At 40.7% G+C, this 138,597-nt stretch overlaps 3 protein-coding genes across 7 annotated transcripts; all 3 read left to right on the top strand.

Annotated features, from left to right (window-relative positions):
- The first annotated feature begins 25,874 nt into the window (after positions 1-25,874).
- LOC131246027 (uncharacterized) lies at positions 25,875-35,759 on the top strand. 2 transcript variants are annotated; one of them, XM_058245883.1, is made up of 4 exons: positions 25,875-26,379; positions 28,154-28,258; positions 34,783-34,923; positions 35,504-35,759. In XM_058245883.1, exons 1-3 carry the CDS (start codon positions 26,311-26,313, stop codon positions 34,801-34,803), a joined length of 195 nt encoding a protein of 64 aa, XP_058101866.1. In that variant the 5' UTR covers positions 25,875-26,310; the 3' UTR covers positions 34,804-34,923; positions 35,504-35,759. The 2 variants fall into 2 exon arrangements, 1 of the variants encoding a protein (XP_058101866.1); XR_009171103.1 differs by lacking the exons at positions 34,783-34,923; positions 35,504-35,759 and having other exon boundaries at positions 25,875-26,610; positions 28,154-28,259.
- A 3,963-nt stretch (positions 35,760-39,722) lies between these two features.
- LOC131246025 (inactive glucose-1-phosphate adenylyltransferase small subunit 2, chloroplastic-like) lies at positions 39,723-125,880 on the top strand. 3 transcript variants are annotated; one of them, XM_058245880.1, is made up of 12 exons: positions 39,723-39,901; positions 40,119-40,237; positions 111,475-111,568; positions 113,821-113,864; positions 120,175-120,465; positions 121,188-121,457; positions 122,324-122,485; positions 123,469-123,572; positions 123,660-123,771; positions 124,169-124,267; positions 124,356-124,481; positions 125,605-125,880. In XM_058245880.1, the coding sequence occupies exons 3-12, from the start codon at positions 111,508-111,510 to the stop codon at positions 125,719-125,721; spliced, it is 1,386 nt and encodes a 461-aa protein (XP_058101863.1). In that variant the 5' UTR covers positions 39,723-39,901; positions 40,119-40,237; positions 111,475-111,507; the 3' UTR covers positions 125,722-125,880. The 3 variants fall into 3 exon arrangements, with proteins under 3 accessions (XP_058101863.1, XP_058101861.1, XP_058101860.1); XM_058245878.1 differs by having other exon boundaries at positions 39,723-40,014; XM_058245877.1 differs by lacking the exons at positions 39,723-39,901; positions 40,119-40,237; positions 111,475-111,568; positions 113,821-113,864 and adding an exon at positions 116,508-119,216.
- LOC131246026 (uncharacterized) lies at positions 57,558-58,891 on the top strand. Of its 2 annotated transcripts, none has more exons than XM_058245881.1 (3): positions 57,558-57,985; positions 58,110-58,240; positions 58,357-58,891. In XM_058245881.1, exons 1-3 carry the CDS (start codon positions 57,673-57,675, stop codon positions 58,762-58,764), a joined length of 852 nt encoding a protein of 283 aa, XP_058101864.1. In that variant the 5' UTR covers positions 57,558-57,672; the 3' UTR covers positions 58,765-58,891. The 2 variants fall into 2 exon arrangements, with proteins under 2 accessions (XP_058101864.1, XP_058101865.1); XM_058245882.1 differs by having other exon boundaries at positions 57,562-58,025; positions 58,060-58,240.
- Positions 125,881-138,597: the final 12,717 nt, after the last annotated feature.

The following is a 138,597-nucleotide window of genomic DNA, read 5'->3' as shown; positions in this document are numbered from 1 at the left end:
ATGTACAAAATGTAAATGTACTTATTTGAAAATTCTCCTTTGAAAAAGCTCGGTAGAACCGATCTGATGTAGATGAAGATGTTCAATGTCCAGACTCACAGATGAAAATGTTTTAGTTCTAAATGATTTTTAAATTAAATCAACCTGGGCTAGCTTGATTTGATTTTGATCTCAAGAAAGAGGAAAACACAAATCCCTTCTTAAAGTAAGATTGGAATAAAGATCTCAAAATCAAATAACAAAAGCTAATTAAAGAAAATATTAAATGAGCACAATATAGCTTAAAAATATCACAAACTTATCTCTCAGAGTGGTGTCTTGATTTTGCTTTAATGAGCGAATAAACTCTGAAATTCGTGCTCTATTTATAGGTGAAAATACTGTTCTCTTGATTAGTCTAAGGGTCGGTTCGACTGGTCAAAGGACCAACAAAATTTTAAATTTTCTGGCCCGATAAGATAAGATCGTTACTCAATTGGTCGAGTAGCTTGCTCGACTGGTTGAGTGGCCTGCTCGACTAGTCGAGTGGACCAGAAAAGCTTGCTGGACTTTGAGTCGAGTCTGCATGACCGGTTGAGCACTGTTCACTCGACTAGTCGAGCAGTCTCCAGGATTGGTTGAGAGTCCAACAGAAAATTTTGAAAATTAGCAACAAACCTTGGACTGGTCGAGAAAACTCTTAAACTGGTCGAGCCAGTAATTGGACTAGTCAAACAAGGTCTAAGACTAGTCGAGAAAATGACCTATAAACATCTGAAATAACCAACATAAAATATGCAATGAATATGACACAACCTAAGGTCGATCTAGGGCCATCCAAACCTATTTGTGAGTAGGAACAAATGAAACATCATTTGCTTCCGAATCTTGATATCTCATGATACTTGAAGCTTGAGTTCGATCACTTGAACTTGAGCTTGAGTTACGCTTAAGTTGTTGGGTCTTTAGTGTATAGGAGTTAAACTTCAAACTTGAACTTGAGTTCTTGAATTTGACCTTAAAACCATAAACTTCAACATTCTTCACTTCAACTTGAAGATGTAAGGAAGTTCAATGAAGATCTAGAGAACTTTGAAATATATGAACTTGATCACTTTAACTCAAAGCATGATACAAATACTAAATGGTTTGGCACAACAAAATTTGACAACACTACGGGTGCTAGATTTACATAATAGCATTTACAGAAATGCAATACAAACATGCTAATCCTCAATTAGTCCACATATCAGAACAGTTCGTTACTGAAAACATCATCGGAGTCTAGTACACTCCAACACTGGCTACCGCCCATCATGCGCATGACTAAGTGAGTGAAAAATACTTCACTATCTGCCTCATCAGTGGTATGCCAATGCCCACCTGGCTCATCGAAAGTGGACCCATTTTACGAGTTGGTCAAACTCAACCTAGCTTACAGCCCCTACCCTTGAGCGAATAAGGTCACACCCCTTTCCAAATGACCTCAACACAGTTGGAGACGCGGCCTACTTGTATTTGACACTCGGGTGCTTATGATATCCACTCGGTCTCGACATTGAAGCATCCTACTAGTACCACAGGATTTAGGGACTTTCACCCAAAGACATTCATAACGCCAAAGTGCTGGAACACATATTTCCAATATCCAAATTCGACCATCCACGTGTACCTGTGGAGGCCACAACTCCAATGTTGCTAGGGTGTAAAAATGACCGTGACATACAGGATGCGAAATACATGAGTCATACTTTCCAAGTCATGCACCAAACATGCGTATATTGAGCACTAATGTGGGGCAACCCTATCTCATATAGAGTCTCTTAAGTGTCTCAATCTGAAGAGCATATGCTATGAACAATCGTCATCCACAACAGGCATACAAATAACGCGTATGGGCATATAATTGGGCGTGATATCATTGCATTAAGCATGTTATCAGTATTTCCTATCAGGCTAAATACACCACCATGTTATTAGACACATTATGTGATAATCGGCCTTAATTGGCACATAATACAAAAAGAGCAGAACCCGAATAGTAGGCCCCACTAGGAATATAGAAGTCTATGTGGTGTGGCCCACGTTAAACTAACATCAACTCTGCATGAAACATGTACATAAAAGTCTAGTAACTGGGTAAGGCATGGATAAAATACATATGCCAAGGCGGGGCCCACTGGAAATGACCCGAGGTGGACAGCCACCTGTGCAACATATGTGCCACGAGGCTGCCAATCTATTAGGCACATGGCCCACTAATGATATCCCAAAACAATCAGATTATCAATGACATCACTATAATTACTTTTATAAGATGATCTACTCCGTCTGAACATTGCCGACGCAATTTGTTGATTACAAATCATTGGTTAGTCACTACTCACTAGGACGTGATCATGTGCTTATGGTCCATTCAAGTTTTAGGATTTCATTATTTTACCCAAAGTATATGCTTTAACGGATTTATCACAACCCTAGTGTTGACATTACATACGTACACTAATTAGAAGTATTAAAGTTAGTTTCATAATTAAGTTCAAACCCTTGCAAATATATTATGCATATTCCCTTAGGATTATAGAGATTTTGAATCCAAGGTGCCAAACATAGCAAATGGAATCTAGAAATCCAGGGATCCTAAGTCTAAGGGAACTCCAAATCCAAGGAATTCCAAATCCAGGGGATTCCCAAATCCGGGGAATTTCAAATCTAAGGGAATCCCAAAATAATCAGATTTCCACCCCCATAGTTCCATGTGGTGTGGATCATTTAAGATATGAATTTGTCTCATTTCATTGCGCAAGGCTTAGAACAATCCGACAAATCGGATGGGCGATGTGGATTGCACATAAACACCAAGGTGGGTCCTACTCGTAGGATCTTAATTGCTACAAGAAGGGGCAGCCCTCCCTGCCCAACTGTTCCCCTTGGTGCGGTCCACCTGAGTTTCAGATCAGCCTGATTTCGAGGCACCTAACCTAAAATGATATGGCAAAATAGATGAACGGTGCGGATGAAACATATATACATATATGCCATGGTGGGTCCCACGAGGGGGGCCCCACTCCACACCCCTGATGGGCGTCCACCCCTCTGGATGATGGTAACAGCGCCAGCTGTTACTGCACTTTATTTTTTTATTCTATTATACAAGTGGGGCCCATTTGGATGATCCGATCCATCTATCGGATTTAACAGATCGATCAAGGTCCAATAGGCCCTAACTTGGGCTGGTTTGGACGAACGGTGACCTCATGGTGGGCCTTCAAAGGTTTCAATAGCACGGTCTTAATCCTTACAATGCGGCTCAATCAAGATTCGGATCTTCCTCATTTTTTGGCCCATGGCCTAAAATAATTTGTAGAATCAAATGGACGGCATGGATTCAACAAATACATCATGGAGGAGCCCATGGGTGGGATGCCACTCCCCACGCATATGCAGACGCTGACATGGGAGTGGTTCCTAGTCCCACGTCCTTGTGGTGTGGTCAACTTGAGCGTTGGATCAGCTTAATTTTTAGGCTCAAGGGCTAAAAGGATCCGGGAGAGAAGATGGACGGTGTGGATCAAAGAATTACATCATGGTGGGTCCCACGAGTGGGAACCCACTCCAACGTTACCTGTGCATGGCATCGTTGATGCTGGGCTTAGCAGCCCATTACTGCACATGGTGTGGCCCACCTTGGATATGGATCGCTTTATTTTTAGGATCAAGGGCTAAAATGTGTGGGCAAAGTGAATGGACGGCGTGGATGAAACATATGCATCATGGTGGGGCCATGTTTAGGCCCCACTCCCCCTCTATATCAATGGCATCTAGACGCTGGATAATTCTAGCGTCTAGATATTTTAGTTTTTTATTTTTAAAAAATGGGCAGGTAGGTGGGGTCCACGTGAGAGATACACACCGTCCACCAGGTGGTCTAACTCATGGCGTGCCCAAAGGGCCTCGAGTCAAGCCAAAATTTGTGTTTTTCTTTCATCGAGATTGTTCACACCCCAAGTGCAGGGTTGTGATGTAGTAATAAACTCGGTAAGACCGAGGTCGAATCCACAGGGACTGAAACCTGTACGTTATCTGAAAATAACCAGATCTAGAACTAGGCTAAGATGAAATCTAAACCAATTGTGATTTGAGGAATAATGGTGAAATATTAATCTGAACTTAAAGAATTCAGAGAAAGGGAACTAGGGATTCAGAGGATCCACTTGTAGAGATCAGGGAGATCTTATGCCTGCTTCATGGATATTATACTGAACTTACTTGATATAGTTTTCAAGAGATGAAAGGTATAAGAATTATGTATGATTCCATCACAAATCCATGCCTAAGAAACAAGGTAAACAACAGAACTTACACCAATCCATAACCAACTAAAAGATGTATGAGTGTTAGGAAGGATTCCATCATCCAACCATGTCTATAAGACAATGGCGAACAACAGGGTTTCCGAACATCAAAATAAAAGGAAATGAATTATTCAAGCCATCACAGATCTACTGTAATTTAAATCACAACAAACCATTAATGACTAAAAGAATTTCTTAAATCAAAACAGAGTCAATCAGTTCAGTTCAAATCAAACCTGTAGAAGCTCCCATCACGCCACAAGCTTCACCTCTTAGCCCTAACTAAGAGATTTAGCCTAACATAATCATAGGAAAAAGAAGAAAAATAAAGAAAAAATCTATAAAAATTCCAAAACTTCTCTCTCCGTCTCTCTTTCTCTATCTGACGTCCCCTATTCAAGCACACCCTCTTCTCCACGTTTGAAACTCTTTTTATAGCTTTTGGAGTGGTGAAAATCGGATTTGGGAAGCTATCGCACGCGCAGCGAAAACCTTTTCGTAGCCAAGTTCGGGGTTACATAACTCTCGCGTTCCTTGCGTTATTCCTGTAAAATCAACGTCTCTTGGAAGTATTTTGGCTGGCCTACACGATGGACGGTTCAGATCTGCCATATGATCAAAGATGGTGGGCCACAACTGCCTGGAAGATCAGATTTCGCGGACGTGCATAGCCTTTCGCACGTCCGGCGCTGACGTGATCGGTGGGCCCCACAGAGGTGTTTTCGAAGAAATCCACCCCGTCCATTAGATTGCCCTCGAAATTTCGGTAAGAAACGGATGGTTTTTCATGTCCATTGACTCAGAATCAGAGAAGAAATCATCCAAACATCAATTTGAACGTTGCAGGGCAGTCCACTTATGGCCTCTGTATCGCGCACGTGTGCTTGCATGGGTCCAAAAGTTCAGCATGGGTTTGAAGAATTCATGGCCCTCTACAAGATGAACGGCTTGGATCATCCATATGTACGTTATGTGGGGCCCACTAGCGTCCGCAAAAACGGACGCCGTCCGTCCGTTTCAACAGCGTCATACGGCAATTGCCGTTTTAGGAAGAAGGTGCGGGTCAGCGCTGCTGACCCGCCTTACTTGGTTCGGTGCGCAGCGGCACGTGTGTACCTCATGTACACACGCTGTATATACGGGGCCCACTGTAATGAACATGTAAGATCCGATCCATCCATTTGTTTCCTCATCTTATTTAAACCACCGAGACCAAAGTTGAGACAGTTCCAGATATCAGGTGGGCCTAGAATCAACGGTTTATGGGCTAATCTGTCAGTTGGGGTACTTCCATAGTGATCCGAGGGCTGAAATTTGATATGTACAGTTAATTTATGGCCCTCAGGCCATGTATAAAGTTTTGAGCCAATCAGATGGCGAGAACTATGTGATCTTGCATTTTTTACCATTTTCGGGCCTCTTTAACGTGAATGGCTTGATTTCCTCGGATCCCTTGTGTGTAATTCCATCGATCTTGGTCCCCTGGAGTGCGTCCCTTGCCTTAGGTGTCATCAGAGCGTTAAATCCATGGTTTAAGCACCATTTTTCAGTTCATGCTTGTAAATACACTCTGCATCACAAACACGATTAAATCAGGCTATTAAACGGTATCATGCTTGTAAATCCATGCAATAACTGGGTCTGATATGCAATATTTGACCCTCAATAGAGATCGGTGTGATCTAATCAATAGGTAAGATGGAAAATAAATATCATGGTGGGACACAGAGGGTGGTCCACGTTATGATAGCGTGCGGGGCACACTCTCGAACAACGTGGCCCACTTGTGAGCTTCACAACACCATAAACTTAAAAAGAAAAGAAGGAGAAAAGAAAGGAAAGGGAAAGAAAAACAATGGAAGAAGATACGACCATTAGGGTGGGCCCCGACCACTATGGGGTCCACCATACACTTCATACATGATCAAGGTGGGCCCCACCCTTGTGGGCCTACCAAAATGGAATAACACAAAGGAAAGTGAGATTTTTATCCTCTCAGGCACTCGCAACGTAGATAGATGGCTGGATCGGTTTGGATCGGCAATCAGACAGTCCACCAAGCTCTTCTCCACTCATAATCTCCTCTAATCTCTCTTTTCTTCTCTCTTCCTCTTAACCTCTAGATCTCTCCATAACTCTCTCTCAAGCTCTCCTTTTTTCTCAAACCATCTCTCTAACTTTCTTTCTAATCTTTCTTTCTTCTCTCTCTTAATCTCTCCCCAATCTCTCTAATCTTTTTCTTTCTCTTAATCTCTCTCTACTCTCTTGCTAAGAAATGTGGTAGAAATGAGAGAGAATAGGGGATTTGTGGTAGAACTTTTAGGATAGATAGAGGATTAGAAAAGATTGAGGGATAAAATAGGGAGAGGGAGAAGGAGAGGAATGGCTTAGCATGGGTAAGGCATGGGTTGCATGGGCAAGGGTATGGGCTTGAAGAGAGAGAGAGAGAGAGAGAGAGAGAGAGAGAGAGAGAGGTGATGGGTTGATTGATGGAAGGATGTATTGATTGATTGTTGGAAAACCTTGGGATTTATGCAAGTGGGGCCCATATGCATTGCATGACCCACATAAGAATGTACTAAAACTATAGCTTCTATCTGGAGGTCGCAATGGGGCGTGCTGCGCGACATTGGAATCGTAGTGCCTGCGCGGTCGCTAGAGTATAAGTCTCAGGGTGTTGTGGTATTAAAATAGAGTTACGATCAAAACTCGTCAATGTGGTTTGCCAGGAACATGTCAAGGTCAAAGTTGAAGTGTACGGAGGGTCTCACAAGGTTACGAGTCTTACAAGTACGACACACCCCTTTGCGATGCTCAAATTGGAAGTTATGGACCTGAGTGTAAATAAGACATAGCATACATCCCAATGTGCGAGCGCATTTCTAAAGGCACATGTATCCCAAGAGATCCACCTTTTTGTACAAGATCATACCTAATATAAAATTATACCCCATTACCCCTACTTTTGGCAAAAGACATAACATACCGCATAACCTTTTTCATTTTTCAAAACATATCATTACTTAACCTTTGCCAAAAGACCAAAAAGCCAACACTATAATTACAGCAATGCCCCTATAATATCCAAAACACCCCTATATTTTCCTATTCCCCCCATGCAAGTACTATCCCAAAAGTTAAGCAATACATTTTTCCTCTCCCATTGCATATTTTCCTACCTAAAATACCCCTCCTTTCTCTACCCCCATGCACATAACTCCCACCACCCAATGTGCAATTACCCTTATGCCCCCAAAATCTCTACTTTTTTGTGTGCGGTTGTCATTCAAAGATTGCCCTATATTAATTCTCCCACCGAGGGTGAGGAATTATAGGACGGATCAGGGAATAGGCTATATCGAAGAGAAAGATTATGTCTCCACTTCTGGTCAAGTTTACTAAAAGATCTCTTTGGAGAAACCCATTTGCGAAATAAAATATGCTAACACCCTTGAGGGGTGGATCACATTCGAGACTCCCTTTGATGAATTTAGAGAAAATACAGATGCATCTCCTATGATGCGATCAACGCGACAAAGTTTCTCATCACCCACAACTCGCTTACAAGTGCAGTTTCAATCTCTTCCACCATTGTAGATTCTTCAAAGCATCCCTACTATAGAGATGAGAAGAAGGGCACCAGAAAGAGACTATCATACTCTTCAATAAGGCAAGCAAGTAATAATCGAAGAGTTTTTTGAAGAGGAATCTTCTGGAGAAAATGATAACGAAGAATCTTCCGCCAATAGTGGCCCTGCTCCTTCATTCATTCCTTCTGAGACGAGCCTCGTCTATATCAGTTCCTATATCCTCCATTCCTATAGTAGGTATATAAATTCGTATAATATTTCTTTTGCAAATAATGTTGTTTCTTCTATGTTTTTATCTCTTTCATTTTTTCGCAGTCATTCCATCTTTGAGTGGTTTGGTAGGCTCTAATACAATGGCTACAGTATCAAATATGCTTTCGTTGAAGAAGATTTCTCTATACAAATTGACCATGGTCAAGAATGCTCTATCAATCGTAGGTCATATATTTCAGGATCAAGAGCAATGGCCTTCTCTTAGCAATGCTCTCGCGGTTTGGAATAATTCTGCAAAGATGGCTAACATCAATATCTTGCCTTTATATAATTCTCTAATTCATTTCTTTGTTTCTCTATGACAGCTTAAATCAGTTCGCATTATGGCTGTTGCACCAGACATCCTTAATCGTCACAAAGAATTATTACTTCTTAAGAATAAAATTTTCAGACTTTCAACCATTATTTATGATTGTGATAGGGAGTATGATGCCCTTCAAGAACAGTTAAAGGTTTTTGAGCAGACTGTAGTGGCCATCAACGAGCAAATAGCTAATCTTAAAGTTCAAAGACGGAAGGAAGAGCTAAAACTAAGCAAGATAAAAGATTATATTGTGGAGATCATCAACATATCTGATTTTAAAAAATCAAAACTTTTCAAGAATAGAGCATCTGCCGCCTTCAGTGAAAAATAGTTGGTTGGCGCTCCTGACCATGCCAAGCTCATTATATATCGATGCTGAACTTAGTGCTGCAATGGCTTAAATTCGATTCAAACAAGATTTGCAAAAGTGCATGCTTGCTTTGAGTGTTTCTGAATGATCATAATGGCTTGATAGCTTTCCAATATCAAGAATTATTCTCAAATACATATGCAATTTTTTGGTATTGTTTTCAGAACAATAAAATTTTTAAGTATGAATGATATATAGTCACAAATATTTTTCTCTTAACTATATGGTTTGATAATTGGAGTACAAAATATGATAAGCACATGCTAATGAATGATGAATTTTCTGCATATCAGTTTATGTTTCAATTGCATATTTCAATGAATGATTTAATATAATTTTGTAGCTTGGAGGCACGACATAAAGATCATATGATTCTTCATTTATTATTACGTCTTATGTAATATTCTCTTTAATGGGCGGAACTATCTTAAGATTCTATTAGTATTCCTAAGGCATCATGCATAATTTAGGCTCTTGAGTATTTGGAGCGACCACAATTTAAGCTCTTAAGTATTTGGAACAAGCACAATTTTTTAGGCTCTTGAGTATTTGGAGCAAGTCGACTTATACAAATGGTCTATATAACTCTCATGAGTTCGCTAAACCAACACAGCATGGGGACTTCACAAACCGTGGTCCATTAGAGGGGCCCAATGAAGTTACCAAGGCAGTGAACTCAGTAGGATTTACGCACAGGATTAGCCTCCGTAACTCTCTAGAGTTCGCGGGGCTCACAAGACTACCTGTTTGGTTACTTGATCTAAGGCAACTAGTTCATCAACGACTGGGAAGCTTACCTGAAGGTTAACCCTTCCCCATGAGTTTCTACCGAAATCAAGTTAGGAACCCAGGGGGTCTTACGCATGATTAGCCTATTTATGGATGAACCAAAGAGCTCACATTGTGGTCCTCTTTTCCTTTGCCTGCATAACCCAAAGCCATTCATGAAGGGACATTTTCTCTCACTAATCAACATGATGCTGTCAAAAAGTGATACGGGCGGTATTGGTCTCACGCGTGATTGGCCTTCGTGGGCCTTTAAGCCACTACCTCTCTCCACTGCCCACATGGGTCTAAGCGTGTGATTACCTTCGCGAGTTTTTTAGGGCCACTGGCTCTCACTACTGCCCGCATAATATTGAGTAAATCGGCAATATAATATAGGTCTTATATGTGGTTGGCCTTCATAGGCTTTTAGCCACTGGCTCTCACCGCTGCCTTGCATGATAAATCATCGTTGGTATAATATAGGTCTTATGCGTGGTTAGCCTTCATAGGCTTTTAGCCACTAGCTCTCACCGCTTTCTTGCATAGTATAACGTGAATCGGTGATATAATTAATTTGGTGATGATTGACGATAATATCAATAAGGCAATAATCATAATTGACGATAATATCAATTTGTCAATAATTGGCGATATCTCTTAGTATTGTTATTATTTCCAGTTATTATTGACAATTATTATTTCAGAGGATCATTGATTATTTCCATAGTCATATTTCTTCTGAAGATAATAGGCTCCAACAAAGATGTGTTCATGAACTTGTCTCCTTTATAATTGATGTTACTCGTCTTTGCTTTATTAAAGAAAAGAGATTCAATATAGTACATGAAAGATACATGGCTTGCCATATTACAAGGTTCTTCGCGGTAATATATTTGTTGCAGCTATCACATAATTGCCTGTACTGCCCTCTTTTGATTGGGTGAGATTCTCTTGAATGATCTTCACAATCAAAACTCTTCTATCTTTTAAGGATGATATTTCTTTATAAAACTTGCATTGATAGGTATTCCGATGTCTTGTCCATTCTGGTTTATGATTCGATAGGCCCCGTTAAAGTAGACTTCGGTTATAATATATGGTCCGTCCTATTTAGGATCGAACTTACCTCTAGTTCTGCGGGTAACCATAATGGGTCTTTTCAATATTATCACCATGTCTCCTTTTTTCAAGGAATGATGTTTAACTTTCTTATCGAATGTAGTGGATATCCATGCTTGATATATCTCTAACCGTTGTTGTGTTGCCAACCGCTTCTCGTCTAGAGTATCTAGTTTCATAAGCCTTATCTTGGCATTTTCATCATCGATTATTGACTCATATATTACTACCCTGAGAGATGCGACTTGTGTTTCAATCAAGATGACAACTTCGACCCCATAAACTAATGAATAAGGCATGGCTTTTGTCGCTGTTCAGTGAGTTGTCCGATAGGCTCATATAGCTTCCTGTAGTTTTTCAACCCAATTGCGTTTGTTTCTTCTGACGATTTTCTTCAAGATTTTAATTATCGTCTTGTTAAAGCCTTCCGCTAATCCATTGGCCAACAGATAATAGGGTATTGAGAAAGAGTGTTGTATACTGAATTTCTGACACAACTTTTCCATGTTCCTATTTTTAAAAAGGGTACCATTATCAGTAATAATTTTCTTCGAAATTTCATATCGATTTATAATCTCATGATGAACGAAATCAACAACATCCCTTTCCTTGATGTTGTGCAAGGTATTTGCCTCTGTCCATTTAGAGAAATAGTATGTTGCGGCTAAAATATATTGACACCCTCTAGATGACGGTGGATTGATAGGACTAATGACGTCTAATCCCCAAATCGCAAAAGGCCATGAGGCCACTGACTAATGCAGATCCTCAGGAGATACATGTATAATATCACCATGTACCTGGCATTCGTGGCATCACTTTGCATAAGCTATTGCATCTTTAAACATAAAAAGGCCAATAATATCCTATACGATGTATTCAGTGGAATAATTCTCTTGAATGGGCTGATCGCAATACGTAATCAGATTCTTTCGTATCTAGATAACGCAACATTATTTCATTATAAGATTTTTTATACAGTACCTCATTATGTATGATGAACCTTTTTGATCTTTGCTTTATTTGTGATTTCAACAATTGTTCTTCTAGTAAAATTTCATATTTAAGATAATCAATGAAGGGTTGCCGCTAGTCATTGATCCAATCAAGATATCGGTTGTGCTCTGGTGATTTTGCTCAAGAGTTTTGAAGATGGTAGAAATATTTGTTCTTTAATTGTTATCTAGAGATGACTCCTGTCATGACAAGAAAGGGTCATGGCTAGACTGGCCAACGCATCTACTTTTGCGTTCTTATACCACATTATATGCTTAATTTCAATATTATGAAAATATTTTAATAATTATTGTGCTCGTCGACAATAGGGTAATAATTTTGGCTTTTTTATTTGAAATTTTGTCATTAATTGATTTATCACCATCTTAAAATCTCCAAAAATCTGCAAGACCCGTATTTTTCATCTCATGAGCTATTTCCAGTCCTATAATGAGGGCATTATATTCGGCCTCATTATTTGTACATGCTGCCCCCAGTGTGAAGGAGTATGACACCAGATCGCTTTGAGGACTAATAAATATTATTCCGGCTCCCACTCTTAACATTTGGAAGGCACCATCGAAGTACATCTGCCAAGAACTGGGCGATTCAACTAGCAACACCTGTTCGTCTGGCAATTCATTAGAAATCTCCTCATTAGCTGGGACCGGGCGAGCCGCTAGAAAATCAGCAATTGCCTACCATTTTATTGCTTTTGACGATTCATAAGCAATTGTAAATTTAGAGAGAAGCAACTTCCATTTGGCTAATCTTCCCGAAAACACTGGCTTTGTCATAAGTATTTAATCAGGTTTGCTCGTGAGATCAAAGTTATCTCATGAGAGAGACAATAATGTCGTAGCTTTTGTGCCACAAATACCAAGGCTAAACATATTTTCTTAATGGGTGAGTAAGTACAATTTGTTCCAATCAGAGTTTTACTCAGATAATAGAGGGCATTTTCTTTCCCATGTTCATTGCATTGAGCCCACAGAGCCCCTAAAGAATTTCCACATGCAACAATATATAGAATCAGAGGCTTGCCTTTCATGGGTGCGGTCAATACTGGTGGTTGTTTCAATAACTCTTTGATGGAATCAAATGCATTCTGTCATGTTTGATCCCATACAAATTGCGCCCCCTTTTTAATGAGGTAAGCGAATGACCGATGTCTTTCAACTAAGTTTGATATAAAACGATGAATATAGGCTAGCTTCTCTTACAAACTTTTCAATTTTTTTAATGTCTTCACGGGGAGGGGGGTGCATTTCGTAGATAACCTTGATCTTTCCCAGATTGATTTCAATTCCCCGATGCCCGATAACAAATTCCAGGAATTTATCCGATGACACGCCGAATGCGCATTTTGTCGGATTCATCTTCAATTGCTTCTTTCTGAGTTGGCGAAAGATCGATGACAAATGTTCACAATGTTCTTCGTAATCGTTAGACCGAACTAAATCATCAAAATAGCATTCAACTTGTTTGTGCATCATGTCATGAAAAAATTCTACATTGCCCTCTGATATCTAGCGTCGACGTTCTTGAGCCCAAAAGGCATGACCTTATAACAATAAATCCCCAGAGATGTCTTGAAAGTGGTAGCCTCTTCGTTCATAAGCGCCATACGTATATGATTATATCTGGCATATCCTTCCATGAAAGACATGACCGCATACTTTGTTGTGCTATTAATTAGTAACTCAGTTATGGGCAGTGGAAGATCATCTTTTGGGCATGCTTCATTTAAATCTTTGAAATCGACGCAAACTCTAATTTGTCCACTCTTTTTCTTCACAGGGATAATATTAGAGATCCATCTAGGATATTTAACTTCCCTTGTGAAACTGAATTTAATTAGCTTGTTCACTTCTTCTTCTATTGAAGGGATCAAGTCGAGATAGAAGCATCTTTGTGCCTTTTTAACCGGTTTCTTATCTTTAGATATGTTGAGTCGATGCATTGCCATTGCTGGTTCTAAGCCAGACATCTCTGCATATGTCTAGGCAAACACATCTTTGTTCTTTTTCAACAATTCAACATACTGATTAGCTTCCTGTTCTGACAAGTCGGCACTTATATACGTATTTTGAGGTTCTTCCTCTGTTCCCATATTCTCTTCTTGTAGTGCATTAACAGTTGGTTGCCCCCGTCTTCTATTTGTTTGGGCGTCATTTTAGGATGCTTGATTTCTTCATTATTATCTTCGGTCGTCCTGAGATCTGTTTTTGATTAGTTACATGAATTGTATGGGTCATGTTTACTTGCGCATATATAGAGGATGCCTCCAGTCCACGAGACTTTTCTCATCTTCCTTCATTCACACCAATTGGGATTTGGATTCCTTTACCATTATTTAGCCATGTTGGTTCATTATAATCGAATCTCATGCTTTGCATAGTTTTCCTACCGGTTGGACTGTATCTTTTCAGGTCTTCTGGTAAGAGCTCGTCGCAGGCTGCTATTTCATTCGTTCCATCTTTTGTCTCTTTCTCTAGCGGAGCATAGAATTCGATTGATTCTGCATTACCAGAATTAGGTTGTACATAGAATCAATTTGACATAATGGGGAATGGTTTAAGAGGCCGTTTACATCTAGGGATTGAAGGATATGTCACTGCGGGAGAGTTCATAAAAAAGGAACCTTTGCTAAATCCATTAGCAATTTCATGCGATCCTAGTGTAAGACCCAACCTAAGTTCATATGTGTGTATGTGTGCGAGTGAGTATGCATTTCGTTCATCTTAGTCTCGCGGTCCAACCGGTTGAATTTCGGCGACCCGTGATTTTCGGTTAGTATTTGGGGTCTTTCTCGACTCCGGTCACGTAGACCCAACCTGGATCGAGCCAAATTTAGTGCCATAGCGACCGCATCGTCGCCGTGGTTCCATCGCCACGTCTCGTGTGGCAATCCAAGTTGTAGATCATGAGATGTGGGCCGTGCATAATTTTGGCCATTGATCGTGATTATGGGGCCCACCTATGATTTGGTACAAACCCCTAAGCATAGATTTCATCTCCCTAGCCATCACTAGGTTGCTAGCCCCTACCTAGCTAGCTAGTGATAATGAGTTCTCTTATCAAGAGAGCTCCTTTTCTCTACCCCATGCAAAAGTACCTTTTCACACTTTCCTAATCTGAATTTTTCTGAAATTTCTCTTCTCTAGGGAGAGAGAGAGACCATCATATCCCTCTTTTCTAGCAAATGTAATAGCACTTTGAATAAAAATCCCTTTCTTGCTAGCAAATGCATCTCATTCCTTTCTCTTCCTCTCTTCTCCTCATCTCTCCCTCTCCCTCTCTACCCTTGGACATCCCTGTAAGTGCTATGGTTTCTTGCTTCTTTGATTGTCAAATTTTGTATTGCCAAAACCACAATCTGTGTCTTGTGTAGCACATTAATATATCTGTTCAAGACAATACATCACATGTACAAGGACAATGCTTCAAGTCAAGAACAAAGATCTACTTCAAGAAATGCAAGATCAAGTACATTGTTCACTACTTTAAGCTTCAAAGTTCAATGTTTTAAAGTGACATCGAAAGACAAGTCAACTGTTCATACTCAAGACTCAAGGTGAACTACAACTCATGTACTACAAATTCAAGCTTCAAAAGATCTCAAGTACAAGCTTCATCATGTGTCGAGATCTCAAGCTTCATGAACTTCAAAGATCATCTATCATCTGAAGAAAAGAAGGTTCAATGTTCATATGCCATGGTTAAGGTATGAAAGACCTTAGATTGACCTTAGGGTAGGTCATTTTATATACATAATTCAAATTGAATCATTTTATAAGTGTTTGGACTATTCTTCACTAGCCCTAGACTCTGTTCGACTAGTCCTAGCACTGGCTCGACCAGTCTAAGAAATTCCAAGACCAGTCCTAAGTTTGTTGCAAAATTTTAGAATTTTTTGTTAAGCCACGACTAGTCCTGAAGACTGCTCGACTGGTCGTGTGAACAGTGCACGACTCGTTCATGACCAGTCCTGCAGCCACGACTCAAATTCCAGCAATTGTTTCTGGTTCCACATAACCAGTCCTGGACAGGTCACGACCAGTCGTGGAGGTCCCAGGACTAGTCGTGAAGGGCCCACGACCAGTGGTGGAACAACTTTATTTTATCGCACTCAAAATTTCAAAAATCCATTGGTCCTAGACCAATTGTGATGTCCACAGGACCAGTCGTGAACGTGATTTCTTCACCTATAAATAGAGCACGATTTTCAGAGTTTGGTATTCAATTCAAGTATAATCAAGACATCACTCTGAGAGATAAGTTTGTAAACTTCTTAAGCTATATTGTGCATATTTAATATTCTTTTTTATTAGCTTTTTTATATTTGATTTTGTATATTGCATTCCAATCTGATTTGAAAGAGGGATTGAAGTATTCCCACTTCTTGGAATCAAAATCGAATAGAGCTAGCCCAACTTAATTTAATTTAAAATCAATTTAGAACCTATAACCATTTCATAGTGAGTGTGGACATTGAACTTCTATTCTGATTTAGTTCTTCCGGGCTGCAACATAAGGAGAATATCCAAGTATTTTACATTATTATAATTTCCTTTGTTTTGGTCTCTTTTGAGATTGAGCCAGAAAAATCTCATTCTTTTGGTTATTTGAGGAGATTCAGAAAACTCAAAAGTGTGGGGTTTTTTGAATTGTGTAAGCCCATTTGAAAGACACAATTGTGAGGGTTTTAGGTGAACCTGGAAAAACTTATTTTCATAGTGAACACTAATATCCACTATGTGAGGATATTAGGAGTGGAGTAGCTGTGTGGTTGTTGTTTAACAGTTGGTATACACACAGGCGAACCACTATAATTTTTTATGTTTTGTGGATGTGTGGTTTATTTTCTATATCTTTTATCATTCAAGATTGTAGGATGTATTTGTGAATGTGAATGTTATAATCTTTACATTTTAGCATTGTGGGGAATGTTATAATAGCTTAGATTTCCTTTCTTGCTATTTCTTTTTTATTCCTCTTCAGTTTAAGTTTTTGATACACAAATTGTTCTAGTAAGGTTGTCCTGCCATAAATCCTTGGTTTTTATGGTGTAAGGTTATCTTTAGAACAACATTTGTATCAACCTCTCAATACTAGAATTTTGAAGTTATTTTACATTTTCATATTGTGGATTGTTTATAGTGTTATCTTTCCTCTAATTGTTTTATTCCGTTGTTATTATTTTAATTTGGCATAGTTCTATTCACACCCCCACCCCCCCTTCTAGGATATATTGCTCGGCTTTTTCAATCCCACATTACTCCCCATTTTTCAGCCCCTTTTCCCTCTAAAATCCCCTCATCTAACCATCTAGCTTTAATCTCAACCTTAGATCTTGGAAGCTTGAAGCATATGGAGTCCATTGGTAGAAGTTTGGTGAAGATCCTTTAAGGTGGGTGCTTCTCTAGGATGTAAATATGATTTCTATAGTGTAGATCCTTTATTTTCTTCATGAGGGAAGTGTAGGACCCACCAATCAATGGTGGAGATCCCACACATTCCCATAGATGTGGGCAAATGGCCTACCTTATGCATGCATGTCCCATGCATGGGGTCTTCCTTTATGAACCCCCATCATAGTGGTTTTATTTGATTTTATAGCATGATGGGTCATCTAGACCTTAGATTCATAGTGGGAATGGTATTCCAACCATCTATTTTAATCATAGGCCATGCATGTGCTAGATCCATGTTGTAATAGTAATCAATGTATGATGTGTGGTGTGATTGATCTCGGGAGGGCTCAATAGTGGCAGAGCCCTTTTTCCTATGGCCGAATCGTCTTCCTCTCTCTTCTTTCCTTTATTTTTCTAATGTTAGCATTCTGATCATGTATGTGTGGCCCACCTTGTGGACCAACAAAAATCCAGACCATCCATGGAGGTTGGACGTCCATGTTGGTCCATCCTTAGACATGTGGCCCCAAATCCACCTAAATGGGGCACATGTAAGGGGTTTTTGATGATGGAGAAGGTCTGGATATTTGTGGGGCCCACTGGGGTGGTCCACAACATGATTTTTGAGGGTTAAACCTCTTCTTAAATGATGTTTATATTCAATTCTTTCAAGTACATGTTGCTGTCTAAATCTGTCTGAACAGATTTTGGGCCAACTTAAGGCTAGGATTTGGGGCTTTTGCTAGGGAATTTTATACCAAGTGAAATATGATTTTTGAAGATGGGTATCCCACCTATAATCATGCCAAATTTCAGCCCTAATTGACCTCATTTGAGTCCCCAAAAGGGTGGGTTAATATGGGTACTTATTGAATTTTCTGCTGTAATTCCAACAAGGTTGCAATTTGGAAATATAAAATTATAAAATAGTTTCTGATCAAGTGAGCCACTTTGATGGACCCCATCTTGTACTACATATATGAGAGAAGGTTTAAATTTAATTTTCCCAAATTTTTTTACATCCAGGGCCCACCCCATTGGGTGCTCAATCATGGTCTATCCAGAATTCTGCACTTAGCAGAATTTCTGGATAGATTGTAATTCTGAATTTAATTAAAATATTTTTGATCATCAAAAAATTATAAAATTTTGTAGAGGTGTGTTCCACCCATGGTAGGACCCACCTACCAATATTTGGGGCCAACGGACCCCTGTGCACACCGTGACAAGGGCTGGACAGGCCCACCACGTTGGGATGTCCAAGTTGGACAGATTTTCTGGATAAACTGTTTTCTTTAAACTAATTAAAATAATTCTAGTTATCCAAAAATTATGAAATTTTGTAGAGATGTGTCCCACCCATGGAAGTACCACTCTGCAAATGTTCAAGGCCATCGGGCTGCTGTACCATCTGTGGTGTGGCCTGAAGTGGCCCACTAGGCGGGGACGCCCAGGCTGGGGCGTCCAGCCTTGGCTGATTGTCCAGGCCACTTTGTGGGCCCACATTAATGTATTTTATATCCCACCATTCATTCATGTGGGGTCCATTGGATGAGTTTTTGGGCTAAATACCCAAGCCCATAGGACTGCCCACCATGGGACGCCCAACCCATTGAGCTGCTGCTGGACGTTTAGTCCGGCAGCATGGCCCATCTGATTTGTGTATTCAATCTACTCCCTTCATCTGGTGGACCCCCCTGTGACATGTATGGATCACCACGAATTAAAATAAACATATAAATTAATTAATTTCTAAATTTTCAGTAATGCCAAATTGTGTGTGGGCTGGAATTTCAGCAATATGCCCAAAGTTGCTCCCTATAAATGAATGTTTTGGGGCAGCATGGTCCACCAAATTTGGGGATATTATTACACACATCTTGCCTTATTTTTAATTAGATTTTGGGCTTAATTAGTGTATATTTAAGGCTCATTCTAATTGGAATCTTATTGGACTAGTCTTCATAGTTATTTGTTGGGTTTTCTTAAGCCCATTGACTTGAAACTTTCTTAATAGGACCCTGACCTTTGGGCCTATATTTAATACACTATCGTGATGGGTTTTATAGGCCAAAATACTCAAGTAGTGGGGCCCTTGCTTGCCCATTAAAATAAACCTATACGTGGGCCGAGATGTGAGGCCTAACTTACTTGTTTTAAATATAAAGATTACCCATATGTTGGAATAATGGGCTGCCCATTAGGCCCTCCACAATATGTGGGTTTATGATCTTCATGGTTGGGCCCAAACCTTGCCTATGGGCCCACCATATTGCTTATGAGTTGGGCTTTGTATGTTTGCCCACTAGGCCCATGATCGGTTTAGGCCTTGAGCCTTGATCTGTATTTGGTTAGAAGCGGGCTACCTCTTGGGAATCAGTTGAGGTTGGATGTCCTCCTGGGTGATCCTAAGATAGGCTCATGGGTTTCTCTATGGGTGGTTTAAGGCCCACCATAGACCATAGGTCATTTATTTGAGGCTCAATGTGGATGTACGTGGAGCCTACCTTAACATATGTTTGGTCCAAGCTGTTCAAGCCTTGGATCGCCCGATCTTAGAGGCACTCTCTGCCTTGGGTTGCTACTGGACTCATAGTCCAGTAGCAGGCCCACTTGATCTTTTTCATGATGTATACACTCCCTCCATCTGGTGGGGCCCCCTGTGAGTATTGTTGGCCTTCATGAGATCATTCCCACATAGTTGACTAACTTCTGGGCTTAGCAGGTCTAGGAAGTTGAATGAGCCGAAAGCTTATCAAGGGGCCTTAAATGTACATTGTTATGGCTGAAACTTTATTGGATGTGGGGCCCGCCATATTGAGAACTTGTGTACATGTTGCATGCCTATATTTTATAATCATTGGGTTTAATTAGTGCATTCTTTTGGGTCACCTTTAGTGATCATATGAGGACCCCATCTTAAGATCAGATTTTTGGGACATCCAGTGGGCCCAGAGTGGGCAGGGACGTCCCAGCTTAGCCCAGCCATATATTGGGCCGACTTCCACCATTTTGATGGACTTATAGGCTGAGATAAGGATGGTATTGGGCCCTTGGTTGCCCGCTTAAATTGCTAATTATTAGGATGATGCAGTGGGGCCCATTTCATCCAAAGTTAAACTTATTTTTGGACCATATATTATGTACGCAGGTTACCCATCAAGTCCAACTTAATGTATGAAATTCCATGGCCATTGGAAATTGGGCCTTGGGCCTTAATTTCCCTCTTGGGGCCCATGTTATTGAATGTAGCATTAGACCCTTTTTCTTGTGGCCCATTATGAGGAATATATGTATGTGGCCACATATTTTTATCTTGATTGTGGGCTTTGAGCCTTCTATCCATATAGTTCATCGTTGATATGCCTTTTGGGGAATGGTAGTTAAACGTCCCCATTATGAACCCCCCAGGCCCGATAGTATCTAAGTGTAATTGGCTGCCCATCTTAGACTCTTGTTAGGGCCATTCTGCATTATTTAGTACTGTAGCTTATATGCTTAGTCTCGTGGACTACCCCAGGTAAATGGACCTCCACTAGAGGTTGGTTCCTTATGAATATTGTTTAACTACCTAGTCTCGGTCCCTTCTTGTATAGGAGGAATGTGCCGCATTATATATCACCGCATAACGCGTCTAAATTCATCTTCATGTCCCATGTGCATCATTGTATGCTTGAATAACATTGTGTGTGTGTGGTTATGATTGTGCCATTGGGCATTGCATGATACCTTCCCCGAGGGACGAATATCCCCTCTTGAGCACGTTGAATACTTGGAGTTGATGCATGGTTGATTGTGTGATTCATGCATCCAGCATTGCATAACATATGAACATTATCGCCCTTGCTTCATCAGGGCTGTAGCCTGCACAGATACATCGTGGATGGCCATGTTTAGACATCGAAAATGTTACTTGAGCATATAGGGTGCATAAGATGCCCATGGGTGAAATTCTCAAAACTTCCATGGTACTAAGGATCTGTTCCAATGCTGTGACCGGGTGGAAACATGAGCGCACAAGGGTCTTGCACCTTTAGGCCGCGACTCCCACTGTTGTGTAGTCGGTTGGATTGGGGTGTGGCCTTACCCGCCTGAGAGAAAGAGGGCAATAGCTAGGCTGAATCTGACCAGCTCGTGAATGGGTCTGTTACCGTCAGGCCTTGCTGGTGATTGGTTGTCCACAAGTAGATAGTGAGGTCTCTTACGCTCGTTTGACTGTGCGGGTCTGTAGAGCGGCAGTCATTCGGCAGTGCACTAGACCCCGGTGATTTCCTTATGATGGAAATGTACTTGATATGTAGGTTGGATATGAGCACTGACATTACTTCGCACTGCATTTGCATCGGTTGTATAAGCCTTATATTGCATCGCCTTGGCATGACGCCTAGTACTCATTGCATTACGGTACTCATTGTGTTATATAGCCTTAGTATGGCTTCCTACATGATTGTATTGCCTTGGTATAGCTCCTTGCGTTCATGACATCCTTGGTAAGGCTAGTGGTATTGGTATTGATTATGACTCCCTCCTGCATTCTCAATTTTTTTCTGAGCACCATTGTCACACACTTGCATTGCCCTCTAAGCTTCTATAAGCTTATGCACGATTGATGCATGCAGGGGATCCTAGGTAGGCGTCATAGCAGCTGAGCTTGGATTAGAGTTGCGCCGAGGACCCCCAGTGTTGCAAATCTTCTTCCTACTTCCTTCATTATTAGATGTATTTCTTTTCAGCTATGTATTCGTAAAAGTTCAAATTTATAGTGAATTTTATAATGTGTCTTTTTATTAATTCTGAAATTTACTTGTTGTGATCTTGGGTATGCTCGTATTGAAAATGGTTATACGGTTATGGAAATCCTCCTTGCGGGATCCTAGAATCGGAACCTACCTTAAAAGCTGAGAATGGGGTACTACGGAGGTTATTGCGGCCAGAACCGGCTATCGGGTTCCTTGTGAGTTTGGTTACCGAATCTGGGTCGTGACACCTAGCAATTTAGTCGAGGGAATACTCAGTGTCAGCATACGCAATGACATAATTACAGTAAACTCTGACGATGATGATTTATTTGTTAAAGGAGACTTACCCTTTTCTTTCCGAGTCTATTGCGAAGTCACGGTCGTAAGGACCAAAAAATCCCATGAAGTAAACGAAACGGTTCCAACTTGTCCTAGATAAAGTGGAGGTAGAGCTAACATAGGATTCCGTCTTACTGCATTATGCGTAATGGGTCATTTGATTGCCTGTAATAGAATCGGGCTTATGGTTGGAGGAACTTTTGCTCTTCTAGATGACACAATTGTCCATTCCTCTTCATTGCTCTGTGTGATTGGTGATCCAGAAACCACCCCGGTCATTGTTCGTGGCTTGTTGCCTTTGATTGGAGTTGGCCGAACTTTCTTAATCGAGGTCTTAGATGATGTTTGCATGTCATTGACATAATCGATAGCGAATCCATTAGGCGTAAAATAGAAGACTGTGTTAATCAGGAGGGGAGTCATCATAGTCAAGAAAGGTTGAAATTCTTGAAGAAGATGAGCAATGCTTTAGTAATACATGATGAATAAAATACACTTTGTTTGTGTGATAAAGGGGAGGATGTTCCCGTTGAGAGTCACCATTTTGGCGCTACTGCAACGTCATTTGATGACAAGCATTCTTATAATTATCCCAAAGTTAGTATTAAATATAGATATCCCAACCAGAGATTCTGGGTTCAATTCCCAGCAGAGTTTTCATTTTGTTTCGACAAGAAACAAATGTATCGCAATTGGGATATTCGTATTCAATAATAACAAAGGAAAATAAAAAAACAACCATCATCATCATCATTTTTATTATTTCTAGGTTTCAATTACATCATCACATTTTCCTTAATTCCAAAACAAAGTATATTTAACAAATATGATAAAGGAATTAAGGACAATTCAAGTAATAACTCCAGTAGCATTCCAGCTCGTGAAATACCCGTCTTAATGACAAAAGCATCATGCGGATTTGAAGATCCTTTATTCATTTATGATATGCTTGAGATGCGGCCATAGATAATTATCTTGAAGGAAATGGGTAGTCCCATAAGAGATTACCAATCTTGTGAGAAATCCCCAACAAAAAAATATATAAAATATATGTGTTGTGCGACTGCGCAATGAACTCCTGTTGCGTGGTCACGCAACATGCCTCCGCTTAGACTCCCAAAGTTCTCTTCTTCTTCTTCTCCTTTTTGCATTACGCTGCGGAATATCCGAAAGAGTCTTTGGAGAAATTTTAGGTTTTCTCTGGTTATGCTAGAGCTTCGTACTTATGAATGTACCAAATGAGAGGGGGAGGGGGGCATTTATAGGCCATCACACATGCGAACTGGAAATCCGTTCAATACGATCTTATTGCTCGGTCGCGTAACAACTCTTCATTGCGCGGTCGCACAATCAAAGATTCATGCACTTTGAGTAATTTCCCTAAAACCATGACTTTAATAGCATTATAGTTCTCTGTGCGGTCGTGCAATGCATCTCTGTTGTGTGACTGCCCAACAGTTCAATCTTAATGTGAATTGGCCGTGTAACAATCTAATATTGATGCAATTTGAGATATTTTTGTGCCCTAACAACCGATATTAACTATGGATCACCGATATTCATTGTGGCTCACAAATATCGCCGATATTCAATGATGATTGCCAATATTAACTGTGGATCATCGATACGTACTGTGTATCATCGATCTGATGAAAATGGTCATAACTCCCTCGTTACATGCCTGATTTATGTAATCTTATTCTCGTTGGAAACATAATTTAATAAAATTTCAAATGGCTTTGGGATAATATCATTTAGAAAACATTTGATTGCCTAAAAGTGAACCTAAACGTCATCAAGGAATATGTATCGTTGATACACATTGGATCGTCGATTTGACGAAAACGGTCATAACTCTCTTGTTATGACCATTGATCCATTTTTACATTTATTCACTATAACATTTATCCATTTCAACATTCATCATATTCATCCATTACAACATTCTTCATTTTCAAAATTTATCCATTACAACATTCATCTATTTCAACATTCATCACATTTATCTACTACAACATTTTTCTATTTCAAAATTTATTAATTACAAAATTCATCCTCTTCACAAATTCTCACCATTGATACATATAAAAAAGAAAAACATACAAAAGCCACTATTATCCTAATATAAACCTACCTTTGGCAATCATATCTTCTATGCCGGACATGTGGTTGAAAATCTTTAAACATATATGCAAAAGCTTGCTATAATGGAGGGAATGACGCCAAATGCATGCCAGAAGCTCATTGGAGTGGGTGTCACAAAGGTGGAAATGGTCCTAACGGCCAAAATGTTCCCTCTCGTGAAAAAAGAAGAAAAAGAAAGAAAATACTAAATGACCTTTCCGCGCAAAGGTCTCACCTATTAAACCCATCCCATATCTTGTTTGAGACCCACTGGATCATTCTGTAGTAGATACAAGCCGTCCACATGAAAGGGTTTTAACTTCATGCCATTTAACCCAAGTTTGAGGGCAAAACTCATCACAGATAAAGTACATCGGATAAAATGATTCCAAATTAACTCACATCGTTAATGTAGTTGTGAGTTACAAACAACTCTAAGATTTTTTTTTTTTAATAAAACACTGAATTGCTCGGCTTGGGAGTGTACATACTTTGCTTGAGCTCTTCCATATTCCTAACCATGCGAAATACTCAATTGTACATCCCGGAATCCGACCGTTATCTCTTCAAGAGAAGCGGTCCGAGAGGTCGATGCTCCATTTTGGTTAATGGGATTGAGCGTCGGACTAGTGTTTAGATTCAATGATTCGGGGGCCGCTTGAATCGACATGCCATTGGTTGGAGGTGGTGAGGTTGTTGTCAAGGGTTCAGCCTCAGCAATTCAATTGCTTATTTTATTCATATTTCTGATTAGTCAATTGGCAATGTTGCACCGATAAATAAATTAGAGAAAGGATCCCACCAAGTGTGCTAAGAAATATATTGTTGATTTCAATCTCGATCGCGTGATTAGTGTGGGCGTGCTAGAATTGAATGCGCGGCTCAATTCAAACCAAATAACTACGACCCCAAGTGTCAAGACTAAATTATAGGTTGGAAATCGACCATATATGACCGACATCTAATAATATTGGTCGCCTATTTAGTCACTTGCACAACGTTGCTTAAGAAGATTAGGCAATTGTCAGAGGGTGGGGTTCATCCTCTAAAATGGGTTACACTTTTGCCTTCCATATGAAAAGACTTTTTTTTGTTTTCAGTAAGATTAAAAAAAATTTCTTATAATAAGCTGCAGAGAACAACTGCAGAACACCTCTCTAGATGGAGAACTTCAATTGATACTCGAACCGATTCTAACATATGAGCGTATATTCGAATTACAACTAAAGTTAATAACTACTTGATTACTATTACATATTATATTAAAAAATGCAAATGACTAGTAAAGTTAAAGATTATACTAAGGAATGTAAATGATAAATAGTCGAAAAATAGAATTGGTTTGGTTGGTATGCGAGGATCTCTTTTGCTAATTATAACTTTAACTTGATCATATGGATTGGTCCCACATTTTTATCATTGTCATAACCGCTCTAGTATTATTAATCATCTTATTAATCATTTGTAATTTTTATTTTCTTAGCTCGCCACTTGTGTGAATACCCAGTCCAAGCGTCCTTCTCGACATGATCCAATTGTCTTACTACATGTTACTCTAATGGATGATGTGATATCACTTGATAAACGTCGGCTCTATTACCACGAGATTCCCTTTAAATATTAGGAAGATATCACCCAGGAATTGATTACAACTCACGTGATTTAGAAAAACAGATGGTCAGGTGGATTTCTCACAAAAATCACAAGATCACATCATCACAGTGGGCCCACCTAGCTTCTGACAGCAGGAACTTCCTCTCGCAGGCAATCCGCGTCTCAAATACATCTGTTGGCATCGTAACAACGGTTTCGATCACAAACATGGTCCACACTCCACAAAACCAAAACTCGAGCAGCTGTGCGTATCCTCGAGTGGAGGGTTTTATTAATATAATCGCGCCTGGTTTGCGTTGAAAGGTGGGGGTTTAGATTCGGGAATGGCGAAGTCGTGCAAAGGCCTCGCCATGGAACTCGTCAAGTGCCTCAGCGAAACCGACTGTGTCAAGGCAATCTCTCTCTCTCTCTCTCTCTCTCTCTCTCTCTCCAATTGATCAATCAATCTGCCCTGTCCATTAGGTCCATCGCGCATTTCGTGGGCTACCATGCAAAAATTGCGCCAATCTGACGATTCCAACCACCCGATCGTATATCCAATAGAATTGACGTTCAAGATGCTTTTAGGTCTATTCAACAATTCGAGTTATCCATTCCTTGTTTCTCGTCATGGATTGCCTATGGTTCGGAAGCATCATTTCCATTAGACGATCCTAATAATCTGTTCTGTAGGTTTCAAATTGGATGGTTATAGAAGAGAAGGTGAGCTTACGGATGGATTGGATCATCGGATCAGTAAGATTTGACATGGTATACCATGATCTTTCTGGACCAGATGGATGGTTCCGATTGATAGATTGGACTGTTCAAGTGTTGTAATGTGAAGCATGGAGCCTTTTATCTCAATGTTTATGTTATCGTAACAAGATCATACTGATTTTTCATCTGGTTTTGAATTTTCACATCTTAGTAATTAACAGTCATTGATGCATGTTTTATCAATTCTTCAATAATATAGAGTGCCAATTTTTTATTTTTTATTCATGAGAACTCTTATTAGTTCTGATCATTATCCTCCAAGTCATTCACTGTAACACAGACATTAGTCATACTTGCAATCGTAATGAGGTGTTATATGATGCTCGATCGAGATATATGTTGCTTCTTTGATTTTAAAATCCATGAATGCCCTATAGTTGCTCGACGAAATGCTAAGTAGAGGAAGGTTATTGCCATGGGGCTGGTGATCACGAGAACCTCACAGACTTTCTCTATGAACGGGTGTATAGGGTTTCCCTTGCTTCTTCCCTCACCCACACAGAGGTCTGTTATGGCCCACCATTTATGGGCAAAAAACCATTCATATCTACACATGCAATACGGGAGAAACTGCCCTTCTCATTTAGGGCCCGTTTGGATATCACCAAGCTAGTTACTTTTTCTACTTACAACAGTAGATAAGTAACTAATTTGAGATAAGTAAGTTTGGTTTAAGATCAATTATAAGTAACTTTTTTACTTGAAGCTACTTAATCATTTAGCTTAATAAGTAGAAACCAAGACAAGTTACTTCAAGCATAAGTAGCTTATCTTAAGTAACTTATGATCCAAAAGCCCCCTTATTGTTTATTTTTCGAATGGATCCAAGGATAAGCCCGCTCAGGAGGGAAAAAATGGGATGTTGTTGACTTAGTCAAAGAAGACTCTACCAGCCATTCACATCTGCTGCACGTGCTAACATGATTGACCCTACAAGGTAAAGTTGGAGCCATTATGTGATGGGGCATGTGGCTTGATATCCTTATACTAAATAATCCTAGCGATTGATGAGAATGGGCAATTACAATAAATAAGCCACATTAGACAAGGGCCAAGTCGGACAGTGAAGATAATGATTAGGAGGATTTTTGGGGACCTCCCATCCACCATGGGACCAATTGCTTGAATGGTCTGTTGGGCTGACTCAATTGAACATATTATTTTTCATTAGTTGTAATGGGCGACTTGAGTGAAAAAATGTGATATCGAGATCGTGCGTTGTGCCTGGACATTGCCGGATTACGAGTAAGGGGGTGGAGAGATATACTTCTTGGTTACCCCTTGACTAGCTGTTGCTCAAATTAAGTTGTGAAACTTCATTTGATGGATCTGTATTTGCTAGTATACTGTTTCCTCTCAGTTAATCGAATTTATCTTCTAAACATCTAATGAGCTGCATTTCTTCAGGTCGAGAAACGCTCATACAGGGATTGCGCTGGAGAAAAAAGTCCATCCATATCAAGCGAGTGTGTTGGCTTAAGGGAGACATATTTCAATTGCAAGAGAGGCCAGGCATGTTTTTGCTATTCACCACCTTCTCCATGAATGGTCCACTAGTCTAGAAAAACAGTTATTTTATATTATAATTCTCTGGAGAAATGATCTACGCTCTCATAGCACTGTTATTACACACAATGCTTTAACTTCCGTTTAAACATATTGATAATCCGATGAATTGATCTGGACCGACTATTTAAGCTAATCTACGATCCATGGGCCACCATGTGAGAAATCATATCAATCCAGCAATCTTGTGCAATTTATAAGCCATTGATGGATGGTTGGGATCATCTTACCCAATGTTGTCGAATAGCATATGCGATTGTGTGCGATCGCATATGCGTGTGCGCATATGCGATCGCACAATTGCATATGCGGTCGCTTTTTTTTTTTTTTTTGCATTTTTCAAAAAATTTAAAAAAAATCAGAATAAATTATTGTATGTCATTGGCCCTTGAAATACATTTAATTTAAGTAAAATAAAACCAATTACACTTACAATTTTACATAATGAATTAAATATTAAGTCAAGTCATCATTCATCAACATTTCTACTACATTCTACAATATAGTTAACTTCTTAACAATTAACATTTAACAAATATGAAATATCGATATTTAACAATCAACATTCAACACTACATGATGTACATCAACAATCAACATCAACTCAACACACTTAGTAAAAAAAATGAAGAAGTTATTTATTAATTGTTTATCTAATCAATAATCATATACATTGATCTAGTAGCCATTGTGGCATATCACGACCAGGTCCACCACCACCACCACCATCACCGTCATCATTCGAGTTATCTCTTTCTTCCACATACACTTCTTCTTCTTCCGTTTCTTCATCATCTGTACGTACTAATACTTCATTTACATCCAATGGTAGATGATCTTCAGCTTGATCATCATTATCACCATCTCCTTCTTCAATTTCCTTAATCTCTTCAATGGGTTGACGACTACCTTCACCAGGTGTCGATCCGTATGCGACATCTTCAACTTGTGCCTATGTCAGCTCCTCTCCAGCAAATACCGGGTCTTCTGTCTCTACGAGCCACTCGTTATTTGCATCCAACTCATCTAAGCAGATAGGGTCAAAGAAACTGGGCTTTTCTTTCTTAGTTTGGAATCGTTCTCGCAATTTTTGATTGTATTGAACGAAAACCAAGTCGTTAAGCTTTTTTGGCTCAAGGCGATTCCTTTTCTTGGTATGAATCTGTAAGAAAGAAAGTGCATTTGACATTAGCTATTTAGGTAATTAATTTAGCTTAGGCTACTAAAAAATTAAAGTTTACAAACAATTACTTAACAGTTTAAACTTATCGCCTCGAACGTGCTCCAATTGCCCTCGCAACCACTGACAGAACACGTGAGTCCAAAAATCTTCATAGCCAGCTTCTTTAGAGCTGGATCCTTCCCGTTCAAGTTCACTCCATAGGCAGCCCACCAGTCAGCTGAGAAAAACAGTTTAAGTAGGTTAGAGACACTTTGTAGAAAAACTATTTGGAAGAGTACACAGTACACTAACATTCATAGAAGTACTTACTGGGTAATTTCATTGTCCGATGCCTTATTACGATATCCCTTCACTTTTTGTGTAGAAGTCCAGCAAAGTTGAGATCTTGTCCTGTTCTCCTCTATCTGGAATCATTCTTTCCAAGACATCAATAAATCCAACCATATACATAGTTAGTGCTTCTGCTAGATCAACAGAAGTGAATAAATAGGCTGGGTTAAGGATGTAAGTAGCCGAATACAATGGGGATGACATTTGGCTTCCCCATCTTCTATCTATAATATCTAAAATTGACTTGTAATTATGGTGATATCTATGGTTAAAATGGTCCATGATCTTATTTTTCGCTCTCTCCATCGCATCATATATGTAGCTCATTGCAGGCTTCTCATCCCTGTCCACCAATTGCAATACAGTGACTAAGGGCTCGGATGCTTTTAGCGCCTTTACCACCTGAGTCCAAAAACTTTGAGAAAGAATTGTTTGTTGAACCCGTTTCTCTTCAGCCTTCTTTGACCAAGGTGTACTTGTGGTCTCGACCGGCCTGTCGAAGTAGGGGGAGTGGGACTAGCTTCATCTACATTAACTACATTTATATCTTCATATGTATCTTGTTCCAGATATTCCTCCTGACGTAGGGCATTATCGCATCTCTTTCTTGGTTGTTTTTCCATATACTCCACGATCTCCCTTCGGATTTTTGGAGTAATTTTGTCGCATGCTTTTGCATTTGACCCCGGTAAATGTGCAAGGTGTTGCTTGTGCCTTGCAATGCCACCGGAACTCACATACCCACATAACTCACATACTATGTAAGTCTTTTCCGTAACACTATGGCAGTGCCCATACTTCCAACCTGGGTCATTCAACATGGGTTTCAAAGAGGAAGATTGGGAAGAAGACATTATGATGGTGGTGTGTGTATTATTGATTGCTAGTAGCCTAGTACTAAAAAGTAATTAGAAACTTGAAAGTAAACTAAAAAGTAAACTAAAGTAAAGTAAGAGACTAAGATCTAAGAGTAAAGAGATTAAAGAGATGGGACTTGGGAGATTTTGAGAGAGAGAGAGAGAGAGAGAGTTACACACTTACACACTTACACACTTACACACTTTACACTAGTAGTAGTCTAGTAGACTAGTAGTAGTCTAGTAGAAAATAAGAGGGAAAAGAAAAAGAGATAGAGGGGGAGAGAGAGAGAGTTGAGTTACACTTGTAGAAAGGGAGAAGAAGAGGGAAAAAAAATGAGAAAGAGAGAGAGGGTTGAGTTACACTTGTAGAAAAGAGAGGGAGAGAGAGAGATTTACACACAAACAAAATTAAAATTACAAATTTAAAAGAGGTTCCAACTTTCAAATTCTTCAATCGTCACTTCTTGTCTAAGTTGTCTTCTCTTCAACTTTATCCCTTGACTTAAGTATTGATCTTGAATTCTTGTTGTACTTGTAACTTGTAAGTTATAACTTATAACTTGCAAGTTGTAAGTTGTAAGTTGTAACTTGTAACAAAGTAACAAACAAACTAAAAAAAAAAAGATAGAAGTTGTTAGAACTTAGAAAACTTAGAACTTGAATATTATGAAACTCTAAGAGAAAATGAGATAGAAAGAGAGAGTGGTGTATGTTCCCTTGATTGAACTAGAAAGTAGAAAGAGAGTTCAATTCAATGGATGGAGAGCTTGGTTGTCTTGTAGATGTAGTAATGTCTCTTGAAGAGTCTTGAATCTTCTTGATTCTTGAATGTGGATGTATCATGTATGTACCCTTCCTTGATTGAAACTTCAATCTCAATCTTGATTCTTGAAAGTTGAAAGAAATATGGAATTTAGATGGAGAGGAGTGGATGTAGAGTGCTTAGAAATATGTAAGAGAGAATGTAAGAGAGCAAAATAAAGAATAGAGAGAGTTTGAGCCTAAAATGCATGTAGGAGTGCTTAGAATCCATTTTTATAGAGAAAACATCCGGATATTTTTAAAAAAAGGTCAAAAAAGGGTCAGAAATATGACCGTTGGCCAATATGCGATCGCATATGCTGTATGCGATCGCATACATCGCATATGCGATCGCATATACTCGCACATGTGGCATATGCGATTGCATATGTGCAGTGTTCGCATATGCCACTGGCGCATATGCGATCTAGGCTTGAGTATGCGCATATGCGAATGTGCGATCGCACATGACAACACTGATCTTGCCCAAGTGATTTGTTATAATTATTAGAAATTAAGTTGGACCGGGGGCAAATCACATGATTGTTTGATGACTGGGCCTATTTTCTATGAACAATCTTAATCGTCCATCTTGTTGGCTTTGATTGGATGGTTAGGATCATTCGATCAATGCAAACTGGCGAATGGATTACAAGCCAATGATTCATGAAGTTTTCTGATCCTCTGAAGAAAATGCAGCTTTGCTGTTAGAGTTGGAGATCAACAGCAATCACCATTGTTACGCTTCATTTAAAAAGAAGAAGAAGGAGAAGTACAAAGCTCATTATAAAAAGAGATGAATTATAGGGTCCTACTCATTGCAAGGCATGTAGGATTCTGTACATGTGGGCCCATTGTTCAGTGACCCAAACCTTTGATCTAGTGGGCCACAACGTGGATGGAGGACTTACTGAGAAATTTTCAGATTGTGGAGACTGGATTACATTGAATGTGGTATGTTTTTGTATTTTCACCATAACTGTCTATGTATAGGAGTCCAAGGACTAGGATATTCTAATCTGGGAGATTTTCAAGGATTACCCTCCCAATGGTGGGTTCCATAAGGTTAACAGTTTGGATAACAGAGACTTAGTCCCACATGTACATGGAGTCATTGTGTAAGCAAATTATGTGTTGGTTGATGTGCAGGACCCTGCTTCCTCTTAGAGAGATTGAATGTTTGAGGGCCGTGCTCCCTAACCATGCATTACTAAATATTCATAGGAGGCAGCGAGTGCATCCAATTGATATCACACTTCAAAACACATGCAAAACTCGTAATGATAAATCCATCACAGAAAAAAAAGAATTGAAAAGAAATAGCTCATAATGATTGCTTGCCAAATTACTTTCTTGTGCCATATTGCAACCTGTAGGAGTCAGGTGGACACCACTCAAAATAACTTGAACTGTGCAACTGTCACATGCAATGTTTAGAAACTCATGTACTTAACTGAGACTTTGCTGCATATACTTGGTTTTGCCAGTGAGTACTGAGTCCAAAATCCAATGTCGTTAAGTGTCATTTGCGACTCTCTTGTCGACACATGCAATTGAGCTAGGAATCCGGAAGACCCAATATTCAATTCTGAGTGAGAGTTTTTGAATATTGGTTAGCCGTACCAACTTTATGGAATCTTCGATCTGTCAGTCACTGAAGAGCATGTTTAACTTAAGCAACATAATATACGAAATGGCAGTGAGAGCAAACCGTGTAGAAAATAAGTTATTTTAAGACCCCAAGCATCTATGAATGACAGGATTCTAGTGTGGCAGGAATGACCATATTAGAATATAATAGCAACTATATCCATGGTTTAAAAGTCAGTTTCCATTTATCATATTGTTCACCACCAATTTGGGGTCATATCACCTAGTATTGCACTGTATCGTACTGTTTAGGGTCAGTGCAGGCTGATACAGCTATATTGTTCATGGACGTTACCGGTATCAGGCAACATGTACCAGTTTTAGAAGATACTGGTATGTATTGGGCAGTACATATCATGACCTTTATTCCCAAGAGCTGTAGAAAATATCAACTTTATCAGACCCTTTGTGCTTTGGGAATCTGATCCTTTTTGTCTGTTTACATAACGGAGCCAGGTAATGGCCTTATATTTGCAGGGCCAGGCTATTGCGTTTGTATCTTTAATTTACCTTATCAGCTACTTTCCTTCCGTACATGTAGAAAAACATGCATGAGGTCCAGACCAATCATCAAGTAGGCTATAGCTTGGATGGGCCATTCCCCAAAAATCACATTGATCTGACAATTCAAACCATTTTATTGGAGAAGTTTTGGAGAAAAATAGCCGGTTATAAGAGAGTCACACAAATACCTTCTGAGTATCTGTTTTTTCTGTAAATTCCTACATTTGTAATGTTAGGATTGTCCAATCAGTAGTGTGAATTTGGAATATTGCCCATGCGTGGGGTTCACATAATGACTGCTTTGAGATATCATGGACATTGTCACATGTACAAGTCAGTGATAAGTTAAGCGAAAGGAAATGGCGACTTTCTATGATCTTCCTGCACTTGTCCTTTCTCTCTCTCCCTCTCTTCCTGCACTCGTCCTTTGTCTCTCTCTCTCTCTCTCTCTCTCTCTCTCACACACACACACACACACACACACACACACACACACACACCAGCAACACAATTTTATTAAAGAAAAGGAGAAAAGCTGTCTTCTTCTTCTTTTTTAAAAAGGTAAATCTTCGAAAGTTGACCCCTGTAGGGTGTGGATGGACTTGAAATTACAAGTTTAATTTTTCCACCATTTTCTCCCCAGATAAACCAGTGAACATTCATCTACATCTAGCTTTAATTGATTGGGTGGAGGTCATCAGATGCAATAACTCCTTTAAACTCAACTGCAAGGAGGCCCCAACACCATGTTGGATTTGACATTTTTCTGACTTTGGACCATGGGAAGTAGACATTTTCAAAAATTCTATCATTATGCTCTTTCCAAATATCCCACTCGATAACGTACCGAATAATTCTCCAAACAACTTTTCCTCTTGGCTTGAAGGGCCTAGACGACCAACCAAACCATAAATTGCCTATGGATGTGGAGAACCCAAACAATGCTCGAAGAGGTGAAAGAATGAAAACTAGATTTTTGAGAACTCACAGTACAAGAATAAATGGTTAGCGACTACAGAAAAAAAAATATGGCTAACAAACTTCTCAGCTTTCCAGCAGAAAAATGAAAAACTAGTAAGTGCTAGATTTTGTTTCTTCATGTTGTCAATCATGAGGATCTTGTTTGTGGCTGCGTTCAACAGTGCACAAGCCCCACACCTTAGAGAACATGACGGCCTAATCAGGATGGATGAGGAGAGGGCCCTAAAAAATCCTTTTGCTGAAAACTTTCCCTGGGCGAAGGAGCCCAGATTCTTGAGTTATTCTCTCTGATGGGAATGAAGGTTTGTTCGAGAATACCAAGCAACTCTGACAACACGTTCTTTTGAAATCCATAACACTCCTTATAAACTTCAAAATCCACACAACTTTGTCCCAAGATTTCAAAGCCATCCTTGGCAGGAGTTTTCCTTGGTGAGAGCAGGTGGAATTGAGGAAATCTTGTGCTAAAGAGGAACTCCCATCCCCGTCTTCCTGAAATCCGATGCCAATCCCATTTCCGACATTAAATCTCGAACCCTTGGCAAATCTTGTACACGTACGCACGCCTAAAGAAGAAAATATCTTTCCAAACAACAGAACCTCTGCCACATCTAACCTAGAGGGGATCCAATCCCATACTTTTCCCCACATTTGCTTGTAATAATTTTCCTCCATAAAGCTTCTCTGTCCCTAAATGCCACCACCATTTTGTAGGAAGGGCCCATTACTATCTCGAATTCTACCAACAGAAATCCTCAAACTCCTTAACACAATCTCTAATTGGGCTTTAGAATCTGTTTTGTGCATACAAATACACTGTAGAATCCTTTGGTTTGGGTGCTCTTTATGATGTGCTTTCTTCTTGATATTTCTTCTCCTCAGGTTGATATGCGAGCTCGAATACGCGGAAACAAGGGGTATTAGGCAGAGTACTATGCAAATGTAACTGCATCACAGCGGCTGTTGTCTATGGAATACTTTTTTGGGAGTTTTATGTACAGCCAGATAATGTAACTTGTTTTCTTTTGATGTTCTTAATGTGACTACTGCACCAATTGCTAAAACTGGAGAGGTTTAACTTTTGAGTCCTTTGCTTAGTTGGGGCTCGTTTGGATACATGAGTGAACTGAATTATGAATGATGTTTCTTAGTATTTATATTGATAAAAGAGCCTTCAAACTGCAGCTGCATTCATTTCAAGTCCAACTTGAAAGTGTCAAAACTGCAATTTGGAGCTCAGTCCCTTGATGTGTGCCATCCAACCTGCAGATCAAATGAGCCCCACCATGATGATGGGATGCCCCCAAAAAAGTCAGGACCTATCCCATCATTTGGTGGACCACACCATAGAGAACAATGGACAAACCAACCAGAAACCTCCAAATTTACATAATGGCCCATATAATGGTTGGGTTGGCAGGAATTTTGGGGTGTCCAACTTTCATGTTGGGGGGACATAGACAAACTGTCGATATATGAATGCTTCCTGCTCTATTATGACATGGGGTTTTGTCTGTTCCTGGCTTCCCCAGTTTTTGGACTTAAAAATTGCAATGGCTGCTATATTATAGTAGAAGAGTAATTTATCTTTGGCCAATGAAATCAGAGTCAGAAACCACATGTGCATTTGGATGCAAAATTGAATTTATTTTTGAGGAAGGTTTAGGGCCATTTGGTAGATGCCTAAAAATGAGTTCATCTCATCTAGTTAATATCAATAATGTATTAGAGATCATATTTCCTTTTGGTATGGATTCAAAATAATCATGGTAACCAACAATCATATCTCTAATACAATCCTCGTTAAGTAAAATAAGATGAACTGATTTTTAGGTATGCCAAACAGGCCCTTGAGATATCATATGAACATATGATATGGCTATGTGAATAAATTGCAATATTCCCAATATGATATCAGATGTTATTGACCTTGGGGTGATTTTGAGTTCCATTAAATTCATTTGGTGGAGAATGCATAGATAATGCACATTGTGGAATGTATCAATGATGCAAACTGAGAAACCAGCAATCAAACATGGGCTTGGTCCACCGTGTGTGGCTAATGATAGTGATTACATGATAGCTGACCCAAATCTTAGGAGAGAAAACAGGTTTGCAATGATCTAGATCACTGTTCTGTTGAGTCCTATGGACCAAAAGAAACCTGACTGGAATATCTCAGCGAACAGGTGAAAGTAGATCATGGCTGTATTTTCTCTTCTCAACTGTTTATCTATGATTGAGAAATTAACTGTCCTATCAAGGATAACTTTGAGCGGTAGCCCATCGAGGGTGGGACACGACAGACCATTGGTCTGGACTAATGATCCATCATCCCCACTTATCACGCTTTTCTAAGAATGTGGGCCACCCGCATATCATAGGAATCCTTGGTAAAAGAAATGGTAGAGCTGGAAGAATCGAAATATAGTAGAGCCAAATATATGTCACTGGATGATACACGGATCAAGGTCATGAATAAACCACTCGTATTTTCTAGAGGCAGATTGACACCACTGACTGGATGGCAATGAGTCTTGTGCTGACTTGTATGGGTAAACTCCGAGTCGGTTGTGCCTGATCCGGTTTGACACCCTGACACAGGCAATTTGCTGAGGCATTTAACCATGCTTGATGGCTTGGACCGTCCCATGGCCCATTTTCTGAAACATATGCATCCACGTTGGGGGCTGTCTTTTGGATAATCCACTGTTTTTTTTTCCTGAAACACATGTATCTACTACTCATTTGCCTGAAGCTCCCCCAAAGCAGGTCAGGTAATTGACCTAGGGATGGGAATTGGCTGGGGCCTAGGTTGGCCTAGTGCAGCCCTACACCTAGTTTTGTAAGCCCTGGTCCTAGCCCGATTAGCTAAAAAGGCTTGGCCTGGCCTTGGCCATATGGGACTAGGCCATGCTGACATCAGCCTTGTAACAAAAAAGAGGGGTTGTGGCTTCATGCTTCCATATTTGATTTCAGTTGCAGACTTTGTTCACCGCCTCCATGTACATTCTACAAAATGAAATCTCCATATAAGACTTTTTTGACATATGTATCTTTTAGTTATTGTGCCAGGCAGTCTGCTGGGGCTCATGTTTGAGCCAGACAATTAATCAAAACCTGTTTATGTATCAGATGGTTGGTTCAGACTTATATTTGATCTGAGCAGTTAATCCAAACTTGTTTGTGCCAGACAATCAGCCTGATGGTTCACATCCCTTTAAAAGTACTTGCTCACTTGAGGTTGCTCATTGTTTTATCATAATTCATCATCTTATAGCTTATGCTACTCACTCGCTTGCTTTCTATTTTACAAGCTGCTTATTGTTTCTCGGCCTTGAAAACTTTTTAATTATTCTCAATAAATATGTATGCAATTTTCAAACTTAAGTTCTCTCTTGTTTATTATTATTATTTTTAAATATTTTTTTATAATAGCTTGAGTTTTAGAGAATGTTAAAGTATATTAGGATATTTTCTTATTATGATAAATTATGTTGGGCTCTTGTTGCAAGCTAGCTATTATTGATATAAGATGTTCCAACTTAAGGGAAAGTGTTGAAGATTGCATCTGAACTGAGTTAAATAGGTTTTGAACTATGTTGAATAAGTATTGTAAGAGAATTGAATAAGTGAGCCTAGCCTCATGTCTAAGGGCCCAAAAGCTCTAGACAAAGTTTGCACATGGCCTCCCCTTGTTATAAAGGAAGAGGCTAAGATTTTTCAATGAGATACATTCTCTCTCTCTCTCTCTCTATCTCTGTTTCCATTCTTTTTACTGATTGGCCTTACATTCAACCTGAGTGTGCATCTTACGCTGCTCATGTAAATAATCCACCATTGATCAACCCGGTAAGTGTTGAAATCTCTGGATAGTGCCAATTTACAATTGCATTGGACCAATGGGCTGGTCTGGGCCATTCATCATTTGCCCAAGCCCATCCTGCCCAGATACCAGACCAATATTCCCAGCCAGGGCCCCGACCCTCGAGCTTAGTTTAGAGGCATATTGCCATCCCTTTGGGGTGCGTATCCCTATTCATTCATTTCCTTGTCCCTACTGGCAGGCGTTGTGGGGCCCACTTTATGTATGTGTTTTATATCCACCTTTACAATCTGTTTTTCTTGATCATTTTAAGGCACCAAGAAATGAAGCAGATGCAAAGCTTAAGCGGACCACACCACGGAAGCATAGGGGAAAATGACACCTGCTGTTAAAACCTTCTCAGGACCCACCCAATCTTTATGCCATCCAAACTTAGATGGATGAAATTACACATATATCCAAAACTTCTGTGGCGCCATTAAGTTTTAAACTGTCGCTGTTCAATCACCATTACTTGAGCTTTACATCCCTGAAATGAGCTAGCAAAACCGGGGCAGTTAAAACACATACATCATGGTGAGCCCCACAGGGCCTGCCACGAGGGAGGGAGCAAGTTAAGTGTGGCAGCGGCATCACCCAACATGGTGCGGCTCCAAGGATGAGCCCACCTTCATGTATGTATTGTATATCCATGCGGTACATCAGTTTTTTCACCAAAGAGCCTAAAAATGAAGGGGATCCAAATCTCAGGTGGACTACACCATAATAATAGGAAATAGTGGGGATTAAACACTCCCACTGTTTCCTGTATCAACTTGATCTATAAAATTTGGGTCCTTACTCTTGCTCGGGTGGTAGACTCTCAGGAGTTTCAACTCCCGATCAAGGGTTCGAGTACCCATAGGTGGTGAAATTCCACCAGCGTGGGTGTGTGGGGTGTGTGTGCGTGTGGTAAAAAAAAGAAAAAAACCTTGATCTATAAAACATTGGGTGCTCTTCACATGTTTTTAATAGTAGCCGTTCAATTCCCACTATTTTTATGGTGCGGTCCAATTGAGCTTTTGATAACCGTTAAAACAGGTGTACCGCATAGATAAGACACATTCATCATGATGGGGCCACAAAGTTTACTGAGTGGGCAATCGAGTACCTTATTTGCCATACAGCCTGTTGATAAGAATGTATTAAAAAATCTGTGGCTCATGAAAAGTTTTTAAAGGTCAATTACCACTGTTTCCTGTGGTGTGTGATCCATCTGAGATTTGGATCTGCCTCATTTTTGGGCTGACGGATGGGTGGAGTGGATATTCAATTCATACATCAAGGTGGGACCCACGGTCAGAGCCGCACCTAAGTCACTCCCACGACGTATACACCTGATGGCAGGGTCAGCACTCAGCAGGCACTCCGCTTCCCGCGCGCGGAGTGAGAGAGTCGCGTCTTCTTCCATTGCTGTAAGAGGGCTTTCTCCGAACCGTTCGTTTTTATCTGCATAAGTAGCCAAAGACTCCCTCTCTTTCTAGGCATTCTCCATAATCCTCCCCCATCCTCTCCTATCCATCCCTATGTAAGTTTCGATCCTCGATTCTCCAATTTTTCTGCTCAATTAATCTCTCTCTCTCTCTCTCTCTCTCTCTCTCTCTCTCACTTGAAGTGTTTAGATTCGTTTAGGTCTGGAACCTAAAAGATTTCTAGGAGAAATGCATGACCGTCGTTATTCGTAGCTTCTGCGAACTTTCAGCATCTGACCGGATCACTGGACGAGAAACGAAGGCCTCCATTCTTCTGTGGTGAGTCTTTCATTGAAATCCTCACATGGGTTTTGAGTGGAATACTCCATTTGATTGGATTTAGTTGTTTCAGCTGTGTTTGGATGTACACTCGACTCCGATTGCAATAATTAAGTTTTAGCAAAATTGGAAGGAGAATTACCAAGGCTACTAGTGTGTACGAATGAGACTAGAATCCGGCTTTGCACATGCGTGCAAGATCCAGGCCATTAATCAGTGGGCCCCACCATTTACTTCCCCTCACCCATAAAATAGGCAGGTCTGATCATCAGGCAGGCAATGCTTGTAAGTTGGATGTGAACCTTTCATCAACTTCTTGAACCTTACTCTTGTTTTGTACAGATGTGGCCTGCCTGCTGAGCAAACTGGCTGAATTTTTCCTCTTGGGAATATAAGCAGCTGGAACTGCTTGATGAACAGCCCAGACATTGTAAAATGCGTGGCTGTGAGTGCTCAAACAAGCAGCTTTAGTATTGCTCAAGTGGAAGTGAACAATAAAAAGACGAGTTATAGGTTCCTAATGCATCAGAACATGAATGATCACTGGAGGAATTGTAGGGTTCCTGATGCATTGGAAGTTTGGAACCGAATGATGTCCTTATACTCCATTTTCTTCGTGCATGGTCCATGATTTGGAGATCCACACCTTTGGTCTGAAGGAACTCACAATGTACGGGTAAGAACTAAAAATCTCCCAGGTCCATTAGATGATTCTGACCCTTGTATTGATGTCTTACAGATTAATTGTTGTGGAAAAAAAAAGCAGCCATGCAACAATGATTCGAAACTACATTGTGGATCGGATGGGTAGAATCATCTAATCTGTTGGATTTGTAGGAAAAATAAGATTCACGCCACACAAATTGAATTTGGTTCAGGGTTATACGTAGGGCTGTCACCGGGTCGGGTGCATATAGGGACAATGGTGTACTTGTAACCAGACCCAAATTAAGGAATTGGATTTGAGTACTGTTTAGGTGCCATATATGAGCATGCAAACGTTGTGGGGGTATACTAGTCTATGACCCAATTGGGCCGTTTCAGATAATCAATCCATGGCAGTTTGTGGGCAGCATCATATCAACAGTTTGCATCATTGAACCAATGGAGCCTACATGTATAGGAGGGATGCATCACAATGCCACTCACATTTTCATGCATCAGGACCAAAGAATTCCATTGATCATAATAACTTTCCAAATAGATGGAGAATAACTGTTGCATAGAGAGTTTTCTTCTTCTTCTTCTTCTTCTTCTTGGCCTTAGTGTTTTGATCAGTGGTAGTCCACTCCAGTCTAATGTGGCCTAGATTATAGTTATATTTTCTATTTTTTCTGTTTTCCCTTTTCCTCCTTTTTAACAAAATTCAGCACAACTATTAAAAAAAACAACTTTCGAAATAGTCATGGTAGTTGCTTTTCAATATTTTCTTTTGAAGGATAAAATGGAAATTTACTAGAAAATAAAAGAAAGAAGAAAAGAGGAATACAAAACAAGATGCCCAAACCAACATCACAGGGCATCAGCCCACAACAACAATGATAAAAGAAAGACACAACAGAATGATGTCACCTAAGCCTCATATCTTCAATGAACAATGAGCCCCTGCACAATGCACACTCCCGCCTTTGCTTGCTCATCAATTATTACATCGGCCTCTCTATGAGTGGGAGATAATAATCTTTTGCTGCGCAGTTCTCTAATTTCACATACAAAATATGCTATTTTCTACGGGCTTATTCCTGTCCAAGATTGCTTTATATGAGTTCCCTTCCACGATAGCAGGAGTCATGTTTTGGTTGATAATAATACTCACCACTTGAGGAATCGTCGCAGTCTCATCATAACTAGAATCCTTCATTCCAATTGGGCCAGAAAATAAGATCAACTCCATCTCATTTGAGTCTCTAACCACTCCTCTAATACATCTAGGGCCTGGATTCCCAAAAGAAAAGCCATCAAAGTTAACCTTACAAGAGTATGGCATGTGCAAAACAAGTGGAGTGAGGAGGGGATACAGAGAGAAAAAGGGAGAGAGCAGAGGGAAACATGGGAGCTACATGTAGGTGCATGCTACACAGAAAAAAGGGAGAAGGGAGCGGTGGGTGGCCCATCCCATTGTTTCTTGCCATGGCCCAGTTGAATTTTGGATCCACCTAATTTTTTGCCTGACAGCCTAACATGAGCTGGCACAACTGATGTATGGGGTGGATTTCACATAGTCATCATGGTAGAGCCAAAGAGCATTTGTTGCCCTATCCCCCCATTTCCACAATTCGTGTGGGCTACATGTAGAGAAGAAAAGAGGCCAGTGTGGAATACACGCATTAACAGAAGTGAAAGGAAGCGGTGCAGTCTATGTCGTCCTTTGTGCAGTAAAATTTCAACCGTTCCCTGCCAAGAAGCTGCATTCTAGTGGAGAATTTTACCTCTCTTAACCAATGTTGTGAAGACTAATTGGGAGGCCAAAAATGTACAAAGCTATTGCATTATTCATAGTAGAGATATACTCCATTTTGGGGAAGCCTTGCACAACCTCTGGCTATCAGGAGTCTTGATTAGTAATGAAGGACCTCCTCCTAGTTGCTGCGGAACAAAGATCTGGGAATACCAGATACCTCAACACCTGCTGTCAACTCTAGCCCACTTGACAATCAAATTAAGGACAGCCTTTACTATCAACTTTGCACTTGCCACTTTGCCTTGGAACACTCTTTTATTTCTCTCCAGCCATACAACCCAGAGGACAACATGCCCCACTGTCTGTGCTCTAAAGCAATCTGTCAATTTCTTTCTTTCTTTCTTTTTGAAGGATAAAAGCAATCTGCCAATCTCAAGCCATGCAGATGAGGTCTATCAGATTTTTTATTATTCTTGGAGAGGTCCATCATCCATCAGATTCTAAAGTCCACCACAACTGCCGTCCAGATCTCTTTTGCTGCTATGCAACTGAGGAGCACGTAGTTTACTGATTTCTCATCCAGGAAGCAAAGCGGGCACCTAGTAGGGATGGATCGTCATGCCTTTTTTTTTTTTTTTTGTTTTGTTTTGTTATTTTTTTTAAGTATCGATCATTGGAATCTCCTCCAGGCATACTAACTGACTGTTGCAGAACTGGTGAGCCCATGTGATGGCTGTCCACACATGAGATCCTCCTCTACACTAATACAAACTGCAATAGTGATTCCTCTCCATTACGCAACCATCAGCACCATGAGATATGTTCATGGTGTGAACATTCTTAAGGCCCAGACCCCTTCTCGAATTGGTTTGCAAACATCTTTCCAAGCAACAAGGTGGCTCTTATGTGATTCTTCAAAATTGCTTTCCAGGAATTTCCTTTGTATATCTTTGGTTGTGTCAGCTACCTTAACTGGGCTTCTAAGTAAAGCATGCTGGTAAACCAGAAGACTGGAGGTGCCTACGTTATGAACTTACCTTCTTTCTATGTCTAAGGAGCTTATTTAAGGGTGACGCAGGACAGCCCTAATTATGATGCATGCTCATGGAGATAATTAAACAGCGGAAATAAAAGGAATAAATGATCTAAAATTCTAACAGTAATCATCATAACTGAGAAAATCATAAAGGAAACATGCAATGGAGCGGGCCATCACTACAACCATGGATTATGGAATTCAATTACTACTTAGGTTGGACCCGGCGAGGGATGAGACCTCCCGATCTTGCATGGTCACACCCAATCGATCAATGAAGATCACTAGTCCGAAGAACCAAGAAGTTTCTCGGATTAGGGATTTGAGAATTTGGGGATTTAGGGTTTAGATCGATTCTCAAGATTTTGATCGAAGAAGGATTAGCCAAAACTGAAAAATAGAAGGAGGAAAGTTATTACCTTGAGGAAGTTGGAGGGGCACAAGAAGAAATTAGAAGAAGAAGATCAAGGGGAGAGAAGAAGCACCATTAGAGAGAAGAGAGGAAGGAGGCAACCAAAGGGTTTGCTTTTCATTAATCAATAGTTGAAATTCGTGTTAAGGGCTTTACCCCACTTAAATAAGCAAATAAAGACATAAAATTACTAAAATACCCCTAGGATAAGCAAATAAAGATATAAGATTACTAAAAGACCCCTAACTAAGTCAAAAAAGGTGCAAATAACATAAGTATGGGAAAGTTTGGGCGCTCGGTCTTCTTTCTCCAATCTTCCTTCACATGTGTCTTCCCTAAGTGGGGTCTTCTATATGTCCAATCACATGTGAAAGGTCTTCAGCTCCTCAATATTCGCCTATCCACAAGGACGGCACTTGTGGTTGGCGCTTTCTTCGTTGGTACACCTTGAATGCACCTGTGTCCGCATCAATTCCCCTCGGGTGAGAAAAACTCGACCCCGACGAGTTGAAACTTTTGTAGCGCTCAAGTATATCTGGATCAATACCCTGCAATGCGTCGCTCGACAGCCACGTAGATTCAGACGATGGTTTGTTTTTCCACCTGACAAGATACCTTTGGAAACCCCCATCTCTCGTGGATACTATCTCGTCATCCAAGATTTTCTCAATTGCTTCTTTATGGGTAATGGGTGGAGGAGGGGGTGGAAGGGGTTGGGTAGTAAACTCAGAAAAAGGCCATGAAAGGGACGATGTATCAACAATGGGAGTATGGGCACGGACTAGATGTTCCACATTAAAAGTTGGATTAATGCTCATTTCAGATGGAAGGTCAACCCGATACGTGTTGGACCCAACCTTTTGTAATATCTTGAATGGGCCAGCACTACGCGCTTGTAATTTCTTTGCTGATCCTTGAGAGAATCGCTCTGGCCTTATTCGCACCATTACATAGTCTCCTTCTTGAAATTCTTGCACTCTACGATGAGAATCAGCTGAAACTTTATAATCATCATTGCTCTTATTTAACCGCTGTCTAATATGTGTATGCAAATCATGAATATGGCGTGCGAATGCATCGGCTGACTCAGAAGACCTTTGGGTAACAGACATAGGTAAGAGATCTATGGAAATTCTAGGTTTATAACCACTTACAATTTTAAAAGGACTCAACCCTGTAGATCTATTAACTGACCCATTATAAGCAAGTTCAGCAGTTGGTAAAATTAGGTCCCAAGTCTTAACATGTTCACCCACTAGACAACGTAGAAGATTTCTAAGGCTACGGTTTACCACTTCAGTTTGACCATCTGTTTGTGGGTGGTAAGCAGTAGAAAATTGCAAACGAGTTCCCATAATGTGCCACAGTGTCGTCTAAAAATAGCTAGTAAATCGAACATCACGATCAGACACTATGGTTTTAGGTAACCCATGGAGATGCACCACACCATCAAAAAAGATACGAGCAACATGAGACGCATCTGACGTCTTCGAACATGGGAGGAAATGCGCCATTTTAGAAAAACGGTCCACAACGACAAAAACGGAATCGTGCTTTTTTATAGTCTTGGGAAGCTCGACCACGAAGTCCATACTAATGTCCTGCCACAGAGCATGTGGCACTGGCAATGGCGTGTACAACCAGGTATTTTGCTTTCTTTGCTTTGCCAACTGACATGTTCGACACTGCCCTAAAACTTTGGATACGTCTCGCTTGAGGCTGGCCAATAGAAACGATCTTCCACGAGGGCAATGGTCTTATCACGACCAAAATGACCAGCTATCCCTCCTGAATGAAGCTCCCAGATGAGGAATTCACGAAGGGACATACGGGGAATACAAAGTCTGTCTCCCTTGAAAAGAAAGCCATCTTTAAGAACATATTCACCCATAATATGCTGGTCACTAGAGAGCGACGCGTAAGTACCCCCAAAATCAGGACATATGGGGTATTCATCTTTCAGTTGCTCAAATCCGACTACCTCTACACTCAAGGAGTTGAGCAACGCCACTCTCCTACTAAGGGCATCCGCTGGTTTGTTTTCAACCCCGGCCTTGTGTTTCAAAACAAACGAATATTCCTGAAGAAACGCTACCCACTTGGCATGCCTTGGGTTGAGTTTCTTCTGAGAATGCAAATATCTCAAAGCCTCATGGTCAGAAAACAAAACGAATTCTTGCGGTAGGAGGTAGTGTCGCCAATGTTTCAGGGATTGCACTACCGCATAAAATTTTTTGTCGTAAGTGGAGTATTTTTGTTTTGCCTCATTCAGTTTTTCGCTGAAATAGGCCACTGGGTGTCCTTCTTGACTCAACACTCCACCTATACTGACACCAGACGCATCGCACGCTACTACAAAGACTTTAGAAAAGTCAGGTAGACGCATGACAGGAGCTTCCACCATCTTGCCCTTAATTTTTTTAAAAGCCTTGACGGCGGCTTTAGACCACACGAACTCTCCCTTTTTCATGCACTCGGTAATGGGAGCCATGATCGTGCTAAAACCCCTAATGAACCGACGATAAAAAGTTGCTAGGCCGTGAAAACTTCGCACGTCATGAATGTTCCTTGGTTCTGGCCACTCAACTATGGCCCTGACTTTTTCAGGGTCTGCCCGCATCCCTTCAGATGACACTATAAATCCTAAGAACACAACTTGGTTAGACATGAATGCACATTTCTTAAGATTAGCGTACAACTTTTCCTTCCTAAGGACACTACAGACCTTCTTTAAATGTTCAAGGTGTGATTCCTTAGTGGTACTATAAATAAGAATATCGTCAAAGTACACCACTAGGAATTTTTCCATGAACGGCCTCAAAGTTTGTGTCATCACCCGCATGAAAGTACTGGGTGCGTTAGTCAAGCCGAATGGCATGACCAACAACTCATATAGCCCATCTTTCGTCTTAAACGCCGTCTTCCACTCATCTCCTGGGCGTATACGAATTTGGTGATATCCACTTTTGAGGTCTATCTTAGAGAATATAGTAGACCTGACCATCATGTCAAGCATATCATCAAGTCTAGGTATAGGGAACCTATACTTGACAGTAATTTTGTTTATGGCACGGCTGTCCACACACATGCGCCACGTGCCGTCTTTCTTTGGCGTCAACAATGCAGGCACGGCACACGGGCTCATACTCTCTTGGATGAAACCCTTTTGCAGAAGCTCATCAATTTGCTTCTTCAACTCTGCATGCGCTGCAGGGTTCATCCTGTAGTGAGGAAGGTTCGGTAAAGTAGACCCTGGGACAAGATCAATGGCATGCTGTATGTCCCTCATAGGTGGCAACTCATTTGGTAAGTCTTCAGGAAATACATCACTGTATTCCTTCAGGACCGAGGTTACCTCACAGGGCAACTCTGATGGAACCTCAGGTGTAATTTCTCTAGCCACAAGGGCATACACCATAGAATCCTCCTTAGCCTCTTTTTCAAACTCTCTTGCGCTGATTATATGTAAAGACTTAGGTTTGGATTTCCCCATTTCTCTAGGCTCACTTGCCTTCTCATCCTTCTTCTTCCCTAGTGTATTCTCAGGTGGCATGGGATTAAGTTTGATCTTTTTACCATTATACATAAAAGTACACGCATTCGAACGGCTAAAGATCGTGACATCATTATCGAATAGCCACAGTCTACCTAGGATAACATGTCCCACATCCAAAGGTAAAACATCACACCACAGGGACTCTTTGTATGACCCAAACTCGATGGGGACTAGACATTGCTGGGTGACAGGTAGGGATGTCTTGTCAACCCAAGAAACTTTATACGGGTTTGGATGAGGTGTGGATTTCAGTTTTAAGCGATCTAAGGTGCTAGTGGAAATCACATTCTGACAACTTCCACTGTCCACTATCACCTTACAATTCTTTTCACCACACTTGGCAATAGTGTAGAAGATAGTGCTTCGACGCCAGTCAGCACTACTTTTAGACTGAGCTAACACACGCCTGACTACTGCAAGCGTTGCTTCTCCATCCACTTCTTCATCAGTAAGTCCTTCAGGGTGATACTCTTCAACTTCATAATCACCCTGGTCATCTCCACCCTCGTGGGACGCGCCTATAACTAAGGCTCTCCCACGGCTCTTCGTAGGACACTGATTAGACATGTGGCCAAGGTTGCCACACTCATAGCACCTCACTTGGCTCATGTTACTAGGACCGGCACCAAGAACCCCTTTGCCCTTGTCCTCCCTAGGCCTAGGCAGAATGGTCGCCTGTGCCCTAGGTTGATTACCAATATTAGGTCTAGTTCCTTGGGAACTAGATCTAGCATTGGAGTCTCGGGACTCAAAACGACGAACGACAGGAGCCTTCAGATACTGCTCTAACTCCTGCACGACTTGATATGCTTCATCTAAGTCCGTTAAGGGCCGAGTAATAAGCTCGCGCTGAAGATCCGCACAAAGGCCCGTCTTAAAACGCGAGAGCGTTACTAGAGGGTCTTCTCGGATATCACATCGCATCACATACTCTTCAAATTTAGCGATGTAGTCAGCGGCAGGCATTGACCCTTGGCGTAAGGATTGCCATTGGTCAAGGAGCTTCTGACGGTATGAGAGAGGAATGTACTTCTCCTTCAACTTCTCTTTCATCTCATACCAATGTGTGATAGGGGCTCTACCAACTCTCTCTATCCTACGCTCGGTGTTGGTCCAGAAGAGCTTGGCTTGACCCACAAGCTTCATCTTAGCAAACCGCATTTGACGGTTTTCTGACATGCCATACCACTCAAAGTAGTGGTCCATGTCAGCAACCCAGTCAAGGAATGCCTTGGGATCCAAGCGTCCATCAAAACTCGGGGCCTCAACTCTCACACTTTTCATCGCACGCTCATCTGGATCATAACGGTCTTGATGACCACATGTGGCTCGTGCCTCTCGCACCACACCACGATCGTTACCACGATCTCTATCCTCACTACCACCACGTGTGGCAGCACGTTCTTTAATGATTCCTTCCACTTGGGAGTGCGCATCTTCCCCTACAGCGGGGTTTTCCTTTTGGGACGCCTCTAGTTGCTCCACCTTAGTCATGGTAGTGGTAATTTGGTTCTCAAGGCGGGCAAACTCACGCCTTTGGCCTGCTTCTAGGGCGGTTATCTTTTGTATCAATTGAGTAAGTTGCTCAGATAACTGCTCGTTATTCATGGTAGGTTGAAGTCCGAAACCTCTACCTCTTCTCGTGGGCATACAATGAAGACTTGAACCAAACTCTACCTAACTAGACTACTAGGAGTTATGACTTTCAAGATGAATGCGATGAATGCAAAACTACTATGAACTGACACAATTAAGTTGAAACAGGAAACAACTCAAATCTGAAAATTTTCCAGATTAGGAACTTTCTAAAATTGGAAAGTTTCTAAAATTGAAAACTTTCTAAACCTGGAACTTTCCTAAGTTAAACCTAAAAATCAAAACCCTAATTTGATAACTCGATCTAGACAAAAACCATGCAAACCTGGCTTTGATACCAAATTTGACGCAGGACAGCCCTAATTATGATGCATGCTCATGGAGATAATTAAACAATGGAAATAAAAGGAATAAATGATCTAAAATTCTAACAAGAATCATCATAACTCTGAGAAAATCATAAAGGAAACATGCAATGGAGCGGGCCATCACTACAACCATGGATTATGGAATTCAATTACTACTTAGGTTGGACCCGGCGAGGGATGAGACCTCCCGATCTTGCATGGTCACACCCAATCGATCAATGAAGATCACTAGTCCGAAGAACCAAGAAGTTTCTCGGATTAGGGATTTGAGAATTTGGGGATTTAGGGTTTAGATCGATTCTCAAGATTTTGATCGAAGAAGGATTAGCCAAAACTGAAAAATAGAAGGAGGAAAGTTATTACCTTGAGGAAGTTGGAGGGGCACAAGAAGAAATTAGAAGAAGAAGATCAAGGGGAGAGAAGAAGCACCATTAGAGAGAAGAGAGGAAGGAGGCAACCAAAGGGTTTGCTTTTCATTAATCAATAGTTGAAATTCGTGTTAAGGGCTTTACCCCACTTAAATAAGCAAATAAAGACATAAAATTACTAAAATACCCCTAGGATAAGCAAATAAAGATATAAGATTACTAAAAGACCCCTAACTAAGTCAAAAAAGGTGCAAATAACATAAGTATGGGAAAGTTTGGGCGCTCGGTCTTCTTTCTCTAATCTTCCTTCACATGTGTCTTCCCTAAGTGGGGTCTTCTATATGTCCAATCACATGTGAAAGGTCTTCAGCTCCTCAATATTCGCCTATCCACAAGGACGGCACTTGTGGTTGGCGCTTTCTTCGTTGGTACACCTTGAATGCACCTGTGTCCGCATCAAAGGGCCTTACATGAGTGAAGGCATCTTGGAAATGAATGAGAGTTTTGGTTATTGTTTCTACTTTGTGTGTGATTCTTGTGTTTACCCAGGAGGTGCCTATGTTTGGGTGGATCCTTTCCATTAGCTTATTGTGCCAGATTCATATCGGAGCGGGTTCCAACAGCTAGATTGAAGTTCTGGATTAACAACAATCTCGATATTCTGTTTTCAAGTTCTTTAACCATAAAATTCTGCATCTTTTCCTTTATTCTCTTCATTGCATCTATCTCTCATACAGCCTTATTCACTTTTTTCTTTTCTTTTATAAAGCCCAGACATCCAATTAACAAGGGGATACTTTTGCTGAAAATTTGGCAGTCATTTACCCTTCAAAATCTAGCGAAGTAACAGCCTAAAATCCAGCCCTTATTCGAGCCCACTAAAACTCCAAAAAATCTGCCTTATTCCAGCCCATTAAAACCCCGATAAAAAAATCAGCAATATTTTAGCCCATTAAAACCCAAGAAAGTCAGCCCAATTCCACTCATTAAAAGCCCTGAAAAAACAGCCATATTTCAGTCCAAATCCATCCCCCATTATAGCCCATTGAAAGCCCAAAATCTAGCCCATCAAAAGCCTTAAAAATCAGCCTTATTTCAGCCAAAATCTAGCCCATTAACAGCCCAATAACAACCCAGAATCCAGTCCCTATCCCAGCCCATTAAAAGCCCTGAAAACCAGCCCTATTCCAATCTAAATCCAGCCCCTATCCCTGCCCATTAACAGCCCAGAATCCATCCCATAACAGTCCAAATCCAACCCTTGTTCCAACCATTAAAACCTAGAATTTCAGTCCAATAACAATCTTTTATTCTAAACTAGAACCGCCCTATATTCTGTCCATTACCTTGTTGGTGTTACCCTTTGATACGATATCTACCTGTTGTGGTTACATCTATCGAGGGGGCATACCGATCAACTATTATCGAGGGTAGCCAGCCTGGAAGTTGCTGTTGACCAGTTATGTGGAAAACGACATGGAGAGTCACCTGATTCCATCGGAGATCCTAATGGTAACCCAAATTCGAAACTGGGATTCTAGCCAAAAGCTTCAATAAATCAACATGGCTCTAGCCCTTGGGAGTCTGTTTATGACTTCATTTAATGACTCTTTGCAAAGATAGCCCATAATGCCTCTATAGAGACACCTAAGAAAGATGATATCACAAAGAAAGTACGAGTTGAAGTTCCGGACTTCACTATTCTCCTTGTTATAAAGGCTTTTGTGGATTAGATTACAACACTTGATGATTATTTTGCATTGTACGACTTGGATGATGTCTAGTGAGTGGCCTTCATGGTGTGCCGTAAAGGCCGTACGGGGCCATAAAGGCTGTTATGTAAAGGTAACGGTGATAACCGTTACAAGTTACGGGGTCATAACGGGCATAACAGCTGTTATGTAAAAAAATGACTCGTAATTGTCCTGTAATGGTCTATTTCGGGACAAACACATGTTTTCAATACTTTTTAATCAACACTACGAGGCAAATACAGGTTTTTCGGGGGGTTTAATAAATAAAAAAATAAAAAAGAGAGATCGTAACGGCCGTTATGCCCCGTATCATAAAGGTAACGGTGGTGGCCGTTACGGAACACCTTGTTGGCCTTTATTAAGGTACGACAAGGACTTATCAAGAATCTAGTAGTGAAGCATTGATGACAACAATCTTATCATGGGCCACCCTACTATCACCGGGTGGGCTGACATAAGAGAGAAGTTGTAAAGTAAGTATTTGCCTTCAGACTACATAGATATCCTCTTCCAGGAACTCCTTACGTTCAAACAAGGAACTTTATTGGTGGATGAATACACTGAGATGTTCAATCAACCTTTTGTTCATTGTAAGCTTGCAGAAACAAACCACGTAATAGCTATCAGGCAAGGTTATGCTAAGAGATCCAATGCGAGATGGTCATATGATTTCGAGTCAGTCGATGATATTCATCGGAAGCCTCGACGGGTTGAACGACAACTGTGGTAGCACACTCTCCAATGCTTTGGCTCTTCAGCGGGGGAACCTCATGTGGTGAAAGGTCTGGATCCACATTTTAACCGAACTTCACCACAGGGCTACCGACCACGTCCCTCCCTTTTCGGCTGTGCCCACAGATGCACACTTCGCTTGTAAGGCAACCACAACTTTTACGGTTCTCTCTGTCACATAATTCATACCAAAGGCATCTAATGTTACAGGGACATAATATCAGGGCGAGGTCGTAATCCAAATCTTCTAGGGCAGTTGGCTGATGGGAAGAGTCCACTCAAATGTAGGCACTTTCAATCTAAGCATGAGAACCACAAACAAAGTAGAAAGAAAATAATCTAGAAATTTTATTTAATTCAAAGGTGCCTCAAGACTACTTATGTAAGGCCCTTAAATAGGCTTCTTGGACAGACAAAGAAGGTAAGTTCATAATGTCACTAACAACCAATGACTTATGATAAAAAATGGAAAAATAATAAAAAGGTGCCTAAGGGATAATAATGAATTTAAGAAGATTTTGCTTATCAATTTTGCATCACCAATTGCCTAATTAGATGGCCTGGGCCTCCTTATTCATGGGCCAGCTGTGGAGCTTGGGCTTGGGCCTAGTTCAGCCTACTTCAGTCCTCCTCAGCTTGAAAGAACTTGACTTCGGCAAGTTAATGGCTTGATATTGCTCATAGTGGTCAGGATATAAGCGTTGGAAGTCTGTAGCTGTGATCCATGTAGCATTGGAGAGAAATTGTCCTTACCAACATACGAGATACTTCTGGTAACCACCTTGGCGTGTGAAGTCGATATGTTTGTTGAGAACATCAATGATCTTTCTTGTAGGTGGCAAGATGGTCGGATGTGTGACAGCCTGGTCCTTGATACCATCACCAATATGATGCTTATGATAAATAGAAAGATCTTCCACATTGAAAGTAGGACTGATAGGTAAATTTGATGGGAGATCTAAAACATAAGCATTGATACTAATCTTCTTTATGATTTTCTATGGTTCTACATTGCGAGGACGGAACTTCTTCAAGGATCCAGGGGGTAACCATTCAAGACGAATATAGGTCATAATCCTGTCACCTTCCACAAATTCGACAAAACAACATCTTGCATCTGCATGTTACTTATAACTTTCATTACTTGCAGCGATATTGTGTCAAACTTCGTCATGCACTTGTTGTACGTGGCGGATGAAGTCATTAGCTTTGTGCTTGGTCTCGATTCTATGGGTAGAGGAACCAAATCGACTAGAAGACACGGTCGTATACTAGTTACCAGTTCAAAAAGTGATATCCCTGTGGACCTGTTGATTGATTATAGGAAAATTCAACCATGGGTATTACCAGGTCCCGGGTTGTTATATGATCGCGCACAAGACATTGTAATAGCTTGCTCGAGCTACAGTTGACCACTTTTGTCTAACCATCAGTCTGGGGATGGTAGGCACTAGAGTGGGCACGTGGGTTGATGATACTGCCCTTGTTTGGATGAGAATGGATATATGGCCGAAATCATCAAGTGGGCACGTGGGTTGATCTCCGTGGGATTGCGATATCCATTCTTGGATTCTACGCCTGGCTAAATCTCATCCTCGAGCCCATCCCGTTGTGTTCTCGAATGCAGCGTACGAACTGCGGGATGGGAAGTTTGCGTCGGCAAACCTTGATTGTAATGGTGGGGAACGACCTAAATGGCAGGAAAACTGCCCTTATTTATCAGCGCTGGGCGCCATTCGTCCTGATAGATGGAGAAGGGAACTCCATCATGCTCGACAGGTATGTTTGCGTTGCAGAGAGGAGTAGTTCGCTCAACATGTCCCAATTCCTCTTATCTTCCAAGATATTCTCCTTCCATTGGTAACTTTTCTTTGACATATTCGTCCTTATGCGACATATACCTTGCAGGCGCACTGGAGCAGACCGATTTGAAGAGATTCGGCCGCATCTCATTGTTCTTCGTCCCTACTTTGAAGGTATTCATCATGCACGCACTTTGATCTGTACCCATTTTTAGAAAATCTTATTTCGCTTAACCCACAACCGCACCAAACGTGTCCACTCTCGATTTCCATGGGATTGTGGATTGTACCATGCAATCCAAACACGACATGGCTAGAAAAACCGTGGATCTCGCATGGAACATCACCGATCCAAACAGGCTCGGTGTATTTGGTTGTTTAAAGCCTCCCAAGACATCCATTGACATCCTGCAATGATGGCGAATGTGCAATTCCATCCCCTGTAATGCCATGGTATTTGATGGGCCAAATAGGCCCTTAAGGACACCCTGGGAACCAAATTTATGGTGTGCTGAATATCACGCAACAGGGTGACTACTTAGGCATATCATCAGGGACTAAATCTTTAGCAAGAGGCTCATCTTGATTGGTAACAAGCTCTTGCACTTGTTTTGTGACCAAAGTGTACATTACGCCCAGTGTTGTCATGTGCGATCGCATATGCGAATATGCGATTGCATATGCGCATATTTGTGGGGCGATCACATATGCGGCAGTGGCATATGCGATCCCTGCACATGCGATCGTATATGCCACATGTGCCAGCATATGCGATGTATGCGATCGCATAATGGCCAACGGTCAGATTTCTGACCATTTTTTGACCTTTTTTTTTTTAAAAAAAAAATATTTAAAAATCTGGATTTTTTCTCTATAAATATGCCTTGTAAGCATTCCTATATGCAAAAAAAGCTCAAATTCTCTCTCTATTCTCTATTTCTCTTACTACATCCTCTCTTACATATTTCTAATTCCAACTTCTAAGCACTCTACAATACAATCTACATTCTACGTCCACTCCTATCCATCCATATTCCATTTCCATATTTCTTTTCTTTTCTTTCAACTTTCAAGAATCAAGAATCAAGGAAGGGTACAAGAATCAAGAATCAAGAATCCAAGATACATGATACATCATACCATCCATATTCAAGAATCAAGATTCAAGAGTTAAGAGACTCCTCACTCCTCTCCAATCTCCATCCACTAAGTTTTCTAAGTTCTAAGTTTCTAATTCTAACAACTTCTTTCTATAATTTTTAATTTTTAAAATTTTTTTAAATTTTGTTTGTTAATTGATTTGTTACTTTGTTAGTTGTTACAACTTACAAGTTTGAAGTTACAACTTACAAGTGACCAGTTACAACTTACAAGTTATATCTTACAATTACGACTTACAAGTTACAAGTACAAGTTATAGCAAGAATTCAAGAATCAAGATAAATACTCAAGTGAAGGGGCAAAGGTGAAGAGAAGACAAGTAGACAACTTAGACAAGAATTTGGAAGTTGGGAACCTCTTTTAGATTTGTAATTTTAATTTTATTTGTGTGTAAATCTCTCTCTCTCTCTCTTCCCCTTCTCTTTCTACAAGTGTAACTCAACTCTCTTTCTCTTTTTCTCATTTTCTTTTCCCTCTTCTTCTCTCTTTCTATAAGTGTGTAACTCAACTCTCTCTCTCTCCCTCTTCTTCTCCCTTTCTAGTTTCTACAAGTGTAAGTGTGTAAGTGTGTGTGTAAGTGTAACTCTCTCTCTCTCTCCCTCTCTCTCTCTCTCTCTCTCTCTCCCCCAAGTCCCATCTCTTTAGGCTCCTTAGTCTTTACTCTTACTTACTCTCTTAGATCTACTTCTTTCTTACTTCTTAGTTCTTCTTCTTAGTCTTTTACTTTACTTTAGTTTTCTTTTTATTTGTAGTTTACTTTCTAGTTTCTAGTTAGTAGCTAGCTAGTTACTTTTTAGTGCTAATATACACACCACCATCTACTATCATAATGTCTTCTTCCCAATCTTCCTCTTTGAAGCCCAAGTCAAATGACCCGGGTTGGAAGTATGGGCACTATCGTAGTGCTACCGAAAAGACTCATATAGTATGTGAGTTCCGGTGGTGTTGCAAGGCACAAGCAACACCTTGCACACGACAAAATTACTCCAGAAATCCGAAGGGAGATCGTGGAGTATATGGAAAAATAATCAAGAAAGAAATGCGATAGTGCCCTACGTCAGGAGGAATATATGGAACAAGATACATATGAAGATATAAATGTAGTTAATGTAGATGAAGCTAATCCCACTCCCCCTACTTCGACAGGCCGGTCTAGACCACAAGTACAACCATCCAAAAGAGACCGAGGGCATGGCCCCATAGATAGATGGTGTAGACCACACCTCGAGGATGTGGTCGACCAAAGGGGTAGAGGGAAAAGGCTGACTTAAACAACTTTAGAGAACCGGTATAAACAAAAAGATAGGAAAACCACAATTCAATATATTGCTAAGTGGTTTTACCAAACCGGCGTTGCTTTCAACGCCGTTAAATCGAAAAGCTTCAAAGTAATGATTGAGGCTATAGGTCAATTTGGACCTGGGCTTAAACCTCCTTAATATCATGAAATGAGGGAGACATACCTAAAAACTGAAGTTGAATATACACAATCCTTCATAGCTGAATATAGGGAATCATGGAAAATATATGGTTGTTCACTAATGGCTGATGGATGGACTGATAAATTCGGTCGGTCTCTCATTAACTTTTTGGTAAATTGTCCAGCTGGGACAATGTTCTTGAAGTTAGTGGATGCGTCGGGCCATTCACACACAAGAGAATATTTGTTTAACTTACTAGATAGTGTAGTTGAAGAAATAGGTGAGGAGTACGTTGTACAAGTAATTACCGATAACGCAGCCTTGTATGTATTGGCCAGTCGCCTTCTTATGGAGAAGAGGCGACGTTTATTTTGGACCCCCTGTGCAGCCCATTGTATTGATCTTATATTAGAAGATATAGGTAGATTATTTATAAATGTGATTGCAAGGGCTAGAAGAATCACGGTCTTGATGTATAAACACGCCCTTCTTCTCAGTCGAATGAGAGAACACATTGAGGGTAACTTGCTACGTCCAGCAGTCACCCATTTCGTTACAGCCTTTTTAACACTACAAAGGCTACATGCAAAGAAATCAGAACTTAGAAGCTTTGTAGTGTCGGTCGATTTTACAAGTGGGCCTTGGTCAAAGAAGGGTGAAGGGAAACGGGTTCAACAAACAATTCTTTCTCAAAGTTTTTGGACTCAAGTGGTGAAGGCGCTAAAATCATCCAAGCCCTTAGTCACTGTGTTGCGATTGGTGGATGGGGATGAGAAGCCCGCAATGGGCTACATATATGATGCGATGGAGAGGGCGAAAAATTAGATCATGGACCATTTTAACTATAGAGACCGTGATTACATGCCCATTTTAGATATTATAGATAGAAAATGGGGTAGCCAAATGTCATCCCCATTGTATTCGGCTGCTTACATCCTTAACCCAACCTGTTTATTCACTTCTGCTGATCCAGCAGAAGCACTAACTATGCATATGGTTGGATTTATTGATGTCTTGGAAAGAATGATTCCAGATAGAGGAGAACAGGACAAGATCTCAACTTTGCTGGACTTCTACACAAAAAGTGAAGGGATATTCTCAAGGGATATCGTAATAAGACATCGGACAATGAAATTACCCAGTAAGTACTTCTATGAATGAATGTTAGTATACTGTCAACTGTGTACTGAACTCTTACAAAGTTTTTCTACAAAGTGTCTCTAAGAGACTAAGACTCTAACCTATACTTAAACTGTTTTTCTCAACTGACTGGTGGGCTGCCTATGGAGTGGACCTGAACAGGAAGGATCCAGCTCTAAAGAAGCTGGCTATGAAGAATCTTGGACTCACGTGTTTTGCTAGTGGTTGTGAGCGCAATTGGAGCACGTTTGAGGCGGTAAGTTTAGACTGTTTAGTAATTGTTTTGTTTTTTTGTAAACTTTAATTTTTTAGTGGCCTAAGCTAAATTGATTACCTAAATAGCTAATGCTAAATGCGCTTTCTTTCTTGCAGATTCATACCAAGAAAAGGAATCGCCTTGAGCAAAAAAAGCTCAACGACTTGGTTTTCATTCAATACAATCAAAAATTGCGAGAACAATTCCAAAGTAGGAAAGAAAAGCCCGGTTTCTTTGACCCTATTTGCTTAGACGAGTTGGATGCAGATAACGAGTGGCTCGTAGAGACGGAGGACCCGGTATTTGCTGGAGAGGAGCTGACATGGGCACAAGTTGAAGATGCCGCATATGGATCGACACCTGGTGAAGGTAGTAGTACCACTCGAAGGCAAAGGACGGGGGGAGCCGGGGGGCGAGTAGTAGCCGTCAACCCGTTGATAAGATTGAGGAGATTGGAGAAGGAGAAGGTGATGATAATGATCAAGTTGAAGATCATCCACCATTGGATGTTGATGAAGTATTAGTGCATACAGATGATGAAGAAACGGAAGAAGAAGAAGTGTATGTGGTGGAAGGAGATGACTTGAATGATGATGATGATGGTGGTGGTGGTGGTGGACCTGGTGGTGATGTGCCACAATGGATGCTAGATTAATGATTATTGATTAGATAAATAAAATAATAAATACATAACTTCTTAATTTTGTTTAATGCTTGTCTCATAAGTCTAAGTGTGTTGATGTTGATGTTGTTGATTGTTGATACTTGATAACTTGATATATTATGTATTGTATCATGTACATGTAGTGTTGAATGTTGAATATGGATATTTGATATTTGATATTTGTTATTGTTAAATGTAAAATGTTAATTGTTAAGATTTAAGAAGTTAACTATATTGTAATTTGTAAATGTATCATTATCATATGTATGTAGTTGGTTGGTTTTATTTTTTTATTTTTTACTTAAATTAAATGTATTTCATGTCCCAATGACATATAATAATTTATTTTGATTTTTTTGATATTTTTTCTGATTTTTTTCTTTTTGAAAAAATGCGAAAAAAAAATAAAAATGCGACTGCATATGTGATTGTGCGATCATATATGCGCACACGCATATGCAATCGCACAGGATCGCATATGCTATTTGACAACATTGATTACGCCTAAGAAAATGTCTGGGTTTGGCCAACAAGTGAGGATATTGGATGACAACATTATCATAGGGTAGGTGGTAGTAGGCATCAAATGAAGCGCAACTATTGTGATAGACTAATAACTGCTGGAATTACGCGACTCAAATAACAATCGGCATATCGAAAGGGTCAAGTTGCGGGATGTAGCAGAGTACCAAAGAGAGAATGACCCTACTGCAAGCCAGTTTGGATGAGTTGAAGGGGAAACGTGCTGCTCTGTAGAGGAAGAAAGATGAGATTGTAGAGGCGACACGATAGGAGGTGCTTGGTCCTGAATATATGAGCATTCATGATGAAGATATTATTGATTTTGATGAAGATTCAGATTTGGAAGTAACTACAGTTAGGAGAGAGAGCTTGTGCTTTACTTGTGAAGAGGAAGAACGTCGGTGCATGTTTGGTGCGAGGGGGTTTATACGTGATTGGGGGGGGGGGGGGGGGATTACAGCATATGTATGGTACCAAGAGGAGACATCTTCACGTGATGCCCCTGTACATGTGGAAGAAGTAAATGAGCCCAGGAGACCCTCTGTTGATCCAATCCTGTTTAAGAAAGAATCAACTTAACGAAAGAAGATAAAACAAATGTGGAGTAAAACTTCCATTGAGAAGCTAGGTAGGGTAGCAATAAAGTTAGTTATACATGCCAACATAACCCCTAACGCAACCAATTCTCTGTATTGGCAAGTGATAATCGATGCAATAACTGAAGCAGACAGAATTAAAGCTCCCATGGATAGGGAGATTAGGGAAAAATGGACAGATGTAGAGTATGCAGATGTGAAAGCATACGTGGCTACCTTTAAACCCATATGGTAGGCCAAAGGATGCATGATCATGTGCGATGGTTGGACTGGCCCAACCAGACGCAACATGATCAACTTCATGGTGTACTGCCACTTGAGAACGGTGTACTATAAGTCAATTGATGTATCGGAAGAAACAAAAAATGCTACTTATATTTTTTCCCTATTGGATAAAGTGGTTGATGAGATTGGACAGGAGAATGTGGTGTAGATTGTGATAGATAACGAAGCAACGTATAAGGCTGTAGGACAAAAGTTAATGATAAAGAAATCACATATATTTTGGTCACCATGTGCTGCCTGTTGTATTGATATTATATTGGAAAATATTGGGAAGAATAAGAGTGTTAAGGAAATGGTTGAAAGGAAAAGACAAGTAGTGATATTTATTTACAACCATAATCAAGTAGTTGCAATAATGAGGAAGTTCACGAAGGGATGAGATTTGCTGAGGCCCGTGATGACTAGATTTGCAACAAACTTTATAGCCTTAGAGTGAAATGTTCGCTTTCCGAAATTGAATCAAGACAAAACATGGGAAGAAGACATCAGGAACACCGGTTGATGTTGTGAACATCGTAAGGGACTACAAATATTGGAAGAAGGTCCAGAGGATCATAAAGGTGATGGAGCCACTAATGAGGGTACTCCGTCGATACTCCATCTTGTTGAAACCGACGAAGCACCTACCATGGGCTTTCTCTACGATGCCATGAATAAGGCGAAGTTGGTAATTCAACGTGATTGTACAAATTGAGAGTGTTATTGACAGATGATCGACAATAGATGGACAACATAACTCCATCACGATCTTCGTGCAATAGGTTACTACCTAAAGCCTAGGTACAGATATGCCCAATCATTTGTTGCGGATAATGAAGTTCGAGTCGGTCTAAAGAATGTGATAAAGATATTCGAGTCTGACTTAGATATACAAATAAAGACGTTGAATGAATTAAATACATTTAGAAATCGCCAGTGTATCTTTGGAGATGCTCTTGCACAACATGTAGTATCTAGGTTGGAACTAGCCGAATGGTGGATGAATTTCGGAGAGAGTACGAAGCCTTTCCAAAAAGTTGTAGTAAAAGTTTTGAGCTAAACAATATCTTCTTCTAGCTCCGAAAGGAACTGGAGTTGTTTTGCACTTATTCATTCAAAAAATATGAATAGATTGCAGACTAGGACGTTGGATAGACTTGTCTTCATGCACTACAACATGAGCCTAAGAATACAGCAACATCATAGGAGTATTATAGGCGTCAGTGACACGGACTACTGTCTAATAAACTTGGACAATATTTATGATGAGGATGACCGGCTTCTACCTTGGAAGCAAGGGAAAAACATATTAAAGAGGATAGTGAAGAATTGGAGTTAATGACCCAATAATATGCACGATGTGGCAAGAGAGTTGTGCAACTGTGTTGGACCCAGAAAGAGGGGCAGATTTCATGCAAAGTTCGGCTCAACGGAAGAGTACAAGCAGTAGTAGCAGCGAGACCGAGCCGGATGATCATGATGGTGGTGGTGATGACACACCTGATGTTGGTCCCACTTCTGGTGTTGCTTAGAACACCATACAACCATCTACAGATCGCGAGGCCGATGAGCATCGACAGGGTACATGAGGTTGGACTTATGAGTGTATTGAGTCACAATATAGCCAACAGGAGGAAGCTAGTTCTAGTGGTGCACCGGGAGGTCCGAAACATCAACATGCACATGGTCTCGGGCATTATGGATATTCTTATAACCAATGAAATTATAGTTATAGGGAACCTGTTCCATCACATTCATGTTGGAGTAGTCTTGATCCATGTCCATATAATTATAGATATCCAGAACCAAATCCAAGTTACTCATCACAGACACTTTCTCAATCTCAATAGCCTGAGTATGGGCACCGATATGGCTATTCGACGGGTACTGGTGGATATCCTTACTCAGGGTCGGAGTCATTGCCTAGTCAGGATTGATCATCATCTGGTTTCATTAACCTGGTCTTTCCCTCTGGCATCGGATATTGTGGATATGCAGCACCTATTTCACAGCTGCAGCCTGATGATGACAATGATGTGGGGGTCGAGCAACAACAACAAAGCAGATTTTCATTTTGGTGGTGACTTGGGAATTTTATTAAGGTAAGTATATATTTTTATAAATATTACTTACATTTAATAATGCACATTTCACACCGGGCTCGAGTGGGGTAGCCTGTGGGATGTGGGGACACACTCGGGGTGGGCGGCCCGTGTGAGGCGGTACCCTGATGGGGACATCACATGCGCACACGCACGCACGCCGCCCCTCCTACGCACGTACACAAGGAGGGCCCCACCATCGATCTGGATCGATGACGACGTCCAGGGAGGGCCTCCTAGTTAGAAGACTGAGTTTTGGTTCGTTGGAGTGGGCCCAGTAGTCGAGTAAAGCCCATCATGGGATCTCATGATCGTGGCCCGCTAGTCTGATTGATCTCATATTTTAGGTTTTGCTTATTAATGTTATTTAGAATATCATGGACGGTTTAGATTTCTTTGATTAGTTTTTATTTTGGTTTACTTCATCGCTAAGTAATAGGTTGTGCACATGGCGCGAGTTTGGGGTATAGTATTTTCTTATAAATAGGCACCCCTTGTAGCTTTTTGATTCATTGAAGTTTAATAAAAAAATTGCTGCATTTTTTTCTACTCCTCTGAGTTCCTGAGTTGTGGAAAAATCCAATTGAGTGCGAAGCCCTCCCTTCATCGAAGGGCTAACTACCGTGGTGCGAATCCACATCTATTCTAATCCGCCCATATCTTCTATCATTCATACTTCTCGCCTTTTACAACCATCCTCGCTTCGAATCCATTAGTTTTTGCAGCAGTTCTTTTCCTTATAGCCAGTTTCTAGAATCTGGCCCTGCGGGAGGGTTGAAACTTCGGCGGAGCACCACGCACAGACCGTGCATCCGATCGACATGGAAGCCCTCCCCTGGCCGACTAGAGCCAAGGAGGCGCTTTCCATGTTCGGCGCCCCCTCGCATGTGCAGCCAGGCCCCCGCGCACGTGTGACAGGCCCGGCTTGTTGTCTGCACGCGGGGACTATCTACAGCTTCAGATTTCCCGCCTATTTTACGCCTCTCATACCTCTTTCCCCTAACCCTAACTGTAGATTGCATTACTTTCAACTTATTTGCCCCTTTTCTAATCCTAGGGTTTTCTGAACTGAAATTGGTGAATCCCTTTGAGTTAGGGACTGATTGCTGTGCATGTGTGGATGATTTTCACTTTCCTTTGAATATCGTTTGGCTAATAATTTTTATTGATCCAGCCCTAGCATGTGTAGGCCTGGACCCGCACAGATTCCCCTTGTTTGAATGTTTGAACTTTCGTGTGGGATGTGGAAATCTTATGTGCATGTTTCTAAAGTAGTTTGATCTAAAGCCTGAGATCTTGCATATCATAATTAATTTTCATGTCCTGCATCAAATTTGGTATCAAAGCCTAGGGTTCTTATAGGGGAATGCATTACATGTTTAGGGTAGTTTGTTTAAGTCCATCATGTGTCCAGTTTCATCATATATAGCTGTTTAGAAGTTTGTAGTTACTAATATTAGTTGCTGAAATTTCTGTTATCAGGAAGTTAGCAATTCACATTGCTGTTACTTTCTGTTACTCCCTTATTTGGACAACTATATTGCTGGATTTTGGTAGCACCGCGTAGTTTCCCTCATATAGAGTCTTATAGGATCATCTACTCCTATTTAGTTGCATATAGTCGTAGTCGAAAGTCCTTAGGTGGAGTTAGCAGTTGTATGCCCACACATACGGGTCGTGGTTTTGGTTTGCACCCTACACTAAGCAACTGCAAGAATTAGTGAACAAGTTAACCGAGCAGGTTGACTCCTTGAGTAAGTGCCTGGAACAACGCATGGATCAACGCGTTGACCAATTTAATGATTGCGTTGCCCAACTAGAGGCCTCCCTCGGGGTAAACCCCACCATTGGGGAAGATGTCCAATCTCAGGCAGGTGGTCAGGAGGTTAGACCAAGGAATGAAGGTGGTCAAGGAATTGGTCATGGGCGCGCACCTGTGCACCCACCCTGTGAGGGACATCATGATCAATATGACCCAGACGCGCAACTCCTCAAGGGAGTTTGAGTAGATGCTCCTACGTTTGATGGCCACTTGGATCCTAAAGCCTTTTTAGATTGGTTGGCGGATATGGATCACTATTTCGAGTGGTATGATATGACAGATGCTCGTTGAGTCTGATTCGCCAAGATGAAGCTTGTAGGCCAAGCAAAGAGGTTTTGGGCGACGGTAGAGCGAAAGAAAGAAAGAGCGAGGGAACTCCCAATAGTTCATTGGGGAGAAATGAAAGAAACACTTAAAGAGAAGTACCTCCCTTTCTCTTATCGCTTGCAGTTGATTGAGGAGGGACAGTCTCTTCGACAGGGTTCCATGAGTGTTGCTGACTATATTGAGAAGTTCGAAGAGTACTTGACCCGCTGCGAGATTGATGAGGACCCTATACTCACCCTTGCTCGTTTTAAAACGAGCCTCCGTCCTGACATTAGGAGAGAATTGCTTGCCAAAGATATAGACACTATTGAGTAATTGTATCAAGTAGTGTTAGACGTCAAGCAATAGCTCAAGGCATCTGTGGGAAGGCGGTTTGACTTTCGCGATTCTAGTGCTAAGGCCAACCCCTCTGGGGCTAAACCTAACACTGGATACCAGAACAAATTTTCCAACAGTTTTCAGCCCAGGCCTAAAGATGATAAGGGAAAAGAGATTGTCGGGTCTAGCTCACATGGGAGTGGAGCAACTAGGTGTTTTAGGCATCAGGGGTTTGGTTACTTTGCCCACTAGTGCGGCATGAGAGAGGGCACCAAAGTATTCCTTATTGATGGGCAAATAGAAGTAGTGCCCCCAGAGAGTGACGATGAAGAGGAAGAATATGAGCCCGTAGAGACCCCTAGTGATGAGGAAGAGAGAGCGCAAGAATCTGCGACCCTCACAATTGTGCATTGCGCTTTGGCTCAAGCCAAGAACACTGATGACTGGCGCCGCAACAAGATCTTCTATACTTATGCAAAATGTAGAGAAAAAAGCTGTAAGATGATCGTGGATAGTGGTAGTTGTGCCAATGTGGCATCGACTAGCACTGTGAGCCGTTTGGGCTTAAAGCTGGAGGCCCGTCCTCAACCCTATAGAGTCTCCTGGGTTCATGAAACTTCCATTCCAGTCTCGCACCGTTGTCTTGTTCCTATTCAGTTTGGATCATATAAAGACACTTTGGTGCGATGTTGTTCCCATGGATGTTAGCCATATCATTCTGGGCAGACCATGGCTCTATGATAGAGATGTCACCATATTTGGTCGTTCAAATATGTGTATATTCTGGTTTGACGGCAAGAAGGTCAAGCTAAATCCTCTGCCACCCAAGAACACGACTGGAAAGGAGTCCACCACAAAGTGGTGTGAGCGGCTCAAAAGAATTGAAGGAGTCGAAGTCCAAGTCTAAGCCTCTCCATATTCTAAATGCCAAAGACTTTGACCGATAAATGGAGGCGGACTCGATGGTATTCGCCCTTGTGCCTAGGGAGAGTGTAACAGAGGCTAGTGTAGAGTTGCCCGCTGAGGCCATTCAGGTAGTGCATGAGTTTCGCGAGATCTTTCATGATGATCTACTAAATGAGCTTCCCCCTATGAGGGATATACAACATGCCATTGATTTAATCCCTGGGGTGACTCTACCAAACCTCCCGCATTATAGAATGAACCCAAAGGAGCACGCTGAGTTGAAGAGGCAGATTGATGAGCTACTAGAGAAGGGTTTCATTCGAGAGAGCATGAGCCCGTGTGCTGTGCCCGCCTGTCTTACACCTAAGAAGGATGGCACATGGAGGATGTGTGTTGATGGTAGGGCCATCAACAAAATCACAGTCAAGTATCGGTTTCCTATACCACATCTTGATGATATATTGGATATGATGACCAATGCTACCATCTTTTCAAAAATTGACCTCAAAAGTGGTTAATACCAAATTCGTGTACGCCCTGGTGATGAATGGAAGACAGCCTTCAAGACGAAGGATGGGCTATACCAGTGGCTAGTTATGCCTTTTGGGTTAACTAACGCCCCAGGCACTTTCATGCGTGTGATGACCCAAGTGTTGAGGCCCTTTATGGGGAAATTCCTGGTTGTATACTTTGATGATATCTTGATTTATAGCATGACCGAGGAGCAACACTTCAACCATTTGAGGCAGGTTTGTGGGATCCTTAAGGCCGAGAAATTGTACGCCAACCTAAAGAAGTGTGCATTTTGTTTAGTAGTGTTATCTTCTTAGGTTTTATTGTGTCAGCTGAGGGTGTATCGGTGGATCTCGAGAAGGTCAAGGCCATCGTCAATTGGCCTGAACCCCACAATATTTATGAGGTGCGTAGCTTTCACGACTTAACCACCTTCTATAGGCGGATCATTCGAGGTTTCAGTTCCATTATGGCTCCCATCACGGATTGCATAAAAAAGGGAAAGTTTCAGTGGACAAAGGCAGCCCCGAAAGCCTTCAAGGAGGTAAAGGTCAAGATGACCGAAGTTCCAGTCATGCGACTTCCGGATTTTTCAAAAGCTTTTGAAGTTGCATATGACGCGTCAGGAGTCGGCATAGGAGGAGTACTTAGTCAGGAAGGGCACCCTGTCGCCTTTTTTAGTGAGAAACTGAATGAGGCGAAACAAAAATATTCCACCTATGACAAAGAGTTTTATGCAGTAGTGCAATCACTGCGCCATTTGCGTCATTACCTATTGTCACAAGAATTCGTCTTATTCTCAGATCACAAGGCCTTGAGATATTTGAACTCTCAGAAGAAATTAAACCCTAGGCACGCCAAGTGGGTTCAATTCCTTCAAGAGTATACTTTTGTGCTTAAGCACATGGCCGGTGTAACTGGGAAAAAAAAAGAAGAGGAAGTTGTTAAAGCACAACAAAATCCCACAATAACTTCTCAGTGACACAAATTTTACAACAAATAGTTATAACAATTGTCTAAAAGAAGAGAAACGTACGAGGATAATTCTTATATCCTCTAGTGGCCTCCAAGGTTTATGAATTTGGAGAAAAGCCTCAACAATTGAAACTCTACAATAACAATCTCCCTAAGCCAAAAACATCTAGTGTTGCCCGAGGCATCCAGGATACTTTTGACAACACTTAAATTGTTATTTTCTCTTTATTATCACTGTAACGGAGTCCTATAAATATTTGTGTCTAAGATGCAATTCTAGCCATCAATCCACAAGTTGATTGAGATAAATTTTACGTACTGTTATGAGTAGAAATGGATTAACCAATAAGATAAGGTTAGGTCAGGCATCCATGCGTGTTACGAGGTCGACCAACAGAAGCTTTGACAAAGAGCTCAGTCTCATCCTCGATCTGAGCAGGAAAGAAGTTTGGCCTTGATCCTCTAACGCAGCCTTCGGAGGCAGGTCAGCAGGTTCGTAATATGCCCGATGCCAGGAGAAACTCAATAGTGACTCGTTAAGAGAACCCAGGTCGGTGAAACCCATCTTTGGAACGATTGTCTGATGGGGTTTTTTACCAGGTTCGACCGGTCGTGAGCTTCACTCGACCGGTCGAGGGCTGGTGCACGACCATCATAACCCCAAAATGTGCCGAGCTCGGTTTCAATATGTAGATCATGATGGTCGTATGGATCTCAGAATTCTTATTATTCCATCACCACTTAATGGATTTTAGGATGAACTTGTGATTATGTTTATTTTGTTATTTTGTTGTGAGGGAACTTATGAGGAATTAGTGGTCTCCCCTGTCTAGTTCAATGATGTGGGTGCGACTTTGCCTTATTGTACATGTGAGTCTTAGTATTAATTGATATGTGATATTGCCATCAGATTAGTTAATACTTGCATTGAGAATTATTTCAAGTCTTCGGATTCGAAGAGGCCCATCATGCTTGATCTAGATCAACTTATGTATGATACTAAGATTTGGTAGATCGAACTTATGTATGATACCAAGTAATTTCTCCACCCATCAACACGCATGTGTGGGGTCCACCTTGGACGAATCATAGGTACGTGTTTTCAGGGCTACAATTTCATATTAACCATAGGTATTTATGGTGACAATCCTAGTGTGCGGTCATAACTGTGAAGTTGGACGACACTAATTTCCTCGAATGGTCTCAATTTGCCAAGATGTATATCGTTGAGGGAGGAAACCTAGGGCATGTGATCAAAGTTAATGATCAAAGTCTTAAGCTAGGTACCATCCATGACATATTTATACACTCAAGTAAGGTAGGACGAAGTCACACTAACACCTATTTGGGCCGAATGGGAGAGACTCCATTCTAATATCAAGCCACTCCTCTTACACAAGATGACCAATCTAATGGCATAAGTTAGTAATGTATAACCATAACCTAAAAGAAAATCCTAGATCCAATGATTCGAGAAGTGCACGAAACCAATTGGATCTAGGTCCAGGTCTTCAAAAATAAGATCCGGACCTAAAAGGACCTGGACCTGACAATATCAGGTTTCTCTCTAATTTTACATAGTAGAGATTTGGCATAAAACCCATTGCTGAAAAGCTATCCACCTCTTAACATGCTCATCTACAGCCAGGGATTGAAAACCTTTAGGAAATCCTAAAAAACATACTTTCTCTAATAGACAAGGTATTTGTAGGCCTACTAACATGATGAACCTCTCTCTCTCTCTCTCTCTCTCTCTCTCTCTCGGCAATGGGCATCCTTCTCTTCATTTACATTTATCATTCGTATATGAATTAAATCTGTTGTTTTAAGTAGATGACAGTAGCATTATACATGAGGACTTTCTCATCTTCTAGAGCTTTTTTTTTCATGTAATAGTTTGTTAGAAATGTTTGTTTACTTAGCATTGTATTTCTGTTCTCAGTATGAAGATAAAATGTGTATTTCTGTCGTTTCAAACCTTAATGAGCTTGTAAGCCTGCCGACGCGTTGAGTCGTTAAGTTGCATTACTCCATTCCATGAGTGTCGAAGTCAGGGCCTCGAGCGCATCAAAGAAGATTATTCTGAGTGTCTAGATTTTGGAGTTGTGTATGCGTCGTTGTTAGAGAGTCCATCAGGAGCTAGCAGTGAGTACTTGATTTTAGACGTATATTTGTTTAGGAGTGACCGCTTGTGCATACCACGCAACTCCCCCTACGATTTTCTTGTCGGGGAGTTACATTTAGGAGGGGTCGCAAGTTATTTCGGTCAAGACAAGACCCTTGCCCTAGTGGAGGATAGGTTTCATTGGCCTAGCCTCAAGCGAGACGTGGCCAAAATTATAGGGCAATGTCGTACTTGTCAACTGGCAAAGCAAAAGAAACAAAATACAAGATTATATACACCTTTGCCAGTTCCATTCATCCCTTGGCAGGACATCAGTATGGACTTCGTGCTTGGACTTCCCAAGACTATTCGGAAACACGATTTCATATTTGTTGTCATGGACCGTTTTTCTAAAATGGCCCACTTCATTCCTTGTTCTAAGACCTTCGACACATCTCATGTTGCCAAGCTGTTCTTTAGTGAGGTCGTTAAACTGCATGGGTTACCAAAAACCATAGTGTCTGACTGTGACGTACGATTCATGAGTTACTTTTGGAAGACACTATGACACATGATGAATACTAGGCTCCAATTATCTTCTGCCTACCACCCTCAGACCGAAGGTCAGATTGAGGTGGTTAATAGGAGCCTACAGAGTTTGCTCAGATGTTTAGTAGGAGAGCATACCGGGACATGGGACGCCATACTACCCATAGCCGAGTTTGCATTCAATAATTCTGTTAATAGGTATACAGGTCTTAAGTCCTTTTGAAGTCGTTACTAGTTATAAGCTTAGGAAGCCTATTGATCTTGTCCCTATGTCATTGTCCCATAGGCCATCAGAGTCTGCAGAGTCTTTTGCGCATGACATCCATGCATTGCATCAAGAAATCAGGCGAAAGATCACTACTAGTAATGAACATTACAAATTTTCTGCATACCAGCATAAACGTTTCAAGGAATTCAATGTAGGGGACTCTGTGATGGTCCGCATTAGGCTCGAGCGGTATTCTCAAGGGGCTGTTCGTAAGTTGTCTTCACTTTTTATCTAAGTTGTCTTCTCTTCACATTTACAATTACAAATTTAAAAAGAGGTTCCAAATTCTTCAATCTTCACTTTTTGTCTAAGTTGTCTTCTCTTCACCTTTGCCTTAAGTCCTTGACCCTTGACTTGAGTCTTGATCTCGATTCTAGAATAATGTAGAATGTAGACTTGTAAAGTTGTAAGTTGTAATTGTAATACTAAGTCACTAACACAACGTTAACTTGTAACTTGTAAGTTATAACTTGTAACAAAGTAACAAACAAACTAAAAAAAAAATGTTAGAAGTTGTTAGAAAACTTAGAACTTGGATATTATGGAACTTTAAGAGAGAATGAGATAGAAAGAGAGATAGATAATAGATTTAAAACTAGAAAGAGAGTGGTGGGTGTGTCGTGTGAATATTTATAACATGGAAAAATTAGAAACTAGAAAGAGAGTTCAATTCAATGGATGGAGAGCTTGGTTGTCTTGTAATGTCTCTTGAATCTTGATTCTTGAATCCTTGTGGATGTATGTACTTGTCCCTTGATGGAAACTTCAATTTCAATCTTGATTCTTGAAAGAAATATGGATGGAGGAGTGGAGCTTGAGGCTTGGAATTGTGTAAGAGAGCAAAATAGAGAGAGAGAGAGAGAGAGAGAGAGCTTTGAGTGCATGTAGGAGTGCTTAAAATGCCTTTTTATAGAGGAAAAAACTGGATTTAAAAAATTTGCAACGGTTAGATTTATGACCGTTGGCCAATATGCGATCTCATATGCTGTATGCAATCGCATACATCGCATATGCGATCACATGTTATGGCACGTGTGGCATATGCGATCGCATACGTGCAATGATAGCATATGCCACTGTCGCATATGCGATCAGTGCACATATATGCGCATATGCGATCGCATATGCGAATGTGCGATCGCACATGACAACACTGCGTAGCGCTGGACCCTTCAAAATTATAAAATGAAACGGTCTCAATGCGTATAGGGTAGATCTTCCACCTTCCATGGGAATTAGTTCCACATTTAATGTGGAGGATCTAGTTGCTTTTCAGGGGACCCCTGATACTTTGTCCAGCCCTTCGCCCACCCATCTTGATTCCCCAGATCTGCCCCTTGACACATGGCCTCTTCCCGACTTTTCTTCACAACTTTTACCTCCCATACCTAACCTTCACACACCTAGAGAGGAAATAGAGGATATTCTGGACCATCAGATAGTTTCAACGTCGAACAGCGGGTTTCAGGAGTACCTGGTTAAATGGAAGTCTCGGCCAGCTTCCGATAGCATGTGTCTCACTGAGGAGGAGCTTCAGAGACTTGATCTTGACATCTTGGAGCGGTTAGGGAGTTTTGTTTCCCCAGTGGCGAAATCTTCGCAGCCGAGGAGAGTTGATGGGGACATCACGCTTGCACATGCACGCACCCAGCCCCCTTACGCACGTACGCAAGGAGGGCCCCACCATCGATCTGGATCGATGACGACGTCCAGGGAGCGCCTCCTAGTTAGAAGATTGAGTTTTGGTTCGTTGGAGTGGGCCCTGTAGTCAAGTAAAGCCCATCATGGTATCTCATGATCGTGACCTACTAGTTTGATTAATCTCATATTTTAGGTGTTGCTTATTAATGTTATTTAGAATATCATGGACGGTTTAGATTTCTTTGATAAGTTTTTATTTTAGTTTACTTCATCGCCAAGTAATAAGTTGCGCACATGGCGCGAGTTTAGAATATAAGATTTTCTTATAAATTGGCACCCCTTGTAGCCTTTTGATTCATTGAAGTTTAATAAAAAAATTCCTGCGTTTTTTTCTACTCCTTTGAGTTCCTGAGTTGTGGAAAAATCCAATTGGGTGCGAAGCCCTCTCTTCATCGAAGGGTTAACTACCGTGGTGCGAAGCCACATTTATCCCGATCCGCCCATATCTTCTATTATTCATACTTATCACCTTCTACAACCATCCTCGCTTCAAATCCGTCAGTTTTTGCAGCAGTTTTTCTCCCTATAACCAGTTTCTAGAATCTGGCCCTATAGGAGGGCTGAAACTTTGGCCGAGCACCACGCACAGACCGCCCATCTGATCGACACGCAACTTGGGGGTTTTGAAGCCCTCCCTTGGCCGACCAGAGCCAAGGAGGCGCTTTCTGTGTTCGGCGCCCCCTCGACGTGCGGCCAGGCTCCTGCGCAAGTGCGACAGGCTTGGCTCGCTGTTCGCGCGCTGGGACTATCTCCAGGTTTAGATTTCCCACCTATTTTACCCCTTTCATACCTCTTTCCCCTAACCCTAACCCTAGATTGCATTACTTTCAACTTATTTGCCCCTTTTCTAATCCTAGGGTTTTCTGAACTGAAATTGTTGAATCCCTTGGGTTACGGACTGATTGCTGTGCATGTGTGGATGATTTTCACTTTCCTTTGAATATCGTTTGGCTAATAATTTTTATTGATCCAGCCCTAGCATGTGTAGGCCTGGACCCACACAGATTCTCCTTGTTTGAATGTTTGAACTTTCGTGTGGGATGTGGAAATCTTATGTGCATGTTTCTGAATTAGTTTGATCTAAAGCCCGAGATCTTGCATATCATAGTTAATTTTCATGTCCTGCATCATACCCATATGATTTGGGGCCCACGAGGGGGGTTTGGCCGATGTCCTAACCCATGCGATGTAGGGCCCGGGCTATGAGATATAGGGATTAATTCGCCATACTCTAACAGTTCGATCTTTTAAAGCAAGTGGTTAATTGTCCTGCATCAAATTGGTATCAGAGAGGGAGGTCTCGTGTTCGAGACTCCTCCCCGGGGGTGATTAATGCGGGGGCATTTTCACATCGGGCTCGAGTGGGGTAGCCCGTGGGATGCAGGGACACACTCGGGGTGGGTGACCCATGTGATTTGGGGCCCACGGGGGAGGTCTCGTGTTCGAGACTCCTCACCGGGGGTGATTAATGCGCATTTCACACTGGGCTCGAGTGGGGTAGCCTGTGGGATGCGGGGACACTCGGGGTGGGCGGCCGGTGTGAGGCGGTACCCATGCGATTTGGGGCCCACAAGGGGGGTTCGGCCGAGGTCCTAACCCATGCAATGTGGGGCCTGGGCTATGAGATAGAGTGATTAATACGCCATACTCTAACAGTTCGAGCTTTTAGAGCAAGTGGTTAATTGTCCTGCATCATTTAAGGAAAGTAAGTATTGCTATACCCGTTACCCACACATTCACCAAGCAAGCACACACTTGACACTGCCGAACTTGTACTTAAAATAACTCCCCTGACAACCAATCAAGTAATCCTTAATCAAGTCGCAGGGGAGTATATCGGACACTACTAAATTTATTATTATTATTAATATCTTGACTTGAGGATGATAGGACAGGAATCATAGGATATGAGAAGTCTCTGACATGTTGAAGACTTTAAATAGAATGAACATTCTAATTTATGCAAGTCCTCAGGTGATGTAGGACTGATGCATGAACTCAAATATTGTGTGAGATCAATAAGCAAAATTAACTTAATTAATAAAAAACACAAAACTTGTTATAATTATCACAAATACCAAAATCCTAAGAGAAGATCATGCATAATTCTAGCCTAGGTTAACAAACATGATCTTATAAGACCATTAAATAAGGGAAACTAGGATCTAATGGATGTAGGGACATCCAAATAGCATAGGGTAAAGCCTATTTCAAAGGAGAAGATCTAATACTACCTAGGGTGAATTTAGGGTTTAGAGAAATTGGGGAAAACTTGGAATTAGGGTAAATGGGATAATCGGGTAGAGGGGTTAAAGGGTTTAGGTACTAGGATAATGGAATTAGGGTTTTGATTGGAGGGAATGGAAGGATTTGGGCTTAATTGAAGAATGCGAAGAACTAGGGTTTGGTAATTTGGGGAAATAGGAAAATTTAGGATTTATAGGTTTAGGGTTAGGGTTTGGAAAAGAGAGAGTAGGGTTTTGATGTAAGGGTAGTGGAAAGTCAAAGGGACAAGAGTGTGGCTATATGGCCAACCCTATGGGTTCACACGTGTGGGCTAGGTTTGTGAGATTTTGGGTCCTTAGGGTTGGACTCGTCGATAGATGTATAAGGGTTAAGGATCAGAAGAATGGTGATGACTTGGGATGGAGAAGATCGAAGAACTTGAAGAATACCTTGATGGTTGATGAAGGGATGAGAATATGGGGGATAAATGGAAGCCTCGCACCTCCGTTGATGAATATTAGCTTCGCACTAATCTTCCTTCTAATTCACATGGAAGTCTCCTTCAAATCACATGAAGATAGGAGAAGGAATGAATTCTCTCTCTCTCTCTCTCTCTCTCTTCTTCTAAAACATCTAAGTGAAGAGGTCACAAGCCCCCCCTCTTTTTATAGCTTCAAGAACTTTTCAAAATTACAATTCCAACCCTGTCTTATGACTTTTGATGAAAATGACCCCAGTATAATGAAAAATCAACTAAATTCACTCATAAGATGTCCAAACATAAAGTAATCATAAACTAAGTTCTAAAAGATAATTAAGTCCAAAATGATGAAGACGATCTACGATCAATGGCCCGATCATGTGATCCATGTGATCCAATGGCCCGATCATCATGTCTCTCGAATCCGACGGTCTAAATTACTCCCTAAAGCAGCCCATGTGCATCTTCCTAGTGTGGGGTCTTCCAGATGCTCGCGCATGTACATGAGGTCTTCAACATGATCATGGGTACTCACCTAGCCATAGAGAAATCGGTGCGGCCCGCCTCCTTTGATACATACGCAAAGGTGTACGTGATGTTCTCATCAACTCTCCTTGGCTGAGAAGCGTTCGCCTCTGGCGGATTAAAACTCCTGTAGCGCTCCAAGATGTCTAGATCCAAATGCTGTTGCTCATCCTCTGTAATCCAAGTACTATATGAAATCGGCTTGTGCTTCCGCTTGACGAGGAATTTCTGAAATCCCTCATGGCGAGTGGAAACCACTTGTGCATCCAGTATGTTTTTAACCTGTTCACTTTGAGCAAGCAAGGAGGGTAAAGATTGAAAAGGTTGGGATGATTGGTTAGGTAGGGGCCATAGGTTAGGGGCTAGGTCATGGTCTATGGGAGGGCTTGAGAATGGATCAGAAGGCGAAGTAGTAGGACCCTTGTATTGTATTAGATCTTCCACATTAAAAGTAGAGTTAATTCCCATGGTAGGTGGAAGGTTTACTACAGACACATTAGGATTCAGTTTATGTAGTATTTTGTATGGTCTTGCACTACGCGCTTGCAACTTTTTAAAGGCCCCATGTGGGAACTGTTTAGGCCTCATATGAACCATGACATAATCTCCTACCTGGAATTCATGACCTGCGATGAGAATCTTCATATGCTTTGTATTTTTCATTACTTACGTTAATTCACTTTCTTATCTCACTATGCAACTCATGTATGTGATGTGCAAACTCGTGCTGACTCAGACGGCCTATGGGACATAGACATAGGTATGAGATCTACGGGTTTACTAGGTTTGTAGCCATGCACAACTTCTAATGGACTCATGCTTATGGACCTATTAATGGAACTATTATATGCTAACTTGGCTATAGGCAAAACAGTATCCTAAGTTTGGACGTGATCACCCACAAGGCATATAAGCAAGTTTCCAAGACTCCTATTGACGACCTCAGTCTGACAGTCTGTTTGAGTGTGATAGGCAGATGAAAATTGAAGCCCTGTCCCCATCATGTGCCATAGCGTCTTCCAAAAATAGCTCATAAAGCGTACATCATGATCAAACACTGGTCTTAGGTAGACCATGTAAACGCACTTCCTCCTTAAAGAAAAGCTTAGCCACATTGAAGGCATTTGACGTTTTCGAGCACAGAATGAAATGGGCCATTGTATAAAAACGGTCCACAACCACAATACAAAATCATGTTTCTTGATAGTTTTTGGTAAGTTCAACACGAAATCCATACTAATGTCTTGCCACAGAGCATGGGGTATCTTGCCACAGAGCATGGGGTACTGACAAAGTCACGCCCCAAACTCGGAAACCAGGTTCACAAAATTCCCGATCTCTGAATCCGGCGCCGATAGCCTTCGTAGTGCCCCATTCTCGGCTCCCAGCGCCCATACACTGGATTCCGATTCTGGGACTCTACTAGGAGGATTTAGATCATAAACTTTTTCTGTAAGAAGAGAAGCATAAGCATAACACTAACAACATCACCACCAGGGTGTCCCGTATCCGTTACGATACGGCCGATATGTAACGGTAACGGCCCAGGCCGTTACGCGATACGGGGCCGAAACGGGCACCCCCCTGATTGTGTGACCGTAACGGCCGTTACGGCCCAGTAACGGCTGTTACGGGCCTAAAGAAAAAAAAGAAAGAAAAAAAAAACATACCTTTTTTTCTTTTCTTTCCTTCTTCTCCTCCTCCTCGGGCTCCTCTCGTTTTCTCCTTCTCTCTCGTTTTCTCTTTCTTTCCCTCTCGTTTTCTTCCTCTTTCTCATTTTCCCTTTCTTTCCCTCTCATTTCTCTCTCCCTCTCTCTTGGTCTCGAAAAAATGAACGGGTGGCGTGGCTATAAAACAGCCTTGCACCTTTTTTTTTAAAGTGGTTTGCGGCGCACACCGCTTAGTGCACTTGCACTGTTTTAGTGCACATGGCCCACCTTGATTTATGTATTGTATTATATATCCATGCCACCCATCAGTTTTTCCTGATCATTTCAAGGTATGGTCCCTAAAATGAAGTGGATCCAGATCTTAAGTGGACCGCATAGTAGGATTGAAGGCCCACTGTGCACTTACATTGTTTTAGTGCATGTGGCCCACCTTGATTTATGTGTTGTATTATAAATCCATGCCACCCATCAGTTTTTCCTGATCATTTCAAGGCATGGTCCTTAAAATGAAGCAGATCCAGATCTTAAGTGGACCGCACAATAGGATTGAATGCCCACTGTGCACTTGCATTGTTTTAGTGCATGCGGCCCACCTTGATTTGTGTTGTATTATGTATCCATGCTACCCATCAGTTTTTCTTGATCATTTAAAGGCATGGTCCCTAAAATGATGCAGATCCAGATCTCAAGTGGACTGCACAATAGGATTGAATGCCCATTGTTAAAAACTTATTATGGCCCACTGTAATGTTTATTTACCATCGAAACTACTGATAAGGTTGCATGGACTTGGTTCAAGGAAAACAAAAGTGGCAGCTTAAAAATAAAAAAATATAATAATAATAATAAAAGTTTTAATTGTGGGAATTCAATCCCTACTGTGTGGTCCACCAAAGATTTGGATTTGCCTCATTTTTTGGACCATGCCCTAAAATGAGTTGGCAAAAAGGATGGACAGCATGGATATATATTACATACATCGTGGTGGGCCCTATGTACATGGTCGTAAAAATTGTACATGAGGCATACATTAACTTAAATTTAATAAATTAAATTATGGCACTATTGTTGCCATGTCACAATTCCAAAATTAAATTATTTAAATGATTTTCACCGTTAATTTGCAAACACTTGTTTTTCTGAAATAGGATCATTTGATATTTTTCATTCATCACTGTTCAATAAATATCCACCAATCCATTAGTGAGATAGATTGCATGAATTTAACGTTGATTTGGGGCATCAAATGGTCTACCAAATCAGCTCTAAATCGACAACACTATTTACTTGAATATAATTTCAAATTTTTTCTTAAGATTTATTGGGAAAAATTATATTAATTTGTTAGATATACGAATTATATAATTGGACATAAAAGTCCCTAGATTGTATGTAGAAATAAAATGTACACAAGTCACAAGGTATGTAATACACCAATACCTACAAATATGAAATATTTTGGTATTAAATTCATTCTAATTAATTCATATTGATATTATATAGTTAGATAATTAAATATAAAATATCTATAGCCAATTCGAGGTTGTCTGGTTCATAAATTCATCAGATAGTCCAATACAGCTTCTCACCAAAGAGTGGACCATTACACCACCATAAACATGTTCCAATTTATATATGAATGCATATTTGGAATGCTTAGAATATTCCGGATTTAATTCATATTTTTTCATTTTTTTTTGGCAATTTTTTTTTTTTTGCACCGTTACGGGCCGTTACGCCCCCGTATCACCGATACACCCCCGTATCCGTATCGGTATTGGTGGGCACTATTACGCCAATCGATACCGATACGGGATACCTTGATCACCACATATTCATTATACCAAAAACTTTTGAGTACAACGCATAAAGGGAAATACAAAGTAGATGTCAAAAAAGAAACTCCAGAAGCTCTGCCCCACTCCTGCCTCAGCTCGACTGCGTCCTGGCGTCACCTGCATGCATCTATCGTGCATAAGCTTATAGAAAGCTTAGAGGGTGGTGTACGTGTGTGCGCAACGCAGCTGCCAAGTATGCAATACAAGTCCACAAATCATACAATATTGGAAATACTGGCAAGTTCATGGGTCATACGATATCAGAGTAAGCAGAAATACTGACAAGTCCATGAGTCATACAATATCAGAGTATGTAATGCAGATCGGCTATGCAATTTGGGGTCGTGGTAAACCAAATGCCATGTGTTGGGGATGCAATGCAATATGCGGTGCGAAAGAAATGACCAAGCTACATCGTGAAGTTGGGATGATAGTACGTAGTATCGCAGGCTGTGGGGTCCATCACAAGGGACTTCTATCTAAACCAATCTTATACCTAAATTTGGATAGCTAGACTTAATGTGGTAAATTCCTAATCTCAGGTTGGTCGCACGCCCCAATCGAAATCTTGGCCATTGCGAAGGTACACACAATGATTTGATTGCGCATCATCAGCCCGAGTGGATAATGAATGAATGAATGAATCAAATGCTGAGTACGCAACTTTTGCTTAGTAGCTCCACATATCAGTACCGTACATCTCTGGGATCATCACCGGGGTCTAGTACACTCCACACTGGTTGCCGCCTCCCTAGCCGCACAACCAAGTGAGTGAAAGAGACCTTACTACCCGCCTACCAATATCGGCCCGGCTCGTCGGTAGCGGACCCACTCATGAGCTGGTCAAACTCAGCCTAGCTTACAGCCCCCTCACTCGGGCGGATAAGGCCACACCCCTTTCCAACCGACCACGACATAGTGGGAGATGTGGCCTTCTGGTATTTGACACTCCTGCGCTTATATATATCCACTCGGTCTAGACGTTGGAGCGTCCTCAGGTACCATGAGGGTTTAAGGATTTTCACCCAGGGACATCTATCGCGCCCCATATATAAAAAAAAGATTTTCGGTGTCGCATCTGGCCATCCACGATATGCCTGTGAAGGCCACGACCCTAATGTCGCTAGGGCGTATGGTAGTCATCACGAAATGCAAGATGCATGAGTCATATTATCCAGTCATGCATCAAACCTGCGCATACCGCGCGCTCATGTGGGGCAACTCCGTCTCTCAGGGAGTCCCGTAAACAATCAACCTAATGGTACATGCTATGCTCAATCACTCTCATAACAAGCATGCGAATGATGTGTAAAAGCATTTATCATGTAGTATACTAAGCATGATTATAATCACATACATCATGGTGGGCCTGTGTAAGGCGGCCCATGGCCCATATAATGAATGGGTGATGTGCACATAATCACATACACATGGTGGACCTCACACGTCATAACTGGGCCTCACCCATACAATGGGCCTCACGCATATAATGGGTCTCGCACAAGGGCCTCATACATCATAATCGGCCGCACATAAGGGCCTCATATAATCACAATGGGCCTCATCGCATGGGCCTCATACACATCAAAATGGGCCTCACACAAGGGTCTCATACATCATAAGGGGCCTAATCACATGGGCCTCATACAACTACAATGGGCCTCATACAATCACAATGGGCCTCATACACAATGGGCCTAATACAATTACGATGGGCCTCATATAATCACAATGGACCTCATACATAATGGGCCTCATACAATTACGATGGACCTCATATAATCACAATAAACCTCATATGATCGCAATGGGCCTCATATAACCACAATGGACTTCATACACAATGGCCTTATACAATCATAACGCTACGCTAACTCATACTCAGTGCGTATACTAACTTAATCGTAGCCAATAATCGGCCTATATGTATGGCGGGGTCCATAGAAGGACAATAGGTCTAATCCATAACATGAGGATCGGTCTTCAACAGTGGATAAATCTGATACCACTGATCCTTCCATCTACGGTGATGATGTACTCTCCTCATATCAAGGATGGGCCTAGATGACCTACTTATATCAAGAATGGGCCTAAGATCAAGGGGTGGGCTTCCTTGCCCGTCTCATCACGTAGCAAGCTGGGCTTCCTAAGGGCCCAATAAGCACAAGGTGGGCTCTACAAGGCATGGTGGAAGCATAATTCATAATGGGGATCCAACAGTTTGGGTTAACCCACTAAAGCTAGTTGGGAATGGGCCTCACAATGGGCCCTAGGGAGGATTACAATGTAGACATTTAACCACCATTGCTCTTACAATGTGGACATTTAACCATCATTGCTTCCAAGGCATAGCCCATTAGAACCTATCCTATAATGGGGTCCATGGTCTCAAAAAAAAAGGATGGGCATCATAAACATCATCACATATATCATGGTGGAATCACACATCACAATTGGGCCCATCATAAGGACCTCGTACATATCACAATGGGCCTCACACAAGGGCCTCATGTATATCACAATGGGCCTCATACAAGGGCCTCACATGCATCATATTGGGCCTCATACAAGGGCCTCTTATGCATCACATTGGGCCTTATCACATGGGCCTCATACAACCACAATGGGCTTCATAAAGGCATACAAAATCACACCATATACATCATCATATCATCACATTCACACGTAAGAGAAGTAACAATGCATACATGGGCAAAAGATTTCATCCCTCAGTTGTGTTGTGACTAGTGATCGGATGGTCCGGATGAGCTGCCTGTACGGCTGCTCATCATCTGTACCATCTCTGATTCCACTTACACATGGCCTATTCAAGGTACCTTGTGATTTATCCATCACACGTGTCCATCCTCCATGCCATCCATTTTATGGGCCACATTACATCATTTGCCAGGGCCGTGAAGGTGCATGCAATACACTCACACATATGGCTGAGCTCCTGTGCAGGCATGCATTCAAATAATATTACCCAGGGAGTGCTTACTCGACTTCAAGCCTCGCATGTGCCTTCCTACCATGGTTTAGCTCATGCGCAGATCAGGTGTGCATCCCATATATGTCACATATGCATTCAATATAACACATCACTCATGCATGTATTACTTGCATCCATGCGTGCATAACACATAACGTGGTGTCATGCACCTTATCACACACTCATCATGCATGTACGCATGCATACAACCATTACAAGTACTAAATAGTCATGCATCTCACGTGTGCATACACACATGCCATGCATTCAAGTCATTCAACGTGCCATGCATGCATGCAATCTGTCACCCACAAATAGTATGGGCCCACTTCACTACTAGATGGTGCTCTATGGACCCATGATGTTGCATGTATCTCATCCAAGCCGTTCATCTGTTTAGCTGGGCATAAGCCTGAAAACGAGTGTATGCAACTCTTTCTGTCTCCTAGTGCCCTTTTCAAGAGTGGGTGTTTGAAACACCACTTTTTCAACGGTGTGGCTCGCCTGCTTTTTGGATTTGTCTGACCTTGGGGCCCACGCTCAAAAATGAGGTGGCCCTCCTGATAGGTAGAGCGGATGTCACTATACACATCGAGTACGGGGTCCACATGAAGGGCCCACTCAACGCCCCCTTCTCTATTGGCTCCAGACGTGCAACATGTACGGTGATTTGCAACCAGCGTGCATTTGCACCCTGTTTTGTTTATTTGTTATTTTTATTTATTTATTTATGTATGTATTATATACAGTAATTAAAACAGCAAGATCAGGACCTTGTCCTGTCAACAGTTGGATGGAAAATGGACATCACGGTGGCCCTTGGATGGTTTTGATGGTTAGGATTCACTACTTTAAGATTCTTGATTGGGCCATGTCAATGGAATAATGCCCAGGGGCTTGAATGGCTAGTGAGTATGCACAAAATGGTGGACCCCACAACAATGGATCCATAAATGTTTTTGGATCCAAACAGAGTTCCAAGTTTTCAGTTAATGCAGAACTTAGTTAGGCTCATTATTTTCTCTCGATTCACGACCAAGTGAGGCCTGCTCTTGGCGAGAGGCTTGATCTCCCTGAAAGCTCTATATGTGGGCTACAAAATCCCTTAGGTAGGACCTACTAGGAGTGCAAGTAGAATTAATGGTGCTAGGCTCAATATGAGTACTTGCAAACAGTGTTCGAAATATCGGTATCGCACAATGTATCGCACCCTTGGGATACAGATACGTATCGGTTATCGCATGGGATATATCGTTTGTATCGCATAATTTATCGCACTTTTGGGAAACATGGGGAAACATTAAGATAATTGTTGATTTTTTCAATGAAACTTCAGGGATTATTTTAAAAGACCCTAATACACACTTTTAAATCATAAAATCTGAAAAAAGAAATGGTCATAATAGGTTTCCTTTGTATATTGTACTAAGATATGTGCTGTGCAATTGAACTATGACAACTATATTCAGTATCCACCCCATCCATCCGTTTTTTCATATCATTTTAGGACATTATTCAAAAAAAAAAGAGAAGCAGATCCAATAATCAAGTGGACCGTACCATAGGAAACAATGATGATTGACCATTAGTGGGCCACAAAAGGTTAGATCAAGCTGATAATTGTTTTTTCTCTTCATTCAAACTTACGTGAAGTTATCAATAAATTAAGTGCCTAATAAAATATAGGAAAAATCAAGGTGCACCCTAAAAAGTTTTTAATGGTACTGTGTTCAACCACCATTGTTTTCTTGAGTATAGTCCACTTGAGATGAAAAATAAGATAGATCTAACGATCAAGTGGACCACACTGAAAGAAGTAATGGGGGGATTAAACGTCTGCCATTGAAACCCTTTAGGGGTTCACGGAATTTTTGGATCAATATAAAATTTGTTTTTCCTCTTAATTCATGTCTTTGTGACTTCATGAACAGATTGGATGGAAAATAAACGTTATGGTGGGCCCTACAAAATGACTCTTGCATTTAATCCCACTGACATTTAATGCTTAGTGCATTTTAATGCAACCAAGCTTATTATTTGGTGTGGTCCACTTGAGCGTTGGATATGCCTCATTTTCGTACTCATACCTTAAAATAATATGAGAAAAGGGATTAACGGTTTGGATGTACAGATACATCACGGTGGGCCCGACCACAGACCTGCCCGTTCGGAGCTAGGGACGGGCTGGGGTAGTACGCAATCCGCGTCCTCGTGTGGTACACCAGCCATTCCACTTCCTTTTGGATTAGATTTAATATTATATGGCCCCACAATAATATATTTATTATATCCACACCGTTCAACCATTTGGAGAGATTATTTTAGATCATGAGCCAAAAAATAATTAATATCCAAAGCTCAAGTGGACCACACCACAAATAGCAGTGGGACAGTGATTCTCACTGTTAAAACATTCGTACGGCCCACCGTGACTTTTATTTTCCATCCAATCTGTTCACGAGGTCACACAGAGCTGGATGAAGAGGAAAAATAAATATCATATTTATCCAAAACTTCTCTGACCTCAAAAGGGTTTCAATGGTAGACGTTCAATCTCCCACTATTGTCGGTTGTTTGGGGTGTGGTCCACTTGTTCTCTGGATCTGTCTTATTTTTCGGCTCAAGCCTTACAATGAGCTCGCCAAATGGAAGAACGGTTTGGATATAACGCATGCCTTATGATGGGACCCACAGCACTTGATGACGTCAACACTCGGTGGTGTACGGTACACCACCCGACCCAAAATCACTAAAAGAGGGCTCGGACGCCCTTGTTTTTCGACGCAGCGAGGGTTCCGGCCTTCCGGAACCCTAAAATCTCGCCCAAATCCAGGAATTTTCATATCTCACGATGATTTCTCGACATTTCGGAGAGGATTTCTCCGGATTTCGCTTGGATTTCTTCGGACGTCGATAGATTTCTCTCCTGTGACCCGGAAATGTCGACCACGGCCTGATTCCTCGCCGGAATCTCCAAGAAAGGGGGAAGTTGAAGAAAATTTGCAGAAAATCCTACTTACTTGTCGAGTGGCCCACCTCCAGACAGGTACGCTCTGATTTCTTTTTCTTTTTTTACTAATTCAATTTTTTTTTAAATTCTCCACAAGCCGGATCCGATTTTCTGTCCGTGCATTTGTCTCCGACGATAATGGAGAGGAAATCTCGCCATATTGTCGATATATCGTGCGATATCGACGATATATCGGCCGATATTGGGATTTTGAATTTTTTGGTATCTTCCGGTGGTTATCGGGGGTGTATCGTCTCGCAGTGGTGCGATACCGATAATATCGGCCGATAGTATCGATATTTCGAACACTGGAGATGACGATCTAAGGGTCGGATTGAGTGGGATCTTGCAAGGAAGGGGGCTGGTTTGATGGGGTTTTTGGTCTCCAAGCTTGGACGGTTGGGAGGTTGCTAGCTATGGAAAATGAAGAAAAAGAGAGGGAGGGAGAGAGAGAGAGTGAAATGATGGTTTTGTGAGGCCATCATTAGCTTTGACTCATGGGGAAGAGAAAATGAATGATTGTTTGTAAGTAATCATTACCTAGCATGGGGTGATGACATCATCCCATGATGGCCTAGGAAATTGTGCCATATGGGATAGGTGGGTCCCGTAATGTGAGGTCCATGGCCATTATAATGTGCGGGCCACATCTCATGATTTAAGCGTCGTATTGATGCACGAGACGCGGCGTTGGAACCGCGGCGATGATGCGGTCGCAATGATATAGGTCTCGGGTTGAGTCGACTCGGGTCGATAGGATGCGACTCAGGGTCACTCGCAAATGCTGTCTACAGGTCACTGATCTCTGGAATTCGGTCGGGAGGACTGTGGGGTCCTAAGGAACGGGGTGGTCACTAGGACACAGGCCTGACAGACAAAGGCCTATACGATCATGTATTTTGCTTTCTCTGCTTTGCCAGTTGACAAGTCCTGCATTGCCTAACTATCTTGGCTACATCTCGCTTGAGACTTGGCCAATAAAATACATCATTCACAAGGGTAATGGTCTTATCCCTCCCTAAATGACCGGCTACCCCTCCTGCATGAAGTTTCCAAACTAGGAAATCATGGAGGGAGGTATGGGGAATGCAGAGTCCGTCATCTTTAAATAGGAACTCATCAATGATGACAAACTTGCGATTGTCGGTCGACTGACCATCTCGTGGTGACGCATAAAAATCACCAAAGTTTGGGCATGTAGGATACCCTTCTCTCAGCCGATCAAACCTAGTCACTTCTACTCTCATACTTTGGAGTAGCACCACACGACGACTAATGGCATCAGCATGTTTGTTCTCGACCCCAGCCTTCTGTTTAAGAACAAAAGAATATTCCTGAAGAAATTGGACCAATTTAGCATGCCTAGGGTTTAGTTTCTTCTGGGAACCAAGGTAACGTAAGAGCTTGTGGTCAGGGAATAAGACTTTATTGCGGTAATAAATAATGCTGCCAATGGCACAAGCATTGGACAACTTCATAGAACTCTTTGTTATAGGTGGAATACCGTTACTTTGCCTCATTCAACTTCTCATTAAAATAAGCAATGAGGTGCCCTTCCTGACTAAGCACTCCACCTATACCTACCCCAGATGCATCACACGCAACCTCAAAGACTGTGGAAAAGTCTGGAAGGCGCATGACGGGGGCTTCGCTCATCTTGCCCTTAATCTCCTTAAATGCTTTAGAGACAGCTTTAGTCCATACAAACTCCCCTTTCTTGATGCAATCCGTGAGGGGAGCCATGATGGAGCTAAATCCTCTGATGAACAGCCTATAAAAAGTTGCTAGCCATGAAAGCTTCGCACCTCTTGAATATTGTGCAGTTCAAGCCATTCAAATATGGCTCTGACTTTCTTGGGGTCTGCTCTCATGCCCTAAGATGATACGATGAACCCTAAGAAGATAATGCTCTTTGACATGAATGTACATTTCTTAAGGTTGGTGTACAACTTTTTAGTTCTGAGGACCCTACCAACTTGCCTTAGATGGTGGAGATGTTGTTCGTTTGATGTGCCTATAGATAAGAATGTCATCAAAATACACCACAAGGAACTTACCCATAAAAGGGTCTCAACACCTGGGTCATCACTCATAAATGTGCTCGGGGCGTTAGTCAAGCCAAAGGGCATGACTAGCCACTCGTATAGCCCATCCTTCTTCTTGAAGGTTGTCTTCCACTCGTCTCCTGGGTGTATACGTATTTGGTGATGCCCGCTCTTAAGGTCAATCTTCGAAAAGATGGTGGCACCCGCCATCATGTCTAACACATCATCAAGACGTGGTATGGGAAACCGGTACTTTACTGTGATTTTGTCGATGACTCTACTATCCACACACATGCGCCACGTGCCATCTTTCTTGGGCATGAGAAACGCTGGCACGACACACGAACTCAAACTCTCCTGAATGAAATCCTTTCTGAGGAGCTCATCTACTTGTCTCTTCAACTTTGCATGCTCCATAGGGTTCATTCGATAATAAGGTTTGGTAGAGTTGACAAATGGACAAGATTAATGGCATGCTGTCCCTCATGGGTGGAAGGTCATTTGGTAAGTCCTTGGAAATACATCATGAAACTCATCCAGAATCGGATTCACCTCAGGGGGTCCCTCTACACTAACCTCGGTTGTAACTTCTCTAGCCACTAAGGCATACACCATCGAATCCACCGTAGTCTCTCTCTCAAACTCCCTGGCGTTGATAACATGGGGAGACTTAGGTTGGGATTTCCTCGTATCCCTTAGATTACTTGACTTTCCCTCAGCTTTCTTCTCCGCTTTGCTTTTTGGTGGGAGAGGAACTATAGTGATCTTCTTGCCTTGATGCATGAATGAGCACACATTTGAGTGATCGTGTATTGTCACACCGTGGTCAAATAACCAAGGCTGTCCCAAAATGATGTGTCCAACATCCATACGTAAAACGTCGCACCATAATGAATCTAAATAGGATCCAAAGTTAACAGGCACGAGACATTGCTGGGAGACAGGCATGGAAGATGCATCCACCTATGACACTCTATAGGGCTGAAGGCACGGTTCAGCTTTCAAACCCAAACGGGATAAAGTGCTAGTGGAGACCACATTGGTACAACTACTACTATCGACGATCACCTTGCAATTCTTCTCTCCATATTTTGCATGGGTGTAAACTATCGTAGTTCGATGCCAGGCATCATTCTCCTTAGCATTGGTCAAGGCACACCTAACTACTGCGAGTGGTTTGTCTCTTCTTCTTCTACTTCCTCATCACTAGCACCAGCGATATTGGGCTGATAGACTTCTTCAAAATCGCCCTATTTATCTCCTTCTTCCTCACCATCGTCAATCACCAGGGCCTTGTTCCTATCTTTCGAGTGACATTGATGCGCAAAGTGACCAAATCCTTGGCAATTGAAGCATCATGTTTGTTCACCTACCTTAGAACTAGCACTTGTTATCCCTTTTCTTTTGACATCTCTAAGGTTGGACTGGGAATCAATTTGGGGTTTGGACTGACTCCTCATGTTAGGCTTAGTCCCTTGAGGGTAAGTCTTGACACTTGGATCCCGAGAGTCATAACGCCTACTACCTGGTGCCTTGAGATAGTGTTCAATGTCTTGCACCGCTTGGTACATGTGCTCCAATGTGCCAACGTAACGAGAATAAAGTTCTCGTTGGATCTTGAATCGGAGACCCATCTTGAATATGGACAATGTAATCGTCGAATCCTCAATGTCACATCGCATCATATATTCCTCGAACCTAGCGATGTAATCCGGCACAGTCATGGATCCCTAACGCAAGGCCTGCCAATGGTCTAGGAGTCTCTGGCGATAAGAAAGAGGGAGATACTTTTCTTTAAGGACCTCTTTCATATCAGCTCAGTGCGCAACTAGGGGTTCTCCTCTCCTTTCAATTTTACGTTTTATGTTGGTCCAAAAAAGTTCGGCCTGGCCCACCAGCTTCATCTTGGCAAATCTCACACGACGGGCATTATACATTTCATACCACTCAAAATGGCGGTCCATGTCTACTACCCAATCAAGTAATGATCAAAACTGGGAGCCTCAACTTTTACACCCTTCATGACTTGTGCATCTGGATCATGATGGTCATAACGTTCCTCACGTTGTGGTGGCACTTGTGCTTGACCACGGCCAATGCCTTGGCCATGAACATGCCCTCGCCTATCAACTTGATCTCCAGCTTGAGATTGAACATCTTCCCTAATGTCGGGGTTTGCCTGTAGGGAGGCCTCAAGTTGATTGACATGCGCATTGGTCGCGGTTAATTGAGTGGCAATGGTTCTATTGTGCACTTTAAAGGTCGTCAGGCGGTTATTGATAGCATGAAGGGCCTTGGCAATCTGCTCTAGATTCAATATGGGTTGTAGACCAAAACCATGTCCCGAACGAGTGCGCATACACAACGAAACTCCAAAAGGAAACCCTAGGTCCTAGGATAATGTTATGACAATGATAAAACCAACCTAGAGATCAAACTGGACACACTAGAAACACTAATATGAAAATTCAGCAAGTTGTTACCCTCAAATATTATGCTGAAAATTTAGCAGGGTGGTAATCTGAAGGTGCCAAATTGAAAATTCAACAAAAGTGTAATCTCAAAATTACAAACTGAATTCAGCAATGTGACAACCTGGAATTACTATGCTGAAAATTCAACAATGGTATAAGTGGAAACGCTAGCTGAAAATTCAGCTATAGGATACTCTCAACTTTGAAAAGAAAAAAAACAAATCAAGAATATGATCCTATATGCAATGTATGCTCTACTAACCCTAGATGCGACTCTAACCTAGATGCAACACAAAAATCCTATGCTAAACCTATGGTCTTTGATACCAAATTTGATGTAGGATCGATGCGTGAACTCAAATATTGTGTTAGATTAATCAACGAAATTAACTTAATTAATAAAAAAGCACAAAACTTCCTATCATCATCACAAATACCAAAATTCCAAGAGAAGATCATGCATAATTCTAGCCTAGGTTAATAAGCATCATCCTACAAGATCATTAAATAATGGAAACTAGGATCTAATGAATGTAGGGACATCCAAATAGCATAGGGTAAAGCCTATTTCAAAGGAGAAGAACTAATACTACTTAGGGTGAAATTAGGGTTTAGGGAAATTGGCGAAAACTTGAAATTAGGGTTAATGAGATAAATTGGGTAGAGGGGTTAAAGGGTTTAGGTACCAGGATAATGGAATTAGGGTTTTGGATGGAGGGAATTTAAGGATTTGGGCTTAATTGAAGAATGTGAAGAATTAGGGTTTGGTAATTTGGGGAAATAGAAAAATTTAGGATTTACAGGTTTAGGGTTAGGGTTTGGAAGAGAGTAGGGTTTTGATGCAAGTGTAGTGGAAAGCCAAAGGGACGAGTGTGGCCGTATGGCCAACCCTATGGGTTCACATGTGTGGCCGTACGGTCACACATGTGGGCTAGGTTTATGAGATTTTGGGTCCTTAGGGTTTGGCTTGTCGATAGATGTATAAGGGTTAAGGATCAGAAGAATGGTGATGACTTGGGATGGAGAAGATCGAAGAACTTGAAGAATACCTCGATGGTTGATGAAGGGATGAGAATATGGGGGATAAATGGAAGCCTCGCACCTTCGTTGATGAATAGTAGCTTTGCACCAATCTTCCTTCTAATTCACATGGAAGTCCACCTTCAAATCACATGAAGATAGGAGAAGGAAGCAAGGAGCTTTCTCTCTCTTTGTTTTTTTTTTTTCCCCTCTAAAAAATTCAAGTGGAGAGAGGTCACACGCCCTCCCTCCTTATAGCTTCAAGAACTTTTCAAAATTACAATTCCAACCTTGTCTTATGAATTTTAACGAAAATGACCCTAGTCTAATGAAAAATAAACTAAAATCGCTCATATTAAAGTAATCATAAACTAAATAATAAAAGATAAAAGTCCAAGATAATGAAGATAATTCACGATCAATGGCCCGATCATGTGATCCATGCGATCCGACGGCCCGATCGTCACGTCCCTCGAATTCAACAGTTGAAATCATTCCCTAAAGCAGCCTATGTGCATCTTCCCAGTGTGGGGTCTTTCAGATGCTCGCACATGCACATGGGGTCTTCAACATGATCATGGGTGCTCGCCGCCGCAGAGAAATCAGTGCGGCCCACCTCCTCCTTTGATACGTACACAAAGGTGTACGTGAAGTGATGTCTTCATCATCAAGTCTGTAATATAGAATAAATTATGAAAAATAATAGCAAACACTTACACATGTGAGATATTTTGATATTACATTCATTCTAATATATCTGTCATCGATATTAGATAGTGAGAAAATTAAATATATGATTTTTGTAGTCAATTCCAGGTTGTCATGTTCATAACTTCATCAGATAGTCCGATACAACTTTCTCACCAAAAAGTGGACCGTTACACCACCATAAACACGTTCAAAATTATTAATGAATGCATATTTGGAATATTTAGAATTTTTTGGATTTTTTTTTTTTTTAAATTTTTTTTTCCATAATTTTTTGATAAAATTTTTTCACCGTTACAGAGGGCGTATCGGCCGTTATGGTCTCATATTGGCCAATACGGCCCGTAATCGTATCGGTAATGGTGGGGACCGTTATGCCCATCGTTACTACAACGGTACACCTTGACTTGTTCGCAACGGTAACAGTTAACACCCGTAGTTCTTGTGTGATGGGAGGATCATGTTCCTGTAGTGGTAGTTTCTTTTGATATGAATTCTATGCGCGAGGGCGCTGCAGAGGTTGTGCTTACCTCACAAGCGGAGTCTTCATCTGTAGGCACAACTAAAAAGGATAGGGAGGTGGTCAGTAACCCTGTGGTGAAGTCCGGTTAAGATGTGAATCCAGACCTATCCTCATAAAAGGTTCCTCGGCTGGAGAGCCAAAGCATCAAAGAGTGTGCTGCCGCAACTGTTGTTCAAACTTGTCAAGCCTTTCGACGAATATCGTTGACTGACTCGAAATCATATATGACCGTATCGCGTTGGATCTCTTGGTGTAACCCTGCTCGATAGTGGTTAGTTGTTACGTGGTTTGTCTTTGCAAGCTTACAACGGATAAAAAAACTCATTGAACTTCTTAGTGTAGTTATCCACTGATAAAAGTTTCTTGTTTGAATGCAAGGAGTTCCTGGAGGAGAGCATCCATGTAGTCTGAAGGCAAATACTTTCTAGCTTTTCTCTCATTTAGCCCACGTGTTAGTAGCTGGGTCCATGATGATATTGTCATCGTCAATGCTTCGCCAACAGATTCTTACTGTTCCCTTTTGCTTGACCTTGATAAAGGCCACTCATTGGACATTATCCATGTCGTACCATGCAAAATAGTCTTCAAACGTTGTAATCCAATTGACAAAAGCCTTTGCATAAAGGTGACCTGTGAAGTCTGGAACTTTAACTTGTCTTTCTCGGTGATATCGTCTTTCGAGGGCGTCTCTATTGAGGCGCCATGGGCTTTATCTGTAAAGAGCTATTGCATGAAGTCATAAACAAACTCCTGGGGAGCAGTACTATGTTGATTCATTGAAGGTTCTAGCTGGAATCCTGGTTTTGGATTTGGGTTATGATCAGGAATTGGGATCCCCGATGGAATCAGGTGGCTCTCCATATTGTTCTCCATGTAGCTGGTCAATAGCGGTTTTTAGGGTGGCTACCCTTGCGAATAGCTCAGTGATGCAATTGTCTCACTGTTGATCGATAAGCCTCTCTTGATAGATGTGACCATTATGGGTAGACATTGTATCGGGGGGTTATGTCAGCAAAGTAATGGACGAAATAGAGGGAGTTTTCTGCTTTAGAATAGAAGATTGTTAATGGGCTGAGATTCTAGGTTTTAATAGGTTGGAATAAGCATTGGATCTAGATTGTTAATGGGTTGGATTTTAGGCTCTTAATGGGCTGGATTTAGATTGGAATGTGGCTGGTTTTCAGGGCCTTTAATGGGATGAAATGGGGGATGGATTCTGGGCTGTTATTGGGTAGTAATTTTTTACAGCTGGCCTGACACAACCTGGCCAAACGGTTCAGAAGGCGCCACATGACAGCAATGTAATGCACGTGGTCAAGATGAACTTAAAAGATAAGAAGCTAGAGGTGTGTCCATGTTGGGAAGCATTATATGCAAGAGTCCAACAAAAGTAACTCTCTGGCAAAACATTAAAAGCAAGCGTCTAACAACGTAAGCTCTCCAAAAATGCTTCATTTACTCGTTGCAAAGACTAGGATGGCCATATCAAGAGTAATGGTCTAAGTGAGCATACACAATCAAGTTTTACTTGTTAGAAATGATTCTCTCTGTGGACGTAGCCAAATGTGAAAGGCTACACTTATTTGGAGGATCAAGAAGATTTGCATGAGATCGCTTGGCCAGCCATCTTAATCTCTCATGCTCTCGAACATCGCATAAGGCCACCACATCTCTAAGTTTATAAAAGCAGTAGGAAATGAAAAGCTCCAGGCCTCAACCTCAACATCTAAGCTATGCCTACTGCTACGCTAATACTGGCCATGCCTACGACCATGCCAAATAATCTGTCTATGGCTACACCAAACTATGTCTGTGGCTATGCTAATGGGCCCCTCACCAATCTAGCCACAACAAATCTCTTTTTAGCTTAACATGGCCTATCAAACTTTTGTCCCACATGGACGCCTATCTTATGTTAGCTTAGCCTAGTTTAGCCTCTCCACTTCCATCTAGCACCATATTGCAGCAAGTTTGGATCGATTAACATAGCTTAGTTTAGTCTCTTCACTTTTGTCCAGCGCATTGCTGCAACTAGTCGAATTTAGTTAAGCTTATTACCCACGATCTCATCGTTGGAACCCTCTAAGTCCCCAAGTCCTTGGTGATTTCCTCGGCCAAAGCCTGCTGGTCAAACCACGACTGTCTCACAATCATCTAGGTCTAGAAGAATGTCAATCGTCTGTAGCCGTCTTGCCCACTCTTACTACTGTCGGTAATTTTCTGCTTTATTTACTCTATTTGCTGATTGTACTGCATTCGCATTCAGATTAATAAAATCAACACTTGGCCTTATATTTCCTGTTTTCTTTCTACACATTTATTTTGTTGACGAATGTGACCAAGCTATTATCGTTGTGATAGAAGTCCTTGTCTTCAAGGCAAAAAGAACTCATCCGAAGGACTGACCCTCTCCTTCACAAATCGCCTGATTTCTTGTCAATTGGTGTCTGAGTAGTCAGGCCATAGTCAGGCCAATCTTCACAGATCTGGTCCTAATCCGGCTATTTCGGCACTTGGGGTCATAAGGCGTTCGATTCGATTCGAGTTGAATATGACTCTAGCACACCTGGCACATAAATACTCGCACACACGCAATCAAAATTGGGCCATTCACTACAGGTGTGGCCGCATCAAGTGTACCTTCAGCAGGTTTGTGTTCAGGTTGGTCTATCTATATCACCACTATATTTGCTTTGTCTCCACTCTCCACTTATCCATTTGATCATTTTAAGGTTATTTTGTGTTCTTGTTAGAAGGGAATGCTTGGACATCCTTTAGCAATGTGCCCATGTTTTCATCATTGTAGCTCTCCTCTCCTTTCACAGCGGCAGTTTGCTTTTGATTTTTCAAGCTCCTTATGCCATGTTACTTCGAGACTTCAACCAAACCTGTCTCTTGCAGTTCAGTAGTTGTACTGGGTGCATATTATGTACTCAGTATCGAATATGGGTCTGATTATTTTTCGTGCTCTTGTTTGTGCATTCCTGTTATGCAATTCTTATGCTTTTTTTTTTCCCCTGACAATCTGACATTTCAATATGTTCCATGATGGAGTGGATTGGAGGAACAGGATGTGTAGCTGACCCCAATTAGTTTGGGTAAGGTTTAGATGATGATTATCCTGCTTCGGAAAACAAGCGGTATCTTCTGCATCGTGACATCAATGTATCTGGCACTCTAAATTTTAGATTTTGCTGAGATTATGATCTGTACCATCAATAACCTTCAAAAGAGGAAGATGGTGCTTCTGGATGTTTGTTTGATGTGTCAGAAGAATGCAGGGTCAGTGGATCATCTATTCATTCACTGCTCTTTTGCTAAAGAAATTTGGGAAAGCTTTTTTTGAGTTATTTGGGGTCTCGTGGGTAATGTCAGGCTCAATTGGGAGTTCTTTTAGCATGGCATGGAGGTAGAGTGGGAAAAGTAGGAAGCGCTGTTTAGAGGCTCTCGCTGCTAGCTGGTATTTGGTTTAGTTGGGAGGAGAGGAACAATCGCTGTTTTAGAAATTGAAGTGCGAAAGCAGCAGAGGTTTTTAGAAATTGAATGTTATGGAATGAGATTTAGCTTTAAAAGTTGCGGGTGGTAGTTCTTTTTTCACTTTTTCTTTGCCTCATTTGTAATTTTTTGGCTTTGGTCATTTTCTAATGAATTCATCACCTTTCATAAAAAAAAAGATCTGCACCCCGTGCACTGCAAATGCAGATGGGACCTTTCTAAGGTCATTCATCATACCCCTGCACGTCTTAGCAGCCAGTGAATGAAAAGCACAGGCTCTTTCTTGATCAGTCCTTCGATTGATTTCATTTTGAATCAGATGATCGTTGTCTTAATTCAAAACTATCAAGTTTTAAGCACTGCAAAGCTGAATTATTTCTGTATTGGTTTTCTCTCAACGAACTTTTGTGACAGCTACAAACAGTTCTCACTCTTTTGTTAAGGTAAATGCTTGTAATAGAGATTCTGGCATTCTGCAGTTAAGGAGCAACATGCTCATAGGCTGAACGCATAGCTGAAGTGAGGATGTTGAGATGAATGACTAGCAAGGAAAGGAAGGACAATTAGAAATGAATGCATTTGAGAAAACTGAGGTGTAGCACCAATAGGTAATAATAGACTTAGATGGTTTGGCCATGTGAAACAGAGACCAACAACTGCACTGGTTAGGAGTGAGTCGGTTCCAAGTCGATGGCTCTAAGCAGGCGAGTGGAAGCCCAAAAGGGTGTGGGTAGGGGTAGTAAGAAATTCCCTGAGGACCTATGGTTTAACTGAGGATATGGTCCATGATAAAGAGGATTGGAGGAACATGCTTCGTGTAGCTGACTCCAATTAGTTGGGAGGAGTTTTAGATGATGATGTAAATGCTTGTATCATTGGCTTTATCCCCTCCCCTTTTTTTGAGAATTTATCGTTGCCCATACCCGGTTCTGAGAAATTACCATTAGTTCTTATCCAGCCCTTCAGAGAAAGGGAAGGAGGGAGGGATTAGTCCTTGAGTTTCACCTGGTTCATTGTGCATTATCAAGGTCTCTTGTTGATATCTTTCAGCTACACAGTGAATGAAATTTTGCAACTCCCGATATTATCGGACTTGCGTGGTCTATGCTATTGGAGGGAGGTAGGGAGGGATCCGTCCTTGATTTTCATGGTCTCAGTGGTTCATTGTGCATTATTAAGGCCTCTTGTTGATATCTTTCGGCTACATAGTGAGAAATTTTGCAACTCCCAATATTATCAGGTTTGCATGGTCGCTGCTATTGTATATGTTGTCTGAAATAGAGTTATGATAGGTTTTCAATTTGTACAAGTGGGGCCCTTAGTCTAGTAATCTAGAACATTGATTCGACTATCCCACTGGCCATGCCCTAAAAACTGCTCAGTTTTCACGATCCTAGACATTCTTTGGGCTTTTTTTTTTTTTTTTTTTTCGGTTGAATGTGGACTGTTACTGTATTTCTTTTGTTAACTGTCAGTTTGCACAACACCAGTTAGAGGCAGGAGATTAATGGGCCAAGGTCAATCAACTTGGTATGCATCATCTCAGTTGTCTAGATCATTGAACCATGGACCTCAATTGTACAAACTAAGGATCCAGGGTTAATAATGTTCTTCAGTTTGAGGATCATGTAATTGCTCCTAAAAGAAACATATTAGTGCAGGGGCATTTTCACACCGGGCTCGAGTGGGGTAGCCTATGGGATGCAGGGACACACTCGGGGTGGGTGGCCCGTGTGAAGCGGAACCCGTGTGAAGTGGGGCCCACGAGGGGGTTCGATCGAGGTCCTAACCCATGCGATGTGGGGCCTGGGCTATGAGATAAAAGGATTGATTCACCGCTCTCTGTCGGTTCGAGCTTTTAGAGCAAGTGGTTAATTGTCCTGTATCAAAATGGTATCAGAGCGGGAGGTCTTGTGTTTGAGACTCCTCACCGGGAGTGATTAATGTGGGGGCATTTTCACACCAGGCTCGAGTGGGGTAGCCCGTGGGATGCGGGGACACACTCGGGGTGGGTGCCGAGGTCCTAACCCATGCGATGTGGGGCTTGGGCTATGAGTTAAAGGGATTGATTCGCTACTCTCTATCAGTTCGAGCTTTTAGAGCAAGTGGTTAATTGTCCTGCATCACATATGCATGTAAAACTTGGATCCTCGACTTTCCAAGATGTCGCTATCAATACTTTTATGAGCTCTGAAGTCCTGGTTCTATGGCTGTTGGCCAAGTATGCATTAATGTTGATGAGATTATCTCCATATTATTGTCTTCTTTGTTTTCTCCGTCGCTTGCTCCTTTAATTCCTGTGATATCTTACTTAGTTATTGCCCTTGTGATTGATGCATCTCTATATTAATTGATTTCAATATCTTTGAGGAACCCTAGGTTGCATGATTGATGGAAGTTAAAGCATTTTCTTGCTAATATTGGAGTTGTTCCATGTGTGTGTGTGTGTGTGGCTCTTTGTGCTCTCTCCTCTCTTCTTCTTCCTCTCATCTTTCTTCCTTTCTTTTTCTCTTCTTCCATCTCAAAGTACATGGCATAAGTGATCCGGTTTCTTGCTTCTCTCTCTCTCTATCATCTTTTCCTCCTTTTTATTCTTCTGTTTATTTTATTTATTTATTTAGAATCCCTAACATACTTGGGGCTGACCTAACCTAATCCCTCTCTCGCTGTACCACCACTTGGTGGCTGGCGGGTAGCGTAATCATGTTCAACAAAGGTTTGTAAGGCTCACTTTTATATTCTACCCATGATTGGTCAAAGTCAGACATCTCTCATCTACGGTTGGATCTGTGGTCATATTTCAGGATGAGGTTAGATTTGAAGATGAAAATTGTTCATGAAGTTTGATGATGGCATTGATCGAAGAAAAATTGTACGGGTGAAAGTAGGTAATGATTTAGTCAATTATTTTCATTGATTTATACATCCTTCTACGTGTGTGAAGTTCAATTTTATTGGAAGTTTTCCTTAGTGTGTATTCAAAGTTCTTCCCTTTGTAAAGATGGATACCAAGGGTGAATAAAAAATAATGTAATATCCCCATCAGAGTTGATGTCCCTCCAAATCACATCGACTAAATTGAATGGAACAAATTATCTACGGTAGGCTATGTTTATAGAAGTTTCTCTGACAAGAAAAAGAAAAGTGAAATATTTGACATCGTCTGAACCTAATGAAATCGCGACGGATTATGATGATTGGGTGGCAGAAGGTGCCTAAATTAGGGCATTATTGTGAAATAGTATGGAGCCAGGTATCAGTGAGAATGTCATCTCTTTAAGATTGCCAAAGAAGTTTGGGATAACTTGAAGGAGATGTCTTTGTGTGAGAAAAACTTAATTCATATTTATGAGCTTCTACAGAATATATTTGTATTCCAGTAGGGAAACAAGAGTGTGAGAGGGTACTATTATGCCCTATGGGGCATGTAGGAAGAATTAATTGTATATCAACCGATGTCTACAGATATCAAGTCTATGCGAAGGCAGAGAGAAATTCTGTGTCAGCAAATTCCTCTTTGGCCTCCAACCAGAATTTGAACTTGTAAGATCTTAGATTCTTGGAGGAAGTGAGATTCCACTAGTCACAAAAGCATTCGTCAGAGTTCAACATACAGCTAGTATGACCACACAGGTTCCTCATCATCCGATCGGTCTGCTTTATCTCTGCATATGGTGGAGTTGATGGGGAGCTGAGGTGGTTGCGGCCGTGCTAGTCAATTTGGAGGTAGAGACTTGGGGGGAGGTCGCGTTGGAGGTAGGACTATATGGGGTGGTTGTGGCACAAATTCTAGCGGTGATAGTGGTCACAGGTGTGGTAATCAACATTGCACTCATTGTGGTCTCAACAATCATACTGTTGATATATGTTGAGATCTAGAAGGAAATCCAGCTTGTGCTAATCAAGTCCCTGCTCATCAAGGTGTCTTGTATCCGTTACGATACGGCCGTATCGGCCGATATGTAACGGTAACAGCCGACACCGTTACATGATATGGGGTCAAAATGGGCAGCCCCCTTATTTTGTGACCGTAACGGCCGTTACGGACCCGTAACGGCTGTTACGGGCCTTGAAAAATAGGGAAAAAAAACTTACCTTTTTTTCTTTCTTTTCTTCTTCTTCTCCTTCTTCTTCTTCTTCCTCTTCTTCTTCTTCTCGGGCAGCTGCGGCTGCAGCCGCGGTGTCCTTCTTCTTCTTCTCTCTCTCTCTCTCTCTCTCTCTCTCTCTCTTCTTTCCCTCTTCTTTCTTTTATCTTCTTTCCCTCTTTTTTCTTTTTGGTTTCCCTCTCTCTTTCCCTTCTTTTTTCATTCGCAGGTGTACCACACACCAGCTAGCTGCTGTTGGTACGTGTCATGCTAAGACGAGCGCTGACACTCCTCGAGCTCCGAGTTGTACGAACGGTTCAAGGGAGATCAAAGTTACGTGGGCTTCACAGTGATGTATTTATTATATCTACACCGTTCATCTATTTTTAGAGATCATTTTAGAGCACTAACAAAAAAATGATTTATATCCAAAGATCGTCTGGACCACATCAAAATAGTAGCAGAGATAATGATTTTCACCGTTAAACAATTCGTAGGGCCCACCGTAATGTTTATTTTCCATCCAATTTGTTCAAGCCTTAAGATGAGCCCGTCAAATGAATGGACTGTTTAGATATAACACATACCTCGTGATCAGACCCGAGTGGGCCCCACCATGATGTATATATTTTATCCATGTCGTCCCTCCATTTTGCCACGTCATTTTAGGTCAGGATCCAAAAAATTAGAAATATCCAAATCTCAAGTGGACCACACCATTGGAAACAGTGGTTATAGAATGCTCACCATTAAAAATTTCTTAGGGTCCATTGTAATGTTTATTTTCAATCTAACATATTAATTGGGTCACACTGACGTGGATGAAGGGAAAACACACATGTCAGCTTGATCTAAAACTTTTGTAGCCCTTAATAAAATTTTAATGGTGAACGTTTAATTATTGTTGTTTCTTATCGTGCAGTCCACCTGAACTTTGTATGTGCCTCATTTTTGCGCTCATGCCCTAATATTATTTGGCAAAATGGATGGGCGGTGCGGATATAACACATTCATCATGGGTGGGGCCCAAAAAACTTTAACGCGTGTGCTACACTTCACAATCCGAGTCCCACCTAATTCAGGCCCTTAATAAATTGTACACGAGACATATATTAACTTAAAATTTACCAATTAAATTATGGACTGCAATTGCTAACTCACAATGCCAAAATCAAATTGTTTGAATAGTTTTAAATGTTAATTTGTGGACTTTTATTTTTTAAAATAGGGCCTTTTGATTTTTTTCATGATTCACTATCCAATAAATGTCCACCAATTCATAAGTGGGATAATGACAATAAATTGCATGAATTTGAGGCTGATTTGGGGCATAGATTGGTCCTCCAAGTCAGCCCCAAATTGGCAACGCCATCTACCTGAATTTAATTTAATTTTTTTAAAGAACTATTGGGAGAAATGATGTCAAATTGTTAAGTATATAAATTAGATATTTAGAAAATTAAATATATTAATTTTGTAGTCAAATTCAGGTTACCTGGTTCAAAAATTAATCTGACAGTCCGATTCAACTTCTCACCAAAGAGTGGACCGTTACACTACCATAAACATGTTCCAATTTATAAATGAATGCATATTTGGAATGCTTAGAATATTCTCGATTTAATCCATATTTTTTTGGCAAAAATAAAAATAAAAATGCACCGTTATGGGCCGTTACGCCCCCGTATTGCCGTTACACCCCTGTCTCCGTATCGGTATTGGAGGGCACCGTTACGCCAACTGATACCGATACGGGATACCTTGCCACTCATTGGATGATTGTTTTGAAGGGAATGTGTCCAAGTTTGCCACTCTCGTAGAGTTGAGCATTTCAGGTGACACAGTTACTATGTCCCAGGAAGAATATGCCAAGCTTATGAGAGACCACTCCACCAATGCATCTTCTTCTACCGCTACTTTTCCCAGTCAGGTACAACTTTTTTCACTTCTTATGAGAATGTCCCATGGATTATTAATTCTGGAGCTTCCAATCACATGACCAGTAAGCATCACGTGCTATCTCAGTTAGTCCAATGCCCATCCATCTCTTCGTCACACTAGCTAATGGTAAATCAACTAGCATATCTAGGGAAGGAACTATCTGTCCCACTTCAGATTTCTCACTGTCTTCAATTTTGTACATTTCTAAGTTTCCTTTAAGCTTATTATCTGTCAGCAAACCAACCAAGGCCCTAAATTCTTCTATCAAATTCTATCATTCCTATTGTGTGTTTGAAGATAGGGATGATGATTGGTGAAGGACATGAATCAAATGGACTCTATACCTTAATCGTAGAACAACTAGGACTGCAGTTGCATTGCAGACCAACGTCTCTCCTCATTAGTGGTATTCTAAGCTTGGTCACCCATCTTTAAATTGTGTGAAGAGTCTCGTCTCGTCTTTGTTGTATGTGTCTAGGTTAGAGTGTGAAGCTTGTACCATCACATAGTGTCTTTTCTTTTGCATGAGGATGAAGTGAGTGATAAACCTTTTTACTTGATTCATTCAGATGTTTGGGGTCCAGTTTATGTTTCCAGTTTATCTGATTTTAAATATTTTGTTATCTTTGTGGATGATTGCTCTAGAATAATATGGTTATATTTGATGAAAGATCATTCTGAGGTGTTTACGTGCTTTAAAGAATTTCATATGCAAATCTAAACTCAATTTGATGCTAAAGTGTGCATTCTAAGATTTGACAATGCTAAGGAATATGCAACAAACTATTTTCGTTCATATCTTTTTATTAGATGGCATTATTCATCAAACATCATCTGCACACACACGACAACTAAATCAAGTTGCAAAGCTTAAAAACCATCAGCTATTTGTGGTTGCTAAGGTATTGTTGTTAAATATGAAGGTTCTGAAGGGTTTTTGGAGTGATGCTGTTTTAAATGCATGTTATCTCATCTATCAGATGCCTTCATCGATCTTAGGTGGTAAAACTCTTTTTTTTTTTGTCCTACATCCCCAGTATCAGCTATTTTCAATTTGACCATGTTTTTGATAAATTTGAACCCAGAGTTGTAAAGTGTGTTTTTTCTGAGACACTCCTGTATAAGAGTTATAATTCAATCACTCATATACAATATTTGTTAATTGATGTCACTTTCTTTGAAAGTATTCTGTATTTTTCTGAGGGTGGAAGATCATTGCAACTTGATGAAGGTTCCATCACTGTTCCTATGGTGCCAGCCACATCTTCATCCAGAAAGTAAGCTCCTGTGCAACATTCGGCTTCGGCACAGCTGCAAGTCTACTCCGGACATTCCAAGAGAGGGGATGAAGTGCATACCAACGTGTCCTCTACCAATCCTATCATTCTCTTGGGGCTTCACCGTCACTATTAAGTGAAGATGATCTGCCCATTGCTTTTCGTAAGGGTACACGCTCTTGTACTTAACATCCCATCTCTAATTTTGTTTCCTTTGTTAGCTTGTCTCCTTCTTTTTGGCAGTTTGCCTTGTCTTTGTCCTTTATGTCTGTTCCTCACTCTTTTTCGGAGGATCTTAACAGTGATGGGTGGAGGCGAGCTATGGAGGAAGAGATGGTTGCACTTCATCAAAATAAACTTGGACTTTAGTTGCGCTAATTGCAGGTAAACATGAAATAGGGTGCAAATGGGTAAATAGTATCAAGTACAATCCCGATGCTTCATTGGATTGTTTAAAGGCATAATTGGTTGCAAAAGGATACACTCAAGATAGTTTAATTTTGATTTTGATGAAGTGCAACCATCTCAGGTAATGTGTGGTTGCCGACCTCGATAGTGTGTGGACATAACCAAGTTTCGTGGACCCCACCATGATGTATGTGTTATATCCACACAGGTCATCCATTTGGCAAGATCGTTCTAGGTCATGAGCCCAAAAATGAGGCACATCCAAAGCTCGAGTAGACCACACCACATAAAGCAGTGGGGACAATATTCCTACCGTTGAAACCTTCGTAGGGCCCACAATGATGTTTATTTGTCATCCAAGCTGTTCATAAGATCACACACACATGGATGAAGGTGAAATAAACAAAATGACACGGGTCCAAAACTTCTATGGCCCTTAAGAATTTTTCAATGGTCGAAATTCAATTCACACTGTTTCCTGTGGTATGGTCCACTTGAGCATTGGATATGCTTCATCTTTGAGATCAAGCCCTAACATTATCTAGTAAAATGGATTTACAGAGTGAATAAAATACATAAATCACAATGGGCTTGACAGAGTTGACTGGCACGCTAAGTTACGTGGTGCGTAGTCCACTTCCTAAGAAGTTGCGCGCGTGCGACTTCTTTGGATGAGTAGGTCGGTGGGTCCATGCTCCGTGGGGTCGTCATGATAATAAATAGTTTATCAATGCCATCCATTTATTTTAACAAATAATTTTATGGCATGAGCCCAAAAATGAGGCAAATCTGCATCTCAGGTGGACCACACCAAATGAAAAAGTGGTGATTAAATGCCCACCATTTAAAACTTCCTAAGGCCATTGTAATGTTCTTTTGCCATCCAACATCTTGATTAGGTCACACAGACTTGTATGAAGCAAAAACATGGTTTAGATGGTTTTAGAATCTGCCACATATACCATTTTCAATTGTTGGGTATGAAGTGTCATACACAGCCAGAGTATCAAATAACTTCCTTTATGAAACTAGGATTGGATTACATGTGACCCTTGTATGGGGCCCATAGAGATGTTCTGTACAAATCCATTTCGTCCATCTGTTTTGAAAGACCACAATAGGACGTGATTTTAAAAATCAGTCATATCCAAAACTCAGGTGGTCCATACCTCACTAAATTGTGGGGATTGAGCACCTAGCGGTGACAGAAGTTTTGTATCAAGATGGTATTTGTTCCTACAATTTATCTGAGTGGTAATGATTCTACGAACGGTTTGGATGTCATATAAACATCATGGTCAGCTCTAGGAAGGTTTCAATGGTGGACGTTGTTGTTCCCATTGTTTTGTTGGTATGGCCACCACCTGAGTTTTGGATCTGCTCAACTTTTAGAATATTGTCCTATTGTGGTCTTTCAAAACAGATGGTAGGAGTGGATTTGTGACGTACATCTCTATGGGCCCCACACAGCCTTGGGCACATAGAGATAATGCCTGGGTCAGGTACACTGCCCTACATTGCTGCCCTGTATGTGCGGTTGTGATTAGATTGGCCAAGATTAATTTCCCTTGTAATATTGAACAGGATTTGTTAAGGTTAACTATGTGTGGAGCATGTAAACATTTGTGGCTACCGATTGGGCAAGGTATTCATTGATCTAAACCATCCATTAGAATGGCCATCTCTTGGATAGGCCAGTGGCCCATCTTAGATGGATCATAACCCTAAATTAATACTGATAGAACGATCTAATCCGTACATTTGGTTGGGGCTTGAACAAAATAGCCAATACGCCGAACTCTGAATTCAAGAAGAAAAAATTGTATAAGATTATTTGATCAAAGCTCCAGTGCTCTCAAAGCACTATAACTACAATTCTCAAGTTGCAACAGTTTATTGGACAAGTCTAATCGATCGATCTGAAATGTCCAAAGTTCAGAACATGTTTCATTCACTATCATGTAAAAACAACACTGATCGGATAATCCAATCCATACTTGATTTGGCATTTTTCCCATAGCCATCCATTTTCCAATCCATCCTTGATTTGGCATTTTTCCTATAGCCACCCATTTTTCTGGTCGTGTGGTCCACTTGAGATTTTGGATCAAGCTGATATATATGTTTTTTGTCGATTATTACAAATTTGTATGCTACTAGGGAGCAAAATATCGTCTAGATCAGGAAAAGGAGCAAGGGACATTGGCTGGAAACATGGATGGCCAATGGAGGAGAATAAATATGGAGCCATATGCAACTATTGTGGCCAAGTGATACGGGGCATTTGGCAGGGGGGTACAAGAATGTGAAAGACTACTTGAGTGTAACAAAGCCAGTGAGAGGGGAGATGAGAAGAATGTTGGCCAAGGCGAAGTCACACAAGCAACAACAAAAGGATTGGGAGAGGGATCTGAGGGAGGAGCTACGAGGTCTTGGACGGGGCCTAGGTGCTATTGACAAGCAAGATGACACCGACAATAAGGGGATTTCATATCATGATGACTGTTTTACGACTTGGGATAAGAGGGAGTTCAAATAGGCGGTTCACAAGTCTCAAGCATCAGAGTGGGAGGGTGAGCAAAGGAGACGGCTTGATGAGACTAGGCCGTCGTTTGGGAGGTCCCGACATGAGGCTGGTGGAAGCAACGAATGGTTTGGGGGAGGCAGTGTGGGTGGTAGTTGTTTTGGCGGGCATGTCCAACAATGCACACAGAGTGCCCGTGTTACAGATGCACCCATTGCAGGTGTTAATCAGAAGATGTTAAAAAACATATGGAACAAGGTTCCATATCTAGGTGGTTCATCTCAAGCCATATACTAGCAAATGTAGGAGCCAATCCTCACTTCAAAAATATAATTGAGGAGGTGCAGCGTGCCGGGCCCGGAGTTAAGCCTCCGATGCCACAGGAGATTCTTGGGTTCTACCTCGATCAGGAGTACGAGGAGATGCAGGCTTGGTACGTGGACTCAAGCTGAACTGGAAGCAGTATGGGGTGACGATCATGTGCGATGGGTGGATGAGACCTACTAAAATGTCCATTATCAATTTCACAGTGTACTGTAGATAGGGTTGTACATCGAGTTGAGTCGAGTCAAGGTGGGCCAAGATTGGCTTGACTCGTCCTCGCCCTCTGCGAGTTCGAGCTCGAGCTTACCATTGGAGCTTGGCTTGTTTGCCAAACCTTTCAAGTCGAGCTCAAGGCGAGCTAGTGGATCGAGTCGAGCCTACTCCCAACTCGACTCAACCCGACCCAACTTACACCCGATTCAACCCAGCCACCTGACCCAACCTAGCCACCCGAGCCAATTGACCCAACCCGCACCCGACCCAACTCCCAAATCAAATATTCAATTAATAATATATATAAAATATTAGATAAAGCCATAGAGGTACCTTGTTGTTGATGTTGAGAGAGAGAGAGAGAGAGAGAGAGAGAGAGAGAGAGAGAGAGAGAGAGAGAGACTGTGGAGCTCAGGTGCGGTGAGTTGGCTAAGGGAAGGGGTAAGAAAGGGAAGGACGGGTAGAGTGGGGTTTAAGTTGCACACACACACACACACATATTCAAGCCGAGTCGAGTCAAGATCCACTATGATCGAACTCGGCTCGGTTTTAAAACGAGCTGGGTTATATGAAGCTTGGCTCGCCTCGAGTCATCGTTCGAGCCAAGCCGAGTGAGCTTTTCGAGCTAGCTTGGCTCGTGTATAACCCTTACTGTAGAGGGTAGCCCATTTTCCTCAAATCGATTGATGCATCTGCCAAAGTAAAAGATCATCTACACACACACACACACATACACACACCTCTTGAAAGAAGTGATTAAAGATGTTGGGTTCGAGAATGTCATCCAAGTTGTGATGGACAACGATAGTGCATTTCTTAAGTTTGGGAAGAAAGTGATGAGGAGGTATCATCTCTATTGGACCTCGTGCGTGGTACACTATATTAATTTAATGCTCGAGGGGATAGACCAGAGGGATTCTGTCAGGAAGAGCATCGAGGATGCAAGGAGAGTGACAAACTTCATAGACAATCACTCATAGTTGTTGGCTACAATGCACGAGTGTTGTGGAGGGGACATCGTTAGACTGGGTGCGACATGGTTCACCACAAACTTCATCACACTTGACAACTTATACAGGCATCGTGCGGGTCTAAGGAATTTGTTCAGTCTGAGAACTACTTAGAGTGGAACCAGAGGAAGACCGAGGGTGCAAAGAAGGTTTTGAAAATGGTGCCTTCCGATTCCTTTTGGGATAGAGTTCATACCGTCGTTTCCATCCTGCATCCGATCTATAAGGTCCTACGGGCTGTAGATAATGAGATGTGGCCTTCGATGGGGTCAATGTACGAGCTTATGAGAATCATGAGAGAAGGGATACATGTGGCAATCCCAAATTGATAATTAATGTGGCCTTCGCATTAGTGGGTTATTGATATCAATGATGAACGATGGACCAGGACCATCGAGTATCCACTCCACCAAGTTGGTTAGTTTGTTACATTTCCCTATATTTTTTATCACTCGCATTTACACTTTAAGCATCACTTCTGTTTGCACGTTAATGCAATTGAGTAAATAATATTTGGGTTTCAGCATATTGCTTGAATCCCAAATTCCATTACAAATGCCGGTTCCATGAGAACAATGATTTGAAGATGGTCGTCCGCACGATGTTTGAACGGTTATTCCCTAAATCACCATCGCAAACAGAATTTGGTAACCAGGTAATGCAATTTGAGTAGATTTCGCTAATGGTAATTGGTAAAATAAATTTTCTTATAGTTTTAGAAATATAGGTGGTTAAAAATGGTGACTTGTGAATCCGTGTTTACAATTGTTGCGGTTTAGATATGCTAGGGGTACATTCTCATCCTCATTAGCCAAAGCATCAACAGAAATGATGATGTTGTGTGAGTATAATTTTTAATTTATTTACCTATGTAGTATGGTATATAATTAGGTAACTGAATTTCCTCTTTAAACTTCAAACTAAAACAAGCTCCTCATGGATATATAGGTGAGTGGTGGATGATGTACGGAGTCGACACACCCGCACTACAGTTATTGGTAGTTCGTATTCTTGTATAGATTGTATTTTGTTTATTGTGCGAGAGGAATTGGAGCACGTGGTCAGTCATACACACTAGCAAGAGGAACAAGCTGGTGTATGAGAAGTTGCAAAATCTCGTTTACTGATATTACAATATGAAGTTAAGAGAGATGCAGTTGCGGGCAAACGAGACATGGAGGAAAATCCGGACCTGCTCAACCTATTGTCGATAGGTACCATGGCACAAATAAGTGGCGATGCTGAGGACCCACTTTATGAGTGAGTCAAGTCAGCTGATTTAAATGAGGCAGAGGGAGGCCCCGCTCCATAGGTATTCGATGAAGCAACGTCTCTTGGTATCGATGTCAATCAGGTAGTAAGCTAACAAAGGGTAGAAACAGGATCCTTTGATCCTTTGGTGAGTTCGGCACGTCCTGATGATGGCAATGAGGCATCTTAACGGCCTCCTTCCAATCATCAAGTCGTAGTGAGTGATGATGATGAGACTTAACCCCCACTCGACATTGGTTATGGGGATGACGGCGACAACGATAACAGTGGTGAGGGAGGGGATGGAGGCATCAGTGTCGATGTAGGTGGTACTAGTGGGGGTGGAGGTGGCAGTGGTGGGGGGTACATGACGAGTCAGAGCCAGCGATCTGTTAGCCAATTCATTGAGTAGTACTTTGACCATGCCACTCAGGACGAGGACCATGGATCTCGTCCACCATCACGTGTGAGAGCAATAGCGCCCACACATATTTTCGAGCGTCGTTCGAAGAAGAAAGCTGGGTGCACTGCGGCTAATGCTCTTACACGAAGCTTGTCATCTATGGATATTAGTTCAGAGCAGGGGAGCTCCACATCCATTCCACCTCATGCACATTGGGGATATCATAGGTATGAGCATGGTAGCTCTGACATTCAGTCACACTCGTCTACCTATGGATATGGGTAGCCGACAGATAGCTCTTCGAGTTATGACCCTTTGACAGGAGGATATTTGGGGTATCCATATGACTGGCAGCAATACTATCAGGTAGTCAGGGTTGAAGTTGATCTGTTCCCTTAGGACCCTACTCAGCCAATGTTGTCGATGTTCACGCAGTACCCACGTCTAGGCGTACTTGTACAGTTCGGGGAGGATGAGTATTAGAGATACATAAGAGAATACCTCCATTGGTACGAGCAAAGGATGACCTGGGAACAATATTGCCTATAGGTTGAGCAACAATACTACACCAGACTACAAGGGGATTCGGATGATGATTATGAGCCACCTCTTCACTCCATGTGGGGACGAAAGATGGCTAGAAAGGTGTACTTTTTTAGTTCATTTACTTTTACGTGTCAATTATTGTATACTAGCTACATTTGTATTATAAAAACTCATTTTGGTTACTATTGGTGTGATTTCTTACGACAACGCATGTTTTTTGGCTTCATTAGATGAAAACTTATTATATAATACATTCCTTTTGCAATTTTTTTTTAAAAAATAAAAATTCCTAAATATGCAAATATGTGTATTTAGGCATGTCCTGAAGTTTCATTGAAAATTTCCACCGTTTTCCCCATGTTTCCCCCCCTTTTCCCCACATTTCCAGTTATCGGCAATATTATCAGCGACAATGTTCGAAGTATCGGTATCACTACAAGTTTTGCTGGCTAGGGATACAGAAACAATATCAATATCGCTGATAACCGGAAATGCGGGGAAACATAGAAAAATGGTGGAATATTCAGCAAAACTTTAGGAGATGTTAAAATGTACATATTTGCATATTTAGAAATAAAAAATTTGCAAAAAGAATACATACATAACAAAAAACATGTGTTGTTGTAAGAAATTAGTCCAACCATCCCCTCTGGCATATTTAACCATACAAACACTCATTAATATTGCAAAATATCAACAACACGTGATATTTCACCAAGAAATCATCAACAATTGGAAAGGAAACGAAAGATTGTGGTCTCAATATCTCGCATGTTGCGATATCGATAATATCGAGGTGTTATCAATACTATTAATGACAAATTAAACACTACATACAACCATGTGTCCATGAAAAAAATTTGATTTTTTTTTTTTTCTAATAAACAAAAATTTGATGATATGAATACATCGGCGATATTATTGAAGTATCATTAATACACTTATGATACAAGCATTACCTAGAAGTTACATAGTCGAAAATATTGGCGATACATTGGTGATATTGATGCATTGCCAATACAAGCGACACCTAGAATTTACATAGTTGAAAATATTGATGATTACATTGGCGATATTGATACATTGGCGATATTTAGCGATACATTGCTAATACCTGGAATTACCGATACTACCAGCGTTATCGGTATCGCTGAGCTATAGATAAAGATAATATCGAAGATATTTCGATAATATCGTAGATAATTCGAACACTGATCGGCGATAACAATATGATATCTTTATCTCTGGCCAGCGAAACTTGTAGCGACACCGACAACTTGAGCACTAGTTATGTGTTTTATCTTTTAGCAAGAGGGTTATAAGTGTAATTTCATTGTAATTAGTGATTGCTCTATTCCATAATAAAAGAGAGATGGGGTGTGTGGAGCTCTTTATGCTCTCTCCTCTCCTCTTCTTCTTCCGCTGATCTTTCTTCCTTTCTTCTTCTCTTCTTCCATCTCAAACTACAATATATATGTGTGTGTGTGTGTACACGTTTTAAATAGCCAATAGTTTTTAGTGTAGCGTTCGAGAGGCGTAAGCTACATAGTGTGTAGCAAATGCTTTTAGTTTTTTAATCAAAGTTGCGCTTGGTTGCACCAATTTTATGATATTTTGCACCAAATTAAACTAATTAATAATGAAATTTATTGATATTTTGTAGCACCAAATGCAGCCTAAAGTAATAGGAAAGGGCAATGATTATGTATAAAGTAATAAAAAAAAAGAGCAATGAAACCGATTAATACAATTACTTATATTATTTTACTATTAGCATTGAAAAGATTAACTAATTTTTATTGATTTTTTAATTGAAAATAGAAAAATATAACAAATTATTGAAAACACTAATTGATTTTAATGTTTTAGTGAAAAATAATTTGTAACGTGAGCTACGAAGTGTGTATTGTCATGCAAATCATCATGTAGTATAGGATGGACACGACTTAAGCTACTTTTATGAGCTACGTAGCGTTAAGGCTAGGCTATGCGACGTAGTGTGTAGCATATGCAAATCATCATGTAGTGTAGGCTACATGCAGCTTAAGCTACTTTTATGAGCTACGTAGCATTAAGGCTACATAGCATAAGCTATTTAAAACATGCACGTGTGCACACACATATTGGAGTGCCATGTATATTTGGTATCCTGACCTGAGATAGCATGTGTCGAGTAAAATTTCAATATAAATATCACCTTCCCGTAATATGTAGTTTACGAGTTTACTTGATTTTTTTCAAGAATGGCACACTAAGGGCCTATTTGTTTCACCAATTACCACAATAATGTCAAGGAGATCTCCAATGATTACAAATTACTTTACCCGTCTCTTGACAATATCTGCATTTGACCGCTAATTCGTATGTTTGGTTTATCGGCGATAAAATCACAATGATGGCATTTTTACATTAATGTCAAATCATTATCAAAATACATTGATATCGCAATTTAGATTCAAGATTTTTACGATAATGACATGAAAAAAGTGCAATGATTACAAATTCCTTTACCCATCTTCTGAATACATCTACATTTGACCAATGATTCCCATGTTTGGTTTGGAGATAAAATTGTAATGATAACACATTTTCTTTACATTACCGAAACAAACAGGTCTTGAGGTTCAAAAGGTTGCTGATTTGCGTGATGAATAGCGAAGCACCCCCCCTCAATAATGTGCTCCTGCAATGGGGCAGCCCTCCCTCTGGTTGGTGGAAACTTAATTTTGATTAGTCTTCTTGAGAAAATCCCAGACCATGTGATGTGGGTGGTGTCCTTCATGATGTTTCTAAACATCATCTGAAACTGAGTCAACTCAGTTGAGTTTTCTCGGTTTCGATGGCAACGAAACAAGGCATTGCATTGGAATGGGACAAATTGGAATAAGTCAGGGCCAGTCATACTGGTTTCGGTCTCCATGCAAGCACACTCCAAAACCATGTTCGTAACAACAATGGTAACATCATCCTGATGTTCTCCGAGCCAACGGGAATGGGTGATGAATCCAAGGCAGAGGCTTACTCCCTTCGGGAATGTCTGAGGCTTCTTGTTAATAATCCCGAGGGTAATCTGGTAATTGCCTTCTCCCTCTTGATGTATTTTACTTAATCCTTTCTGATTAAAATTTATGTTATCAGTAAAAAAAGAAAGCATTGCTGATTTTCTGAGAACTCAGCCGAGCCGACTCATTTTGGATTCGCTCCTGGTTCTGAACGCAAACTCCCATGTTGTAAAAGAATTGCCACTTGATTTAGGCTATGTTTGGATGCACACTATCAAAGTAATTCATATTGGGGAACCTAAAAGGAACACCTAATGGGAACTTCCCATGAGGTTGAGCTGTATGGGCCCCTCCATGATGTGTGTTGGACATCCACACCATGCTCTGTGGCCCCCACTTGATGTGTGTTGGAACTTCTCTCTCTCTCTCTCTCTCTCTCTCTCTCTCTCTCTATATATATATATATATATATATATATGGGAAATGGTACTATGAGGTCAGCCTCATGGGAACTTCCCATGAGGTCTAGCTTTGTGGGCCCCACCGTGATGTGTGTAGAACATCTACCCCATTAGTCAGATGCACATTCCATGGTGGGCCACAGGCTTAAAAATCAAGTCATTCCATGACTTGGATAGGTCACACCACATACAACAGTTGAGAGAAGTTACCCTCCCATTAAAACATTCATAATCAGTTATTGGGTCCACTGCGATGTGGTTCACAAATCCAGGCCATCCATTGTGTGTGTCCCACTTGGATGAGGGGTCAGACTAAGTTTCAGCCACATACAAAACTCAGGTGGGCCCCACCAAGTACTTTTATATATTTTAGGCATGTCTTCACATGGTTTTAGATGGTATGGCCCACTTGAGTTCCGTATACCGCCGATTTTTTGGATATCCCATAATCTAAAGGGGACCCATCAAATGCACGGTGTTGATGTTCGACACACATCATGGACCTCATAGTACCATTTCCCACGTGCACGCGCACACACACACACACACATATATATGGGAAAAGGTTCTATGCGGTCGAGCTCATGGGAACTTCCCATGAGGTCGAGTTGTGTGTGCCCCACCGTGATGTGTGTCGAACATCAACACCGTGCATTTGATAGGCCCTCTCTAAATTATGGGATATCCCAAAAATCAGCCGTATATGGAACTCAGGTGGGCCATACCATCTAAAATCATGTGAAGACACACCTAAAACATATAAAATCACTTGGTGGGGCCCACCTGAAATTTGGATGCATCTGAAACTTGGTCTGACCCCTCATCCAAGTGGGACACACATAATGGATGGGCTGGATTTGTGAACCACATCTCGGTGGGCCCAACAAATGATTATGAATGTTTTAATGGAGGGTAGCCTCTCTCAACTTCTGTATGTGGTGTGGCCCACACAAGTCACGGATTGACTTGATTTTTAAGCCCTAGGCCCAACATGGAATGGTGCATCTGATTGATGGTGTTGATGTTCGACACGCATCACATTGGGGCCCACACAGCTCGACCTCATGGGAAGTTGCCATGAGCTCGACCGCATAGAACCTTTTCGCTATACACACACACACACACACACACACACACAGTGTACACAATTGCAACTCAGTGACATGACTAAATTCAACTTTGTCTGAGTCGGTTTTCTTAACTGGAAGGACGAATCTGAGTCCATTCGTAGTGTTGGAGCTCTGAGGATGCACAGCAGCACAGTTTACTGTACTTGTGTGCAAACACAACTCATCTACCCAAGGATCAGACATGCTTTTCATACCTTTGGTTTTATTCTGTTCTTTCAAGGTTGCAAACCACGTGAAGGTTACTTAATGTGCAAATACAGTAATACTAATAGAACAAGTTTGCCTCCCTTGGTGCAGAAAGTACACCCCTTTATTGCGTAAGCATAAAGATTTCTCTGGTTACGTTTAAATGCCTTAAATCACGCAGGCAGTAAATCTGGAAACAAAAGTGCTGAGGCTGCTTTCACAGCTGTAAGTTCATTTCAGTACACTGAAATGAGAATATGCTATTATTATTAGTTCACTTTCTTCTTCTTCATCATCATCTTTTATTTATTTATTTGGATCAATCGAAATTTTAGTCAAAGAGGGAATTTCTATACAAGCTAACCCACTTTCCCTTTCAGTGTCTTGAATAAATAAAGCTGTGGCCGCTCCATACCCTGATTAACCATTTCCTAGACCTTCAGTCAAGTCTAAGAATCTCCACAAATGACTCGATTACGCTGTCTCAATGACAGTTTTGAGGGGATGGCCCTTAAAGATCCACCAATGACCCCAAGAAACACAATAAATGAGCATTTAGAACCCTTAATCGGAATGATTTTAGAACTTGGGGTTTTGGATTATGACTTGCTTGGATTACTGAGATACGACTAGTTCAATTTCGGCCGCAACCAACAATGTTGAACAAGGACTACTCCAAAAGGTATACATGTTTTGCAGGGTAAGGGTTGCTGACTCAGTTCATTCACTGGCAAAACTCGGTGGACTCAGTTTCAACAAGTTTTAGAACCTGCATCTGAATAATGAAACTATTGCACTCGAGTCACAAACCACTCCACCATAACCTACAGGACCTGGATTCCCTGGGAAGCATTGTACTGTTTTATAAGAGGTTTCATAATAAAAGAAGGGAAATACGGCTTATGTTGCATGTGTGTGCTTACATGGGTTAGAGAACATATAAACGGATAAATGCTTCCGCACTCAGGCTTGTGTGTTGTGGAGTCTATGTGATATGTTTATGACATGCAACCCGTTCATCATATGAACTCCACCATGATAGTTGGACGAACCAAAAATCTGGCCGATCAAATCATCAAATGGGCTGCACATGAATTTGGATGTTTTGGGGTGGTGGGCATTGTTTTTTATGGTGTGTGTGTTCCATCTTATGATTGTATCATCTAGATATTTGGTTCGTATGGTCATCATGGTGGGTTCCATTTGTTGGACACGTTAGATGTCATACACATGCCACATTGGTCCAATAGTTTGTACCTTTACCACATTTTAAAGAGAGGAAAGGACACTTTGATTATTTCATCCCTCAAAAAGCACCTCTCATAATAATTATTAATCAATGCATTATTTGGTAAAACGGAATTACTTGGGAATTTTTATGTAGAAATCCTTTTTAAAAAGGATAATGAGAAATGTGTTATTCCATTACTTTTTTTTTTTCATATGAATGCTTTATCAAAATAGAACTTGTATTTTGTATGCCAGTAAGAATTTCTTATGGAATTCTAGACATTGTTGAAGATCCTTTTCTTCCCACACTAGCTTCCTGGGCCATTGAATTCTCTCACAATTCTTGGGTTTCTTGCAGATCGAGATAGCGTTGCTCTTTGAACACCATCCTGAGGGATAATTTGTGATGGAACTCTATGGTATCGGCACCCAACTTGGGTTTTTAATACCCTTTGATCTTATCCAATACTTGGGTTGCATTTGGATGCACTATCAAAATGAGTTTGATAACCAAATTGTAGTCTCCAGACCTGTTTGGGAGTGTGGATTTGGAACCCCCTGGATTTGAAATCCTCCTACTGTGTTTGGCACCCTGGATTGGGAATCAACTTTAATCTAGAAGTAGCTATGCATGGTATATTTACAGGGGCTTGAACTTAATTACTAGATCAACTTTAATATCTCTAATTATTGAACGTATGTAATGTTTAACACAATGATTGCAATAAGCCCGCTGAAATATATGCTTTGCCCGAAAATGATGAAATTACAAGTCTCGGATGGGCCACAAGCACAAAATCATGTCCGAGTGACTAACCAATGATTTTTAATCGTTGATTTACATGGACAATGTTTGGACGGTGCTAATCATCATATTAAAGTAATTATAGTGATGCAATTGATAATCTAAATTGTTTCGGGACATCATTGGTGGGCCATGTGCGCAATAGAATAATAGTTCGGCGACATCCATGTTACACATGCAACTCTTGGAAGGATTTTAGATGTAATCCAAGCTCTCACCCTTTTCAAGCTCATGGGATTTGAAACCCCCCGTTACTTTATGGTGCCAAGCAACAAGGGGATTAGAAATCCCCCCAAATCACCCCAAACCCATGGTACCAAACGACCCTAGCATTCTCATGTGGCTTCAAATTGCAAATTTTGTTTATTCCAAACAATTCTTTGGCAGCGTTACACTTCTAAAGGAAACGCAATTGGTTGTTTTGCAGGAAACATAATAGCTTGTTTTAGCCTTCCTTACTCGGATGTGCCAGCGGCTTTTCCAACAAGCGAGGGCAAACTTCATCTAGAAGTTGCAAAAGCTTAGGAATTCTATACATTTTTTAAAGGGTATTTTGGCCATGTTGATGTGGGGAGCGGTTCAGGTGTTACCCAGGTAACACCGTAGTGGGTGTTTCCCTGACCATGGGGGCTCACCTTGATTGATGTATGTGTTGTATATTCACACTGTCCAGCTTTTCCAGCTCATTTTAGATTATAAGCCCAAAAATGAAGCAGATCCAAGTCCCAAGTGGACCACACCACAGGAAACACTGGTGATTGACCATTAAAAGCTTCTTGTGGGCCACAAAAGTTTTGGATCAAGCTGCTTTTAAAAAAAAAAAAAAACTATCATCATGTTATGTGTGACCTTATCATCGGGTTGGATGGCAAATAAACATTATGATGGGCCCTAGGAAGCTTTCCATGGTAGGCGTTCAATGACCACTGTTTCCTATGGTGTGGTCCACTGCAGGTTTGAATCTACTTCATTTTTGGGATGATGCCCTAAAATGAGCTAGGAAAACTGATGGACGGTGTGGATATACAACACATACATCATGGTGGGCCCCACAGTCAAGGAAACACCCACTAACCTGATCCGCTCGTTACGATGGTCTCGACCTGCTAAGGGCTTCTTTTGTAGAGCAGGTACCCTAATTAGTAATATACCCCCAACCCTCTCAGAATTTATAAAAAGACCACCTGAAGTATTATTCTCGTATTACGAGGCTCTGTTACCATTTTGTTAACAGTGTCAACTCATCCATGGTTCGTTTGGCACACATGCATGCCAATCCAGATAGTCGGAATTGTGGGGCCCTTTATGGATAGAGCATTGTCTGAAGATGGCTTTGAATTTGGATCATCACTGCTGATCATTCTCTTTTTAGTTGTCCATCTGATGGTTAGGATCATTCAGTTAGTGCAATTTTTCTGAATGTTTCATCCACATTGGGTCACGATTTCAACAGTCTGGATTGAAATATACATGTATGCCATGTATACTGTGTATGAGCCACCTCCCCTTCTAAAATTGTGACAAATGCCATTTCTAACGTTTTCTTCGTAAATGAATGCGGAGGCCGGGATCAAAGCATACACAAATTTTGAACTTTGCTGGCCCAGCTAGCCCCCACCCGACCAATTCAAAATCAGAAGCGGATTGCCTCACCACCCAAACCCATACGTTGCAAACTTCCATGGGTCCAACCATGATGTATGTGTTATATCCACACTGTTCATTTGTTTTGTGAGATCATTTTAGGGCATGAGCCCAAACAATGAGCCAGATCCAAAGCTTAAATCGACAACACAACAGAAAGCAGCGGGGATTGAACGCCTACTGTTGAAAACTTCCTAGGGGGCACAGAAGTTTATGGATCAAGCTGATATTTGTGTTTTCGGTCTGTCTGACCTTATGAACAGGTTGGATGGCAAATAAACAACATGGTCGGGCCTAGGAAGGTTTCGACTGTGGGTGTCATTGTCTCCACTGCTTTTTGTAGTGTGGCCCATTTGAGTTTTGGATCTGCCTCATTTTTAGGTTCATGCCCTAAAATAGTCTCTCAAAATGGATGGGACGGTGTGGATTTGTTATACCTCATGGTGGTGTGTGCTACACTACGCAATCCGGTTCCTTCAAAGTCTGGGCCAAAGATGTTTTGGATGATCCAACAGTCTATATCTGGATTGATGGCCTGCAAAGCGGATGATTTATTAAAAAAAAAAAAAAAGAGAGTAAAAGAAAAGATTCAACGGGACCATCTTTACCTTCCACCTGACATGCCCGGCTCAGATTGCTTTTGAAGCAACAAACTACTGTCGATCACCACCTTTCTGGTAGCCCCCACCTCGGGTTGCCCTTGAAGACGTATACGAATCAACAAAGCAAATTGCTGAAAAAAAGAAAAGAAAATGAGTAACATGTTCTAGGGAAAAGCTAAATAGTTTGTATAAGTGTAGACAGACATCCCTATCTTGTCAAGGAAGAAATTCCTTATGCCTTGCAACTTTAATTGAAAAAGTACATAATAAAATCACGTGAAGCAACATTATTTCCAGAAAAGCTAGCTTTTATAACAATTAGAGCATTGGACAAAAAAAAGGAAAAAAAAAAGAAAAAGAAAAAAAAGAAAAAGAGGTTAAGAAGGAGAATGATCAGTGGTCCAAGTTAATCCAGCAAGATCAGACGGTTATGACTGTCTATTTACTATGATTTTCCGGCCGCGTTCCATCCACATTGGAGACCACAATTTTGTAGTTTGCATTGACATAGATGCATGCCCCTTAGGATGACGATGAGTCCTCGCTATTTAGTAATTGCCAAAATTACACATTGGAGTCTAGCTTTTGATTTTTCCACAACCCTATTATTATTATTATTATTTTCATTTTTTGTACTATGTAATTCTTTGTTATGTACAATAACTGAATACAATGTTTCTTATGGTAAAATAAAGAAGTACAAAGAAAAATGTGTACTTGTTTTGATACATGTCTGTGTATTAATGTAAGTAAATAGCTTTTTATTACTTTTTGTTCGACATGGTCTACTGCTTTGTTGTCCACATTGCCCATTTTGAAACGTGCATAGGGATGCCCGCCCGCTGCTCTTGGAAGGTGGGAGATCAGTGCACATCTACTGCTATGTTTTACTGTCGCTGTAAAACCCAAGTCATTTGACAAGCTTCATGCATACGTTGCATTGAGCGAAGAAGAGCCGAGCCAATTTGAGCCATGCAAAGGAGCTGTCTCCTCAGTGGCCATGAAGAAGAAGAAAGCTACATATTCTCCTTCAATCCTCCCCTTGGAGCTCTACACCATTTAATGCAGAGAAAGTGATTAGCCAATTGAAGAACTGCATTAGCCATTCAAATCTCTCGTGTCATGGTGCTGCTGCACCCCATTTCAACAATTCCCATAGATAAGCTCCCCATCCGCAGCTCAGCTTTCAGAAACCGTAAATGGACGTCGAAGCAGCCATATACCACTACTGGCTTATTCATATCCAGTTCATGGCAGTCTGATCCTCCCATACAAGTGTTCCCTCCATTAAATCAGGTCAACAGCATTGCATGCATTTTCTTTCTGCTTGAGTTCGTCCTTTTGATTTTTCTAACTCTTCTGTCAAAATTCATTGCTCATGAACTCAATGTTGTTTGTGCTGTTTGTCTGAAAATTTCTGTGTTTCTATTTTCTTATGCAAAATTTTTATGTCAGATTTTCTTAGCTCAATGTCAAGGCACATTGCTTCAATGACATGCCATTGTACTGGCTTCGTCACATTCCATCCAATGCAAGTTGAATCTCTCGCATAGTCAGTCCTCTCTACCACTAAATTTGGTCTGTGGTCTTCTATTTACTTTATCTTGCTTTATTCTTAAATGGTTCATTTGGTTTTCTCCCGAGTCCTCCAATGTCAACATTTCCTCCATTAGATCGGCTCCATAATGTTTAAGTGCATTTATTTTCTCTCATATTTGCAATGGGTCTTCTGCTTTTTCTCTCTAATTCGGTTGCAAGATGATCTTAAGCTGTTTGGCATTAACATGGGCTATCCTCTCCATTTCATTTGATGTGACGACACCTTTCCTATTCTTTTTCTTTGTTGTTGAGACTTTTTTTTTTTCAATGTTCTCATGGATTCATACACACTAATGTCTATTAAGCGAAATCTGTCATCAACGTGAACTATCTGTTTCCTATTGTCTATCTCTGTGAATTGATTCATTGGCATGAAAAAACCCAATTTTAATGTTGTTCTCCAGAATTTGTATCGAGGGTCTTGGCTCCAGATTGCAATCATGTTACTTTCAAGTTGGACATGAAAGGACCATAACTGCGATTTGAGGCCAACGTCCTCTTCACAAATACTAGAAAACATCACTATCCTTCATAATTTCCTATTGATTAAGCTGAATGTTTGCAATGCAATTCAGTTATGCATCCAAACACTGGCCTAACCAGTGACGGAAAATGGCAACAAAGGCACTACACTGAATTATGTAACTTATCACAGAGTGTTGCAGCAGTTGTATTTGGAGATGGGTCAGAGTCAGGGCTCTATCCACTGACGAAGAAAAGATCGGAAGGGGCTATTCCTGTTGCAGCGAATTACAGACTCGTTGACATTGCCGTGAGCAACTGCATTAACAGCAACATCACCAAGATATATGCTCTCACTCAGTTCAATTCCACCTCTCTTAATTCTCATCTGTCCAGAGCTTATTCAAGCATTGGGTTAGGGAAAGATGGGTTTGTGGAGGTTTTAGCTGCCTATCAGAGCCCTGAAGATCAAGACTGGTTTCAGGTTTTTCCCATGTAACTAGGACATTCAACTTTTTAGAATTGTGGTAACTGATGTTTGTTGACATGCTTATTTAGACAAAAATGTCAATGCATTGTTCTCTCTTTGTTTTGTTTTGTTTGTTTGGTTTTTTTTTTGGATATTATCTATATTCTAACATTTTACACACAAAGTTTTCTACTTTCTATACTCATATGAACTAGAATTCATAGTATAATTACTTTTGATTTTGATAGTATCGTATGGCTACAGATATGACACATACACTCATGTCTAAGTCAAACATAGGTTCATACTAACGCAGACCCACTTCCTTCTTTTTCAATTTTCTGACAACTGCTGATGCATCTCTCTTTGGAGAGAATTCCTAAGGCTGCTTTTGGCAATTGAATTACTCGTCCATTACACTGGAAATAACAAAATTACAGTTATTTGACGGTTACTTCCTCATTGTAAATTGAAGGAATATAAATACAATTTGGTCACTGCCTCTCTCTGGAGTAGATTTTACAAGCCAATTCAGAAGTTCATCCAAACTCAGCCTAAAACAATCCTGTTTTTCATATTTTGAGAGAATCACTTAAACCCATTTCCAAGAGTGTTGTTATTCTTGAAATGCAGTTTCCTAGTTTTATGAACATGATAGCAATCAGCACAAGGTCTAAGAACTTCTCAAAACATATCCAATTCATTGTGGGTTTTGTTTATTATCTTTTCTCTTTCAGGGGAGTGCTGATGCTGTTAGGAGATGCTTGTGGATACTGGAAGAGCATCCCGTAATGGACTTTTTGGTACTTCCCAGTTACCATCTCCACAGAATGGACTACCAGAAACTAATACAGGCTCACCGAAGTAGCAATGCCGACATTACTATTGCGGTTTCATGTTGTACAAGGAACCAAAATCGAGGTTTTGGCTTTCTTAAAGTAGATTGTGAAAATTGGGTACTTGAGTTCAAAGAGAAGCCAGAGCAGGAGCTACTGAAACCCATGGAAGTAAGTTTCAGATCCTGCTTTCCAAAAATGAATGGGAAAAATGAAAAGAAGACGACAGTTGTATACAAACAAGTATTACATTCTTTCTTGGAAGGGATTCTTACTATTTTTGAAAATTTTAACAGATCCCTTCGCTTTTGCCATTGGTTTTTGTTTCAAGTTGTTTTTGTATGAGAAGAATATTTGATGCAATCCAGTTCTTTGTCTGAGATGTGAGTTAGAAACTATTCGTTCAGGTCTACCTGTTAGAGGAAATGTACAATGTTCAGTCGACAACTGTCTAGTCCATTAAACTCTATGTGTGGGGCTAAGTTGTTGGTGGTCAAAATATTTTACAGTGGGCCCAATGATGGATGGGAATACCCAAAAAATGGTCCCATCTGATGATCCTAGCCGTCTGATTGAGCCCATGTTAAACTTTCCCACTGGCTGTGATTTTTATATCTTCCTTCGATGGTTAGGAATTAGGATAATCTAACGGGAAATATTAGGGCATGTCCCATCCTGCGATGGGCCCCATAGATCAACAGCCTACCCCAAGTTAGGTCCCACTTGTGCCACCGCTGGGTCCAATAAAAAAAGCCATTTCTTTCAATCGAGCATCATTTAGTACATCTTTGTTTGAAGAAAACAAGAGCACACGTGAACCTATCTGGATTTTATCTAGAGACCACACAATTGAAAGCAACCTGATGTAAAATTAAATTGAGGATTGTGCTTGCTTTGGATGTGTTTGATTGCACCAAATATCATGAAATTTTGCACCAAATTAGACTAGTTTATCGTGAAATTTTATGTTATTTTGTGCAACCAAACGCACCCTTAATGATGGATCATCTTGATATAACAATCACTTGTAAATTCAGGTGGAAGGCTCACAGAAATCAAAGGATGATTTTTGTTACATGAGCATGGGGATCTTTGCAATCAAGAGAGATGTGATGGTCAAGCTTTTAACTGCGTACTTCCCCAAGGCAAATGATTTAGGAAGTGAAGTTATAACAGGTGCAATTTCCATGGGGCTGAAGGTTAGCATTTCTTCTTCTTCTTCTTCTTCTTTTAATTTTTAAATTTTTAAATTTTTTTTTTTAATTTTTAAAATTTTTAAATTTCAAAATTTTTTTATTTTAAAAAAAAAAATTAAAATTTTTTTTTTTTTAACTTTTTTTTTTATTTTTAAACTTTTTTTTTTTTAAAACTTTTTTTTAAAAACTTTTTTTAAATTTTTTTTAAATTTTTTTATATTTTTTTAATGATCGAAAGCTTGGAAAAGATTCGACTTGAATACTCTCTGTAATTTTAATGGAGACTGTTTCTTGTCTTGCCATAATTCTATTACCTCAATCATTCAAGTCACCTGGGCTAATGGTACACATGTCAGATATGGCTTGGCTGTACCCAAATATTTTGCATTTAAAAATTACAAATTTTGTATATATATATATATATGGATGTCCCTTGGATAGATAGGTTGGAGGATGATTTCCCATCAAAACTAGTATTCAAGGCATGCCTGAAACACATTGAATATTGATTTTGGGAGTAGAAATGGCTTAAAGGAAGTATCTCCAACAATGCATTTCCTGTTTTTGGCAGTTCCCCAAAACACTTGGCAGAATGGAAAATACCCGTTCCACAATGAATGGTGAAAGAACTTTTCATATAGGCAACAATCAAATGGCAACATAACAAGTGCAATGGTTGCTAATGGATGTTTACATGTGCATATGTATGCATCTGTGTGCATGTATATCCTCATCGTGATTGTCGTCTATGCCTTTTCCCAATTAATTGGTGCCTGCTACATGAATACTGTTCCACCATTGCACTCTATCAAGGGCCATTACTTCATTTGTGTGAATGTATATGACAAGCGAAATATATGCATTATTTTATTGTTTCCCATCTTTCAAATAAAAACAACCCATCATGCTTCTTCTGTAGCTTAATTTTGTAAAGAATAACTGAAAGTGTGGGTTAATATTACATCCACACGTTGGGTATGAATCAGGTGCAGGCGTACATATATGACGGGTATTGGGAGGATATGGGAACTATCGAAGCTTTCTACCGAGCCAACATGGAAAGCACCAGGAAAACAACCTCAGGTTTTAAGTCAGTACTCTCTACTGCCAAGAAAGCTGCAAACGACAATCCTTAATGAGTGTTCTTCTCCTAACATGTTTTGTGCTTTCGCATCAGTTTCTTTGATAGAGATTCTCCACTATATACTTTGCCACGGAATCTTCCGCCCACTACAATGACAGATGCAATGATTGTAGATAGTGTCATTGGAGATGGTTGCATCTTTAATGTAGGTAACTCGGTTCTTTTGTTGTTAAAATGCTTTTAAATATGTATCTTTGTTGAATTTACTCACTTCAAAGTTATACTTGTTTATTCATTTTTTTACAACTAGAAGTGCAATTCACAACAAGCATCAGTCATTTACTCAGATATATCCATGTTTGCATGTGCACATCTATATACATTGCATGCATAATTCATGCATAAATCATTCAAAGATATGGATATAGAGATCCACGCATGTATAAAATGAGTTACACATGCATGCATAAGCATACAAACACACTTCTATATGTATACATGCAAATGCAAGTACAAATACAAGACACACGAGCACATTGAAATTTATTTGTGGATTTTATCTTGCTGATTATCAGATTTTTGTTCAACTTGGCCAAGTGTAGAGGTGCAAGGTTAAAGGATCTGTGATTGGCATGCGCACGTGGATTGGAGATGGGGCCGTGGTTGAGGATTCCGTGGTCATGGGTTCTGATATTTACCAAGTAAGAATCCTCTAGCAACTTTCTGTCCATTGATTATCTTGCTTAATTTTACTTCTCTCATGCTTGTGTTCGTCTATGTGCTCAATAGATGGAAGGCGTGAAAAAGAGTAGGATGGATAAGCATGGCATGGACATCCCCATCGGGGTTGGGGAGAAATCTCACATCCGAAAGGCAATAATAGACAAGAATGCACATATTGGCAAAAGCGTCAAGGTACTAAATTATGCAAAACAAACATCCATACTCCTCAAGTTCTAAATTCTGCTCCTTTTAACTTGCCCTCTTTTTTGGAATTCACTGACATTGGTTTTCCAAGCAAAGGATCTTTTGACTACTTTCAGAACAATAATGATGCCAACCATGTGTAGAGCTGTACACGAGCCAAACCGAGTCGAGCTTGGCCCAGCTCAGCTCGGCTCGGCCAGCAGGCTACCCCAACTCGAACTTGGCTCAGTTCAGTCCTTGAGCCTGACTGGCCAGCTCGGCTCAGCTCGGTCAGCAGCTTAGGCCAACTCGAGTTGAGCTTGAACTTGATCTTTCGAGCTGAGTTCGAGTTTAGGTTTTAGAGTTATATATATATATATATAAAATTTATTTAAATATATAAATATTTACAAAATATTTATATTGACTGAACCCGATCCGAGTCGAATCAATTCGAACCGAGTCAAGTTCCGAGCCGAGTCGAGTCGAGCTCGGTCTAGCTCAAACTCGGCTCGAAATTTTTTCAAGCTCAAAAAATCAGCTTGACTTGGCTTGAACCCAGTATCGAGTTTTGACTAAGTCAGCTAGTTGCGCGAGTTTTGTTCACATCTTGATGAAATCTGATTGAGTTGATTTTTAAACTATGGTGGCTTTTCTTTTCTTCCTTTCTGAATGGTGTAATGAATCTATTTTGGAGAAGTGACTACTGACCAACATTCTGTAGATCCAAGGATAGACAAAATTGTAACAAATACCCACTCCCAAGAATCATTCAATCCACATGATAACTGTTCTCTCTATTGCTCAGAATATTGCAGTGATGAGCTAGAGGAAGGCCCATGCTTGGATGGTTAGGATCATTCAATCAGTGTGATTTTTGCAGCTTGGCCTATGAAGAGTGGGCAGGAGCTTATGGACATTCCAGGCAACATATTAACAGCTCAGATCGATGATTCGAACCACCCACATGTCCAAATGCACCATAACAGCATATCTATAGCACATAATGCAGATTGCAATATCTTTTCTTTTTTGTTACAGCATTTCCCATATATAACTCCAAATCGTCTATAATATCTCTTTCGGGTTATTGATTTACTAATGAAGGCCACTGCATTCTAATTTCTTGCAGATTATGAATAGAGACAATGTCCAAGAAGGGAATAGAGAAGATCGTGGTTACATCATTAGTGGAGGTATAGTAATTGTTCTAAGGAGTGCTGTGATCCCAGATGGTAGCATCCTGTGAGAGAGCCGTATGGCACATATCGTCCTTTCTTGTATACACCAAAAATACATAAAAATGTAAATGATGTACCATCTTTCTTTGTTAGTCATACGAATATTTTAATGGTTCTTTATACGATGATTCTTAATAAAGTTAAATCTATTTATTTTGTTGGTTCTACTCGAGCATAGAATTATTTCCTGTCAAGTATCTACATTTTCTTTTTTCTTTTATTTTTGAAAAAGGTTTTATATATATATATATATATATATATATATATATATATATATATATATATATATGAGTCATGCTCACCTACGCACGTGCGCACCTTTGCATACGTGTCATGGGTGTCTAATCTGAACGGTCCATATGATGCGGAATCCCATGAAACCCTAAGGGACAAATTTTCACCCTAATCTAAAATTTTGGTGGGCCATAGAAAAGAGAAATGCAAATCAAGGGAGGAAACTGTTTTCATTTTTCATGGCCAACCAAAGTTTAGGATCAAAGTAAAAATGGACCCGGGGGGTTTCATGAGGTGCTGCTTCACATGGACGGTTCAGATTTTGGATCCACATCACGTATGATGGGTTCTCAAAAAAGTTCGCACCAGTTCTGTGCGAACTGGTGTGCCGGTGAGCATTTCTATATATATATATATATATATATATATATATATATATATATAATGATGTTGGTCATCCATGTTATACACTATTGATCATATGGTTAGAATTGTTGGGTCAATGTGATTATTATTATTATTATTATTATTATATATATTTTTGGTAGCCCATGAAATGTGCGGTAGACCTAATGGGCATCCCTGATCGATTGACTGATTGAACTGTACAAGTGTTGGCAGCATGCATGTGCCTCACACGTAGCCACACATATCATGTGGACAGCGTGCATATGCCCCACATCTAGCACACGTGTCTAGGTGTGGCAAGGACGTGGAAGCTTCTTAGCTTAGAAGCTAGGTGGTGCCATTATGATGTTTGTGAGAAGCCCTTCCCATCTATCCAATCTGCTTTTCCAGCTTATGTTAAGGACATGAGACCAAAAATGAGGCAGATCCAAAACTTAAGTGGGCCGCACGACAGGAAGAAGTGTGAGTAGGGAAATGGCTACTGTTGAAACCTCCCTGGGTCCACCATGATATTTATGTGCCATCCATACTGTTGCTACTATGATGAACTGAAAACACAGAAAAGATTAGCCTGATCGAAAACTTCTGCAGTTCCACAGACTTTTCAATGGAGGACGTTCAATCCTCACCATTTCCTGTCATGGAACCCACTTGAGTTTTGGATCTGCCTCATTTTTGAGCTCATGTCTTGATATGATCCGGCAAAATGGATGGATAGGGTGGATTTCTTACAAACATCACGGTGGGCCCCACTTAGCTTTTGAGCCTAGCGCAGGCAATCTCCTGTGGCAACCCCTAGTGGGGCCCACCGACACGTGGTAGCAGGTGGGGCACCCATGCCTCCCTTCCCGCCTTTCTAAACCACCTCTCCAACCCTTTTTCAGCTGCCTCTGTTCCTTGTTTAACGAGAGAGGACAGGAGAGAGAGAAAGAAAGAGAGTGGAGATAAAAGAGAGTACAAATAAAGAAGAACAAGAGGTTGGCTTTCGTGCTTGCTTGAGGCCACTTGCGTCCATAAACCATTGTCAGATATGTAAGTGAATTGATTCGTCTTCTCTTTATGTGGTTGCTCTGAGTGAGCCGCAAATTCATATTTTGGCTCCTTGATTGGGTCATGTAACCGCCTCACTCAATTCATAATTACAATAACAATTTAAATACAACCAACCACTTTGTTTGCATGCACACATCAATGGTATCAGAGTGACAATCGACATGATTTCAAAAGAAGGAACTGATGACTTTTTTTCATTACTTCGGACAAGTTACACACATGGGAATACATAGCAAAAGATAAAATTTTAAATTATTTTAATATGCATGCGTTGTATTGTGGGATAGTGGCGTAGAACGACATATTATTTAAATGTTGTAAATGACAGATTATTATGTATTGTATAAATTTCTTTTAAGTGTGATATAATTCTAATAGTTTATTGTGGGTGTTACTTGGCTATTGCCATGAAGGGATTCTCTTATTATCTTTTCGACTTTGAATGCTTCTTCTAAGCCCAATTGAGTAAGTGGAACTTTCGGACTGGATTGAAAATGAATGTCTCTCTCCTGTCAATTTGTTTGAGTGGTGCCATTATTTTGGATCACTAGTGATGATTGCGCATGAATAAAATTAAAATAATGTCTCTAATGTGTTACCCAATTGACTAATATGTGACACTCTCTCACTTGATGAAGTGACAAGAAATAATGTCTAAATTAATTATGACCAATATTTTGAAAGGAGAAATTTGATGAGTGGCGCAGATTTATTAATATTTTGTTAGACGAGGAAGATGTGCTATATACACTAAAACCCATTAAAAGAAAATCTGAAATAGAAAATGAGAAGGTACCATAAAGTACTTGAAACTTAAGTAATGGTAAGAAGTGGGGAAAAACAATAGAACAACCATAAATATTCTCCTTAGCTCTATGCATAAAGAATTAATTCTAATGTATGAAATCTACAAAACAACTAAAGAAATGTAAAATACATTGATTGAATCATATACTAGAATATCAATGTCAAGATTAAAACAATGCAAATGGAGTTTAATGCATATATGATACATGTTGGATTCTCTATCAAAGATCATATTAAAAAATGAAACAGATGATGAATGATATGCAAAATGTATGTTGTTTGTTAACAGAAAATCATAGCAATGCTTCAATCTCTACCAAACTCTTGTTCCCACGTTAGAGACATTTTAAATTATAATGAAGTAATAAAAATATTTAAAGATTTAGTACATCATTTTTAGAATACGAAGTTAAATTGAAAGTCATTCAATCAAGTAGTGTCGTTTTTCACACTAAAATTTGAAAAAAGGATGTCGATTAAGAAATGGATTTTGGAGTATAAGCAGAAAGAGTGCTCTCATTAATCAATCCAATCCACCTTACTGTCCACTTATTCCTCTACATTTTCATCCATATCCACCACATTACTAGCAACGACCACCCTGGCGCCAATCATATTCACCTCAAAATTGACCGTATTAACCCAAGTACTAACCCATAAAACATCCACAACCTCTACCACCAAGCAACATGTACACAAAACCTATGCAGTCAGAAAAAGAAAAGGCCTAAAGGACAAGGTGATGGTTCACACTTTGTGTGTGGAAAGCAAGGCCATGCGACCAAGTCTTGCTTTAAATGTAAAACCTTAAACTTTCTCCACCCATTAGTTATGTTTGAATAGAGGTATTGATAGCTTATCTAAACATTAATGAATAAATTGTGGATTTAGGGATAATAAAGCATATAACAAAGGAAAAGAAGTATTTGTAGACTTTTAGACTATTCAACTTGAAACATAAGATATATATGGAAAATAATACAATGAAATGTGTGATTGCAGTTGGCACATAATGCCTCGAGTCAAAGAAATGATATCTTTTGTTATTCAAAGAATTACTTTTTGCTTCCGAAATAAGAGGAACTCTAATGTGTGTCATATATTTGGTTAGAGAAAATTTGATATAAGATTTTGTAAAGATAGAGTTTTACTAAGGAAAATAATGTGATACTTACTTGGGGAGAATTGTTAAGAAATCTTTTAAATTAGATGTTGTAAAAAACCTTTCATCAATGTCAAACAACTTATCTTTTTTTGGCACGGCGGATGCTTATATTCTATATGAATCTATTAAGTGGCACAATAGATTAGGACATATAGGAAAAGATTTTATGATAATATTAGTATGAAATATGTTATTGGGAACATTGATAAAAGTATATATGTATCCATTTTTTAGTATTGTGTGTTGGAAAAAGTTTTTAGAAAACAATTTCCTAAAGTAATTAGATCTAAAGAACTCTTATAGATTATACAAGGGAATATATGTGGGCCCATAAATGTGCGTGATAGAAATGATAGTTAGTATTTTACAATATTTGTTGATGATTACTCCCAATAAGGGATATTATATTTAATTTTAAAAAAATCAGAGGCATTTAATTATTTTTAGAAATATATGTTAAAAGTAGAGAATTAATTAGATAAAAGAATAGAAGCATTAAAGACAGATATGGGTAGAGAATACATATTAGGAATTTATAAATCATATTTTGAAAATACTGACATTTCTTGTTAGTATGCCATGCCTCACACTCTTTGGAAAAGTGATACATAGTCAAAAGAAGAAATAGAATCTTACTAGATATGGTTATATCCATGATGGTCAATGTAAATATATTTATTACTGTTTGGGGAGACGTATTGCTTACAACCATTTGAAAGTGCCCTGGTTTGTTAATCAGCGTAAGTGTTGAGTCAACTAGACTGCAGAGCCTCATAGGAAGATCATATCAAAGCCTCTGTCTCAATCGGATGTGTGCAAGCTCGCCACAGGTAAATCTAAGCCTCACATCCCACGTCCTAAAACACTAGGTATATAAAATCCTTAAAACAAACTAGAATATCATAGGGTTTTTAAGTTAAGAAAACTTTTCAAAAATAAAAAAATTCTCTAAGTTTTCTTGCTTTGTTGATTTTATCGATACACTTCTCGATAGATTTTATCGATACACTTCTCGATAGAATCGACTTGTGCTGTCGATGTCCTCGATGCTTAAACGATATCATCGAAATGAGAACAAAATACGTCCAGCAAACACATATATCTTTGGATGGATTTATTGATGTATCAATATACCTATCGATATCATCGATATTTTAATCTCGAGTCCATTGAAGTTGACTCGATAATATCGACAGACAGATATTCGGCACCCCTGTTTTTACTTAAGAAAATCACATGTGTATCGATATATCGAAGTCGTTATCGATACCATCGAAGTTCAAATCTCGATGACATCGGAGGGCTCTCGATATTATTAGTCATGGGCGCCTTATCTTCCAGCAATTATTTCAGGGTTATTTATCTGTGATCGAGGGTCACTCGATAGAATTGATATTCAAGTATCGATGATATCGGTAGGGTTTCGATGGCATCGAACAGGGACAGAAACTGTCTAGTAAGCTTAAACAAAAATCCCTTGGATTTATCGATGCCTCGACACATCTATCGACATCATCGACATTCAAATTCTGATGATCTCGAAGGTCCCTCGATCATTCTTGTAAACCTGAAATATTTCAAAGCAATTCCCTCTCATTTTCAAATGTCGAGGAATCGAACCTCGCATTGATGGAATCGGAGTTCGAAATCCGATGACATCAATATGTTTCGATTCCCTTGACTAGCTGACAATTGGTTTCAAAAGCGTATGACATTTGAGTTTGTGTTATCGAGCGGACCGTCGATGCCATCGAGAGTATACGCTCGATTATATCGAACTCTGTCATAAATGTGACTGTTTTATATCCATTGGAACCTTTTGCCTATATAAAGAGAGCTTGTCTATTATTGCTGGTAGAGAAAGAAGAGAGCGCTTTTGAGTGTTTTACCTTAGATCATATACCCAAAGCCCTTTCTCTCAGGGAAGTTCATCCTCCAATCCACCCTCATCATTGATATTCAATAGAGTGGATTGGAGAATGAACTTCCATATTCAAGGATCCTCCAGCTACTACCTTAATGGAAAATCGTTAAGTTGGGATGCCTTGAATGCATAATTGGAATCACTCTATCTTCCTTATAGGAAAACATTTTATAGAGTAGAATTTCATCTTAACCTTGACCTAATCCAAAGCTTCGTATTGGTATATCATCTGAGTTGCGGATCAAGGAAGTCGAAGACTCTTCATCAACAAGGAGGAAAACTTCGTCAACGTGCTGAATGAGACTCATCCACATATTTGTAAGTTATTAGAGTCTAGAGGACACTTGTGATTATTCATTTTTAAGATTGGGTCCAAGGTGTTTCTCACCCTTGCAAGCCCTTGTAAGAGGCCTCTGGCAGGAGTGTACGTGGTGGGTACGTTGTGTTAACCCTTGCTCTATGGAGAGCATAAACAGTTAGGGTCTTGTGGAAGATCCTTGGCCAGTGTGCCTAAAAGTGGGTGCTATGTGTTGATCCTTGCTCGTGAGAGCATAAACAGATATTCCTTGTGTGGATCCTTGGCCAGTGTGCCTAAAACCCAGGTGCTATGTATTGACCCTTGCTCAGGGAGCATGAACAGTCAGCTTCAGTGTAGGTTGTAAATGTTGAAGGTGAACCTGATTTAAAACCTTAGGTTTGAGGTGAACCGCTGTGAAACCTCCTTAATGAAATCCGGTACACTCAAGGGTTGAGTGCGGTTACCGGGAGTGGAATAGACAAGTAGTCGAACCACTATAAAAATAACTGTGTTTGAAATTATTATTTTTTTGATTGTGTGATTTACTTTAATACTTTCACAACTAAGATCACACTTCACACACATACACAGTCATATCCATCATAAATTAGTTTGCATATTGTTCATTTCTTAAATAGTTTGTGATTGGACCCTCTACCGGGCTTGGAAGCCAGTAGAGTTACTTTTGAGTAATCCTGATAAGTATCGTCTGTTAGGATTTGTGTAATAGGATTTTTAATAAATCATAAAAAGTTTAAAAAGTCTTATTCACCCCCCTCTAGGACATATTGGCATATTCCTACTTCAACTAAAGTGGTCATCACAGCAATTTCACCATTTATCTGCTCAACGTAGTTCCTTTGAAATCAGTTATCAAAATGACATTTCAATTATGAATTGGTAGGAGATTATTTTTAGGTGATTTGCATTCATAGGGTTCATTAGGTTCTCACTTTGAACATAAATGAATTAAATAAAAGAACAATTGAGTATTCATTCATTCGATATCTTGTCCATTCGAAAGAGTATGTGATAATATATGAAGATAATGATAAATGGTTAAGATTGAATCTCGAGATGTGATATTTATAAAATATAGATATCCCAGTAAAAAAATTTAGAATAGAAATAAAACATTGATACTAGATGCAGATAAAAAAAATGGGAACAATAATCAAAGAAGTGACAATCGGGGCATTCCCATAGTTTGTGAAGATGGTGAGAGTGTGCCAACTAATTTTCCTGTATTGCAATGAAGTTTGTAAGGTATTTAAAAAAAGGAAAAAAAGAGAAAAGAAATAGAATGTGAATCATGCTCTTGTTTTTATAATAAATGAAAATGAACTTGATTTATATTAAGACATGCTAGCATTCCCAAATTTTAAAAATTAGATAAATGCAATGATGCATAAATTATTTAATGAAGAAAAATTATGTTTGAAAACTAATTGATCTTCTAGTTGGTTGTAATGCGGTTGCAACAAAGTGAGTATTCAAAATTAAGAAAAACTCAAATAGTTTAATTAACAAATTTAAAGCTTGTTTAGTTGCGAACATTTTACATAAATAGAATATGTTAATTATGAAGAAACTCTCTTTAATGACTAGATTTACATCAACCCACATGATTTTAGCCATGGTGGCATAGTCGGATTTAGATTTATATTGGACAGATATGAAGATGTTATGCTTGAAAAAAGACTTATAGAAGGACATTTATATGAACTGACCTTTAGGATATGTCGAGAAAAGTCAGATAAATAAGGTCTTAAAGCTTTTGAAATCTATTTATGGGTTGAAATATTTATCAAGATAATAGTACATAAAATTTCATGAAGTCATTATTTCTTTTGAATTTTTTGTGTGAAAATGACCACTATGTATATGTGAAGTGCTATAGAAGCCACTTCTTGGTATTATCGTTTTATGTTAATGATATTTTATTATTTGGCAATGATATAGGGATGTTACAACCAACTAAGAATTGTTTATCTTCAAATTTTGAAATGAAGAACTTTGGTAAAGAAAACTTTATATTAAGAGTGAAAATCACGACAGATTGCTTTGAAAAGTTTAGACTTATCATAAGTATCTGATATCGAGAATGTCATGCCCCAAACTTGGAAACCGGGCTTACAGAATTTCAGATTATCGAATTCGGTGCCGACAACCTCCGTAATATCCCATTCTTGGCTTCCAGCACCCATATGCCAGATTCCGATCCTAGGATCCTATAAGGAGGATTTTCAGTGTGATTTTTTTTTAATAAATAAAGGAGCATAACTACAACTGTACCCAAATCACAAAGGTAACATCATCATCACATATCGACTAATATAAACATTAGATTACAGTATTGAAAGGGAAATACATAACAAAATCTCCAAAGTGATCTGCTATAAGCTCAGCCACACGCTCCTACCTCAGCTCAGCTATGTCCTATTGTCACCTGCACGCATCTATTGTGTATAAGCTTATAGAAATCTTAGAGGGTAGTGAACGTATGTGCACAACACAGGTGCCAAGTATTCAATATAATTCCATAAATCATACGATGTCGAAAATACTGGCAAGTTCATGAATGATACAATATCAGAGTAAGAAGAAATACTGACAAGTTCATGAGTCATGTAATGTTAGAGTATGTAATGCAGATCGGTTATGACATGCGAGGTCGTGGTAAACCAAATGCCATATACTGGGGATATAATGCAATATGCGGTGCAAAAGAAATGACCAAGCTAGAGTGTGAAGTTGGGATGATAGTACGTAGTATTGTAGGCTATGGGGTCCACCACAAGGGACTTCTATCCAAACCAGTCCCATACATAAATTTGGATAGCCAGACTCAATGTGGTAAACTACTGATCTCAGGTTAGTCGCGTGCCTCAACTGAAATCCTGACCACAACGAAAGTACAAATAACAAATTAGTTGTGCACTACTAACCCGAGTGGATAATGAATGAATGAATGAATGAGTAAAATGCTGAGTATGCAACTCCTGCTCAGTAAGTCCATATATCAATACCCTACATCTCTGGGATCATCACCGAGGTTTAGTACACTCTACGCCAGCTTTTCGCCCCTATACGAGCGCGCAACTAGGTAAGTGTAAGAGACCTCACTATCCACCTGCCAACATCGGGTCCGGCTCGTCGATAGCGGACCCATTCCTCAAACTGGTCAAACTTAACCTAGACATTGCCCCCTCACTCAGGTGGGTAAGGTCACACCCCCTTCCAACCGACCACGACATAGTAGGAGACGCGGCCTAACAGTATACGGTCCTCGTGCGCTCATGTATCCACTTGGTCTAGATGTTGGAGCGTCCCTAGTACCAAGGGGTTTAAGGACTTTCACCCATGGACATATTAGATGCCCATATGCTAGAACCAAACATTTTCAGTGTCCCAACTGGCCATCCATGATATACATGTGGAGATCATGGCTTTGATGTTGATAGGGCATACGGTAGTCATATCACAAAATGCGAGATGCATGAGTCATACCATCCAGTCATGCATCAAACATATGTGTACCGCATGCTCATGTGGGGCAACTCCGCCTCTCAAGGAGTCTTATAAACAGTCAGCCCAATGCACATGCTATGCTCAATCACTCCTTGTAACAAGCATGCGGATGATGCGTATGAGTATGTATTATGAAGTATACTAAGCATGATTATGCATACATCATGGTGGGCTTGTATAAGGCAGCCCACGACCCATGTAAATGAATGAGTGGTGTGCACATATTCACACACACACACACACATGGTGGGCCTTACGCATCACAATTGGGCCTCACACATACAATGGGCCCTACGCATATAATCAACCTTCCCAATCAACCTTATATAATCACAATGGGTCCCACATAATCACAATGGGCCTCATATAATGACAATGGACTGATACAATCTCAATGGGCCTCACATGGTCACAATGGGCTTCATACATTACAATCGGTCCTCACATAAGTGCCTCATACAATCATAATGCTATACTATCACATACTCATAATCGGTATCGATAACCGGCTTTTATACAAGGCGGGGTCCATAGATGGGCAATAGATCCATAACATGAGGGTCAGTCCTCAACTGTGGATATACCAAATCTAATAGCACTGACACTTTCGTCTATGGTAAGGATGAATTCTCCTTATATCAAGGTTGGGCATAGGTGGCCTTACCTAAAATACCTAAGGCTTCGGAAAGGGTTCCTTCTCCATACTATTATATAGCTCGCTAGATGCCCTAGGGGCCCCAAATAAGTTGTAGATGGACTCCAAGATCAAAGAAATAATCCTAATAACAACCAATGGGGGCCTAACATCTTGGGATAGCCTAATGAATAGATGGACCATGCAATATCAATGGGGCCTAATGATTAGGGTCAACCCACTTAGAGAAGGATGAGAATGGGCCTAGCAAGGCCTAAGGGAAGGTCACAATGTAGGCATTTAACCATCATTGCCCATCAATGTGTACATTTAACCAACATTGCTCCCAAGGAGTGGCCCACATAGAGCCAAACATATAGTGGGCCTATGGCCTTACACAAGGGCCTCATATATATTACGATGGGCCTCACTCATGGGCCATATATGCATCACATTGGGCCTCACTTATGGGCCACACATACATACATCAGGCCTCACACATAGGCCACATATAAATCACATTGGGCCTCCTTATATGGGCCTCATATACATCACATCGGGCCTCACATATGGGCCACATATACATCACATCGGGCCTCATTATACGATCCATAAATACATCACATTGGGCCTCATTATACGGGCCATAAATACATTACATTGGGGTGGGCCCTACACATTCTAAATGGGCCCCATTAGATGGACAGCTAGGATCAAACACGTACATCACATGGGGGCCACGCGAATAGACTGTGTGAATATACAACACATCACAAGGTGGGCCCCACCCATCCAGAAATCAGATGGGCTGTGTGGTTGGATATAAAACACATATGTCACGAGGGGTCCACACGTCCCAGGGATGGACGGTGTGGAAAAATAGATCCATCATGTGGGTCCCACAGATGGACGACTGGATGAAACAATACATTAAGGTGGGCTCCACACAGTACCATCCAGATCTGGACGGTGCGAATATAGAATACATACATCAAGGTAGGTCCCACCCGCCCACACGTGCAGCACGTGTGGGGTGGGTCCCACCTGCTGCCAGGAATAGATGGATGGCGTGGATAACAAATACATCATGGTACACCCCACGTAGCACCATCCAGCTGTGGATGGTGTGATGTACAACACATCATCAAGGTAGGGGCCCACCCCACACGTGCAGTACGTGTGGGTGGGTCCCACGTCCTGCCCAATGGATGGACAGTTGGGAAATAACTCATACCTCATGATCAGCCACAAAACTTGATGACGTCAATGCAGCAGCTATGTAGCTAGGCTGCTGGCCCATTGTCCAGATGATGGACGGACAGACGGAACACGTACATCATAGGTGGGGTCCACCATCAAATGGACGGTGTTGATAAAACACTTGCATCACGGTGCAACTCACCGTCCAGCAATCTGGACGGTGGAGATAAAACATATGCGTCCAGGTGGGGTCCACGTCAGTGTGGCCCACCCGATTTAGATTAAACTGGTATTTGTTTTCCCTTCGTACGGTCCAGAAGCAGAGGCTGCTGGACGTCTCATGGCTAGACGGTATAGATGTAATGCATCCATTAAGGTGGGGTCCACGTACGTGGCTCACCAGCCACATACATCAAAGTGGCCCCATGTACATGTGGCCCACTGATGGACGGTGTGGTTCTAATCCATTCATTAAGGTGGGCCACAAAGGTGAGAGAGAGAGAGAGAGAGAGAGAGAGAGAGAGAGACGTGTGGAGGGGAGGGACTTCGCCACTATGAGCCCTCCCTGTACATGATACAATGCATACATCAAATGGGTCTCACCACAAGTGGGCCTTTAAATCATACAAATCCATGGTGGAAATCCTAGATCACCCACCGATTGACTTCTTCTTTAGCTCCTTAGAATCCTTGGCTCCTAAGCTTTCTCTTTGATGGTGGATGATGATGTTTGGAGGGCTAGGATGAGAGATGAGGGGGTAGGAAGTGGGCCTTGATCTTGGGTTATCTTTTCACTCCTTAATCTTTTTCTCTCCTGGTTGCTTAGAAAACTGGTGGAGAATGAGATGGGATGGAGTGATGGATGGGAGAGAGGGATGGGTGTAAGGAAGGGATGGGTGGTGTAAGGAAGAGTTGACTTTGGGGATGGCTTATGTAAGAGAGGGATGAGTTATACTTGACTTATGATTGATTGATTGATGTGATGTTTGGTAGAGATTCTCTCGAATTTCGCAATGCACGACATTTTCTTTGAAATATATGCGGGCCCACAACTCCTGGCCCGGGTATCGCATCGGTGAGCAAGACGCGGCGAAGACGCGGTTGCAAGGGTACAAGTCTCGGGTTGAGTCGACTCGGGTTGACAGGGTGCGACTTAGGGTCGAGCGCAAATGTCGACTACAGGTCGTGGGTTGTCAGAATTCAACAGAGAGGATTGCGGAAGTTTAAGAAATGGTACGAACTAGGATACGGGCCTTACAGAGCATATCTTAGAACGTGATTCAAAATGTATAATTTAAATCTTGTTGAAACTTAGATGGATAAATACTCCAAATTGAATGGAAGTATATTTCTCTAGTCTAATATCGAGAAGCAATCTTTGGTATATGTACCTTATGCCAGTGCTATAGGTTGCCTTGCATATGCCATGCTTTTACCAGACAAGATATATGTTATGATATAGGTCTTATGAGCCGATATCAAAATAATCTAAGACAAGCACATTGGCAGGTAGTAAACAAATCTACTATCTTTGAGAAATGAATGACAATATGTTATGTTATCAAGGCGCTGAGCTAAGAGTACATGATTATTCTAATGCATCTTAAAGAGAGGATCAAGATGAAAGTAA

The sequence above is a fragment of the Magnolia sinica genome, chromosome 5 (assembly GCF_029962835.1).
Source record: "Magnolia sinica isolate HGM2019 chromosome 5, MsV1, whole genome shotgun sequence".
NCBI classification, from domain to species: Eukaryota; Viridiplantae; Streptophyta; class Magnoliopsida; order Magnoliales; family Magnoliaceae; genus Magnolia; species Magnolia sinica.
The sequence above is the reverse complement of the archived record's forward strand: the minus strand, read 5'-3'. Positions and strand labels throughout refer to the sequence as shown.

What these genes read in the sequence shown, in the direction of transcription:
- LOC131246027 (XM_058245883.1), top strand. Translation starts at nt 26,311, where the DNA reads ATGGCGAAGTCGTGCAAAGGCCTCGCCATGGAACTCGTCAAGTGCCTC. An exon ending in GCGAAACCGACTGTGTCAAG is followed by an intron (nt 26,380 to 28,153) that starts GCAATCTCTCTC and finishes GCATTTCTTCAG; the next exon opens with GTCGAGAAACGCTCATACAG. An exon ending in TCAATTGCAAGAGAGGCCAG is followed by an intron (nt 28,259 to 34,782) that starts GCATGTTTTTGC and finishes TGCGTTCAACAG; the next exon opens with TGCACAAGCCCCACACCTTA.
- LOC131246026 (XM_058245881.1), top strand. Translation starts at nt 57,673, where the DNA reads ATGGACCATTTTAACTATAGAGACCGTGATTACATGCCCATTTTAGAT. An exon ending in TCGGACAATGAAATTACCCA is followed by an intron (nt 57,986 to 58,109) that starts GTAAGTACTTCT and finishes TGTTTTTCTCAA; the next exon opens with CTGACTGGTGGGCTGCCTAT. An exon ending in ATTGGAGCACGTTTGAGGCG is followed by an intron (nt 58,241 to 58,356) that starts GTAAGTTTAGAC and finishes TCTTTCTTGCAG; the next exon opens with ATTCATACCAAGAAAAGGAA.
- LOC131246025 (XM_058245877.1), top strand. Translation starts at nt 119,043, where the DNA reads ATGGTGCTGCTGCACCCCATTTCAACAATTCCCATAGATAAGCTCCCC. An exon ending in CAATTTCCATGGGGCTGAAG is followed by an intron (nt 122,486 to 123,468) that starts GTTAGCATTTCT and finishes GGTATGAATCAG; the next exon opens with GTGCAGGCGTACATATATGA. An exon ending in ATATTGGCAAAAGCGTCAAG is followed by an intron (nt 124,482 to 125,604) that starts GTACTAAATTAT and finishes AATTTCTTGCAG; the next exon opens with ATTATGAATAGAGACAATGT.